Genomic DNA, 144,179 nt, shown 5'->3' with positions numbered 1-144,179 from the left:
CAGTATAGTTCCCCCCCCCCATTAGGTTGGCAGTATGTTCCCCCCACATTAGGTTGCAGTTTCCCCCCCCCCCAATAGGTTGGCAGTATGTTCCCCCACATTAGGTTGCAGTCCCCGTCCCCCCCCCCCATTAGGTTGGCAGTATGTTCCCCCCACAGTAGTTTGGCAATGTGTTCCCCCACATTAGGTAGGCAGTATGTTCCCCCACATTAGGTTGCAGTTCTCCCCCATTAGGTTGGCAGTACATTTCCCCCCATTAGGTAGGCAGTATAGTTTCCCCACATTAGGTGCAGTATAGTTCCCCCACATTAGGTTGGCAGTATAGTTTCCCCACATTAGGTGCAGTATGTTCCCCCACATTAGGTTGCAGTTTTTTCTGCGTATAGTTACGCATATTACTGCCCTCATCAGTGCACAGGGCCGGTTTTAGGATTAGCGTGGCCCTAGGCAAAATCAAAAGAGGGGCCCCAAAAGTCGTAATAGTGCACTAACCAGATTTGCACATTTTTGGTCACTTCAAATACCATAAAAAATATCTAAAAAAGCAATTGAAAAGTCCCATCAAAACAAAAATGGTACCGATAAAAACTACAGATCACAACGCAAAAAATGAAAGAGTTATAGGGATCATAATAGTACAATTTTATATTTTTGTATAGTTCCCCCACATTAGGTTGGCAGTATAGTTCCCCCACATTAGGTTGGCAGTATAGTTCCCCCACATTAGGTTGGCAGTATAGTTACCCTACATTAGGTTGGCAGTATAGTTCCCCCACATTAAGTTGGCAGTATAGTTCCCCCACATTAGGTTGGCAGTATAGTTCCCACACATTAAGTTGGCAGTATGTTCCCCCACATTAGGTAGACAGTATAGCTTCCCCACATTAGGTTGGCAGTATAGATCCCCCACATTAGATTGGCAGTATGTTCCCGCACATTAGGTTGGCAATGTGTTCCCCACATTAGGTAGGCAGTATGTTCCCCCACATTAGGTAGGCAGTATGTTCCCCCACATTAGGTTGCAGTTCTCCCCCATTAGGTTGGCAGTATGTTCCCTCCATTAGGTAGGCAGTATATTTTCCCCACATTAGGTGCAGTATGTTCCCCCACATTAGGTAGGCAGTATAGTTTCCCCATATTAGGTGCAGTATGTTCCCCCACATTAGGTAGGCAGTATGTTACCCCACATTAGGTTGCAGTCCCCCCCCCCCCCCAATTAGGTTGGCAGTATGTTCGCCCACATTAGGTAGGCAGTATAGTTTCCCCACATTAGGTGCAGTATGTTCCCCCACATTAGGCTGGCAGTATAGTTCCCCCACATTAGGTTGCAGCCCCCCCCCCCATTAGGTAGGCAGTATGTTCCCCCACGTTAGGTTGCAGTCCCCCCCATTAGGTAGGCAGTATGTTCCCCTACATATTAGGTTGCATTTCCCCCCCCCCCATTAGGTTGGCAGTATGTTCCCCCCCATTAGGTAGGCAGTATAGTTTCCCCACATTAGGTGCAGTATGTTCCCCCACATTAAGCTGGCAGTATAGTTCCCCCCCATTAGGTTGGCAGTATGTTCCCCCCACATTAGGTTGCAGTTTCCCCCCTCCCCATTAGGTTGGCAGTATGTTCCCCCACATTAGGTTGCAGCCCCCCCCCCATTAGGTAGGCAGTATGTTCCCCCACGTTAGGTTGCAGCCCCCCCCCCCATTAGGTAGGCAGTATGTTCCCCCACATATTAGGTTGCAGTTCCCCCCCCCATTAGGTTGGCAGTATGTTCCCACACATTAGGCTGGCAGTATAGTTCCCCCCCCCCCATTAGGTTGGCAGTATGTTCCCCCCACATTAGGTTGCAGTTTCCCCCCCCCCCAATAGGTTGGCAGTATGTTCCCCCACATTAGGTTGCAGTCCCCGTCCCCCCCCCCCATTAGGTTGGCAGTATGTTCCCCCCACAGTAGTTTGGCAATGTGTTCCCCCACATTAGGTAGGCAGTATGTTCCCCCACATTAGGTTGCAGTTCTCCCCCATTAGGTTGGCAGTACATTTCCCCCCATTAGGTAGGCAGTATAGTTTCCCCACATTAGGTGCAGTATAGTTCCCCCACATTAGGTTGGCAGTATAGTTTCCCCACATTAGGTGCAGTATGTTCCCCCACATTAGGTTGCAGTTTTTTCTGCGTATAGTTACGCATATTACTGCCCTCATCAGTGCACAGGGCCGGTTTTAGGATTAGCGTGGCCCTAGGCAAAATCAAAAGAGGGGCCCCAAAAGTCGTAATAGTGCACTAACCAGATTTGCACATTTTTGGTCACTTCAAATACCATAAAAAATATCTAAAAAAGCAATTGAAAAGTCCCATCAAAACAAAAATGGTACCGATAAAAACTACAGATCACAACGCAAAAAATGAAAGAGTTATAGGGATCATAATAGTACAATTTTATATTTTTGTATAGTTCCCCCACATTAGGTTGGCAGTATAGTTCCCCCACATTAGGTTGGCAGTATAGTTCCCCCACATTAGGTTGGCAGTATAGTTACCCTACATTAGGTTGGCAGTATAGTTCCCCCACATTAAGTTGGCAGTATAGTTCCCCCACATTAGGTTGGCAGTATAGTTCCCACACATTAAGTTGGCAGTATGTTCCCCCACATTAGGTAGACAGTATAGCTTCCCCACATTAGGTTGGCAGTATAGATCCCCCACATTAGATTGGCAGTATGTTCCCGCACATTAGGTTGGCAATGTGTTCCCCACATTAGGTAGGCAGTATGTTCCCCCACATTAGGTAGGCAGTATGTTCCCCCACATTAGGTTGCAGTTCTCCCCCATTAGGTTGGCAGTATGTTCCCTCCATTAGGTAGGCAGTATATTTTCCCCACATTAGGTGCAGTATGTTCCCCCACATTAGGTAGGCAGTATAGTTTCCCCATATTAGGTGCAGTATGTTCCCCCACATTAGGTAGGCAGTATGTTACCCCACATTAGGTTGCAGTCCCCCCCCCCCCCCAATTAGGTTGGCAGTATGTTCGCCCACATTAGGTAGGCAGTATAGTTTCCCCACATTAGGTGCAGTATGTTCCCCCACATTAGGCTGGCAGTATAGTTCCCCCACATTAGGTTGCAGCCCCCCCCCCCCATTAGGTAGGCAGTATGTTCCCCCACGTTAGGTTGCAGTCCCCCCCATTAGGTAGGCAGTATGTTCCCCTACATATTAGGTTGCAGCCCCCCCCCCCATTAGGTTGGCAGTATGTTCCCCCACATTAGGTTACAGTCCCCCCCCATTAGGTTGGCAGTATGTTCCCCCACACTAGGTTGCAGTCCCCCCCCCCATTAGGTTGGCAGTATAGTTCCCCTCTTCCCCCCCCATTAGGTTGGCAGTATGTTCCCCCCACATTAGGTTGCTGTACCCCCCCCCCCACATTAGGTTGGCAGTATAGTTCCCCTCTTCAACCCCCCCCCCCCCTACTTTTCCTATTTTTCACATTTCCCTACCTGGCCGCGCTCCGCAGGCTCAGGTAATGTGGCGGGTCTTGTGGGCTGTGGGGATAATATGAAGAGTGACGTGTCCTGCCGGGTCCTCTATGCTGTGTCAGGGATGTCACTCCTCATTTCCTGCAGCTGGACAAGGAACGCTTCACGACACAGTTTTTTTCACTACACCGGCGCTGCAGGAAATGAGGAGTGACGTCTCTGACGCCGCATAGAGGACCCGGCAGGACACGTCATTCGTCATATTATTCACACAGCCCGCAAACTCGCCGTTTTAAAGTGACCGCGGCCGGGTTGCTTATCTTTAACAAGCAGCCGGCGCTGCAGACACTTTAAAACAGTTGCCCCCCCTACTGAGCAGCCGGCACGGGACCCCCTGGGGGATGGGGGCCCTAGGCAATTGCCTGGGTTGCCCCCCCCAACGCCGACCCTGTCAGTGCATACCGCATAGGTACATCCAAGTATTGTACCATTTAGTACCTATTAAGCTGTCAAGGTGCTCCATACCGTCAAAGTACAAACAATAGTATTAACCGGCTGGTGTTTTAAAAAAATACAGAGTTTTTTTTGCCTATAGTTGCGCATCTTACTGCCCTAATCAGTGCATACCGCATACGTACATCCAAGTAGTGTACCATCTTGTACCTGTTAATCTGTAAGGGGCCTACATACTGCGAAAGGACAGCCGTAAGTAATCACCTGCTGCTGTTCTAGACAAATACTGTTTAAAGAGTAGTGTGGCGTATTGTAATACCCTCATAAACGCACTAAGTATGTCAGGTAGAGAAGTGCCAGGACATGCACAGAGGAGTGGCAGAGGCCTAAATACTTCAGGCAGAGTTGGCAGCAGACTTGGGGCGAGTGGCAACAGGAGTCGCAGCGAGAGACCTAATCTCCCGTTATCAGCCAGCGGTCGTGTCTCCACCAGCAACCCATCTGCCGTCGTCGATTGGTTAACACGCTCATCCACATCATCACAGGTGACATCTGACACCCCCAGTCAACAGTCGGTGGGTTCGTCAGACACAACCCTCAGTTGGCATGGCCCGGGAGCAGTCCGTGTCCTCCCATTGCCTTTGTCCTATGCTGTTCCCTCTCCTAAAGAAGTATCTTATGCTGTGGGTTCAGCTCCACTATTTACTGAGGATGATCTAATAGAGGACAGTCAGCAGCTACTGGACAGCCAAGAAGGGGAGGAGACATGCGCCGCTTGCTCCGCTAGGCGGCCAAGTAGTGATGCGGAGAGTGACGTGGGAGGCGGTGTTGCAAGTGTTCAGGGTCCTGAAGCAGACACTGTTGGGGAACCTGAGGAGGACATCAGTGACGTGCACACACCTGTTGATGATGATGAAGCCGATCGCAATTGGGAGCCGGGTGCAGAAGGGGCTTCATCATCATCAGGAGAAGAGAGTTGCAGGTTGCCCTTGAGGCAGCAAGGCGGTAGCATGGTTGGCAGTCAGCGTGGTGGCAGGAGTGGAAATTCAGGAGCCAAACGTGCCCGGGGGAGACCACCTGCTTCGCAGCAGCCTACCTTTCCGGGAGGTAGTGCCTTTCCGGGAGGACGTCTCCAGGAACAGGGGTTCCTGGAGACGTCGCCAGTAGCAGTCAATTAGTGCAGACTGCGGGTGGGAAAATCAGCTACTCGGCGGTGTGGAAGTTTTTCATAAGGCAGGTGGAGGAGGTTCACGTAGCCACATGCAAGATCTGTCGGCAGAAGGTGAAGCGTGGCCAGGGTCCCAATGTCGGCACCACGGCCCTGCGTCAACACATGCTTCGCCACCATAAAGCGGCCTGGGAGAACCGTGGCTCCGTTGTAGTGGTCCAGTCTGCTGCATCACCCAGTGGCCATCCGCTCCTTCCTTCATCCAGCCAAGGTTCCACCACGTCAGCCGAAGGGAGCATTGTGTCAAACCCTCCTTCTGTCGCTCCTGCTTCTCCCGCTTTTAGTCAGCCATTCCGCCAACAATCCATCGGCAAAGCCATGTCCAAGAGACAACAGTATGTGCCCACTCATCCAACGGCGCAGAACTTGAATGTGCTCCTGTCCAAGTTGCTGGTGTTGCAGTGCCTCCCTTTTCAAATGGTGGACTCTGCACCTTTCAGAGAATTGATGGCTTGTGCTGAGCCGAGGTGGAGAGTCCCAAGCCGTCATTTCTTTGCGAAGAAGGCAGTACCAGCCCTGCATAAGTTTGTACAAGAGAAGGTGGGCCAGTCCTTGAGCCTGTCGGTGTTCAAAAGTGCACGGCAGCGCCGACGTGTGGAGCTGTAACTACGGGTAGGGACAATACTTGTCTTTTACGGCCCACTGGGTAAATGTGGTTCCTGCACAGCCACAACAGCAACTTGGACAGGTCACACCGCTTCCTCTTCCATGCTCTCGTTCCCAGGCAGTTGGTCCTGTTAAAGTGTGCGACGCCGCCTCCTCATCCTCCACCGTGTCCTCAGCCTCCACTGCACGTCCAAATCTCGGTGGCCCTTCATCGTGCCAAGTGTGTAGGGCACGGCGGTGTAAAGCTGTTCTTCACATGGTTTGCCTTGTCACACAGGGGAGGAACTGCTAAAGTTCATTCGTAAAGAAATCCGAGTATGGCTTACTCCACGAAATCTGGGAATGGGAACCATGGTGACCGACAATGGGAAGAACATCGTGTTCGCGCTGCGACAAGGAAGTGTGAAACATGCGCCCTGCATGGCACACGTGTTGAATCTGGTTGTCAAGCACTTCCTCAAGTCTTCACCCCATTTGCAAAACATCCTGAAAATGGCAAGGAAACTGTGCATACACTTCAGCCACTCGTACACCGCCAAGCACCGCCAGACACACCGTGGCAGTATGCAGTGGAGATGGAGGCAGGTAGTCCCTCCGAATCACTGGCGCAAATGGCACGATGCAGGCTCAGTTGCTTGCGTAGTGACCCCCGAATTGTCAAAATTCGTCAGCGGGATGACTTCTGGATCTACACCTTTTTAGACCCTCGCTACCGTCCCAGAATGGGGGCCTTTTTTACACCCACTGAGGGAGGACAAGCTGACCTACTACAGAGAGATTCTACGTAGACAGTTGGCCGATGCCTATCAGCCACATAGTCCATCCACTCACAGGTCTGACTTAGGGGGCCCTCTGCGCTCACCTTCCACTGACATGGCTGCTGGGGAGGGGAGGGGTGGCAGGAGCAGTACCAGCTCAATCAGCAGCAGCCTGAGTCTACAGTCGTTGATGAGTAGCTTTCTTCACCTGCATAGTGAAGCAACTCATCAGCAGCAGGTAGACATGGAGCAGGACTTGAACCAGCAGGTGGTGGCATACCTTGACATGCCAACAACCATTGAAGATCAGCTGGACTTCTGGGCAGCCAAACTTGATTTATGGCCGCAACTAGCAGAGTTTGCCCTGGAAAAGCTGTCCTGCCCGGCCTGTAGTGTGCCATCAGAGCAGGTGTTTAGTGCGGCCGGGCCCATAGTCACCCCAAGGCGAACTCGTCTGTCCACTAAAAATGTGGAGAGACTGACGTTTGTCAAGATGAATCAGGAATGGATCAGCCAGGATTTCCAGCCACCAATGCCAGATGCCTCAGAGTAGATTGACCATGCTGCTACACCAACATTTCCCAATTATGGTTGGTTATGAAACCCTCTTGGGTTATCAATTAGGGTTATGAAACCCTCTTTGATACTGCCATTGCCTGCTCCTGGCTCATCCTGTGTCTTTCAGGAACTACTTGCTTCACTGATGCTTCTGGCCTTGGGCCTTCAATTTTTGGATGTTTAGCAGTAGCTAAATGCATGCTTAATGCAAATGTCAACATTGATCTTTAAATGTAAGGGGTTATGAAATCCTCTTGGGTACTGCGAATGCCTTCTCCTGACTCATCCTGTGTCTTTCAGGAACTACTTGCCTCCCTGATGCCTTAGGCCTTGGGACTTCAATTTTTGGATGTTTAGCAGTAGCTAAATACATGCTTAAAGGGGTACTCCGGTGCTTACACATCTTGTCCCCTATCCAAAGGATAGGGGATAAGATGCCTTATCATGGGAGTCCCGCAGCTGGGGATGCCCGCGAACATGCACGTGGCACCCCGTTTGTAATCAGTCCCCGGAGCGTGTTCGCTCCGGGTCTGATTAAGGTCGACCACAGGGCCGGCGGCGTGTGATGTCACGCCCTCGCCCCCATGTGTCGTCATGCTCGGCCCCTCAATGCAAGCCTACGAGAGGGGGCGTGATAGCTATCCACTCACAGGTCTGACTCAGGGGGCCCTCTGCGCTCACCTTCCACTGCCATGGCTGCTGGGGAGGGGAGGGGTGGCAGGAGCAGTACCAGATCAATCAGCAGCAGCCTGAGTCTACAGTCGCTGATGAGTAGCTTTCTTCACCCGCATAGTGAAGCAACTCATCAGCAGCAGGTAGACATGGAGCAGGTCCTGAACCAGCAGGTGGTGGCATACCTTGGCATGTCAACAACCATTGAAGATCCGCTGGACTTCTGGGCAGCCAAACTTGATTTATGGCCGCAACTAGCAGAGTTTGCCCTGGAAAAGCTGTCCTGCCCGGCCAGTAGTGTGCCATCAGAGCGGGTGTTTAGTGCGGCCGGGGCCATAGTCACCCCAAGGCGAACTCGTCTGTCCACTAAAAATGTGGAGAGACTGACATTTGTCAAGATGAATCAGGAATGGATCAGCCAGGATTTCCTGCCACCAATGCCAGATGCCTCAGAGAAGTTTGACCATGTGCTACACCAACATTTCCCAATTATGGTTGGTTATGAAACCCTCTTGGGTTATCAATTAGCGTTATGAAACCCTCTTTGGTACTGCCATTGCCTGCTCCTGGCTCATCCTGTGTCTTTCAGGAACTACTCGCCTCACTGACACTTCTGGCCTTGGGCCTTTAACCCCTTAACGACGCAGGACGTATATTTACGTCCTGCGCCGGCTCCCGCGATATGAAGCGGGATCGCGCCGCGATCCCGCATCATATCGCGTCGGTCCCGGCGCTAATCAACGGCCGGGACCCGCGGCTAATACCACACATCGCCGATCGCGGCGATGTGCGGTATTAACCCTTTAGAAGCGGCGGTCAAAGCTGACCGCCGCTTCTAAAGTGAAAGTGAAAGTGACCCGGCTGCTCAGTCGGGCTGTTCGGGACCGCCGCGGTGAAATCGCGGCGTCCCGAACAGCTGATCGGACACCGGGAGGGCTCTTACCTGCCTCCCCGGTGTCCGATCGACGAATGACTGCTCCGTGCCTGAGATCCAGGCAGGAGCAGTCAAGCGCCGATAATGCTGATCACAGGCGTGTTAATGCACGCCAGTGATCAGCCTAGGATATCAGTGTGTGCAGTGTTATAGGTCCCTATGGGACCTATAACACTGCAAAAAAAATGTAAAAAAAAAGTGTTAATAAAGGTCATTTAACCCCTTCCCTAATAAAAGTTTGAATCACCCCCCTTTTCCCATAAAAAAAATAAAACAGTGTAAAAAAAATAAAAAATAAACATATGTGGTATCGCCGCGTGCGTAAATGTCCGAACTATAAAAATATATCATTAATTAAGCCGTACGGTCAATGGCGTACGCGCAAAAAAATTCCAAAGTCCAAAAAAGCGTATTTTGGTCACTTTTTATATCATTAAAAAATGAATAAAAAGTGATCAAAAAGTCCGATCAAAACAAAAAGCATACCGATAAAAACGTCAGATCACGGCGCAAAAAATGAGTCCTCATACCACCCCATACGTGGAAAAATAAAAAAGTTATAGGGGTCAGAAGATGACATTTTTAAACGTATAAATTTTCCTGCATGTAGTTATGATTTTTTCCAGAAGTCCGACAAAATCAAACCTATATAAGTAGGGTATCATTTTAACCGTATGGACCTACAGAATAATGATAAGGTGTAATTTTTACCGAAATATGCACTGCGTAGAAACCAAAGCCCCCAAAAGTTACAAAATGGCGGTTTTTTTTCGATTTTGTCGCACAATGATTTTTTTTTCCGTTTCGCTGTGCATTTTTGGGTAAAATGACTAATGTCACTGCAAAGTAGAATTGGCGACGCAAAAAAAAAAGCCATAATATCGATTTTTAGGTGGAAAATTGAAAGGGTTATGATTTTTAAAATGTAAGGAGGAAAAAACGAAAGTGCAAAAACGGAAAAACCCTGAGTCCTTAAGGGGTTAATTTTTGGAAGTTTAGCAGTAGCTAATACATGCTTAATGCAAATTTCAACAATGATCTTTAAATTCTCGGCGCTCTGCCAGGGCCTTCTCCTACCCTGCCGGGGACCTCAATAAACCATCCAATCGGTAGTAGAGACATGCAGCGTGTACAAAGGGCAGGGACTTAATGAACCCGAGCTTATGACCCACACTTAGTTATGATTCTTCTTTCCTTGCAAATAATTGCAATCCCTGATCCCTATCGCAAACGGGGTTCAGAGGGTTACTCGCACCTGTCGGTGAAAGATAGACACACGCTGGTCCACTCACTGTAGCGCGCGTGCAGCCCCAGACATCTGAGGGCATAACACACCTGTTCGTGCAATGTAAGAGGTTATTAAAGCCTCTTGGGTACTGCTGATGCCTACTCCTGACTGCTCTTTGTCTTTCAGGAACTACTTGACTTCAAGATGCTTTTGGGCTTGGGCCTTTAATTTTAGGATTTTTGAAATACATACATACATACATGCTTAATTTAACCCCTTAAGGACCCAGCCATTTTACGGCCATTTTTTGCACATCTGACCACTGTCACTTTAAACATTAATAACTCTGGAATACTTTTAGTTATCATTCTGATTCCGAGATTGTTTTTTCGTGACATATTGTACTTTAACTTAGTGGTAAAATTTTTTGGTAACTTGCATCCTTTCTTGGTGAAAAATCCCCAAATTTGATGAAAAATTTGAAAATTTTGCATTTTTCTAACTTTGAAGCTCTCTGCTTGTAATGAAAATGGATATTCCAAATATTATTTTATTTTATTCACATAAACAATATGTCTACTTTATATTTGCATCATAAAATTGACGAGTTTTTACTTTTGGAAGACATCAGAGGGCTTCAAAGTTCAGCAGCAATTTTCCAATTTTTCACAAAATTTCCAAAATCACAATTTTTCAGGGACCAGTTCAGGTTTGAAGTGGATTTGAAGGGTCTTCATCTTAGAAATACCCCACAAATGACCCCATTATAAAAACTGCACCCCCCAAAATATTCAAAATGACATTCAGTCAGCATTTTAACCCTTTAGGTGTTTCACAGGAATAGCAGCAAAGTGAAGGAGAAAATTCACAATTTCCATTTTTTACACTCGCATGTTCTTGTAGACCCAATTTTTGAATTTTTACAAGGGGTAAAAGGAGAAAATGTATACTTCTATTTGTAGCCCAATTTCTCTCGACTAAGCACATACCTCAAATGTCTATGTAAAGTGTTCGGCGGGCACAGTAGAGGGCTCAGAAGGGAAGGAGCGACAAGGAGATTTTGGAGCGTACGTTTTTCTGAAATGGTTTTTGGGGGGCATGTTGCATTTAGGAAGCCCCTATGGTGCCAGAACAGGAAAAAAAAACACATAGCATACCATTTTGGAAACTAGACCCCTTGGAGAACGTAACAAGGAATAAAGTGAGCCTTAATACCCCACAGGTGTTTCACGACTTTTGCATATGTAAAAAAAATTTAAAAAAATTTTAATAAAATGTGTGCTTCACCCCAAATTTCACATTTTTGCAAGGGTTAATAGCAGAAAATAGCCCCCAAAATTTTTAACCCCATCTCTTCTGAGTATGGAGGTACCCCATAAGTTGACATGAAGTGCACTATGGGCGAACTACAATGCTCAGAAGAGAAGGAGTCATATTTGGCTTTTTGAGAGCAAATTTTGATCAGGGGCATGTCGCATTTAGGAAGCCCCTATGGTGCCAGGACAACAAAAAATACCCACATGCCATACCATTTTGGAAACTAGACCCCTTGAGGAACGTAACAAGGAATAAAGTGAGCCTTAATACCCCACAGGGGTTTCACGACTTTTGCATACGTAAAAAAAAAAAAATTTCACTAAAATGTGTGTTTCCCCCCCAAATTTCACATTTTTGCAAGGGTTAATAGCAGAAAATACCCCCCAAAATTTGTAACCCCATCTCTTCCGAGTATGTAGGTACCCCATAAGTTTACCTGAAGCGCACTACGGGCGAACTACAATGCTCAGAAGAGAAGGAGTCATATTTGGCTTTTCGAAAGCAAATTTTGCTCGGGGGGCTTGTTGCATTTAGGAAGCCCCAATGGTGACAGAACAGCAAAATAACCCCCACATGGCATACCATTTTGGAAACTAGACCCCTTGAGGAACGTAACAAGGGGTACAGTGAGCATTTACCCCCCACTGGTGTCTGTCAGATCTTTGGAACAGTGGGCTGTACAAAATTTTTAATTTGCGCTGCCCACTGCTCCAAAGATCTGTCGGACACCAGTGGGGTGTAAATTCTCACTGCACCCCTCATTACATTCCGTGAGGGGTGTAGTTTCCGAAATGGGGTCACATGTGGTTTTTTTTTTTTTTGCGTTTGTCAAAACCGCTTTAACAATCAGCCACCCCTGTGCAAATCACCTCAAATGTACATGGTGCACTCTCCCTTCTGAGCCTTGTTGTGCGCCCCCAGAGCACTTTGCGCCCACATATGGGGTATCTCCGTAGTCGGGAGAAGTTGCATTACAACCTTTTACCTCTTGTCAAAATGAAAAGTATAGGGCAACACCAGCATGTTAGTGTAAAAAAAAATATTTTTTTTCACTAACATGCTGGTGTAGACCCCAATTTCACCTTTTCATAAGGGGTGAAAGGAGAAAAAGCCCCCCAAAATTTGTAAGACAATTTCTCCCGAGTACGGCGATACCCCATATGTGACCCTAAACTGTTCCCTTGAAATACGACAGGGCTCCGAAGTGAGAGCGCCATGCGCATTTGAGGCCTGAATTAGGGATTTGCATTGGGGTGGACATAGGGGTATTCTACGCCAGTGATTCCCAAACAGGGTGCCTCCAGCTGTTGCAAAACTCCCAGCATGCTTGGACAGTCAACGGCTGTCCGGCAATACTGGGAGTTGTTGTTTTGCAACAGCTGGAGGCTCCATTTTGTAAACAGTGGCGTACCAGACGTTTTTCATTTTTTTGGGGGAGGGGAGGGGGGCTGTGTAGGGGTATGTGAATATGTAGTGTTTTTTACTTTTTATTTTATTTTGTGTTAGTGTAGTGTAGTGTAGTGTTTTTAGGGTACAGTCACACGGGCCGGGGATTACAGCGATTTTCCCGCTGCGAGTTTGAGCTGCCGCGCAAAATTTGCTGCATCGCAAACTTGCAGCCTGATACTCACTGTAAGCCCCCTGCCCATGTGAATATATCCTGTACATTCACATGGGGGGGACCTCCAGCTGTTGCAAAACTACAACTCCCAGCATGCGCAGTCTATCAGTGCATGCTGGTAGTTATAGTTTTGCAACAGCTGGAGGCACACGGGTTGGGAAACACTGAGTTAGGAAACAGACAATGTTTCCCAACCAGTGTGCCTCCTGTTGTTGCAAAACCACAACTCCCAAACATTCTCAGGCATGCTGGGAGTAGTAGTTAGGCAACATCTTTAGAGCCAGATGTTGCCGAACTACAACTCCCAGCATGCTTGGAGTTGTAGTTTGCAACATCTGGAGGACTACAGTTTGCAGACCACTAATACAGTGGTTTCCAATCTGTGCCCTTCCAGATGTTGCAAAACTACAACTCCCAGTATACCAAAACTGTCCAGGCATGCTGGTAGTTGTAGTTCTGCAACATCTGAAGGGCCAGATGTTACAGAACTACAACTCCCAGCATGCCTGGACAGTAAGGGCATGCTGAGAATGTGTCGTTTTGCAACATCTGGAAGGGCACAGTGGTCTCCAAACTGTGGACCTCCAGATGTTGCAAAACTGCAACTCCCAGCATGCCCAGACGCCAAGGGCTGTCTGGGCATGCTGGGAGTTGTAGTATATAGGGTCCCAATACAGCAATGCATGTCGCTTTATGGCGACATGCATTGCTGTAAAGGGCCCGACCGCGGCTGAAGATCTACTCACCTGTCGCCGCCGTCTTCATCGCCGGGATCCGGGTCTTCAGGGACGAGGTAAGTACCGGGGCCGGTCCCCAGCACTCCCCCGTCCCCCGCCGCGTCCTCCGGTCTTCCTCCCGTCCTCTCCGGACTTCAAGGGGCCGGGCAGGACGGGAGGAAGTAACCACCCCCCCTCCTGCGATTGGTCGGTTAACTAACCGACAGATCGCAGGTGATCGGAGGAGGTGGCAGGCTTGCCACCTCGCTCCTAGTCTTCAGCATGGTCCTGGCTGTCTGTGACAGCCGGGATCATGCGAAATTACCAGGCGGTCGGGTCCCAGAGACCCGATCAGCCCGGTATCGCCGCAGATCGCAAGGGCGATTTCCCTTGCGATTTACCCACACGGCGGGGTCCGGGACACAAATTTGGATTTAAATTTGAAATAAAAAAAATCACACATTTCAAGGGTCTCCTCATGATGCAGCAAACTCCAGGCTGCGTAATTCTGGTAATATATAGAGAGCACTTGCTGTCCTAAATTTCCGTTAAAATTTTTTGTCAAAAATGTTTGTCTTTTTTATTAGGGATTGTGAAGCTTTGGTGCGTACTCATGCATCAGCCAACTCCAGCCTGTGTCATTCAGGCAATATATAGTTTACTGATGGCGCTGCTGGGCCTGGGTCTGGGAATTTCAAATTTTCTCATAGGTAGCACCCGCTATCCAAAAGTCTTCTTCAGAAATTTCTACAATTGTTGTGTTTTTTGGGAGGCATTGTGAAGCCCTGGTGTGTACTCATGCATCAGCCAACTACAGGCTGTGTCATTCAGGCAATATATATGTAGCACCCGCTGTCCTAAATATTCTTAATTTTTTTTTTAAATGGTTGTTTTTTCTTTGGGATTCTGAAGCCCTGGTGTGTAGTCAATGCTGCTTCCTGCTACACTCTGTCAGCCCATTGGTCCGGTGACAGTGTGCTACTCCGCCTCCACATGCTCCACTGTGTCTTAAAGGGGTACTCCGGTGAAAACCTTTTTTCTTTTAAATCAACTGGCTCCGGAAAGTTAAACAGATTTGTAAATTACTTCTATTAAAAAATCTTAATCCTTCCTGTACTTATTAGCTGCTGAATACTACAGAGGAGATTCTTTTCTTTTTGGAATGCTCTCTGATGACATCACGAGCACAGTCCTCTCTGCTGACGTTATTATAATAATAATAATAATAAGCCTTTATTTATTTATTGTTGTCCTTAGTGGGATTTGATTTGGCCTTTTTTAATAAAGATTCGCCTCTAAAAAATTCGGATCGAAATGAACTTTTCGGAAAATTCAGCGAATTGGCCAAATCGAATTTTTGAAAAGTTCGCTCATCTCTATTAGTCATAGCCAGGGCCAGGGTTTTGGAATTACGACTCTATGTAACCACAAGGTCTGGCTACAACTATCGCTAGTCCATTATACCTGCTGTTCACTGGCTTCAGCTACCACCAGTCCACCAATGTCTGCTGTTTGCTGGCTATAGCTACCACTATTCTACTATAGCCTGCTTGTCTGCTGACTACTACAACTACCGCCAGTCCACCAATACCTGTTGTCCACCGGCTACAGCTACTACTTGACCACCACTGCCTGCTGTCTGCCGGCAACTACAACTACGACCAGTCCACCACCCCTTTTGTTTATAATACCAGCCAGGCCTACACATACACAAACCGTAATCCTAAAAAAGGGATATATATATATATATATATATATATATATATATATATATATATTTTGGCCTTCATACAAAAGCAATTTTTCCTTCACTATTTTTGAGACAACAATTCTGTTGCAATTCCCAAAAGAGGAAATTTTTTTAAAACTTTTCAATGTTTTTTTCTTTACTATTTTCTTTACTAATCCTGTTGCAATATGCGCCTTCATTTTAATGTTACAATGAATACAAGATCTGCTAGTGCAGTGTGTTTTTAAACAAGCTGTTAGTTACCGGGGGTTACTGCATGTTGCTAGGTGACCCTAGCAGTGTTATACAGGGCCTTAGAGCACTGGGACAGTGTTATACATGAGTTTTAATGGTTATTGAATTGCAGGTTCGGTTTGAATTTATAGTTTTTTGTAAGCCTGAGAAATTGAACTTTTCAAAAGTTCACTTAACTGTACTCTGCACCTCTCACTCTCCCCTGAAGCTCACACTCTCCTGTTCAGCAGAGTGGCAGCACTCCACCATTTTAGTAGTTCAGCATTTTGACACTCATCACTCAGCAACAGTTCAGCACTTCTCTTTCCGCAATATTTATTACCTATTAGCTCTCTGACCAGACTACTAATGGGCATTTACAGTCAGTACTATGCCCCAGCACCAACTTTCGGAATTAAACATGCTTCACATCACATGCTTGTATGAGGCAGTGAGGCACATCCAATTTATTTTAGCTCTTGTCTCCTCCATTGTTAGACAGTGGCGTGAATGCAAAACCAACATCCCCACAAAGCTCCAGGGCTTTAAAGGCATTAACTTTAGCAGCATGGGCAGCAAAGGTGGCAATACTTCATTGCTATGTTGCTTGAGTACAACCAGCCAGCATTTAATATGCATTAAGTAAATAAGATGACTAAAGAACACACATAAGACATAACCTGGTAAATGTGCACAAAATATAACAGGTTCTTGGGCAGTATTTTTAGTATGGGATATCTTTTTTAGGCAAAAAGAACAATATATAAAATTTATATGGCAGCTTGCTCGGTGGTGCAGGAGTTAACATTGGGAGAGTTCACCTGTCCGGAGGGTGCTGTTTTGATTGTTTGGAAGTCCATGCCACAGGAAGTAGGATGTGGCTTCCAGAGTATTTTAAGGATATTTTGTATCTGTATTACTATTCTATGACTAAGCGCTGACAGCGCGAAACGTGTCAGAAGAGTTTTATCTCCTGTTTGTATGCTGTATGAACATGTTCAATAAAGACAAGGCATTTGGATCACATGCTAGCAGTGCTGGACGTGTCCTTTTTCTCTAATATACACATAACAATACACAGATTTCTATTTCTTTTTTTTATAGAAATCATGGCTTTATTAAAAAAAATTATAATAATTTCTGGCCCTAGTTTAAAAAAAAAAAAGTTTTTCACCGGAGTACCCCTTTAACCCCTCAACAACACAGGATGTAAATGTACGTCTTGATGCCCGGTACTTAACGCACCAGGACATACATTTACGCCTTGTACATGACCACGAGCACTGGTATGGTGCTCGTGTCATGTGCGGCAGGTCTCAGCTGCTATCAGCAGCCAGGGACCCTACTGGTAATGGCGCACATCAGCGATTGCGCTAATGTGTGCCATTAACCCCTTAGATGCCGTGATCAATACAGATCACGGCATCTGCAGCAGTGCGGTCACTAAAATGCATGATTGGATCGCCCACGGCGCTGCTGCGGGTATCCCATCATCCACATTGGTGGACAGAGGTCCCCTCACCTGCCCCCGTCCATCTCCTGGGGTCTTCTGCTCTCGTCTGAGATCAAGCAGACCAGAGCAGAAGATAGCTGATAACACTGATCAGTGCTATGCCCTATGCATAGCTCTGAACAGTATTAGCAATCAAGTGATCGCTGTAAATAGTTCCCTATGAGGACTATTAAAGTCTAAACAAAAAGTTTTTTAAAAAATTGAAAAATCCCCTCCCCCAATAAAAATTTAAATCTTCACTTTTTCCCATTTTGCCCCCAGAAAGTGTAGAAGAAAATAAATGAATAAACATATTTGGTATCGCTGCATGCGTAAATTTCCGAGCTATTAAAATATAATATTAATGATCCCGTATGGTGAACGGCATAAATGTTAAAAAAAATAAAAATCCAAAATTGCTGCTTTTTCTTATCCCATAATATTCCCCCCCCCCCCCCAAAAAAAAATAAGTTAATTAAAAGTTTCATATATGCAAATGGGGATATCAATGAAAAGTACAGATCACAGCACAAAAAATGAGCCCTCAACCGCCACTTATACGGAAAAATGGAAAAGTTATAGGTCATCAAAATAGAGGAATTTTATACGCACCAATTTGGTTAAAAGGTTTGAGTTTTTTTTTAAGCGGTACAATAATAGAAAAGTATGCAGCCATGGGTATCATTTTAATTGTATTGACCCACAGAATAAAGAAAACATATAATTTTTGCCGTAAATCGTACAGCGTGAAAACGAAACCTTCCATAATTTGCTAAATTGTGGTTTTCTTTTCAATTTCTCCACACAAATAGTATTTTTGGGTTGCGCCATACATTTTATGGTAAAATGAGCGATGTAATTACAAATGACAATTGGTCGTGCAAAAAAAAAAAGCCCTCGTACTATTCTGTGGATGAAAATATAAAAGAGTTATAATTTTTAGAAGGCGATGAGGGAAAAAACAAAAATGCAAAAATAAAATTGGTTGCATACCTAAGGTCAAAATGGGCTGTGCCCTTAAGAGGTTAAAGGGAAATCAACCATGATAATTATACTGCTTCGGCACACTTTCTATAATCACCCTGTAGACAAAGGAGAAAGAATTGAGTATGTTTTTTCTTTTGCTTAAAATTTTTCTGGTACTTTTTAATTACTCTGGGATCCCAATAAACGGAGACATTGTGATTTCATAGTGTCTCTGCTCTTACAGTAAAGAATCCCACCTGTGATGATAGTGAAACCTTCTTTCCTCTAGACGTAGAGGATGTCCCCTTATCATGGTTAATGGCCTAGGTATAAAAAGATCACTAGAAAGATCTCTGTACTGTCCATTCATATATTTGTGCATTGTGATCAGATCGCCCCTAAGACGTCTTTTCTCCAAACTAAATAACCCCAAGATTGATAACCTGCTGTCCTGTGGCTTTGGACTCTCTTGTGCAGCTTGGCAGCACAAGGTCTTGGGCCCACCAGAGTTCTACTGTTGAATTAATTATGTGTGTGTATTATAATGTCAGATAATATATTTTCTTAATTTCATGCTATTATTTTGTGTACATATGTTTCTTCATGTTACTGTACCTTTAATTGAGAGCAGTGAACCCCATGTGACCCTGCCTGCCAATGGGAACCCCCGAAAGTCTCCCCTGTATAGTGTAGTGCAGGGGAGGAGTTAGTCATTTCACCCTAGTGTGGCTCCTGAGCAACAGCTTAGCTCAGGTGTGCTGTGTGTCATGTGCTCTGAGAAGAAGCCTACTTCAAATCTAATCTCAATACTGGTCATCCATCAAGGATTACTCACAAGGAGGAAATTCATGCCCCTGTGTACAAGTCTTCAGTACCTTGACAGGACCCCAGCTACCAGGATGCAATCTTCCGTCCCACAAGTCAGTATTAATCTGTTTGGTGAGAGCATCACAAGTCCCAGCATGGCAATAGGGCTCCCAAGGGGTTAAGCTGCACTCTCTCACCTAAAGCTAGCTGTAACCGTATTACCATCTGCACCCAGCTCAGTAAAGACAGTTATCCGTAACCTGATGTCGGTGTGTTAATTTACTCCCAGTGTCTGTCCCAGGAGAAGCTGTCTCCAACCTCAGACCGTGTATAGGATAACCGTGCGCTGACGTCACAAAGTGATCAGGTATTCTTACTAACACCGCATGGACACCACAACTTTACATACAGTGGGGATCAAAAGTTTGGGCACCCCAGGTAAAAATTTGTATTATTGTGCATAAAGAAGCCAAGGAAAGATGGAAAAATCTCCAAAAGACATCAAATTACAGATTAGACATTCTTATAATATGTCAACAAAAGTTAGATTTTATTTCCATCATTTACAATTTCAAAATAACAGAAAACAAAAAAATGGTGTCTGCAAAAGTTTGGGCACCCTGCAGAATTTATAGCATGCACTGCCCCCTTTGCAAAGCTGCCAGTGTCATGGATTGTTCTCAATCATCATCTGGGAAGACCAGGTGATGTCAATCTCAAAGGTTTTAAATGCCCAAACTCATCTGACCTTACCCCAACAATCATCACCATGGGTTCTTCTAAGCAGTTGTCTAGAAATCTGAAACTGAAAATAGTTGACGCTCACAAAGCTGGAGAAGGCTATAAGAAGATAGCAAAACGTTTTCAGATGTCAATATCCTCTGTTCGGAATGTAATTAAGAAATGACAGTCATCAGGAACAGTGGAAGTTAAAGCAAGATCTGGAAGACCAAGAAAAATTTCAGACAGAATAGCTCACAGGATTGTGAGAAAAACAATTCAAAACCCAGGTTTGACTGCACAATCCCTCCAGAAAGATAGTGGCAGATACTGGAGTTGTGGTACACTATTCCACTATAAAGAGATACTTATACAAATATGGTCTTCATGGAAGAGTCATCAGAAGGAAACCTCTTCTACGTCCTCACCACAAAAAACAGCGTTTAAACTTTGCAAATGAACATATAGACAAGCCTGATGCATTTTGGAAACAAGTTCTGTGGACCGATGAGGTTAAAATTGAACTTTTTGGTCGGAATGAGCAAAGGTACGTTTGGAGAAGAAGGGGAACAGAATTTTATGAAAAGAACCTCTGTCCAACTTTTAAGCATGGGGATGGATCAATCATGCTTTGGGGTTGTATTGCAGCCAGTGGCACATGGAACATCTCAGGATTAGAAGGAAAAATGGATTCAATAAAATTTCTGCTAATTTTGGATGCTAACTTGATGACATCTGTGAAAAAGCTGAAGTTAAAGAGAGGATGGCTTCTACAAATGGATAATTATCCTAAACACACCTCGAAATCCATGGGGGATTACATCAAGAGGCGTAAACTGAAGGCTTTTCCATGGCCTTCACAATCTCCTGACCTCAACATAATTGAAAATCTATGGATAGACCTTAAAAGTGCATTACTTGACAGACAGACCAGAAATCTCAAAGAACTGGAAGACTTTTGTAAAGAAAAATGGGCAAAGATACCTCAAGCAAAAATTGAAAGACTCTTGGCTGGCTACAAAAAGCATTTACAAGCTGTGATACATGCCAAAGGGGGCACTACAAGAGATTAACTCTGCAGGGTGCCCAAACTTTTGCAGATGCCATTTTTTTGTTTTCTGTTATTTTGAAAGTGTAAATGATGGAAATAAAATCTGACTTTTGTTGACATATTATAAGAATGTCTAATTTGTAATTTTATGCCTTTTGGAGATTTTTTTCCATCTTTCTTTGGCTTCTTTATGCACATTAATACACATTTTTACCTGGGGTGCCCAAACTTTTGATTCCCACTGTATATCCTGCCCTAGTCCCAGCATCCTCATATTATGTAGGAACCTTTCATGTGGCACGGTATTAAATGCTTTGGAAGAGCCCAGATACACAGCATTCACAGCTTTATATTTGTCTAAGCTAAGACTGACCTCCTTATAGAAGCTGATCAGATAAGTCTGACAAAACCGGCCCCACATAAACCCACGCTGGTGCTGTGTTATAAGGTTATTTTCATTACCATAGGTTATTTCCTTTAAGATGTCACTTTGGGTTCTCCTTCCAGCTTTCAGCTACTTATAATGGAAAAATGGCAACTTCAAGAACACTATGTGAGCTAGTCTAAAATTTTAGGAACTCTCAAGCTCCCTATTATCTCTTTGCAGGACTGGCAGCTCCTTGACAGTTTCCTAGTTTACCGCACCAGGCAAGGCTCCAAAAAACATTGTGGAAAAGTTAAGCTGGGTTCACATACTGTATGTCCAGCATTCAGCATAGGTGAACTCAGCCTAGATCTCGATGCAACTGATGCCATGACTGATGACAACATGTATCAGTTGTCATCAGTTGTATGGCTTCCTTCATCCATTGTTTTTGAATGGTGGACAGAAAATGCAGAAAGCTGCTTACCCCTGTCTGGCATGTCCATCCATCTGGCGTCAAAGTTGAGAGTCAGGATGATTGTGATCTGTCCCATTCAAATGAATGGGATACGTTCTAGCATCAGTTTATCTCCATTTCACGCTGCACATATGTGAACCCAGCGATAAACTTTATAGATTTTTTTTTTCACACCTGAAGGTATAATCTTCCAGACTTCTCAACTCAAGAATTGTTTTGGTTATTCATGGTATACACACTTCATAAGAGTCATGTCTGTAGGTTACTGTACTGAATACTTTCCTATTTGCATTTTATCTGATTTGAATCTGATTATTCAAATGTTTTATGTAACATGTTAATTTGTTACATTTTACCAATTCTAGTTGGTACCATGGATACCTTTTTAGTTTAGATGTCTAGTTACACAAGACTATATTCATTCTAAACAAAAAAGATGTGGCACTCATCAGGTCGGCTTCTTTATTTTATGCACACAACAACACATAACATTCCAGGGCGGGTAATGCGACTGATAGGGAGCAGCTATTTGTGTTCTACAGCCTTAAACATGCTGTTTATTTTACTTCTATGCTAGATCACTGCCAAGAATGTACCTAAAACGCTCATAGGAGCAAGCCTTTCTACCAAAATATTTCCCACAGGCTTCATTGAGCCCTTAGTGTGAACGCTATCAAGGCATGCTCCCTTCCCCTAATAAAAGTTCACAGGAACTGTGAAAAAAAAGGGAACTTGGTATTGCCATAAAATCAACCAGACCCAGGCTGCTAGCATTGGAATCAGGACTAAAAAGGGCCTTCCTCTAGTATGTTGTTGTCTGATGCCTTGTCTTGTGCACTCTTAGTGCTCATTTACTATTAAAAAGCCAATTATTCATATTTTCTGATATAATTTCAGTAGCATTAACAGATTTTTCTATTTTTTTTATATAGATATGTGAGTCTGTGACACTTGTGTACTCTATTTATTGTATTAAATTTATCTAGAATGTAGATTTTTTTTTTTTTTTTTGGCTTTTGTATGTCAGCCATACTATATTTTTTTCGCTTCCAAGATGAACTCTGCTAACTTTAGCATAAAAAATTCTTCCAGCAGTGACATAGCAGATCTGAAGAATGTAAACTCCACTGATCCCCTGCTGTTAATGGTGACTTCAAACCAGTTTGGTAAGAGCAGGAGGGGAGGCTTGGGATGGGGTTTATAATGCAAGGTTATGGCTTTTCACCTGCTTCTAAATCTGATTCTCGACAAACAAGTCAAACGGGTACACCCTGCAGTATATAAGGAAGGATCACATTGTGTGGAGACAGTTTCCAACATCCAGATTACAGGATATCACATATCATCTTCTGGTAAGATACACTTCTTATACAATGACTATTGCAATTAAATACATTTATCCCATGTGAACTGTAATAATTCCTACCGTGCATGCCAGTTGTGTGTAATAAACTTGTTGATAACTTGATTCTAATACAGTTGTGTTAAATTCACATTTAGAAATTTTACCTGGATTGAATGAAAAGTGTAGGATAAGACATACCAGACTGGATTTGCCATTTGTTCTAATTTGTTATGCTATTACAATTTGCTAAAAGTAGAATATTCATCAATCTAATTATTTATATATACTTATATAATCACAAGGATGTGACAATGAAGGCAAATAAGAAGTTAAAATCATGTTGAAATATTATAATTTGCTATTTGTAAGCACACAAATAATACAAAATATACACTCTAGCAATGAATTTCATCTAGACTGTTAAGAAAGTAGGAGCAGTTTAGGAATTGAATATATGGAGCTATGCATGTGTCTGAGTTTGTCATATACAGCTCATTTGTATGCAATATGTCATGTACAGCAGAGCTGTGTTTATCCTTTAGTGTAGGTAGTAAGGATATGGCAATTTGTGCTTTTACACAAAACAACTAGTAATAGTGCACTGTATCAACTCTTATCTCTATGCACAACGTAAAGCCCTCAATTCGGCACTGCTACATCTGAAGCTGGATTTAAAACTGACTTTTCATTCAGTGAATAAAGCCATTATTCTTCGGTGTAAAGTGAGGGTTTGTCAATATTTAACTATATGTAATGGCTGTGGTTGTCAGGACAGTGCATGGTCTTTTGCCAGCCACATCCTTCTAAGCTGTACCTATTGGAAACTCACACTGTCGCAATGTCTTTAACAGTTCTATCACCATGAACGAAAGGCAAGCACATCCTATGGAAAATATATTCAAAGAGAGTTGGTGTAGAACTACTTTCACCCACCTTAGAAATACATAAGGAAGAAGGTTAGAGGAGTCACACAACATACTAGGACATAGTTACATAATATATACAAAAAGGTAAATGATATATCCGGGTTAGTCACAATATTACACAATATAATCACATAATATTATGAAGAAGAAATATAATGTGTATATGATGTAAAAAAAAAAGTGGAACAAATCCTAATTACACACCATGTTAATGGTTTGTTTGACGTGCAGCATGTTAGACTCACATGATAGTCTATAATTAGTTTATGATTTATGATCATTATAAGCTAGTACATGATACATGTATAGAGTACACAGTGTACCTTGTGTGGAAAGAAGGAAGCGGCAGATGGCATAAATACAGCGGTGCTTCATCATAGTATAATTATTAAACAGCAGGTTCACACCATGTTTTTAGTTCAGCTTTCAGGTGCTCCGGTGGGCTGGAAAAGGTGGATACAGTCCTAGGAGAGAGTCTCCAGGCCACCGGAGCACCGGAAAGCTGAACTAAATTATGGAGGCTAAAGTCAGCAACTGCCAAGCCGAGAAGTTCTTGACAAATCGAATCACTGTAACTTCGCTCATCTCTAGAAATCACATGGCAATAGGCGACATTTTGCCATATGTTAAGCTTGTAGACAACTATATGATGTATCAGAAACATTTATATTTATTTTTTTTTTTTTATTAAAGAAAAGGTTTTCAAACAGCATAAAAAAGCCTAAAAAACTTGCAGATGCATAAATTAACAAGTTAAGCTATGTTCACCATGGGTATTTGCAGTTGTATTTTAAAGCGTAGAATGCTCATATTACATTTTAAATACACATATTTTATGTTAGTAATGTATGTTCCCTATTGAATTCAAAGTAAAAGTATGGCACGGTTCACATTTAGCTTTATTTTACACTTGTAATTTTCACAGTCAGAAATAGAAGTGAGGTGTCACTTCTTTTGATGTGTGTTCCCTGCATAATGTGTTGGGCGGCATTCTAAAAGAAAAACTGTCATAAAAACATAAAAATATGCTTCAACGAAGCTCAACAAAACGCTTGCAAATAAAAAAGCCTTTCACATGTAAAACACACTTCTCTTCTGCCTTGAGATCCATATCTACTTTTCTGCTTCTATTCTACACCATGTGAACATGCCCAACACCTATTTTGGTTGCATTAGGTTGACCATATGCAGTAAATAATATTGAAATACTGTTGTTAACCGGCATTGTTTTTTGTTTTAGTAGTTTTTTTTCCCCTTTTATAATATGTCAGTTTTAACATTTCACCCTAATTGCTAAATAGTAAGTATTGACAAGTATTTTAAAAAATACAGGTTAACAGCAGCATGTCAGAAGTATTTACTGCATATGGCCAACCATAACTCAACCCCATTGTGTGTTTTTACCCTAAGGCTGTGTTTACACATTCAGGTATTTTAATTACAATTTATTCACTATAAAGCAAAGAATGAGAGAAGCTTTAGTCTTCCCTTCATAGGTGTAGAGGGACCATAGGGCTATTTAGAATAGATCTACACTACCTTTTTGTGCTGCTATAAAGGCTTCATTGGGTGCCAGATATTCCCCTCTAACTAGATGGACTAATTAAATGAATTTATTCCATTGTACTTACATAACCCTGTTTTTTTCTAGTCATCTGACTTTAGCAAGTGACCCTAAAGATCAGGAGTGACTTTCTTGCCAATCTCTGATGTTATGCCAACATCATTATAATATTTACAGCATTGCACAATTGCCCTTAAGGAGAAAAATTTAAGGAGAAGTCTGTAGCCTTAGCTAGCTTATTGTTTTTGGCACCTGTTGCTTAAGATCCCTATGAAATGATATGGAAATGTGTAGCCATTCAATTCACATATAATTTCTTTTAATTAACATAGTGGAAAATTTCTCAAACTGTTACTAAGCAGTGACCCTGACCCATTCAATGCAGGCAGTGATATTCTGCTTGTGTTAACCCTTGTTTCATTAATTAATTGACAACATTTTATTCCATATTTATCTGTTTTAATGCATTTCTTTATGGCTTAGTTGTCAGCTATATAATGTGCGGTTGATGAACTAAAAAAGTAAAGGGCAGTGCAAAAGATCCAGTGATCATTACTTCGACCTTGCCTGCCCAGTACTGAGCCTCGTAATAGGTTCAGTAGAAGAGCCCTGATTTAGGAGATCAGCGCTTGTATCAGGCCATGGTCGGCTCTGTAACACCACCCTAAGTCGTAACACCACCCCAAAGTGTTTCTTAGACATTTGAGTGACAATCAATATAGTTACCTTTTTTCTGCAAAAATTGTCTACCAAATTTCTCAAACTTTATGGCAATTATTTTGCCTAATTGTGTAGCAGTACTGAAACAAGAGATATGGCGAGTGAAAGCTTGATATGACTAAAGCAAGCGAAAAGGAGCCTGACTTAGGTCCTTTTGACCAGTTCAACAATTAAAGGGGCACTGTTACTTTAGAAAAAAATTCATGTCATAGAGTTAGACATCTGGAGAAGTGGGTTAAATGTATACTGTTGTGCTGAAATGTGGAAACAGTGCAAACGTCTATGGGTTCGCACTATGGCTTCATACAGCTTGACAGATACAATAAAATAAAAACAATAAAGATAAGGGTAATGTGCCCATTTTGTAAAAATCTGTCTATTATGGATCTTTTCAATTCCATAGAGCAGTTGCTGATAACTGTATGAGTTTTTGATAGCTGCATGAGACTGCTGGGCTATCTGTTTAGTCTTATTATATGTGATACTGTCTAAATCCCCAAACAGTTATGAAGGCTATTTATAACTATGTTGCATATTTAGTACTATGAATATGTTTATGTAGGCAGATTACATCTGATCTGATCCTTTATGTTGGATCTGAAACTTCAACAGGAGGCCAATGTTACATGTTCGTACTATGGTATTATGTTACATAAGGATAAATAATGCACACTTAAGGATGGGCTGGGTTGTTGACCATATCTGTTTGTTCACTGCAACCTCACCTGGGATAAAGTTTCTTTCCTCAGAATAAAGTTTAGACTAGCAGCTATTTCTTCACATCACTAATTAGTCGTGTTATTGTCTAACAGGTCTGGAATTTTTCACAAAAAGTCAAAATGAAAGAAGATATTGATTTCCAGAAAACAGCCCCTTACATCATTGGTAAGTACAAGAATATTAATCTACATCTTTCCCTGTTTTTTTCTTTTTTCTTCTACAATATATGTATAAGGACAGAGCCTGTGGGTTACAAAATGGGACAATGTTTCACATAAATAAAAATAAAAAGATATAGATATGGCCTGTAAATTCAAAACAAAAAAAAATGTTTTAATATAAATACATACACTAGCTGAGTACCCGACGCTGCCCGGTTTGTCCTACCATGTCCTTGTGGGGGAAGAAAGGCAACAAAGGAGGAAGGTTTTGTCCTCATATCCCGTCCTTAACCCCTTAAGAACCAAGACCATTTTTACCTGCTAGAGCATTTTTTGCACATCTGACCAATGTCACTTTAAGCATTAAAGGAGATGTCTTGTGCCGACTTTTACTATTCCATCCTGCCTGAGCTGCTAAAAAAGAGAAAACAAACTTTCACTTCTGCACCGACATCTCCTTTAATAACTCTGGGATGCTTTTACTTATGAATTTGATTATGAGATTGTTTTTTCATGACATATTCTTCTTTATCATAGTGGTCAATTTTCATCGATACTTGCATCATTTCTTGGTGAAAAATTCCAAAATTTTCTAAAAAATTTTAAAATGTTACATTTTTCTAGGTTTGAAGCTCTCTGCTTGTGAGGAAAATAGACATACCAAATACATTATATATTGATTCACATATACAATATGTCTTCTTTATATTTGCATCATAAAGTAGACATGTTTTTACTTTTGGAAGACATCAGAGGGCTTCAAAGTTCAGCAGCATTTTCCAATTTTTCAAAAAAATTTCAAAATAGAAATTTTTCAGTTTTGAAGGGAAGTTTTGAAGTGGGGTCTTTATATTAGAAATACCCCATAAGTGACCCCATTATAAAAACTGCACCCCTCAAAGTATACAAAATTATATTCATAATGTTTGTTAACTCTTTAGGTTTCACAGGAATAGCAGCGAAGTGAAGGAGAAAATTAAATATTTTTATTTTTTACACTAACATGTTCTTGTGAACCCCGTCTTTGAATTTTTACAAGGGGTAAAAGGAGAAAATGCACCCCAAAATATATAACCCAATTTCTCTTGAGTAAGGAAATACCTCATGTGTGAACGTAGCTCTGTGGGTGCACTAGAGGGCTCAGAAGGGAATGAGTGACAATGAGATTTTGGAGAGTGAATTTTGCTGAAATGGTTTTTAGGGGGCATGTCGCATAAAAAAAAACATGGCATACTATTTTGGAAACTACACCCCTCATGGCACGTGACAAGGGGTGCAGTGAACCTTAACAGGTGTTTGACGACTTTTCATTAAAGTCAGATGTGTAAATGAAAATTTTTTCTTTTCACTAAAATGCAGTTTTTTCCCCAAATGTACAATTTTTACAAGAGGAGGAGAAAATGCCCCCCAAAATGTGTAACCCCATTTCTTCTAAGTATGGAAATACCCCATGTATGGATGTAAAGTGCTCTATGGGTGAACTATAATGCTCAGAAAGAAGGAAAGCCCCCATGCTACCAGAACAGTGACCCCATTTTGGAAACTACACCCCTCATGGAATGTAATAAGGGGTGCAGTGAGCATTTACACCCCACTGGCATTTGACAGACTTTTGAAACAGTGGGCTTTGCAAATGAAAAATTAATTTTTTCATTTTCACAGACCACTGTTCCAAAAAATCTGTCAGACACCTGTGGGGTGTAAATTCTCACTGTACCCCTTGTTACATTCTGTGAGGGGTGCAGTTTCCAAAATGAGGTCACATGTGGGGGGAGTTTCACCTTTCTGGCACCATGGGGGCTTTGTCATAGTCCCCGACTTCAATTCCAACCAAATTCTCTCTCCAAAAGCCCAATGGAGCTCCTTCTCTTCTGAGCATTGTAGTTCGCCCACAGAGCACTTTAAATCCACATATGGGGAATTTCCTTACTCAGAAGAAATGATGTTACAAATTATGGGGGGCTTTTTGCCTATTAACCCTTGTGAAAATGAAAAATTTGGGCTAACACCAGCATTTTAATGAAAAATCCAAATTTTTCATTTTCCCGTCCAAATTTAATGAACATTCTTCAAACACCTGTGGGTAGTTAAGGCTCACTATACCCCTTGTTTTGTTCCTTAAGGGGTGTAGTTTTCAAAATGGGGTCACATGTGGGTGTTTTTTTTGTGTTTATGTCAGAACCGCTGTAACAATCAGCCACTCCTGTGCAAATCACCTCAAATATACATGGCGCTCTAACTCCTGAGCCTTGTTGTGCGCATGCAAAGCATTTTACGTCTACATATGGGGTATTTCCGTACTCAGGAGATATTGCTTTACAAATTTCGGGGGTCTTTTTTTTCCTTTTACCTCAACACCAGCAAGTTAGTGTAAAATTTTTTTTTTTTTTACAATGACCCCAACTTTACCTTTTCATAAGGGGTAAAAGGAGAAAAAGCCTCCCAAAATTTGTTAGGCAATTTCTTGTACCCCATATGTGGCCCTAAAATATTACGAATATGACAAGGCTCTGAAGTGAGAGAGCGCAATGCATATTTGAGGCCTAAATTAGGGATTTGCATAGGGGTGGACATAGGGGTATTCTAAGCCAGTGTTTCCCAAACAGGGTGTCTCTAGCTGTTGCAAAACTCCCAGCATGCCTGGACAGTCAATGGCTGTCCAGCAATACTGGGATTTGTTGTTTTGCAACAGCTGGAGGCTCTGTTTTGGAAACAGTGCCATACCAGATGTTTTTAATTTTTATTGGGGGGTTGTGTGTGTGTTTGTGTGTAACTGTGTAGGGGTATTGTATAGGGGTTGAATGCATTGGACTTTAAACAAAATTACAAAATTAGGTTAGGGTTAAATTACCTATCCTATGTTTGTTGTTGATATATAAGTAACGTGTACCAATTTTATGTTAATATCTTTAGCCGTTTGGAAGTGATGCTGGAACATAAACACCCACATACACACACACACACACACACACACACACACACACATTGGGCCTCATTTACTAAGAGTGTTAGGTTTTTACTAGTGGGAAATGTTGTTTCAGACTTGCAGGATTCCTCTCTATTTACTATCGGGAAAAGTCGGTAAAAATTTTCTGACCAGCTTTTTCTAGGTGGAAATTTCCAGCCATTTATCCACAGGATTTTCAGTAAATTCAATAGTAAATAGGTCGGGTTGTGAAACCACGCCCATCTTTTTGCAGACCATGCCCCCTTGTGACAGACTTTTCACAGTGCAATGTTGAGTTTGTTGGATTCTCCTGGCGCACACTGGTGCAGACTGGCGAAGACTCTGCACTAAAATAACCAGACAAAAACTGGTCGGTTTTAACTTAGTAAATGAGAGCCATTGAGTTATATATATACATATATAAATGTGTTCTATTTAAAATCTATAGAAAACTACTAGCAGTGTGCATGTTGGTTTGAGAAAAAAAAGGTCTCTAATTCCAATGTTGGAATTTGGGCTGTTTTATTTTGTATTTTTTTTTTACTACATTTTTTCTGTTGCAGCAATATTAATCACACTTTTTTTTCTCCTCACATTTTCAAAGGTCTCTTGTGCTGCTTTGAAAATGTGAAAATATGAGAGAGTTCAATTTCATGCCACTTTTGTTTTCTTTATCATGCCAAAATTAACAAATTTGGTGCCCAAAAATCTGTTTGCCGTCATATTAAATTGCAGAGTTTGGCACCAAATTGTAAATCCTGGAAAACTCTGGTGGAAGGATCTCATGTAATATTCCATTATTAGTAGAGCACAGACAAGCGATAACTGTATAAATAAAACATGTCCAGGGGTTAAATGCGAGTGCAGGTGCAGTACCATGAAGAATTTGTTTTTTTTTTTACATTTGCCAATAATTAATATTTATATTTCAATAACTGATTAAATAACACTTAAGAAAAAAAAAAAACTAACCTAGAAAAACACAACAACCATTTCTGTGATTTCTACACTAGCAAAGAGCTGGTGTGAAATTTTGTGATGTAAAATGGACTCTCACCCCTTTAAAAATATCATGTAAAACATGAAATTTACATAACTAAACTAAACACTAAGCTGATGTTTAGAAACTTTAGAAACCCTTGCATTCAGACTTATGTCATATATATATATATATATATATATATATATATATATATATATATATAGATTAGTTAGGAGTAGCCGTATTAGTCCAGTGATGCAAAAAGCAAAATCATTGGTAGTTGCAGTATCTTGTAATACCTTTTTATTGGACTTCTGGATGCAGCAGCAATATCTCAATGGAGAATACATTTATATATGTGTGGATATATATATATATATATATATATATATATATATATGTGTATATATATAGATACATACAGAATTTTGTAGAGACAAGCTTTCGGGATTCCTCCCTTTATCAAGTCTAAAGCAAATCTAAGTTCACAGGAGGAATCCCGAAAGCTTGTCTCTTCAAAATTCTGTTTGTATGTATATATACACACACACACACATATATATATATATATATATATATATATATATACATATATACACACATATATAAATGTATTCTTCATTGAGATATTGCTGCTGCATCCAAAAGTCCAATAAAAAAGGTATTGCAAGATACTGCAACTACAGATGATTTTGCTCTATATATATATATATATATATATATATATATATATATATGGAATAAGATGCATAAAGCTGGAATACCTCTTTAACTCAGAGTTCAGCATCTTTTCCTCCTTGCAGGAAAAGAAAAGTTGCCTAACCGAACTGGCTCTTCATCAATCCAGTATACATGTAGCTGCCTTTTTGGTTTCCCTTATATGACAGCTTTGCACATGCTATTTATTGATAACTTTTTCCAGAATGCAAATACACACATATACACACATATATAAATGCATTCTCCATTGAGATATTGCTGCTGCATCCAAAAGTCCAATAAAAAAGGTATTGCAAGATACTGCAACTACAGATGATTTTGCTATATATATATATATATATATATATATATATATATATATATAGAATAAGATGTATAAAGCTGGAATACCTCTTTAACTCAGAGTTCAGCATCTTTTCCTCCTTGCAGGAAAAGAAAAGTTGCCTAACCGAACTGGCTCTTCATCAATCCAGTATACATGTAGCTGCCTTTTTGGTTTCCCTTATATGACAGCTTTGCACATGCTATTTATTGATAACTTTTTCCAGAATGCAAATCAAATTTGAGAATTTAATATATGTATTCCTAGTTTATTTCCTACTTGTGGTCACTTCTACTACTAGCTTGTCTTCTCTGACTTGTCCTTTTTGTTCCTACCCATTGAAGTCTATGGGGGACATTTACTAATCTAGTCTATTCTGGGTATGCTTATAGACCAGCATATGTGGTAGTCTCCTGTCTATTGTGCTCCTAATTTATCAAAGGTCTCACAGCCCTTGATAAATTCTGTGCTCAGAATTCAGGGTCTACAGCTTAATCTGCATTTAGACCTGCTCCAACATGGTCTGACATTTCAGCGTATTTTGGGCAGGTGCGACTTGTCGCACAAAAGTCGCACTTGATAAATTCAGTACCAATGCATTTTCCAATGCATTTCTGTCTAAAATAGACTTGCATGCATCATGTTCTAAAATTCCTCTACAGCAAAAATCGCAGAAAAGTCGCACATATTTAGACTGCGACTTTCTGCGCGACAAATTTAGACAGGAAAAACCAGTCTAAATCCTTTGATAAATCTCCCCCTATGGGTTTTAAAATCAGCTGTGTATTTTGCTACCTAAAGACTTCAGTGGGTAGGAACATATGTAAAGAAACTGGTTTATCCAGCCCACATGGCATGGTTGACTTTTGGTTACCACATGGATCCTGTATCCCTGGTCCCAGGAACCGGAAACTCATAAACGAAAAGAAGCAATAGATCCAGTGGTTGCAGTAAAATCTTATCCATGTTTATTTAGACATCCATGCAAACAGACACTTGACATGAGAAACCAGAATGCTCATGTCAAGAGTCTGTTTGCATGGATGTCTAAATAAACATGGATAAGAATTTACTGCAACCGCTGGATCCATTGCTTCTTCTAGTTTAGGAGTTTCTGGTAGGAAAATATGCAGTAGCAAATACGCAGCAAAATATGGCACGTGTTACCCTACCATGAGAATGTATGTGGTGTCGGACGGGGTAATGTGTGTATTAACTTCTTTGTGACGCCAGGGCGTGGTTGACCTATACACCACCCGAGGTAGACCAGCTTCACCTGTGCCAGGTATGGGGCAAATAATCACTCCGATGCAAGGTTACGGTTAACTGGTATGCTTTATTGAGGTAGATGAGGTGTTAAAGTCCATACAGCTCAGATAGGCACTAAGGAGATGCAGGGTGAACTTAGTGAAGCTTATCGGCTTATGGGACTTGTAGTTGCAATTGTACTGAATGATGCAGCCACAATTGAATTTAGTATTTGACAGACGGACTACTTGGACTGGACTTCAGCCGAATCCCCACTATGTTTAGGTCCTATCGTTGACTTTGACTTTCATTCGTGGTGCAAGGGTTGACTTGAAGTAGATGTATGGTTGCTGGACTAGGGCTCAGGCCTCCTTCAGGAACACTCCACAGACTCCTCAGACTTCTCTTCTCTATGCCTCAGCAAAGACTGACCAGGCTAGCTCCTACCAGCTATGTAAGAGAGCAATTTAGAGATGTCCCATTGGCCAGATAAGTCACCTGTTCACCTTGCATACTCCCCTTAACAACAAGAGTCCTTAGCAACATAGATTTCTTAAGGTAACATTGCAACAAAAATACATTATATTAACTCTTATATAACAACAAATTATTAAGCACCATATAAAGAGTTCTAAGGAGAGGGGACCCATGATGGACATAGAGCAGCATCTGCCACACAGGATGGGCAGGAGCATGTGACTATGTACTGGGTCACCACATGTATTCACATGACAGTTTCCTGCGCATATTTGATGCTAAAGATTTGAAGCTGCAGATTTCAATGTAAACTTAACCACAGCTTTAAACCTGCAACATCAAATGTGCAGGATACTGTACATGTGAAAGCACCCTGAGGGTGGGGTCACATCACTGTATTTTGCTGCAGATTTTCTTCCCATTGAAGTCAATGGGTAGCAAAATCAGCTGCATAGTTTGCTATCCACTGACTTCAATGGGTAGGAAAATACGCAGCAAAATACATCACATGTGACCCTATCCTAGGAAGGTGAAATCTGATAAACTGATCCTCATCCTTCACCGCCTTGGTACATTGAACGCTGCTCAGTATAATCATATGTAAACATAATTGTATGTTAACTGAGTTCAGTCACATATCTTCCAATTTTTAACCCCTTCCCTCTTTGTCGATTTTTCCTTTTTACACTTTAGTTTTTTGTGCCTCACCTTCTAAAAATCATAACACTTTAAATTGCCCACCTAAAATCCATATGAGGGCTTGTTCTTTGCACCAATTATTTTACTTTATAATACTGTTAATAATTTCACCAAAACATCTACAGCGAAACCATAAAAAAATTCCTTGTGGGGCAAAATAGAAATGAAAAAAAGCCATTTTTTAATTTTTAGCAGCTTGCAGTGCAGTTTTTGGTAAAAATTGTACCTTATATTTATTCTGTAGGAACATAGGTTTGATTTTATTTTACTAATAAAAAAAATTATAACTACTTTTCTGACTCCTATAACTTTTTTATTTTTCCTTATAAGGGGCAGTATGAGGGCAAATTTTTTGCCCATGATTTGTAGTTTTTATTGGTATCATTTTTGTTTTGATCACTTTTTTACATTTTTTTATGGTATAAAAAGTGACCAAAAATATGCTATTTTGGTGTTTTGAATTTTTTTACGTGTACACCATTGACCGTGTGGTTTAATTAACAATATATTTTTATAGTTCGGACATTTATGCACGCGGCGATACCACATATGTTGATTTTTCTTTACACAGCTTTGTTTTTTTTATGGGAAAGAGGGGGGGTGATTTAAACTTTTATTAGGGAAGGGCTTATATCATGTAAATAAGATTTTTTTTTTACACCTTTTTTTGCAATGTTATAGCCCCCATAGAGGACTATAACATGCAGTACATGGATCTCTCATACTGTTCAATGCTATGTCATAGCATAGCATTGATCAGTGTTTCTGCCGCTTGACTACTCCTGCCTGGATCTCAGGCACATGGCAGTCAATTCAATTCCAGAGCCTGGACACATATTGTTGCTATGTTCCTACTAAGGCTATGGCTTCTGATTGGAAGCTATGATAATGTGTTGGAATTATTATATAATCGATGGAAATGGACACTGGTGGGCAACCTTGACTTATAATAGGATTCAATCAACATTTCTGTCATTTTCCAACAATAATGGCAGTGCAACAAAGCCTTAACATTCCATTAGGGGTCTGTATAGGGTTTAAAAAAAAATAGTGTAAGGGTAGGGTCACATGTGCTGTATTTTGCTGCATATTTGCCACTCTGTATTTTCCTATCCATTGAAGTCAAAGGGTAGCAAAATACACAGCTGATTTTTATACCCATGGCTTCAATGGGTAGGAAAATACACAGCAGCAAACACGCAGCAAAATACACCATGTGTGACCCTACCCTAAGGGACCCTACCCTTTTGCTGCAGATCTGCTGCAGATTTTGCTGCCCATTGACTTTAATGGGCAGTTAACTCTGCTGAAGCAAATCTGCAGCAGAAAATGATGATGCGGCAAGAGCTGGAGGCACACTATGGGTCGGGTCACTGGCAGTTCTGTAGCGTAAAATACGCTGCGGATCCATTACGTGTGACCCTACCCTAAGGGTACGTTCACACATACAGGATCTGCTGCATATTTTTGCTGCATATTTTGTGCAGCTGATTTTGCTACCCCTTTTTATTTGACTATGCTACAGGGGCTGTAAAGTTAGTGTAGCTCATAATATAGTGTCTGTGCCTGTGTGTGACGTTTTTTACACAATTCTTCTGTGATTTTAACTCCAATATTTATTTTTAACAGCATACAAAATGACTGTTGTCTTGGATTTATCCCAGCTTTCAATAGTCAGCTGATGACAGGGAGCCTGTCTGCTTAAATGGGTGGAGGGATCGCTTGGTGGGAGAGAGATCAACTGCAACTAATGCTACAGCTGTAGGCACCCTGATTGAAAACCACAGGTCTTTTGAATGGATGTAGCTCATTTAGGTTTCAATGGGTGGGGTGGCTGATGTGTGGGAGGGAGGAAAATGGAATTGTGGGATTTGTAGTAAAAAAAAAGTCAAACAGGAAATACAAGTTCACAAAAAGCTAGCCACAGTGCTATGGTAATCTCATGACATAGCCATTTAGCTCCAAGACAAGCGCAGATCCTTCCTAAGCATGTCCATTACTGTCTGCCAGGTACGTACTAAAATCACCTTATGGTGGATAACCCCTTTAACAGGTAGCAAAATCAGGTGCAGAAAATATGCAGCAAAAATATGCAGCAGATCCTGTACATGTGAGCATACCTTAAAGCTGTGTTTCTTTTTGAAAACTGCTACTGCTATTTTTGAGCCAAATCCAGGAGAGGAAGGAGAAGCATAAATTCTTCCTTTACAGTGTATTTCCCATTCCTTTTGGATCCACTTCTAGCTTTGGCTCAAAAACTGCAATTGCCCCTACTGTACTATGCCATTGTAATAAAAGAAGAAAAAGAATTCATTTATTATTTCATTTATTATTTGGATATTCTGAAGTAAGCCTTTGTTCTTCTGAGTGGTGCGGTTACATCCTTTTGACAGCTGTTTCTAATCAATAGCCTCAACAATCATGTGATACATATTTAAGAATCATCATTGGGGACAATTGTTGGCTACAGTGGTCATGTAGATGTACATGAAGACTGGGAGCACAAGATTATTGCGTTTTTTTTTATTTTTATTTTACCACTTTTCCTGCTGTTAGCCTATTTATTCATTAATATATATATTTTTATCCCAGACAACTATTTTAATCACAAACAAGATGAAGACATTTATCATTGAATTCATGGCAGTTATTGATACTTCAGATATAAATTGATTCACACTTTTCTAACATAGCACAACACACATACATTATTTGATTTACAATAAAGAGCTAGACAACATATTTCTGTCTTTCCTTTGATTGTTAAATTTGTGGCTTTGTGTCTGTTCAGATGGCTTTCCTGATAACACCTATGAGAACCCTGCCTTTCAACAAGATGAAAAGCCAGAAAGTAATGGGATAGTAAAGAAGGAGACAGACAAGTAAGTGACATCTCCTCTGTATCCATCTGTTTTTCTATCTGCGGATGGTGATTTAAGTGGGGTCAGTCCATGTTGACAACTTCTCAGAAAAGAGCATTTATTTTAATGTTTGGTAGGCAGTGTTGCGTGATATTACCTAGTATTCTGCCTATTTCTAGAGTCCTCATCAATAAATCTTTGCTTTGATGACATTAAAACAAAAAGTCTATATTTTTTATACTGTACTTCAGATGTCTACTTAGTGTCAGTAGGAGTCATATACAAGGTTTAAAGGTCTGGCATATATCCTCAATACACAGACACTTCAAGTTATAGTTGCTTGTTGCCTAAACGTAAAGATGTCTGAAACGTTATTCAATTCAGTTTCTTATGATTGTGATACAGACACTCACTAAGAAGAACTCTCTTAATGATTGTTGAAGAGCTTATCCAGCTAATAAATCTCATCCCATATTCACAGAATAGGTCCAGGTCTTTCTTTGCTGACTACGGCAGCCCTTACATTTTCAGAAGTTCTAGTCTTGGCAGTGACGGGCCGCTCAGCCAATTACCGACCGCACCGGTTTCTCCACTCAGCTGGTGATTGGCTGAGCCCATCACTGCCAAGACCAGTTCTGGAGATCATGGGGGGTCCCAGGTGTCAGACCCTTTGTGTTTAGACCCTTATCCCCTGTCCTGTGGAAAGAGGATAAGTGTTTCTTTTTAAAGGGGTACTCTGGCGAAAAACTTTTTTTTTAAACTGGTGGCAGAAAGTTAAACATATTTGTAAATTACTTCTATTAAAAAATCTTAATCCTTCCTGTACTTATTAGCAGCTGAATACTACAGAGGAAATTATTTTCTTTTTGGACTGCTCTCTGATGACATCACGAGCACAGTTCTCTCTGCTGATGTTATTATAATAATAATAACACTTTATTCATTGTTGTCCTTAGTAGGATTTGAACCCAAGTCCCCAGCACTACAAGGCAGCAGTGCTAACCACTGAGCCACCATGCTGCCCTTAGCATACATCTGCTATGCATCTGCTATCCATCTGCTATGCATGGTTGCTAAAATGGACAGAGATGTCAGCAGAGAGCACTGTGCTCGTGATGTCATCAGTGTTCCAAAAAGAAAGGAATTTCCTCTGTAGCATTCAGCAGCTAATAAGTACTGGAAGGATTAAGATTTTTTAATAGACGTAATTTACAAATATGTTTAACTTTCTGCCACCAGTTGATTTAAAAGAAAAAAGGTTTTCACTGGAGTACCCCCTTTAACCCCTTAAGGACTCAGCCCATTTTGGCCTTAAGGACAATTTAATTTTTACGTTTTCATTTTTTCCTCCTCGCCTTCTAAAAATCATAACTCTTTTATATTTTCATCCACAGACTAGTATTAGGGCTTGTTTTTTGCGCGACCAGTTGTCCTTTGTAATGACATCACTCATTATATCATAAAATGTATGGCGCAACCAAAAAACACTATTTTTGTGGGGAAATTAAAACGAAAAACGCAATTTTGCTAATTTTGGAAGGTTTCGTTTTCACGCCGTACAATTTATGGTAAAAATGACGTGTGTTCTTTATTCTGAGGGTCAATACAATTAAAATGATACCCATTATTACATACTTTTATATTATTGTTGCGCTTAAAAAAAATCACAAACTTTTTAACCAAATTAGTACGTTTATAATCCCTTTATTTTGATGACCTATAACTTTTTTATTTTTCCGTATAAGCGGCAATATGGGGGCTCATTTTTTGCACCATGATCTTTACTTTTTTTTGATACCACATTTGCATATAAAAAACTTTTAATACATTTTTTATAATTTTTTTTTTTATAAAATGTATTAAAAAAGTAGGAATTTTGGACTTTTTTTATTTCTTTTCGTTCACGCCGTTAACCGTATGGGATCATTAACATTTTATTTTAATAGTTCGGACATTTACGCACGCGGCAATACCAAATATGTCTATAAAAAACATTTTTACGCTTTTTGGGGGTAAAATAGGAAAAAACGGACGTTTTACTTTTTTATTGGGGGAGGGGATTTTTCACTTTTTTTTTACTATTACTTTTACATTTTTTTACATTTTTTTTTTACACTTGAATAGTCTCCATAGGGGACTATTCATAGCAATACCATGATTGCTAATACTGATCTGTTCTATGTATAGGACATAGAACAGATCAGTGTTTTCGGTCATCTTCTGCTCTGGTCTGCTCAATCACAGACCAGAGCAGGAGACGCCGGGAGCCGCACGGAGGAAGGAGAGGGGACCTCCGTGCGGCGTTATGAATGATCGGATCCCCGCAGCAGTGCTGCGGGCGATCCGATCATTCATTCAAATCGCGCACTGCCGCAGATGCCGGGATCTGTATTGATCCCGGCACCTGAGGGGTTAATGGTGGACGCCCGCGAGATCGCGGGCGTCGGCCATTGCCGGCGGGTCCCTGGCTGCGATCAGCAGCCGGGATCAGCCGCGCATGACACGGGCATCGCTCCGATGCCCGCGGTTATGCTTAGGACGTAAATGTACGTCCTGGTGCGTTAAGTACCACCGCACCAGGACGTACATTTACGTCCTGCGTCCTTAAGGGGTTAAGCTGGCTAACCCCTTAAGAGTGTATTCACACGTACAGTATCACGTGCATGATTGAAGTTGTAGATTTGAAGCTCTGTACAATCATTTAGTTTACATTGAATTCTGCAGGAAGAATTTAGGTGACTGATGAATAGTTTTGCAGGAAAAAGTCCAGGATAACATGTCATATATCCATGTGAATCTCTGCTCGTTCTGTTCTAATTAGTCAAGCAGATGTATAGAGAGAACTGTTAATCACTGAGAAGTACCAACCACTTGACTACTTAGCCCAAAATAAACAGAGGTTTACCTGAATAAATGACATCCTGGAACTTTTCTGACAAAACTATATATCAATATGTAGAGCCGGCACTGCAGAACTAGGGTCAATTGTAGGAATGCGGTCTAGTAGCAGTACAGGTGAGACATGGGTGTGGACAGCGGGGGTGCAGTTCATACAAAAAGACGTGATCCACAAAGAAGAAAATAAAAGAGAATTGCACTCACCATCCACAGACTTTATTCGCTAGGGTACGGGCACATGCAGCGGAGGCAGGGGCACAACGCTGTTGTGCCCCTGCCTATGCTGCATTAGCCCGTACTCTAGCAAATAAAGTCTGTGGATGGTGAGTATATATCACTATGCTCAGCTACTCTTGCTCTCTAAGATGATGCCTGTAGATTGGACTGCATTTTCAATGTGACAGGTTTTCTTTACAAACACATCATTCAAAATTATGGGTTATTACGGATAAAGAAGTATCCAACATGCAAGAATTACATTATAAAACCCATTCCTATTATGGTAAGCCATCAACAACAACTATTGAAGGATTCCTATTAGCCCTATTTTCTCACAGTATATGAGTTTTCTATGTTTATCAGGGGGTAGCACGAGACATTTGATAAAAGTACTGCTCATATATGCTACATTGGGCAGAATATGACATATTATTTAGCCAGTTATCTTCTCCTTGTTACGATAAACTCTATAAATAATTATACGTGACTGACACATAACATCAATTTCCTCCATGAGTCACCTGAACAAGTGGGTACACGGACTGACATTTTAACTAGTTTTTGCATAAAGGCAGTAAATTACACACCATCATAATAGGCAGTCTTGCTCTCACTAGTCTTTCTTTGGCGGAATCCAGTTTATTACTATATCTTGTGTTCCCAATCTCTTTTTTTTTTCTATTTTTATGTATGTAACTCATTCCCCTTAGTTATTTTACTTCTGAGTGCAGAGCGGAGACGTCTTTTTCTTCTGCACAACATGCCTGTGTAAATGACAGCTTTACCCTTGTTTGTCACTGAGTTCCTTAACCCAGTGCAGGGTACAATTTTCTTTTGAGTTACATGTTGTGTGCTTTTACTGTTCTTGATTCCCTGCTTTATATTTTTACCCATTAAAGCAAACATATTGTTATATAAATGCTTAGAAACACTAAGGACATTCAAATCTTAATGTCTAGGCTTAAATTATATTTCCATTAAATCTACATAAAACATTTTTGTCAGCTCTGAAAAAAATTAATTAAAGTTGCAGATTCTGTAGGAATACTATCTGGTATCCTACTGATAATGAAGATCACAGGGGAGTCCCAGTGGTCGGACCCCTGGTGATCAGATACTTATCCCCTATCCTGTGGATAGGGGGATCTGATAATTTTCCCTGGACAATCCCTTTAATCATGCTAACTGTTTATTTAGCAGTTATTAAAAATTGTTTAAATACAATTAATATATTTCAGCTAAATTGCTATAGAGTCAACTAGTAAAGAGTAGGAAGATATTCAAAATGTAGGTTCCCTTCCTTCCTCTGGACATATCTAGTAGTGTTAGCTGTTAAGAGGCAGGGGTGTAACTATAGGCGGTGCAGAATATGTACTGGTAGTAGTTGGCTGTAGAGGTCATGTGGATGTACATGATGACATTATCGCAGCAAAGTAAGCAAAGACTGGTGGGGAGTACCAGAGCTTTTCATCGGCCCAGGTCTCTCTTTCCTATGAGTAGTCTAGTACTATGAGACTGGAGCTTCACTGTGATTTTAGCCATGACAGAGGTTGTGCAACCAAAAATTGTTCTGTCACACTTTAGGGATTGCATGGCAGGAGGTAACTAAAAGAGGTCTCACTGTGACTCACAAATGGCTAATCGGATGGATTTCTTGTGACTGCTAGATTGAAGTCATTGCCACTTTTGGGTCCCAATGTGCCCCTTTATTCTTAACTTAGGTGTGAAACATAGCAACTTTTAGTCATGTGACCCTTGTTGTGGCCAAAATTAGTGTGTAGTTTCCTCCTAATGAAGCATTATATTGGAGGACCAATCATTTTGCACAGTTAAAGGGGTACTCCAGGGATATATATATATATATATATATGTGTGTGTGTGTTCTCTGTAAACCATCCTGCCTGAGGCATGGCTCCTGTGGCCTCTGTTGTCTTCTTTGGCTGCGTGATATTCTTTGCGATCTTTCCCTCTACTTGCCTACATCTCCCAGCAATCAATGCAGCTGTACCCTGCCAGCCAGCCCACTCACTGAGAGCAGCCCCCACCCTCCTGCTCTGAGCAGCAGATGGAAGTTCAGTATCTGATTGGCTGAGGCTGCAGAAACCTCCCAGTTCTCAGCACTAAAGAGAACATGACTCATCAGTGCAAGGCAGAAAACACTTGGTCTGTGTCTTTCAGGAGGGTGGGGGCTGCTTTTAGAGAGGGATTTGGACTGAGACAGAGTGAATGGCTGGATGATGTCATTCCCTCACTTCATGCATGTAAGTGACAACCATCAGGGAAAATGCTGTATATGGCTAATGAATGATATTTATACAATTGAATAAGATTATAAGAGGAAAAGCCTATGGGTTTTCCCCTTTAAAGTCAAATTTCTGGTAAGGAGATGCAGGAGTAGCAGTTTTAAACCAGACCAATACTCCTTGTTGGGACTTTAACCCCTTAACGATGAAGGGCGTATATTTACGCCCTCCGCCGGCTCCCGCAATATGCCGCAGGGTCAGGCGGTGTCCCCGCGGCATATCGGGTTGGTCCTGGCAGCTATCAACGGCCGGGACCCGCGGCTAATACAGGACATCACTGATCGCAGTGATGCCCTGTATTAACCCTTCAGACGTGGCAATCAAAGCTGACCGCCACGTCTGAAGTGAAAGTGACTCGGCTGCTCAGTCGGGCTTTTCGGGACCGCTGCGGTGAAATCGCGGTGTCCCGAACAGCTTACAGAACACCGGGAGGGCCCTTACCTGTCTCCTCGGTGTCTGTTTGACGAATGACTGCTCCATGCCTGAGATCCAGGCAGGAGCAGTCAAGCGCCGATAACACTGATCACAGGCGTGTTAATACACGCCAGTGATCAGCACGAGAGATCAGTGTGTGCAGTGTTATAGGTCCCTATGGGACCTATAACACTGCAAAAAAAAAAAGTTAAAAAAAGTGTTAATAAAGGTCATTTAACCCCTTCCCTAATAAAAGTTTGAATCACCCCCCTTTTCCCATAAAAAAAAATAAAACAGTGTAAATAAAAATAAAAATAAACATATGTGGTATCGCCGCATGCTTAAATGTCCAAACTATAAAAATATATCGTTAATTAAACTGCACGGTCAATGGCGTACACGTAAAAAAATTCCAAAGTCCAAAAATGCGTATTTTGGTCACTCTTTATACCATTAAAAAATGAATAAAATGAATAAAAAATAAAAATGGTACCGATAAAAACTTCAGATCACGGCGCAAAAAATGAGCCCCATACCGCCCTGTACATGGAATAATAAAAAAGTTATAGGGGTCAGAAGAGGACATTTTTAAACGTATAAATTTTCCTGCATGTAGTTATGATTTTTTCCAGAAGTACGACAAAATGAAACCTATATAAGTAGGGTATCATTTTAACCGTATGGACCTACAGAATAATGATAAGGTGTCATTTTTACCGAAATATGCACTGCATAGAAACGGAAGCCCCCAAAAGTTACAAAATGGTGTTTTTTCTTCGATTTTGTCGCACAAAGATATTTTTTCCCGTTTCGCCGTGCATTTTTGGGTAAAATTACTAATGTCCCTGCAAAGTAGAATTGGTGACGCAAAAAATAAGCCATAATATTGATTTTTAGGCGGAAAATTGAAAGGGTTATGATTTTTAAAAGGTAAGGAGGAAAAACCGAAAGTGCAAAAACTGAAAAACCCTGCGTCCTTAAGGGGTTAAATATCCAATCAGCACAACAGTAAAAATTTGTAAGGGATATTAAGGTACAATGGTAGACATTTATCATTGTCTTTAGACAGTTTTTTGTGTCTAGAAAAGGTGCAAAAAAGGCGCAAGCAGGGTGTATTTGTGCCTTTTTTTTGCACCTTTTTGTTTTACACATTTCTGCTGATTTTGAGTAGCAATCCACAGATTTTGGCATTACACATGATATGGAAGGGTTTTATAAACTGCGCCTTTTTGTGAAAAAGCTCAAAAAAGGCGCAAAGCAACCGAAAAGTCTCTAAAACTACACCACCCAAGACTTAGCTTAGCTTTATGGTGTATGTGAAGAGTGAAATTTCAGAAAATGTTTACCTGATACTAAATGTATCAAATGCTCTGTGACCATTTAATAAATTTGGTGCTCCTACACATTACCAGCACACAAAAAAAGGTGTAAGAAGAATGCTTCACTTACACATAAAATGACTAGCCATGGCCAATAACTATCAATACTATTAAAACAGTTATGGTCTATCATAAGTGGTAGAATGCAAAGTTATCAGCTGTTTAATTGTAATCCCAAGATTTATGCTTCATCTCAGATGAAGTGCTATTATTTTCTTTTAGTTTTACCCAGAGCCCTGAACCTCCAGTAAAGTTTATGTTAAGTTAGTCACAAACCATTTACTTAAAGGGGTACTCCCACCCTAGACAGCTTATCCCCTAAGGATAGGGGATAAGATGTCTGATCGCGGGGGTCCTGCCGCTGGGGACCCCCGCATTATTGCATGGGGCACCCACCTGGTTTTTCACCGGAACCGCTGGGGGGTATGAGTCGCGACTACGGGAACGGAAGTCCGTGACGTCAGGACTCCGCCCCCATGTGACATCACGCCCCCTCCCCTAGACTTGCATTGAGGGGACAGGCGTGACATCACACGGGGGCGGAGTCCTGATGTCACGGACTTCCGTTCCCGGAGTCGCGACTCAGACCCTCCAGCGGTTCCGGTGAAAAACCAGGTGGGTGCCGCATGCAATAATGCGGTGGTCCCCAGCGGCAGGACCCCCGCGATCAGACATCTTATCCCCTATCTAGATTAGGGTTTTTCACAGAGAAATATCCCAAGATCAATTGGTCTCTGAGGGGAAACCCTGCAAACTTAGATGGTGATGCCCACTTGAACAACTTTGAAAGTGTTGTACAATGTCACTTTGCAGAATATGAGATTAAACATAAATCATATTTTTCATTGTTAATCCATTTATAATCAAGAGGCTCAGTACAATGTACTAAAAACCACAGTATGACCATGTAAGTTATTTGTACATAAACAAGGGGTTATCATCCAAAGGCAAAAGCTACAATAAATTTTGAACTTATTTGAGTCTGGTGTATGACAAATTTTATACCTATGAGAATATTAGAAACCAGTGATTTAAACTAATGGTCCACAAGATACATAACGTACAAATAAGCCACTATAATTCCTCTGCACAGGTTCTAATCGTTCTACCTTTTAATAGGACCACCATTGTACATGGAATAATATAATCATCCCAAACAGTATTGTATGATGCTGAGTTCATGCACATTAGTCTTTACATACTGCTGCCTCTCTTGCTCCTTTTTATTTTTTCAGAGTTAATTGCTATGGCAGCAAATGTAATTGCACCTACTGGCTGGGGTTCAGCTATGCTTAATGCTCCACTTGGTATTAAAGCAGATATAAAGGCATTATACACCGGCAATAAAGTATACGAGGGTAATGTGCAATTATGTTTTTTAACAACATTTCCATTCCGTTCTTGGGGCTTTGCTTTATAATTCAATGTAGAATTATGTTTGTGCTCAGAAAACCGCTGACTATTCTAGGCAGAAATTAAACAACAAAGTGCATTTCTATTATGGATGTAATATATACTGTAAATAAGAAACTGCAGCCTCTTACCTCTACAAAGAATTGCTCAATGCTGGAACGTGTGCCTCCCATATGTGTGTTTATCTATAATATGCTTATTGTAGGTAAATCATATTTAAACCACCATCGCAACTGTAAAAAAGAAACAAAAACAAAAAAAACTATAAAAACTTACAATTGTGGGTTTTGTTGATACAAGCTATCAGTTTGCAATACTGCTATAATAACTTTTCTCCTCCATTGGAGGAGGTTGTAAGAGGAAGGAGTATAGAGAATATTTCTTCCATTGCTAATTCACTGTGGCCTTTAGAGGTGATGCACTCTCATAGAGGATTGGATTAGTCAAAAGCAGAAATAATTTAGATTTGAGTAAATTATAAGAAAAGAAACAAAACTTATATTCTTAACAAAGAGAATATTGGTTAATTTGAGGGACTGCTAGATAGGTGCACCATTATGAAGGTAACAAGGAGGGACATCGAGTTTGCACAAAAAATGCTAATGAAAATTTTTACTGATTTGTGCCTGGCTTGCCAAGTGATCAGTGCTTAGTGGAGAGGGGGTGTGGTTTTTTTGTCAAGGGGTGTGGTCATACACAGGCCTACTTTATTATCAATTACACCTGCTAGTATTTGTAAATTGTCGTGGAAATCTACGCTAGCTCTGACATGTGCAACACCATTCCGAGGGAAGATTGTTACTCTAGACATGAAGGCCCAAAACCATCCCTGTCATAAATGGGTTAAAGCAAGCTTACATTGGATACTCAGTGGTACACTAATTATTTCCATAAGATGATGTTATAAAACCCACTTGGTATTATTTTGTACAATTTTTAAAAGTACAATTTAAGAATTCACTTTGTACTGACTGCAAGCACTTGAGAGAATAATTTTTTTTTTCATTTCTGCTCTACTTATTTTACAAACACCAGAGACTGTTCAACATCACAGACTGATTTGTATACTTAAATGTCATTTTAATGTTACTGTGAAAATTAACATGTATTTTATGTTTTCTTCCTAGTCAGAAAAAAATGAAGAAAAAAAAGGAGCCTATATCAATGGTGGGATATATCGAGCTGGTAAGTCTATATCCAACTGTTTTTATAACTTTGGTCTTTAAATTAGTTAACATGCTGTATTTTGCAAGTGTAACTGCTTCATCAGTTAAATGGGGGGTTCCAAGCTTTTAAAGAAATAGTGCAAAGTTTCTAAATTTGTCTGAATTCTCACCAGATGATATCATCTTAGCTTGGGATGATTCATTCTGAAGGAAGCTTAGCTGTGTATTGTCTCTTTGTTTTGATTGCGCCAGAGCTTGTTGTGGGTAAGATTACCAATGTTGAGGTCTACATTTAAACGGGTACTCCGCCTCTAGACATTTTATCCCCTATCCAAAGGATAGGGGATAACATGTCAAATCGCCGGGGTCCCACTGCTGGGGAACCCCGGGATCTCCACTGCTGCACCCCGCTATCATTACTGCACAGAGCATGTTTGCTCTGTGCGTAATGACCGGCGATACAGGGGCCAGAGCATCACTTAATGCAAGTCTATGGGAGGATGCGTGATGGCAGCCACACCCCCTCCCATAAACTTGAATTGATGGGGCGGGCCGTGACATCACAAGGTTGCGGAGCCATGACGTAACGGTGCTCCGGCCCCTGTACTGCCCGTCATTACCCACAGAGCGAGTTTGCTCTGTGCAGTAATGATAGCGGGGTGCCACAGCGGAAAACCCGGGGGTCCCCAACAGCGGCACCCAGGAGATCTGACATCTTATCCCCTAACCTTTGGTTAGGTAATAAGATGGTAGGGGCGGAGTACCCCTTTAATATTGACCCTATATTCAGCTGCCTACATGCCATTCTATGACAACATGTAAATTATTGCTGCAACGACAGTTTTCAAATACTGCTGGGGCAGCTCACTGGACACTGCCATTCCTCCTGCCCAGCATGTGAAACATGATCTGTGCAGACACAGAAAGGGATTGTTGTTTGTACTACATTTTACTGTATATAAAGCTTTTGCAGCACATATTTTGTAAAGCTTGGAAAACCTCTTTAACACTCTCTTACAGGCAAAGGGGAATAATGGCCAGCTGTTATTACAACCTATGTGCCCCTACTCCACTGCTGTTATTGTTTCATTGCTTGCAACTTAAAGGACAACTGTAGTGCTAGACTTTTATATATCCCTGTGCCCGGGCCTCAAAAATAAACAAAATAAACTTTAACTCACCTTCCAACGAGCCCCTGTTGGTCCGGCACAGGCCTCACAGTCCAGCGGTGCGAACCTCGTTCAACTTCCTGGGGACGGGGACGCCGCAGAGCCGTCAGTGTATCACCGGCTGCAGCGATGTCCGCCCCGGTGATAGGCTGAGCGCACTGTCATGTAAGAAGCCGGTCAGAGCTCCTTACAAGACAGTGGGCTCAGCCCATCACCGGCCGGGGCGGGACATCACTGCGGCTGGTGATACGCCGACGACTCTGCGGCGTCCCCAGGAAGTTGAACGAGGTTTGCACCGCTGGACCGTGAGGCCTGTGCCGGACCAATGGGGGCTCGTAGGAAGGTGAGTTAAAGTTTATTTTGTTTATTTTTGAGGCCCGGGCACAGGGATATATAAAAGTCTAGCACTACTGTTGTCCTTTAAGGGGAAACATTTATACATAAAGGCACCAGAAACAGCAAATTTGTGCTGTCTCTCAATTATTTGCAACAAAGTCTTAGTGACTTCTCTGTTTTTAAATGTCACACCAATAACTTACTTAGTACTATGGATACCAGATAATGTTAACATATTTTTGTATAAAACTCAGTGACCACCTTAGTATTTGCAATACAAACTGAACGTATGATTTTTATTTTTCCTTTTAGTTCAGCTATGCAGATAGCTTGGATGTATTATTGATGATTGTTGGTATGTTGGCTTCTTTCGCCTGTGGCACTGGGCTCCCTATTATGATTATAATCTTTGGACAGATGACAGATGCTTTTGTCCAAAGTGGAATTAACATAAATGGTAAGAATGTTATCTGTATTTTCTCTGTTGTAACTTTGTGTATGGGCTGGCTTTAGTTGCAGCATCTTATGTAGAGATGAGTGAGCTGAGCCTGGCGCACCCGGTCACACTCAGAACTTTGGGGTGAAATACTCGCCGAGTATTTCCATTGCATCTATACTTGCCACTGACTCAAAACCTGTTGCTACTCCCAAAAGAGAACATTTTTGGAACACATGGAAAACAAAAGCCATTGCATCTTCCGATACCTCTGCGTGTAACACCAACTGCCAACAAGAAGGGATATTTTATGCAGCTTTATTTTAGTATTAAAACGCATACAAAATCCACTAGTGCAGTGTGTTTTCACACAAGCTGTTAGTAACCATCAGTTACCGCATGTCACCATAACTGTGACATTGACGAAGCCGGAAAAAAAAACATAAAACAGATAGTGTAAAACCTGTTTGTCGCTAACCAATTTTTTTCAAAAAGTTCTGCCTGGCAGGCAAACTTTTGATATTCTCGATCAATTCAAATATTATGTACATAATTCATCTATCTTATTTCTATGTCTTTCTGTTGCCTGTATTTAACTTTTTAGCTCTCTCCTTGTCTTTAATGTACTTACATAAAGGGAAGACCTTTCTTTGCTGAAAACCATGAAACTGCAATAATGCATAAAAAATAACTGTCTGACAATTATGGATATACTAATATTAACAAAAATAAATATGATTAGAATGGTTTTATGACTTTATATAATATTATTAATAATATTAAAGTTCAGTTTAATACAAACTAATGTTTACTTTTTCTCTCTATAAAGCTACTGTATTGAACTTGACTAATCTGACAGAAGAATGTAATCAAAAGTATATAGGAACTTTGGACATAGAAGCTGAAATGACAAAGTAAGGCCATGGTCCTTGTACTCTCTCATTGGGATATGTGAAAACGTTAGCTTTGTAGTGATGTCTTTCAACTTTTGTATGTGGGCATCATATAGACAGTGTCACATATATATTTACTGTACCACACAAGTTATTGTGTTTACAATCCTGTCTCGAAAACCAAAGGTGCATGTGCCATGCCCCCTCTTTCATGTAACAGTGTTGATAAAGAGAAACAGCTAGAAGTTAATGCTGTTTTACACTACTGCCAGAGGAGGCTCTAGACTTTTTGAGGCCTTAGGCAAAACTCAATCATAAGGCCCCTGCCCCTCCCAACCTGCGCCGTTAATAGAATGGTGATGTATGGGTGTTTTTCTCAAGGGTTTGGGATTAGAAACATAAAATGTTACCTCCACACCAGGACGACCATTATCACCGCGATGCAAAGAACAAATAATTGTACCACACTTTGACTACCGTTACTACCATATAGTGAATGAATAATACTAATACTAATACTGAATAAAACCTCTGTATTCAGAAAGTGGTTGCGCCAGCTCTACACAGGCTCTGTAGACCATATAAGTGATTACATACAGTTACATGTGACTCGCAGGGGACGTCTTCTCTGATCGGAGTCGGTCACTTTCATTTTTCTTCTCCATCTGGCCCAGACCATCATGACGATTTCTTCCAGCCACAACTAATCTTTCTTCCAGCCACAACAACTTTTCCTGCACCTATACAGTAATAATAACCCCTTTGATTTCTAACACAGTAGAGCAATAGAGTGGTTAGTTAAGTGGGTTGGGGGAAGAGTAGGTAGGTCCCCCATTATGTAGTTATGTCACTCCAGTAGGTAGACAGATCCCTTCATGCCCCCTGTGCCATCATATTCCCCCCCAAACCCCCTGTGGCATTATATTCCCCCCCTCTGATGCCCCCTGTGCCATTATATTCCCTTCCTCTGATGCCCCCTGTGCCATTATATCCCCCCAACGCCCCATGTGCAGATATATCACCCAGATGCCTCTTGTGCCATTATACCCCCTTCTAATGCCCCTGTGCCATTATATTCTGCCCCCCTCTAATGCCCCTGTGTTATTATATTTTCCCACCTTCTGATGCCCCCTGTGCCACTATATTATCGCCCCCCCCCCCTCTGATGCCCCATGGGCTATCATATTCTCCCCCCCTCTGATGTCCCACGTGCCATGTTTCCCCCACTCTCATGCCTCATGTATTTCAGCCGCCCCCCCCCCCCCGTTATCACCTCTTGTGTTACATTATTCATTCATTACCTGTCCTCTGTCCCCTGGTGCACTCCAGCAGGTTCAGGGCTTGGCATCTCACATCATACATACAAACACAATAATACATACACACATAATACATATAGGCACACATCAAACATACATCTAGCTTACACACACATACATCATGCACACACATACATCATACATACACACATCATACATACATCTGGCTTACATACATATATCATACATACATAATACATATATTACATACATACACACATCCTACACACAACATACATATTTACACACATCATACATACACCCGTCACCACTGCCCCACATCATACATTTCATACATGCACAGATCATACATGCACACATCATACATGCACACACATCTATCATACATATAGACACAAACACACAGACACCATACATACACCTGCTGCCACCCCCAAATCATACATTACATACATACACACACACATCCTACACACATCATACATACATACACACAACATACATACACACAAGCACATCTATCATACATCATACACATCATACAAACATACATTACATACAATAATTAGATATACACACATCACAACTACACACAAATCATACACACACCATACATAAAAACTACCCTCCCCATATCCAGCTCCCCCCTGGTTCTCTCTCCCTGCTCCTCCCTCGGCACCTGAACCTGCATCTCTGCCCCTTCCACAGCAGCGCAGCCCAGGGGGCGGGGGGGGGGGAGAGCTTGTGGAAGACGGGTGGTGGATTAGTTAGGAGCCACCGCAGCACCAGTCACCGGCCAGCCCCACACTAATCGGACTGCCTTGTGCCCGCGCCTCTCTGTGACTGAGGGAGGGTCGCACATAGCACACAGGCCCCAGCCTTGCGGCAGGCTGCGCGCCGCAAGGGAATATAACAAAAAAAGTTAATTTGGAATAGCATCGGGCCTGTTTCCACACCCCTGCAGAGTGGTGCAGGGGGGCGAGTTAGGCAACTGCGAGGCCTCCTCCAGTGTGAGGCCAAATTCGCCTAATGAGAGGGCCGCGTCTGATTCCTGCAAGTGATTGAGTCAAGGGGTGATACAGCTTAGACTCTGTTTACACAAAAACATATATTGGCTTGCCATCAAAATGGGATATCGATGTACAGGGAAACCTCTCTAAAAAACCACCTCTTTGAGACCATTCCCTTTTCCAGACCAGATGATTTTAGCTCACCATACATTATGCACAGTGATAATTTTCTCCTAAATGTTCACCCCCCATGGTAGATAACTTTTTGATGCAATTTTGGGTGATCTTCTCAAAGTGGTTTAACTATATATGTGCACAGACAGACATGGGCCTTATTTACTTAAATGATCTGAACACAGTCAAGTAGTGGATACTTTCTGGCTGTTTCCAACATATACATGTTATTACTTGGAATCCAAAGTGTGGTGTGCTGCCCTTTTAAATCTGGGTCAACACATAAATATGTTCGGGAACTGACATGAACATAGTCACAAGTTGACTTTGTATAGGCAAGTAAAGCCAGTGGAGTCTATACCTTTCCATGCTCAAACACATCTGCATTCCATTTTGACAGTTTGCTAACATAGACATGCCACAGATGGCACAATCATGACGTGAACAAAGGCTAGGGAAGAGAACTACTAGTGCTGGTCCATCCTGCTACAGAATCATAATATCTAAGAGCATGCATTTTGGCTTTTGTTATGAGGCACCTTGGTGTTCGTGACTGCTTAAGACCATTAGACATTTAGACACCACCAGGAAAACTTGCACTTATCATGTTTTATACACATGAGGGATACAGCTATCTTTGGGTTAAATCCGGGACATTGCACCCTTTAAATAGTGTCCATTATCTCTAAATGATTCTGTATTTCGGGAAAATGTTTCTAATCCTACTTTTATTATTTTGTATTTTATATATCAAGATATTACATATAGGCCCTAATTTACTAAGTTAGAACCGACTAGCTTTTGTCGGATTATTTTGGCGAATAGTGTCTGCGATATGTCTTCGCCAGTGTGCAACAGTGTGCGCCAGGAAAGTCCGACAAACCGGACATTGCACTGTGAAAAGCCTAAAAAGGGGCTTGGTCTGCCAGAAAGGAAGCATGGTTTCATATTCCGACCTATTTACTATTGAATTCACAGAAATTCCTGCGAAGAAATGGCTGGAAATTTCCACCTCTTAAATGCTGGTCAGAAAATTTTCCCAACTTGTACATCTGGGAATCCCCATAGTAAATAGAGGGTAATCCACCATAATCCCAAATCGGAAACAACATTTTACACTAGTAAAAACTAAACACTCTTAGTAAATGAGGGCCATAATGTTAAAGCAAACCCAAGATTCCATGCAGGTTTACAACATCTTTCTAATTAGATATATGTGTTTAGATTATTGAATCCTATGGCTGAAATATTTTGGTTTCCTGTACTTTGCCTATTTGTAACTTAATTTTTTTTCCAACGCTCACAAAGAGCTGTTTTTATATTTTCAAGGACACCATGATGTGAAAAGATGAACATGGATGAATCACAGCTTTACTATTTTTTATCTATTTCCTCAGATACGCTTACTATTATGTTGGCATTGGCTGTGCTGTATTCGTATTGAGTATTATTCAAATTTGGACCTTTCTGGTATCTGCTGCACGGCAGACTCATAGAATTCGGCAGCGTTTTTTCAAAGCCGTGCTTCACCAGGAAATGGCTTGGTTTGATGCTACCCAAATTGGCACCTTGAACACCAGACTAACAGAGTAAGAAAGCCCATTGATAATGCCACTAGATGCCATAGAATTGTGTTATGCATTATATTTGTTCTCCTGTACCTGACACATTAAAAATTTACATTTTCATTTGTTTGAAAAAATTACTACTAAAATTGAAAATTTGAATAGCAATTATCAACATATATTTTATGTTATATATGAGAGATGAGCGAATTTTCCTCAAAAAAAGTTGTTTGAGTTTTTTTTGGACCGATTCATTAGAATCGGCCATTAGATTTGATTTGGTCTAAGTAAATTCAACCTGAATCAAAAGTTCTCCAATTCCCTGAAAACTCATCTATGGTGCACTGAGGTCTCCAGGTTTCAGAATTTTTATATTCATTGTTTGCAGGGCAGGGTTCCCAGCAGCAGCAGTATGGAATATGATGACAAGGCAGGGGATGTGTGGCTGTGTAGGGCTACCAGCCCCAGTAGCAGCCACCATTTTAAGAGATTCTAGAGGGGGAAAAAAAGTCTTCAAATTTTCATTTTTGATTTGCTTAATTTTGGAAAATTCTGAACAAAGTTGATTTGTGATAAATTGGTTGGCTCATCTCTAATTATTTTATAGTTTTTTTATTACTTGTTTTCTAGGGATATTAACACTATTCATGAAGGACTTGGGGACAAAATTTGTATATTTGCCCAGTACTTTGCCACCTTCATAACTGGAATAATTATTGGATTTGTGAATGGTTGGAAATTGACCTTAGTCATCCTGTCAGTGAGTCCGCTTCTTGGTGTATCTGCAGCAGTCTGGTCTATGGTAAGTTAGATGACTTTCTTTCTATAATTAAAAAACCTGAACATAAAAGACACTTATAGAGTATACATAAAAATAAAACATAACATGATTTTCAAGTTTTCAATTTTAAGATACTTATGTTTATTTTTTTTTATATAAGGAGATTAGACATTTTCAGGTGATTTTGTGTATTTTATTTCAAAGTTAACCTATAGACAGACAGACTTATTCATATTTATAGTTGACACTGCAAGTAGTACCATAGTTCCATGGTAGACATAGGTGATGGAAGTATCATTTTAGGTTTATTATTGTGAGGAAATCAAACAGATACAGTTTGTCAATAAAAGTATCACTTCTGCAATTTTGAGTCCAAATAAAACACCTATACGATCAGAAAACCAACTGAACATAGTCACTAGCTAACCACTTTTTGGCCTTTAAAGACAATGGGGGTCTGTTCATGTCCATGCACATTTACGTCGGGATCACATTTTAACATTTTGCCTATGTATACACGCCTTGGAAGTTGTGACTCTTCCCTTATTTATAAGTAAATAATATGAAGGTACAATAAATAAATATATTTTGTTTTTTCTTCCTTTTCCAGCTACTCGCATCATTTACAACAAAAGAATTGTCTGCTTACGCACACGCTGGAGCTGTAGCAGAGGAGATCCTTACAGCAATACGAACAGTTGTTGCATTTAATGGACAAGAAAAGGCACTAAGTCAGTAAGTAATGGAATATTATTTACATATTTATTTTTGCCAAAGTCCTTTTTATACAGTTTTTTATAACTGATGCAATAGTAAATCTTCCTTCGCAGGTTGGCAATGACAATGAAAGTAATTATTTTAGCTATAGTGTATAAGCTATGTTATATTTAAAGGGGTTATCCACCATAAGGTGATTTTAGTACATTCCTGGCAGACAGCAATGGACATGCTTAGGAAGGGTCTGCGCTTGTCTTGGGGCTAAATGGCTATGTTGTGAGATTACCATAACACTGTGGCTAGCTTTTTGTGAACTGGTATTTCCTGTTTGACTTTTCTTTTTTTGACTACAAATCCCACAATTCCATTTTCCTCCCTCCCACACATCAGCCACCCCACCCATTGAAACATAAATGAGCTGCATCCATTCAAAAGACCTGTGGTTTTCAATCAGGGTGTCTACAGCTGTTGCATTAGTTGCAGATTGATCTCTCTCCCACCAAGTGATCGTTCCACCCATTGAAGCAGACAGGCTCCCTGTCATCAGCTGACTAGTGAGGTCAGGTCTCGGCCACATTGCAACCTGGGAAAAATCTGACAACAGTCATTTCGTATGCTGGTAAAAATAAATATTGGGTTGAAAATTACATAAAAATTGTGAGAAAACCGTCACACACAGTGTAAATCTACATTATGCCAGTGTTTCAGTTATGTGTGAATACACTCTTAAAGCTAGTTAGAAACCCACCTAATCTATAGCTTTTTTACAGTCATGAATGGCCAATCTCCCCACATATAGCAACAACAGTAGCTTGATGCAAGAGGACAACTGGTTATTACTGATTTTGTAAAGAAATGTACATTAAGTGATATATTGAAGATTAATGCTTTCTTTTCTCTGGCAGGTATAATGCAAACTTAAAAAATGCCAAAAAAGTTGGCATAAAAAAGGAAATTACAACTAATGTGTCCATGGGACTCTCTCAGTTTCTCATCTTTGGAGCATATGCTTTAGCTTTCTGGTATGGAACCAAGCTCACAGTTGATGAACCTGATACATATAGTATTGGCAAAGTTTGTATTGTAAGTAAAATATTTGTATATTATTTTAATATGTAGTACACAGACTTATGTACACTGACATATACACTGAGCAGCCATGACAATTTAGAAGTATTCCAGATACTTCAATTTTTGGGCCCGATAGGAAAAAAAAAATTAATAATAATTGAGTTTTTGGAACCTATTTACCCGATCTGGCCTCAAAGTTTCCCTACCGAGAGGTTTGCATTTGTTTATGGCTGCCATGATCTCTGAGAATCCGGAAGGAATATGGGTCCTTTTCACTTCCTACTCTGTCCCTGGTTTTCCCTTTCCTTTGTCTGAACCCTTCCACCCCTAGTTTTAGCATTAACCCCAGGGAAACCTAGGTATTTTTCCATTTTTCCCAAGCCTCTTTCTTGACAGGGCTCCTGGATTTTCTTGCTTTAGGTGCCATCCCTGTAAAATTTTATCTTACATAGATATTACTGATCTATTCATTTTACTGCCACCGATGTAAATCAGGCCTTCAGATTTTAAACACAATATAATTAATATATGAATACAAATAAATACAATATAAATACAGTTTAAGACAAGTATACCTACAATAGCTAGATAAACAGCCAAAAAAAAAGAACAGTTCCAAAGAAGTTGTTTTAAGTTATTTTAAAGTTCAACATAGTAATGGAGCGAGTTTTACTGCTCATTCAGTGAGTTCCATATAGCAGTTAGGACTGAGGCAGTTTACACTACACTGATAAACACAGTGCTATTAACCTATAAAGATTATAGTTTTTCATGCCAGACAATTACATTTAAATGAGGATCTGCTTAATAACTGTGCAATTTCCACTACTCATACTGCCAGTTCTGTGCGGTGGAGATTACACTTGTAGACGATAGTGTTTATTTTTAATACGGATAGTACAGCAAGTTTCATAAAGCACTTAGGACTTGCAGGGATACACTTGCTTGCAATGAAATGCACACTACACTTATAGATACAGTGCTATAAGCCTATGAAAATTACAGTTTTCATGCCAAACCTGATAAAACTTAAATTGTACCTGTCGTCAACAAAAACTTTTTGTATAAGAATAGATAATACCATTATGTGTATATTTGTAATATACATTGGTTAAAAAATGTTTATATTTTTGTGTGAGAAATGCTGTCTCTGCAGCTATTTCATGTGTGTCTATATGAGAAGTCCAAATACAGGAAGTGAGGGCAGGACAAGTAGGACTCTGTGCAGACTCCTGGCTTGTCAATCATCCTCATGTGTGAGCCAAGGGCATGTCACAGTTCCTCAGTGTACAGAGCCCTGCTTGTCCTCACTGCACAGACCCTGCCTGTCCACCCTCACTTCCTGTATTTGGACTCCTCATAGAGACACACAGGAAATAGCTGCAGGGACAAAAATATACTTATTTTTTAATCAATGTATATTACAAATATACACATAATGGTACTATCTACATTATATAAAAAGTTTTTGTTGACGACACGTACACTTTAAGGAATTTTCCCTTGTGTATATGTAAGGCCATTAGGACAGGGTCTAGGCAATGCTAACCCCCAAATGCAGTCCACATCATAAAGCTATTTTAATTCATACAGTCCAAGCTCATGCATTTAACTTACACAGTCAGACCTAAGCTAACAATTCTGCTTTGAATATCACTTAACCCCTATAATTTCACTGTGTGTGGAAATGATTATTAGAAATGTTTATACTGTTGGAAAATTTTTTGGCACTGAAACTACAATACACAAATGATTTTTCGATATCAGAGCAATCTTACTCGACTTCTGATCTGCTGGGCTGCTGTGTCTTCTGTTTCGTGGTTCCTGGCTTCCCCTCTTCTGGATTACAGGAGACACCGCTAACCACCTCTGGGATCACTCGTGCCTGCCACCAGGCCTGTGCAGCATCCTATTCTTGGGACTGGCTGTGAGACCCATCCTCAGCATCCCATGCACTGAAGCAAATCCTTTTCACTTATACCTCCTGCTGGCATCTCCTCCTGACAGCACAGCCATGCTACATTTGCCGCTGCCACTACAGACTCTTTGGCACACAGCGGGGGACTCTGTTGGCCCCCACACTCTACACTTTGCCATAAACAAGCTGTGCTAGTCTCTGCCCCTCAGTAGAGGCCAGAACCATGCCCTCCAGACAATCAGGGCTATGGGAAACAGGGTGAGGGAACCCAGCTGATGCACTAATTTCCCAGTTCTAGCACAGCTGGTCAGCATCAGACCAGTAGGATATTTTCCACCATGTCAGGTCAGCAGGGAGAGGTCTGCCCTAGCTACCCTTCATCGCCACACCCAGGTCACAACGGTTATATAGTTATACATAATGCATTTATATTATATACTGTACATACTCCACTTTTATTTTACCAATATTGTATAGTGGGCCTCACACGGAACACGTCTGGTGAAGTATCTGGTTCCTACATTTCCTATGTAACAGTAATAGGTTTTGACAAACAGCCAGGTACTATGCATGCTGCCACACTCTGTAGAGGATGTATATGGTAACACAGGCCAGAAAGCCTCCCTTGGTCTCACTGTTTTGTTCCTTTTAACAGGTGTTTTTCTCAGTACTCATTGGAACATTTTCCCTTGGTCAAGCGGCTCCCAATGTAGAGAGCATTGCAAATGCACGTGGTGCTGCCTATGAAGTATACAAAGTCATCAATAAGGTACAGGCAGAATTAAGAACATACAACACTGGCCGCACAATAAACACTTCACATAAAAAGATGGTTGTATAAAATGACTAGTAGATAAAGCCGTATTCACTTTTCTTCATAGAAGACAATAGCAAAAATACCTAAACATAAAATTATGACATATGATCATAAATTTATATAAAATGCAACGTTTTTACACCACATGCATTATTAATAACTGTCTTATATGGACGAATCTATACTAATTTGCTCTATATTACATGCAAATTCATTGTTGTATTGTTCTCATTATTAATTCTTTTGAAAAAAAAACAATAAAAATCACTTTAAACTGAAAAATACCTAAATATGGTCTATAAATCCTGGCTTTGTGGCTTTTAACAGAACAGCATGCATATGTGAGTCAGCTATACACCATCTAATACTATTAAAGCCATATGATGTAAGCTTAAAAAAAAGGTTCACTTACCAGAATAAATCTATTTAGACATTTTTCTTACCTGTACAGTATTTAACATTTGTTGAAAATATAATTTACATATAATTACCCAATTTGTAAAATACTAATTTCATAGGTAATAGATCATAAATGATCAAATATAAAGCATATTATGAGAATATTATAAGGCATTGCGCTTATTGTTCTCTAAGAATATCTAAAATGCAGAGCCAACCCTCTAAATTCTGACTGTAATAATGACTCTTGCCTAAAGGAAATGAAATGTCAGAAAACTCAAATGGAAGAGATGTAAGACTAGAGGCTCAGCTCAAGTAGCGTTTATAGATATAATCTAAGAATCATATCTTTGAAAGGCAAGATAAGTGGATGCTAAAATATACAAACATATGTTTACTTCCCTCCTGGTTACAAATGAGTTTATATCCTTAAATAAACTGTTAAGCTTTTATGAGGCAACTTAGCTTTAGCAATGATGTTTAATGGAATTTGTTAAAAATTGTTAAAGCAGTAGTCCCAACAACCAGCTATTCCCTATCAACAGGACTTACCCTCACCAATTATGAGAATGTGGGGCAGTAGTCCGGTCAACCAGCTATTCCCTATCAACAGGACCTACCCTTACCAATAATGAGAATGTGGGGAAATTGTCACCCTGAACAAGTTAAGCATACCTGCGTGTGTGGCCAGTAATCCATTCATTCTCCATTGGGCTCATTCAGGGTGACTACTTCCCTTTTTCTCAGGATTGTTCTGGGTTCTAGCAGTCAGACCACAAGTGATCAGCTTTTTATTCCATATTCTGTGTATGGGAAAACTTGGAGAGATGGGAATAGTTCTTTAAGGTCACTCTTTGCCCTTGCAAGACAACACTTTGCCACTTTGCCCTTGCACACACCAACTCTTCCCTAGGAGGACCTTGCCAAATAAACCTCAGGTGTCAGCTTCTAGACTCTACACAACATTTTCAGATTTGGAGTTGAAGTAGACTTGCATGAGCTTCACATTTACAAACATAGATAAAAGATTTAGTCAATGTAATATTTTATATTTCAATAAACATTTGTTGTTGATTTCCAGCATCGGCCAATTGACAGTAGTTCTAGTGATGGACACAAACCAGATAAACTTATAGGACACATTGAGTTTCAGAATATTCACTTCTCTTATCCAAGTAGGAAAGATATACAAGTAAGTATACATGTCAAATATTTATGCTTACATTTCTACTATAACAAACAACAAATATGTGCACTATAGGCCAAGATTAGTTGAGTGCATATTTATCTGTATGGTACATAAATTTTTGTGCAAGTTGCAAAGTACGATAGGCTATGTATAATATTACTACACTTAAGGGATTGACCCTATGTAAATAAATATTCACCTCCAATTAAATATCAGTTTTTATAGAGTAGTCAATAATTAAATAGATAAGATCTTATTATCACCAATCCCGGTGATCTAAAATAAACTAATTTTATTGTATTTTTCTTTTAGATTTTAAAAGGTCTCAATCTAAAAGTTGATGCTGGAAAGACAATTGCTCTTGTGGGGTCCAGTGGCTGTGGAAAAAGTACCACAATTCAACTGCTGCAGAGATTCTATGATCCTCTTGAAGGGCAGGTATGTATAAAAATATCTCAACACAAATATGTGTGTGTGTTTTACTGTAATGTCATGCCATTGCAATTGTACCATCCCAGATATGTAATATGTGTTTGCTTATTGTCTTAGGTTCTGGTAGATGGACATGATGTGCGTACACTCAACGTGAAGTGGCTAAGAGAAAATATTGGAGTTGTTAGCCAAGAGCCAATTTTGTTTGGAACAACAATCCGGGAAAATATTCACTATGGAAGACAGGATGTTACTGAAGAGGAAATTATTCAAGCAACCAAGGAAGCCAATGCCTTCGATTTCATATCTAAGCTCCCAGATGTAAGACATTATTGCTTATCTACACTCCATGAAAATGCTTGAGAACCCATGAGCAACCTCTGCTCTAAAGAGTCATTCAACCTTGAATATAAAGTGCTTTTTTTGAAAAGTTGAACTTCAGATTTTTGAAACTGTTTATCTGTTTTCTTTGAGGGTATGTTCTACATAGACACCATTGAAATTAGTGCCTTCTCCTATTCAAACCAACACTGTTTCACCATTGATAAAGCCCATTTAGTCTTCCTTTAAGCCAACTGTCTGGACACCCTGAAATTATTTAATTTATTAACATTTATAGTATGCAAGCTTACAGACCAACAGTAGTGTCATAGGTTACACACAAGAGTGTTTTGAATTACTGTCTACCACTAAATAGTATTTGTGTATTGCCATATTGTTCTTTTGTTTTTGACACTTTTTATTGTTTCAGGGTTTAGATACAATGGTGGGTGAAAGAGGAGCTCAGCTCAGTGGAGGCCAGAAGCAGAGAATAGCTATTGCTCGGGCCTTAGTCCGTAACCCCAAAATCCTGCTGCTTGATGAAGCAACATCAGCTTTGGATACTCAAAGTGAATTTATTGTGCAGAATGCTTTGGATAAGGTAATTTTATCTATGAGCATGCCATGTACAGTACTGTATACATCTAAATACGCTAAATGTAACCAAATCATATTTTTCTTTTTTACTAGGCTAGAGCTGGCCGAACCACAATTGTAATTGCTCACCGTCTGTCTACAGTCCGTACAGCTGATATCATTGCTGGATTTCACAATGGTGTTGTGGTGGAACAGGGGTCACATGAAGATCTTATGAATAAACAGGGGGTGTACTATTCTCTTGTAATGCTACAGGTATACATTTTGCTACATTGGACGCACAATGGCCGCCATTTATTATTGTAGGTGTAAGTGAAGCATTTTTCTACACCTTTTTTTGTGTGCTGGTAATGTGTAGGAGCAACACATTTTTTAAATGGTCACATAGCATTTGATACATTTTGTTCAGGTCCACATTTTCTGAAATTTCTCTCTTCACATACACCAAAAAGCTAAGCTAAGTCTGGGCTGGTGTAGTTTTAGAGACTTTTCAGTGGCTTTGCACCTCTTTTGCGAGTTTTCACAAAAAAGGCGCAGTTGATAAAATGCTTCCATATTATGTGTATTTCCAAAATCAGTGGATTGCAACTCAAAATCAGCAGAAATGTGTAAACCAAAAGGCCCAAATAAACCCTGCTTGCGCCTTTTCTAGACACAAAAAACTATCTAAAGACAATGATAAATGTCGGCCAATGTGCTTTATTGATCATATAGAAAATTAAGTCACTTAGTGATATTTACGTATCTAGCTTTACCAATTATTTATGCTATCATGCCATTCTTAAAAAAAAAATAGAAGTATAATACAAGCAAGTCCATGTGGTCTTATAAACCTATGAAGTTGAATCATAAAGTATTCTTTATTTAACAGAGTTATAATAAAACTGAAGAGAATGGAGATAGTGATAGCGAGGAAGCAGAAGAAGGTGATGAGGATGAAGGAGAAATATTTGAATATGATGATAAAAATGAAGAGTTTGCAGAAATTGCTCTGGACCCGCAAGACCCTCATGCATTGGATATCATAAACAGACATGAGATGCATAGACATTCCAGCATAAGAAAGAGACATTCTACAAAAAGAAAATCCAAATCAAAGAAATCTACAAGCAATTCAAAGGAGGTAAAAAAAATAATTGGAATAAGCTCTTCTTAGTGTGTAGAAGGGATGTGATCAATAGCATCTAACTTTGTGTTTGTTAATATTCATTACAGGTTGTGGAAGAAGAACTTCCCAGTTTCTCTCTTAACAAAATACTTGCACTCAACAAACCAGAATTTTTCTTCATTGTCATTGGTGTCATTGCTGCAGCCATATGCGGTGGCATATACCCAACATTTGCTGTCATTTTTGGGAAAATGATTGGGGTAAGAATTAATCTGTATTTGAAACATAAGCCTAAAACAATTATCTATTGAGATTAGATTTTAAGCCATCACGTATATGATACTATTTCTTTAGGCATTCAGTATCACCGATAAGGATGAGAGAAGCCAGAGGACAATTCTACTTTCACTAATGTTTCTTGCACTCGGTGTGATCAGTCTGATTGTTTATGTCATTATGGTATGTATACCTTTTTATTAAAGGTACTGTATTTTGAATGTAAAAACAATTTACTAGGTTGAATAGAATGACATTTCTATACAGTATAAGGTCAAAAAAACACAAACAGGAAAAGTATACATGTATGTGAAACAAATGGAGAGGCCAAAAAAAAAAAAAAAAAGGAAAGTAAATATACAGTAGAAGTAAAGAAGCAAGCTGTGTATATGTGAAACAGAACTATATCAACACTCGCTATCTGTCCTGGGCAGTATGCAAAAAAAAATTTATATATAGTAATAATAATAGTTAATAATAATATAATTAATTGTGTGTGTATATATATATATATATATATATATATATATATATATATATATATATTTATTAATGGCGGTGCCTGGTACAGTAACTTTCTTACCACAACTTAGTCCCATTCAGGTAAATAGGAGTCCTGTGTAGTACCAGTCATGTGTCACAGCCTTTCAGTCAGTTAATCAGAAGGCGTTCCAGAAGTTAAATCTTTAGATATCTATCCATATATCGGTTTTGTAGACTTTCTTTGCATTTTGAATGTAGTTAATGTAAAACATTTACAAAAAGATAGGATATGCTCATAATTTACTTTAATTTTCTATATTTCAGGGTTTTGCATTTGGAATATCTGGAGAGAATTTAACAATGAGATTAAGGTCATTATCATTTAAAGCATTGCTCCGCCAGGTAGGTGCTATTGAGGTATACACAATAACTAAGGTAGAATTACAGAGCTAAATAACATTAAAAGTCCTCATAAATTGTTTTCAAAAGGTGGCTAAAGCCTCTGACTTTGGCAGGCCGACTGACTGCCTAAGGTGTATGGGCATCTCCAGACTCCAGACCAACAGATAATGTTGGGGGAAAGAAGGGTCAGAAGAGCTTGTTGGTTTCAGCAGCCAGACCCTTTTGTTTTCAGAGTGATGTCTGGCAGTGATTTATCCTTGGGGTTTCCATTGTTGGCTAATGCTCATGCGTATGGAGAGATTAGTAGACATAGCCAACATTTTTGAAAGGGGTATGACACCTTAAATCTGTACTGACTATCCAGTTGTTTAATCCTCACAATATCATGCTGATAGTTTGAAATGACACTAGTAATTTATTTTTCTGTGTACTGTATGTCATAGAAATAACATTTATACTGCAAACAGACTGTAAAATAGTTTTGATAAGTATTTTTTAGTCCATTACTAAGTTCCTCTCACAGATAAGAAACTATGCACCAAACTGACAGTATGTTCGTACACCCCTCACATTTTTGTAAATATTATATTTAATTTTTTCATGTGACAAAACTTAAGAAATGACAATCTTCTACAAGATTGTCACATGAAAAGATACAAAATATTTACAAAATATGAGGGGTGTACTCACTTGTGTGAGATGCTATTTGTTCCGGGGGATATACAGGCAATGATAATGACTTGCTGGTGCTTGTCAAATTACATAGAGCATACTCTTGGGGTCAAAAATTTTGATGGCTTATCCTAACTATCGCTGATCAACAGAGTGCTGGCACCCAGCCCCTGACCATTAGCTGTTTGGCACAATTGTGGCACCCGCACCATCGAATGAATGGGTCTGGAAGCAGTTGACTTTGTTCACTGTGTAGTTACTTGGTCTAGTTACTGCAGCTTAGCTTCTGTTCGCTTGCATTGAAGCTGAGCTGCAGTAATCAGGCCCAGTTCACAGGCTTCATGGCAGTGCTGATCAGCAATTGACCTATCCTGAGGAAGGGCCAATATTCAAATTTGCCTGGAAACCCCCTTGAAATCAATTTGCATAGATGATCACAAGCCTCCTACAAGGTACAAGGTGTATGGTTTAGCTGTAGGTGTACATGACCCAGAGACATGCCAATTGTTGCCAGATCATTTTGAAATAATTGAATAAACAGCTTTAGGTAAAACATTGGCTTGCCACCATATTCCTTAGCCATCTGATCATAATTCAAATAAAAGCTTTCAAACTATGAAAATCTGCCTTGATGTGGAAAGAGACAAGCCAACCTCCAGCTATGAACATCTGATGAGGATAATTCCTAGCCTCTGACTGTTTCATTTATTCAAACTTTTAGTGTTTAGCTCTTTAATTTGATCTTTTTACCACTTTCTGCAACCCTAGCGTTCATCTTCAACGTTATTCCGTCAATCCATGTAATTCTTCTTTACTTTAATCCATGCAGGTATTAGATGAAATAATTATCTTAGACTCTCCATACTCTTTTAATTACACACTTATTAAAGCTATTTAGCTTGCAGGCATGTATTGTGAATTTAAAGCAAATTAACCTGTCGGCTTGGTTAATAATGTGTTGGGCGGCATATAATAATAAATACCTACACAAACAAGCAATTTATTTAGAGATTGCAGATCTGATAAAAAAAAAAACATGACTAATATTCATCTTGGTTTTATTATGTGTGATCCTTAACAGGAAATTGGGTTCTTTGATGATCATGCAAATGCCGTTGGAGTTTTGCTTACCAGACTTGCCACAGATGCATCTCAAGTGAAAGGAGTACGTATAAATAATATACTTCACAATAAATAATACTACATATGTACTAAGGCCCTTCAAAGAAGACTGGGCATAATACACAAATGAAAGCTTCATTTCATTTCTCATCTTATGTTAGGTATCTTTGAGCTAAGATAAAGCTTCTCATAGAGACTTAGATCTAGTGCATACAGCCGAGCCATTAAGGAAAATCAGAGGCATATTGATGTGCATAGAGTAAGACCACATATATTCCACTAGCATTGAACTAATAGTTAGGAAGAGCTGTATGTAGTTTAGACATAAAACCTCCTATGTTTGAATAGTAGACTCTATTTAGCATTGGTCTTACATCTTGGTGTGGTTAACTCATGGGCCAATTTGCCTTTATTGCAGTTTCTTCCATTTTAGATTTTTGGTGGATAAAGGAAAAGGTGTCCTCAAATAAGTGATTTGGTTACATTGAGTCATTGCTGTGTCGTCCAGTTGACCATTTCTTTTATGATTGTACTAAAGTGTCACTTTCATTTGCAAAATCCTTTGACATATTATAAGATTTGATTGGTCAGAATCTGTTTGTCCAGACTGCCACCGATCACAAGAGCTGGGAGAAGCACTTGGCTGAACCGCTCTCGCCCTGGGTCGAAACTATTCCCACCTTGCTGCAGGAGACAGGCTTCATAGACTTTCAAGACTGGGAGCACAGTGAGCCTGGGAGAGAGGCACTCAATCGTTCGATTGGTGGGGGTCTAACAACCCAGACCCGATATGTCTCTGTGACATGCCAAAGGTTTTTCAAAAGACAGGAGCACTTTGACTTAAAAGCAAGGAAAATATTTGTATTCTCATTATACATAATCACTATGGATTCCAAAATTCAAGATGAGGTGATTCATGAGCTGGCTCCTACCACCACCTCTATACCTTGACAGGAGGGCCCAGCACCCCTGTTAGAAAAAAGAGTGGCACGAACTTAATCTGTTCTCTCACTGCTTCATTATATGATTTAAAAGTATTTGATATGCATACTCTATATGGATATGATCCTAGAGGGTAGGAAGATTTTAGGGGGAAAAAATTAGTCGTTGTATTGTTGAATCAATAAATGAAATAAAAAACAATATCTCCAGCTGTAGTAATAGAAACCTTTTTTTTACATTGATATTTTGTTCACAGTGTTTTTTTTTCCCCGTCTTTAGGCTACTGGAAGTCGCATTGGATTGATCACCATGACAGTGTGCACTCTACTGGCAGCGATCATAATTGCATTTGTGCACGGCTGGCAGCTAACACTACTTATTTTGGCTTGTATTCCCTTTTTGATTGGTGCAAATTTTATTAGAATGAAATCAATGGCTGGCCATGCATCAAAGGACCAAAAAGCTTTAGAAGAAGCTGGAAGAGTAAGTCAGTTTAATTGTCAAAATTACTTGAAATGGCCAATACTGCTCTCAATCTATTTTATGTATAAAAATGATTGGGAGATTAATGAAATGATCAAACACCTGGATGGTTTAAGATGACTATTTATGATGGCCATTAAATATTCTTTCTGGACAGAAAGCAACATTTCATTAGAGAAATTAAGAAACAGTTGACAGATTGTAAAGCAGCAGTATGTGACACTGGGAAATTGTTACATTTTCTTACTTATTTCCTTTTTATTATATTCGTTGAATATAAAATAAACAGGTTCAATTAAATGGATCAGTATCCCACACTGAAATTAAAATAGACAGTCTTTTCTATTATTTAAATGAACCTGGGGGTGTTTGGCAAAGATAGGGTTTAGAAGCCTATCAATATAGACTAAACCTGAGAAATCAATACTGTAATATCACACATACTCATATTTTTACTGCAATATAAAACTTTACTGTCAATTTGGATCTAAATACAGTGCCACTAAATGATCAGTAGAAATGCCTGCTCACATATACAGTAAAACAAAAGTTATGTTTAAAGATGAAAGAAAATTACCTATTGTTTTAATCACATTTTTATGTTTGGTTTTGAAGATTTGGTGATGTTTTCACAAAGTTTCCATTTTAACTCTTATATTATACAATAATCCTGACATTGTTTAGTTTTCAGTCTGGCCACTAAGCCTAACAATAAGCTGACACATCCTTTTTTGCAGAGAGAACTTTTCCGCAGTGTCTTCCTTATCTTTACTGACAGGATTATATTAAAGGGCATAGATATGATAGGATCAGAGCATTTACAATAGGTAAATAGGATCAGAGGTTACAAGAGGTCACAGAGCATGTCTATAAAACTCTCCCATGGAAATGGGTAGGGTCCCGTCCACTCTAATGTGCTCCTGGCTGTTATAAGCAGCTCGGACAAAATGGCTTTCTACATAATGTTTACTAAAAATGAAATAAGAATAAAATTAAAATAAAGTAAGAATCTTATTCACAGATTTCATTTTAAATGCATATTTTTAAGACATTATTTTGTTTATCATTTATTTATTGCATGTATCACCTATAGCCTTCAACAGTGAAAACTGCTCCAACTACATATAAATATATTCTAGAAACCTTACCTACAGTTTTACTGTAGTTTTTACCATTAGAAGGTATATTTAAATTAAGGAAATAGATATATAGTAGATATACCCTGTATTTTCTGAATGAAGAGAGGACTGTGTTTCTGTGGTGGCCCTCATTACATTGCTAAAGCCCCTCTCCATTCACTTAATAAAGACAGCATATGGCACCTGTATAGTGCTTAAAGGGGTACTCCGGTGGAAAACTTCTTTTTTTTATTTTTATGAACTAGTGCCAGAAAGTTAAACAGATTTGTAAATTACTTCTATTAAAAATCTGTATCCTTCCAGTACTTATTAGCAGATGTATGCTACAGAAGAAATGCTTTGCTTTTTGAATTTCTTGTCCGTGTCAGGAGCTGTCCAGAGCAGCATAGGTGTCACGATCCGGCTGGCTGGAGGTGGATCCTCTGTGCCAGAGAGGGATTGGCGTGGACCGTGTTGGTGGACCGGTTCTAAGTTGCTACTGGTATTCACCAGAGCCCGCCGCAAAGCGGGATGGTCTTCCAGCGGCGGTAGCAACCAGGTCGTATCCACCAGCAACGGCTCAACCTCTCTGACTGCTGAAGATAAGCGCGGTACAAGGGAGTAGACAAGAGCAAGGTCGGACGTAGCAGAAGGTCAGGGCAGGCAGCAAGGATAGTAGTCAGGGGCAACGGCAGGAGGTCTGGAACACAGGCTAGGAACACACAAGGGAACGCTTTCACTGGCACAATGGCAACAAGATCCGGCGAGGGAGTGCAGGGGAAGTGAGGTATAAGTAGGGAGTGCACAGGTGAACACACTGATTAGGCCTGCTGCGCCAATCAGTGGCGCAGTGGCCCTTTAAATTGCAGAGACCCGGCGCATGCGCCCTAAGGAGCGGGGCCGCGCGCGCCGGGACAAGACAGACGGGGAACGGGTCAGGTACGGGAGCCGGGATGCGCATCGCGAGCGGGCGCCTCCTGCGTCGCAAATCGCATCCCGGCTGGGAGTGATATTGCAGCGCACCCGGTCAGCAGGTCTGACCGGGGCGCTGTGAATGAGAGGATGCTGCGAGCGCTCCGGGGAGGAGCGGGGACCAGGAGCGCTCGGCGTAACAATAGGTTTGCTATGGGGATTTTCTCCTGCTCTGGACAGTTCATGATATGGGCATCAGGTTTCAGCAGAGAGCACTGTGGACAAGATAAAAAAGAAATTCAAAAAGCAAAGAATTTTCTTTGTAGCATACAGCTGCTAAAAAGAACTGGAAGGATAAAGATTTTTTAATAGAAGTAATTTAAAAATCTGTTTAACTTTCTAGCACCAGTTGATTTAAAAAAAAAATAATGTTTTCTACCGGAGTACCCCTTTAAGATCACCCTTTTAGGAGATTGGTTCTCAGCACAGTGGATGTGTGTAAAGCAGTGGTCTCAGAGGTTTACCAGTTTTTCTGAACTATGGGGGAGATTAATCGGTATGTGTTCAGCCACTTCACAGCCTGTTTTTTCTGCTGTGTTTTTGGCTTGTTTGCATCAAAATTTTGCAAAATGGCGCACAGGCTTTGATAAATTTTGCACAAATGAAAAAGAATAAAGCACTGCATCTCATTCACTTTTGCCAAAGTTGTCTGCTTTGAAATTACGCCAAATTTTTGCACAAAAACGAACTGTGCAAACATTTTGTGTCAAATTGTATTAAAATGTCAGGAAGGCAATGAAAAATGTCCCCCTTTGTGTCCAATCCCATTGAAAAACATAATGGCTGATAATAGGGAATGATACGTTGTAGACATCTGCACAGTAAATCAACTGAAAAAAATATGGCCTTGCATTGCTTTAACATTTTTAAGCCCATTTTAAAACAGCTCAATTACATCTGTCAAGTACTAAGTATTCTCCTCACATGGGGTATTCTCATTCCCAAAAGATCTACACCTTATGATCCAATTTGTAGCCACTCTGGTGTCAGGAATGATGAATTGGATAATCCATAATCATAACAATAAGTAATTGGCCTTCTGCACAAAGTACATGCATTCATTAAACAGTGTGGCCACTTTGGGTAAAAACATTGTTTTATTTATGAAGGGAAAAGTCTGTAAGTGATTTGACTGTGTCTGGGTAAGAATACATATTTTGTTTGTACTATGGAATTTGTCTGCAGCAAACAAATATGATTTCCTCGAAGATGCTTTATAAGTGAGCTATGTCAATAGCAGGTATTTAGAAACAACTACTATGAAAATACATACATCCGGTTTAAAAAGATGTACAAGTCTGCATATATACTTTAATAATAGTAGAATTATAAATAATAATAATCATGATCTAAATGTAATAAAGTAATTTAAATAATTATGAAAATAATAATTGCCTTAAAACTGGGCTCCTATGGCATGAAGGCACCTTATTGGTTGCAATTTCCTCACTCCACTATTCTTCCTGATGCCGGTTAATGTCATGTTTTGCTCATACAGTTCAGATAAGTGTTTACTTATTGCTACAGTTTCAATTTTTTGTTATACTTCCGACAAATTGGGCACATACTGTATGAGGCGACTACGAACTGACAAAACAACCCTCACACTTGCCTAGAAAATGATGACCAATAAAGACTTGTATCAAGACACTTGCATACCCCACTTTAACCACAGCCCTTCACAGCTAATTAGGCTAAAGCTGGCCATGAATGTATGATAATTGTTGGCCAGAATGGTCAATTTTGGCCATTATGGCTGACCTCATCTGGAAATGAATTATCCGTGAGCAGTTGTTCGCATGGCCATTGGCTGAGTAATACATCTGCCAGTTTACTCTGGCATGTTTTCGGTACAATTGTTGGTACGAATGATGCCATAGGACATTGATTGGCGTGCTGTCTCTGAAGTCCTATGTGTATGGCCAGACTAAGGGCTACCATATGTATAGTGTAGTCACTATAAAGTGTAGAAGTATCTATTATTTTTTGCGTGACCAGTTGTCCTTTGTAATTACATCACTCATTTTACCATAAAATGTATGGCGCAACCAAAAAAATACTATTTGTGTGGGGAAAATGAAAAGAAAACCGCAATTTAGCAAATTTTAGAAAGGTTTTGTTTTAACACTGTACAATTTATGGTACAAGTGAATGTTTTCTTTATTCTGGGTCAATGTGATTAAAATGATACCCATCATTATATACTTTTCTATTATTTTACCGCTTTAAAAAAATCTCAAACTTTTTAACCAAATTAGTACATTTAAATCCCTCTATTTTGACGACCTATACCTTTTTCATTTTTTCGCATAAGCAGCGGTATGAGGGCTCATTTTTTGAACCGTGAACTGTACTTTTTATTGATACAACATTTGTGTATATAAAATGTTTAATACATTTTTTATACATTTTTTTGGAACATGATGCAACAAAAAAAAGCAGCAATTTTTTACTTTTTTTTAACGTTTATGCCGTTCACCATACGGGATCATTAACATTATATTTTAATAGTTCAGACTCTTACGCACATGGTGATACCAAATATGTTTAGTAAATATTTTTTTTTTTTACAATTTTGGGGGGTAAAATGGGAAAAGGGGATGTACATTTTTATTGGGGGAGGGGAATTTTCTAATTTTTTTTCCTTTTATGTTTTTTACTTTTTTTTAACACTTATTATGTCCCCATAGGGGACTATTTTTATAGCAATCACTTGATTGCTAATACTGTTCAGTGCTATTCATAGGAAATAGTACTGATCAATGTTTTCGGCTATCTTCTGCTCTGGTCTGCTCGATCTCAGAGCAGAGCAGAAGACCCTGGGAGACGGACAGAGGCAGATGAGGGAACCTCCGTCCACCGTTATGGATGATCGGATCCCTGTAGCAGTGCTGCGGCGATACGATCATCCATTTTCCTGACCGCACTGCCGCAGATGCCGTGATCTGTATTGATCGGGGCATCTGAGGGGTTAATGGTGGACATAGGCAGGATCGCTCATGTCTGCCATTACCGGTGGGTCCCTGGCTGCTTATAGCAACCGTGACCTGCTGTGCATGACGCGAGCACCACCCCGATGCTCGCGTTCATGTACTGGACGTAAATGTGCGTCCCGATGCATTAAGTACCACATCCCCAGAACGTCCTGCGTCGTTAAGGGGTTAAAGAGGTTCTGTATTATTTTGTAGACCAATCACGTGAGATAATAAAGACCTAATCATATTATAAAATTCTTTCATTTTAGAAAAGTAAAAAAATATTTCTTTGTCAGCTGATATGAGATAAATATGTAAAACATGATTACATTTTTCATGTAGATTTCTACGGAGTCAGTTGAAAATATAAGAACAGTTGTTTCCCTGACAAGAGAAGAGACATTTTATGATCGATACAATGATAGCTTAAGCGGTCCTTACAAGTAAGTAACATTATTTATTAGAATTAATGTCATACCTACACCATTTGTAAACGTCCAAATGCAGTTGTGTCCGCTCACCTCCGGAGGCAGATCCCCAACACACCTGTGCTGCCACGGACCCGCCTGTCCCGCCCCGTCTTCAACAGTGTATGAAAAGGAAGGATTGTCCGGCACCAGGTATGCTCTAAAAGATCACTTTTTATTCATGCCATAGCAAGGAAACAGACATCACAGGACTGTAGTAATCTGACGCGTTTCGCTCTCTCTTGAGCTTAAACGTAGACTGTAGTCTACGTTTAAGCTCAAGAGAGAGCGAAAGGCGTCAGATTACTACAGTCCTGTGATGTCTATTTCCTTACTATGGCATGAATAAAAAGTGATCTTTTAGAGCATACCTGGTGCCGGACAATCCTTCCTTTTCATACACCATTTGTAGGTGCAGGAAATACAGTGGAACCTCACCAAAAGACCACCCTAATGTAGATCAGACTTTTCTGTGGCAGATTTCTAATTTACTTAGTGTTTGCATAGTGACTTTTCTTTGAGACCATCCTTCTAGATGACTATTTTCACTACAACCCTGAGCTAAGGTCATGCTTATGATGGATGTACTTAAATTCTTCCTTTTCTTTGGGTTATCCTTGCTCTTTTATAATTCAAATAACAGCAGCCATGGCAAAAATATATGCATGCTGCATTCAATGGTTTATAATAACACTTAATTCCAATGTGCATCATGCCAAGAATTACTTAAATGATGGGATTTTATTCTCCAGCATCAATTCAAGGACCAAGGACCATTCAATATAAATGTGCTTATACATTAAACATGATAATGTGAGGATAAAACATATACGCATATAGAATCAGAACTGTATGGCGGGACATTGACACATTTTTTTTCTTTTACATTTTGCATTAGGGACTCGTTGGCTAAAGCTCCACTTTATGCCTTTACTTACGCACTTTCCCAGTCAATAAACTACTTTGTGAACGCCATTGTATTCCGCTTCGGAGCCTGGCTTATAGCACACTGCTACACACAGTTTGAAAATGTCTTCATGTAAGTATTGCACTCTAGTACTGTTATATTTCTCTTTTTTAAGGTATTATTATACACCAAAAACACCAGAAAAATAACCACTTTTGATCAAAGACTGTGTCTGCCATTCTAGCTCAACTCACTGAACAACAAAGAAACTTGAAAGAGACTTATATGAAAATATATTCACTTAAAGAGTACCTGTCATCAAGCCATATTTTCTAAACTAACTCAAATTATATTCCCTAACTACTCCTAACACCCCTCCTGTCCTTAATTTTTTTTCTGAGCTTTAAAAATCTCTGTATCATACCTTTCCCCTTGCTCACATTGAGTGAACTGCTGGCAGGAGAAAGTGGGCGTTCCCCAGCAGGCACAACATCACTGAAGCCTGTGAGCTGTGCTTCACCATTTCTGCACATAATTTCTGAGTTTGGTCTCCTGCCAGGCTGGGAGGAGACCAAATTAACTGTTTGACTTACACAGGGAACAGAACAGAGCCACCTAGTGGCCATTTTTTTTCAATCACATTAAAAACATATAAAGGTTGAGAATTTTAACAGCAAGTAAATAGCAAAGTGTCTTATAATTACATTATATTAAAAGTTTAGTTTGGGTACAGGTACTCTTTAATCAAATAGATAAAGGGCATGAAAAACATATTAAAAACATATAAAAAACCAGGACAACTCATCTAAAGGTGCCAAAGATCCATGAGTTAAATCCACCAGGACCACAAACTCATAATAAGGCATGGACAGCTATACATAAATAGAAGCATTGGTCCCCATCTTAACTACATACATAAGAAACAATGCCATAAAGAATAATGTGTCAGTGCATATGTGCAAAACACCCTAAATATTAAATAATAAAGATGCCTGACATGTTAACTAAATTAAAGGGGTTGTCTGGGCAGGGGGTGTTTTAAATATTTGTCCCAGGCTGCACTGAAAATAAACAAAGCCATATACTTACCCGATTTCCCTCTCCTGATACTGCTGGTTTCCCCAGCTCTCCAGTCTGCCTGGGCGGACTTTTCCTGTCCACACGGAATAACCAAAACTAGTAAAAAAAAGACTGAAGTGGGAACTGGAATTTCAGGAAAGTGGCAGGGAAGTGGGCCCAGTAAATGTACTGCTTGTTATTTTTTTTTATACAGAATGAGCTATATTATATATATATATATATATATATATATATATATATATATATAAAAAACACCCCCTGTCTGGATAACCCCTTTATGCACCTGAAAGGCAAAAAGTAAATGGGGAATAGAGATCATACAAAACATTAGCTTCCCATGTATAATGTGTTGTTAGTGGCCCCTTGGGTATTGCTGTCAAACACAAACACAGCCCCTGGAAAGAAGCTGCACTGTTTCTAAATAAAAGACCTTTTAATGTCCTCCTTTGCTCTGTGGCATCTGTACATTGTGAATTAAAAGATATATTTGTCAGTGGGCAAAGGTGGTGAGTTACTTTTAAAAGCTACTTGTTGCTAGGGAATTAAGGCAACTCACTCTGTAAATAAAGATAAATATTCACACGCACACCGAATGTTTACAGAGACATAGTCACAGGGACACACACAGAATGTAATTCATTGTTTGCATCTCTTTGAACATTTCATCTCATTTCATCTAATAGTTTGCTCCATTAAGGCTATTCATCTTCATATACTGCACAGTACTTCTGACTAATTTAACTTAATTGGTTTATTTTGTTGCTGACTTCCCGATGAAGTGAGCACAATGCAGTATTAGATCAGAAGTCACTTGCTATTTGAATACACTTCCAATGACAGTGTGTTTACCGTCTAGACTCAAAGACTTTATCATATTGCACATCTGCAGAACATGCCGCCGTCTATTGGCAAAATATTTTCTTAGTAACTGTTCTTTTTGCACTGGAGAGCTTATTATTTTTTATAGGCAAAAACTATCGGGTGAGTTCTCCGTTCTTCATTTCCTTGGTTGCTGCGTGTATTGGATTATCTTTATTGCATGTGAGCACCTCCAGTATTCCCAGTTAACAGACAGCATGTCCTATTTTTTGCTATCTAGCAATTAGAAGTAGTCTATTATCCAGTTGCTGATTCGAAATCCCCTCCCCCTTTTTCTTTGTTGGTGCTCTTATTATTTTTTGTTTTCTTCTTCCAGTGTGTTCTCTGCAATTATTTTTGCTGCTATGAATGTCGGACAGTCCACGTCTCTTGCTCCTGACTTTGGAAAAGCCAGGGTATCGGCCCAACGCATTATGAAGCTCTTGGAAAGGAAACCGGCAATTGATAGTTATAGCGAAGATGGTGAAAAACCGGTATGATTATTTAAATGGCATATTTTCTAACTTCTTCCTAAACATTTGGCTTTAAATTAATTTGTTATAATAACGGAACATGTGGTTTTCTACACTTCCTGCATGATATTATTAATGAAATAAAGGAGTACAGGGAAGTAGGCCTTTCCATTAAGTGTGCACACTTGGTAGTTCTCAAGGTTCATAAAATCCTGCTCCTTTCGCCCATAGCTGCTGATTTGACAACTTTCTGCCTATACTGTGTATACTTTTGTACAGACAGAGAGCTGTCAATCAGCAGCTAGTAGGATACCATAAACCTAGTGATAGATTCCCTTTTAAGTAAAAAAAAAAAATGACAAAAAACTTTAAAGGGAACCTGCAAGCTGTATTTGCTGCTAATAACTGCAGACACTGTATAGCTGTTAGTGTGTAAAAGAAAACTGTACCTTTACTGAAGCTGATGGTGGTTACCAAATTTATAAAATCACCTTTTTAATTTCTCAGCCAAGTGTCAAGGACGTGGAGCCAAGCTGCTTACATGCCACAGTCTTCCTAAGACTTCCTGAAATTCAGTTTTAAGCCTCCATCTAGTTTTAGTCTTTTCTCATGTGGTCAGGTTCCTACCAATATTATATACTGGGAGGTCTGTGTATCCAGGAGTATAGAGGTGGCCCTAAATGCTCTCCTTTCTTTCTACACTTGTATACAGTTCATGATATTTCTTTCTTATCTACAACTAGTGTAAACTGCCCTCTTTGGGTGCTCTCCACCCTCCGATCTGCTATGTACATCCTCTTTCCTCTCCCTGCTGCTATCAGTAAAACAGTGAAAGTAGAGAGAGTGAGCCAGAAGTAGTGCTTTGATGGATTTAAAGGGGTACTCCATCCCTGGACATCTTATCCTCTATCCAAAAGGATAAGGGATAAGATGTATGATTGCTAGGGGTCAAGCCTCTGGGACACGAAACATTTTTGTTCAGAACGCTGTGTTCGGGTGGCTGTGGTCTGGACGTCATTCCATTCATGTCTATGAGAGGGGTTTGATGAGGGACCACAGCCACCATGCCCTCTCCCATAAACATGAATGTAGGGGGTGGGGTGTGACATCTTGAGCATGGCCGCCTGAACCCAGGGGCGGAATACCCCTTTAAGTATGGCCCCCGAGATCCATATCCAATGGTTAGTGGATAATATGTCCAGGGGCAGAGTACCCCTTTAAGTAAGATTCAGCAGTAAAGTCAGCAAGGGGACTTAAACACACTCTGCAAAAGTAAAATGTTGGAAAGTCCCAATAAGGTCAATTTAGAAATTAGCTTAACTTTGCATTCAGAAAACAAATTAATTCAAGAAAAAAATAATGCCAAGATGTAAAGCCTTTAAATGCCCGATTTGTATCTCATTAGTAAGGTCTGAATTCTCATCAGCAATGCAAAGCTTTACTGGTCAGTACTACTTGTAACAATTAAATGAAATCAAAATGTTAACTCGAATCACCTCTTCCATCCAATACTGTGGATTCTCACAATATGTTAAAAGGCTAAAATGTGTGTACATATGTTTGTGTAACACATTAACTGAAATGCAATGCTAATTGAGGTTTTTTTTTTCATATTGATTAAAAAATTCTGAAATTTCATAGGAGAAATCTGTTTTTAATCTATGTATGTATACAATAAATATTACGAGTCACAAACATATATGTCATAACCACTTGCAAAAGACCTGAATTGATAGAAGCATGATTGCACATACACATATTATACATGGCAAAGGATATCTATATATGTATATAATGTAAAACAGCAAACCAAACGTCTGGCACTGCTTAAATGGCACTGTCAGTTTCAAAAACTTTTCATATGTTGTACATCTTGGCAAAACATTAACCTTTCTAATATACTTCATATTTCTTTTTCATATCAATCATGGCTTATAAAATCATGGCTTTGTCCAAGCTGAAGCACAGGCATGGACAAAGTCCAGTACGTGAGGGAGAGCTAGAACTTCTCTGTGCTCTCTCCTGTCTGATAGGACTCCTCTGTGCTCTCTCCTGTCTGATAGTACTCCTCTGTGCTCTCTCCTGTCTGAAAGTACTCCTCTATGTTCTCTCCTGTCGGATAGTACTCCTCTGTGCCATCTCTCCTGTCTGATAGGACTCCTCTGTGCTCTCTCCTGTCTGATAGTAGTCCTCTGTGCTCTCTACTGTCTGATAGTACTCCTCTATGTTCTCTCCTGTCCCATAGGACTCCTCTGTACTCTCTTCTGTCTGATAGGACTCCTCTGTGCTATCTCCTGTCTGATAGTACTCCTCTGTGCTCTCTCCTGTCTGATAGCACTCCTCTGTGCTTTCTCCTGTCTGATAGTACTCCCCTGTGCTCTCTCCTGTCTGATAGTACTCCTCTGTGGTCTCCCCTGTCTGATAGTACTCCTCTATGCACTCTCCTGTCTGATAGTACTCCTCTGTGCTCTCTCCTGTCTGATAGGACTCCTCTGTGCTCTATCCTGTCTGATAGTACTTCTCTATGTTCTCTCCTGTCTGATAGTACTCCTTTGTGCTCTCTCCTGTCTGATAGTACTCATCTGTGCTCTTTCCTGACTGAAAGCCATGCTTTTATAAGCCATGATTTCTATAAAAAAGAAATAAAATATTCTTATGAAGTATATTAGAAGGATTAATGTTTTGACAAAATGTACATCACATAAAAAGATTTTGTATCTGATAGTACCCATTTAAAGTGTACCTGTCTTTCACAAAAACGTTTAATATAATTTAGATAATACCATTATATGTATATTTTTAATATACATTGGTTCAAAAATGTGTATATTTTTGTCTCTGCAGCTATAGCCTGTGTGTCTCTGTGATGAGTCCAAATACAGGAAGTGAGAGTGGACAGGCAGGGCTCTGTGCAGTGAGGACAAGCAGGGCTCTGTGCACTGAGGACAAGTAGGGCTCTGTGCACTGAGGACAAGCAGGGCTCTGTGCACTGAGGACAAGCAGGGCTCTGTGCACTGAGGACAAGCAGGGCTCTGTACACTGAGGACAAGCAGGGCTCTGTACACTGAGGACAAGCAGGGCTCTGTGTAGTGAAGACAAGCAGGGCTCTATGCACCGAGGACGAGCAGGGCTCTGTGCAGTGAGGCTCTGTGACACGCTCCTGATTCATACACCAGGCAACTCCTAAGCTGTCAATAGACCCGGCAGTGCTGACACATCAAAGATATATAGAGTGGGGGTAAAGCAAACAAACCAGGCAACAATTGTTTCACCAGGCCATTTGTCAGGCCCTTAGGACAGAGGCTAGCACCTAAACTGTTTGAAACTGTTCATTTGCCTTCCCCTGCCTCTATCCATCTGACTCCCGGCACGGATGTCCTATGCTGAAAATAAGTGACCTTATGAAATAAGGGCTACATTTTTCACGACCACATTGATGAGTGTTCCATACCTGTTTCTTCCAAGTTGATATATATATATATATATATATATATATATATAAATATCAATCTGCTAAGTGCAAACCTTTGTCATCCACATAGTTACACGTTGTCATGTATAATATATGTGTATGAGCAATTATAAATGTATTAATTTGTTTTTAACGGGGTACTCTGCCCCTAGACATCTTATCCTCTATCCATAGCAAAGGGGATAAGTTAACGATCTGTGCACCGGATGACTGGGGTGCAGCGCTGGAGATTGTGGTGGTCTCATCGGCCAGACACCTGCAGTCAGACATCTTATTCCCTATCATTTGGATAGGGGATAAGATGTTTAGCGGCAGAGTACCCCTTTAAGTATTATTTATAAATATACATCATGAACATATGTATTTTTATTCTATCATACTAACTCTTACTGTGTTACCAGTCATTTTAAACAATATTTGTGTTTGTGTTGTAGATTGGATTTGAAGGAAACCTTGAATTTCGAGATTTAAAATTTGTGTATCCCACAAGACCGAAAGTCCAAGTTCTTCAGGGGCTTAGTGTAAGCGTTTCCAAAGGGCAAACCCTCGCCTTGGTTGGCAGCAGCGGGTGTGGAAAGAGTACCTCAGTACAGCTACTGGAGAGGTTTTATGATCCAGTAGAAGGCACAGTGGTAAGATATGCAAAATTACTGTAACGGTTCTTTCTCACCATCATATTTAGTTCTCATGCAGAATGTTTCCTATGGGACAGTTGCCATTTTAGTCTTGCTTTAGGAGAGCCCTGCAGGCATTTTGGAAAACAGAAGATTATTTTTATCTACCAACCTGTGTTTCTCACCCACACAATGTTTTGAAGTCATTAAAAAGTCTGAAATATGCATTTAATAAGTATATGGCTGCATTTTGGCCAAGCAAATCCAGTTTATAATTACCCTGTAATTACATTGAACGAGATACAGACACATGACCCCCGTGGCTAAAAATGAAGGAACAATTCTAAGATTTAGGCTCGTTCTGATTAATTTTCTTATGCAAATCCAACTTTATGTGGTTTGTGTTCAGTATTGTATTTGGCAGACACCATTCTAATAGGATTCAATGTGTGTCCAAAAAATGTAAACTGTGGATCTTCTAGACGTAATGATGAGTCTGTTTACTAAATGAGTAAGGATCTCAGGTGTAAATGGCTGATGCACATGTCATAGATGCTAAATATGTGAACAGTTAAATTCTGATCACAAGGTATAAAAAGGCTAATTTCGTCAGAGATTCTGTTTAGTATGCCCGATGCTTAGTTTTCCAATAGGTATGTTAATGTGCAAATCCTTAATTACAGTGATAGAAAATTGCTATTCTGCCATTTTTTTCACAGATTTTTATAGCTGCTTGAATAGTCTCATCACATTTTAAAATGGGCTCTGAAAATTTACTAAATTCCTCTAATCGCTATTTCCGAGTTGTGTGGATTTACACATTAATCAGACATTTGTATTTATCAGTAAATTGTAATTTGCTCTATAAAATTAAACACTTTACATAGTGGCTCATTCACTTAACATAGTGCCTTTTTATACTTATTGCTTTGCTAATCTTCTAAGTATATTTACAATGGTTCATGCTTTTATTATGTTGAAATCAACCTACTGCATTAGGTAAGGAACAAGTGCTGCTCGTGGATATAAGTATACATTAATTAGGTGCTATACAGTAGCTGTATTTTTGTGAGCGATGGTCTAGCTTAACTAAACAACATCACTTAAGGTCTTTGTCTCGCCATGACAGCCCCTTTTCATTTTGCAGCTGGCTGCAGTGGGAATGTAGTATTACATGCTGACTATGTACTGCGTGAACCAGTCACGTATTTCAGAACTGGAATTTTCAACTCTATTTCCTTGAACTTCATGTATGAGTAAGGCTACGTTCACACACTCAAGGCTGCCTCTGGCAGTGTGAAGTCCATTATTTTAGGATCGAGAAAAGCTGGAGTAAAAATAATGCTTGCACCGTCTTTTTCTCAGTTTTTTCTTTCCCAAAATAACGGCTGCTATTGAATACAATGGGGTCTATAGGCACCCGTTATTTGCTGGGGGGGCAGCAGGAGGCACACTATAGGGTCTGGTCACTGGTGGATCCGCAGCATATTTTACACTACAGATCCACCAGTGACCCGACCCTATAGGGTTACGTGACCCTACCCTAAAAGTAGATATTCCATGGCCTTCGAAAGGTCTTCCATGAAGTCACCAGTCATGGAAATCTATCTATCCTTGCATGTTTGAGGAACAGAGTTGCAACTACTCTGGATGCCACAAAACAAAGAATATAGAGGTTTTCACTGGTTAAGCAACCACCTTATCTTCCTGGACTTTACCTTAAATACATCAAAGCTATTACCCTACCCCCAGTGAAAGCACTGTACATGATCAAGTCAGAAAAGAACACACAATATACATTATTTCAAACTAAATTTTGATTTGGACAACGTGAAATGACAAGCATAGTCTAATGTTCATTCTGTTTTTCCAATTACAGCTTGCAGATGGAAATGATACAAAGAAGCTAAATCTGAAATGGCTGAGGTCCCAAATGGGAATTGTGTCTCAGGAGCCCATGCTGTTCGACTGCAGCATAGAAGAAAACATTCAGTATGGAGTCCTTGACAGACAAGTGACTGAAGAGGAAATTATTGAAGCTGCAAAAGCTGCAAATATTCACACATTCATCGAAAACCTGCCTGATGTAAGTACAAAAATGAAGAGTCAACCAATGGGATTGTTTAAACCCAAAGCTGAGCATAGACATAGGTGAACATCAACAAATCTAGGACCATGTCGTACATTTTATCCTACTACTAGTAAGGAACCAGAAGTGGGGTCAAACTGAAGTATACATGGGCATACACATGGGTTAAAATTCCCTTCCGCTTCTGTACCATAAGACCAGTCTTGCAGCCAGGCATATGAGGCCTCTAGTTATTCATATTAAAGGGGTATTCCAGGCAAAACCTTTATATATATATATATATATATATATATATATATATATATATATATATATCAACTGGCTCCGGAAAGTTAAACAGATTTGTAAATTACTTCTATTAAAAAATCTTAATCCTTCCAATAGTTATTAGCTTCTGAAGTTTTCTGTCTAACTGATCAATGATGATGTCACGTCCCGGGAGCTGTACATGATGGGAGAATATCCCCATAGGAACTGCACAGCCCCCGAGACGTGAGTCATCAGAGAGCAGTTAGACAGAAAACAACAACTCAACTTCAGAAGCTAATAACTATTGGAAGGATTAAGATTTTTTAATAGAAGTAATTTACAAATCTGTTTAACTTTCTGGAGCCAGTTGATTTATAAAAAAAAAGTTTTGGCCTGAAATACCCCTTTAATATTATTTCATAAGACACCATGCAAAATGATTACATTATTTAGGAGTACAGTATAGCAGCAAAGTTTAGGTATACAGTATGGCGGCATGGTTTATGTCTACAGTATTTTTTAGGGGATTTTATTTTAAATATTCATATCCCCCCCCCCCACACACACACACAAATGGCTTATGTCATATACAGTGCAAAACACAAAACCAATACTTGTAGCACTTACAAAATGACAAGCCAATTTTTCTTAGTAAGTTTTTTTTGTAACTTACTAAGGAAAATATTTCTGCTCTTATTTTTAAACAAGGACTCCTTAATATTCATTCACCCACACACCAACTTATCAGCTATGCAAAGCCAAATGTAAAATGACAGCATGGTGCTTATAGAGCAAATTGAAGTAAAATAATTAAGCAAATAAAAAGTATGATGTTAATCTACATAGGTAAATATAGCGACTGTGTTCTTATTTTCACAGAAATATAAGACACGGGTGGGAGATAAAGGAGCCCAGCTCTCAGGAGGACAGAAGCAGAGAATCGCCATTGCTCGGGCATTAATCCGCAAACCAAAAGTTCTGCTCTTGGATGAAGCAACATCTGCGCTTGACACAGAGAGTGAAAAGGTAAATTTACTAGTCACAAACAACAGACTGACATAAGCACAATTTTAATTTGATTGTGTATATTAGATTGATAGCAGCAACTTATATCCAATATCATACTTTTGTGTCTTGTCACTTGATGTCATTTGTTTCTTAGCATATTCATAAAGTACTTCATTTTGATATTTTCGCTTAGCTGAATAAGTATTTTTTTTTTTTTGGGGGGGGGGGGGGGTTTGCAGTCTTCTGGCTCAGACAGAATTTCTGGCGCAATGCGAAAGAATCTGCCACACAACCTGACAAAAACATGTCAGGTTTAAAATTGTAAATCAAGGCCATTATTTTTAAAATCAGTGTCCCCGAAAAAACCTTTTAAGGACCTGTTCACATTAATGCTATGGCTTCTGCAAAAATACAATGCCAAATCCGTATTAGGACAGTGCCAAAAAGGCAACCACCAGATATCATTGTCTTATAATGGAGTTTTTTGAGAAAAGCAGCCTCTAATTCTATTGCTATCAAACGGGACAAAAGCGGTAATAGAGGCAGATCTAAAAAATACAGCGAACAACAGTGTTTTTCCTGACAGGGTGCCTCCAGTTGTGGCAAAAATACAACTCCCAGCATGCCCAGACAGCCTTTGGCTGGGAGTTGTAGCTATGGAACCGCTGGAGGCACCCTAGTTGGGAAACACAGGCCTAAAAGGTAGTTGCCACTTTTCCAACCTAGTGGGAGTTGGGCTCACTGTACCACCTGCCTTCCCCAAAATTAAAATTCATACCATCTTATGTAGCTGGCATTACAGTTATTCCATAACCCAGTCAAATAATTGTTGATTGTTGGACAATTTACAACAGAATCCAACATTTGTGATGTGTGTTAAAATGTGACATTTTTGTTCAGTTTAAAAGCCCTCCATCTGGATAACCACAGCCATATTTTAGATTTAAAGGGGATATCCAGGAATAGAAAAACAGAGCTTATTTCTTTCAAAAACAGTTCCACTATGTCCCCAGGTTGTGTGTGGTATTACAACTTGGCTCCATTCACTTCAATGGAACTGAGCTGCAGAACCACACCCAACCTGGAGACAGACAAGGAGCAGTTTTTGTATAGAATTAACTCAGCTAAACTCTACTGCTATGATATGTCATCATTATGACTAAGTATGACGGTTTTGTATGTTTTTTTGTCTGGATAGATTTATCTGAAGCGTCTTTTATGCTCCTGTGGCAAAACAGCAGATATGACACTATTAATCTCTACTTTTCAACTTTTTGCATGCAGATTGTCCAGAAGGCTTTGGATGATGCCAGACAAGGAAGGACATGTGTAGTTATCGCACATAGGCTCACAACAGTACAAAATGCGGACATCATAGCAGTAATTCAAAATGGACAGGTCATTGAGCAAGGAACTCATCCTCAGCTTCTGGCAAAACAAGGCGCCTATTATGCGCTAGTAAATTCTCAAGTCACTGACTGATTTAGAGTTTTTACTTTGAGAAAATATTTAAGATCTGGTTCTGAAATTGAACCCCTGCACAAACTATGTGGTCTTCAGAACTACAGAGCAAAGAGCACATTGACATCTGATGTTCAGCTACCACTGGACGAGTGTCGGGACCGGACTCGCAACATTACACCATGACTGGTTCAGTCAGAAAGGCACTTTTACTTTCTTGAATGTATGATGTGATCATACAGCGTATGTCATTGTGATGGGTTTCCACCTATGCTGGGAAATATTTTTACTTTTTGGTAAAATACCCCAAAAATAATGTTCCTGAACACTTACTTATATTTTTTTTAACCTTACCAATAAAAGGGATAACCTGTTGGAAAATGTTATATCTACAATATTTAATATATATTTATAAAAAAATAAATAAAAAAAATTGAGGACATTTTTATTTTTTGCTTTACCTATTTCTATATGTATGTTTATATTGAAATATGCATGACTCTATAAATGTGCACTTTTATTTTTTGATCTTTTGTTTTGAATAAACTGTTAGAGAAAAAGTGGTTTGGATCATCTCTTCCAACTATAGTATCGATCATTCCAAAAACAAAGGAAATACAGTTAAACCAAGTCTATTTTACAAGGGGTACCAATTGAAAAATTAATCATTCAAGCCAATACCCAATTTGTTTAGCAATTTGTGCTGTCATTTGAAGCCTCATGCACATACATGCCTTGAATTTCATACCGAGGTCCAATAAGTTTTTCTTTTTCTCACTTCTAGAATTTATTAGAAACCAAAATTCTGGCAGTGCCATATCTGACACCCAAACTTATGTACGAGCCCTTGTAAAGTCTTCACTCCTCTGGACTATTTGTATTTGCCTTATCTTTTACACCTATAATAAATTAACAACTGGGCCATAATTATCCACTTATAATGCATAAATACCTACATATCTAGCTCATAGCTCAGTAACAACACTTTACAAATTTACAGCAAATCAATAGGACTACATGGATACCTTACTCATTGCACATTATGATGACACAGGTAGGATTTAATATCAATGAAAAAGTGTGTATGTGCATATAATAATATGGCAGGTCAGCCAGTTATAAAGCATACCCAGCCAGTTATAAAGTACCCAACAGTGGTCATTAGCTAAAAGCTTAAAAGGGTACTCCAGTGGAAATTTGTTTTTTTAATCAACTGGTGCCAGAAAGTTAAACAGATTTGTAAATTACTTCTATTAAAAAATCTTAATCCTTTTAGTACTTAATAGCTGCTGAATACTACAGAGGAGATGATTTTCATTTTGGAACACAGTGGTCTCTGCTAACATCACGAGCACAGTGCTCTCTGCTGACATCTCTGTCCATTTTAGGAACTGCCCAGAGCAGCTTATGTTTGCTATGGGGATTTTCTCCTACTCCGGACAGTTCCTAAAATGGTGATGTCAGCAGAGAGCACTGTGCTTGTGATTCAAAAAGAAAATAATTTCCTCTGTAGTATTCAGCAGCTAATAAGTACTGAAAGGATTAATTATTTTTTAATCCTATTTTTAGTAGAAGTAATTTACAAATCTGTTTAACTTTCTGCCACCAGTTAAAAAAAAAAAAAGTTTTGTACCGGAGTACCCCTTTAAATGTACCCCCAAATAATAACTTTTGTATAGTATATACAAATAACTTTAGTAAACATGAAACAATGGCAAACTGCAAATGCATACAATCAAATTACAATGTTGCCTACAATAAATTGATGATGGACCCTGCACCCTAACACACATTTTGCTTGTTTTGCTTCCTCAGGGGTCATGGCTAGATGTACTAAGAAACAAATAGCCAAAAAGAGTTACAATTAAAAAGATGAAGATAAATTCACACAAGCATATTATAACTTTATTTTGCTTGTGTAAATTTATCTTTTTAATCGTAACTCTCATTGGCTATTTGTTTTTCAACATGTGGATGTGGGAAGGTACCGTGGGAGGCTCTGATGGGATCCAAATGGGGCTAATTCTAACTCTCTCTATTGCATAGGGGGGTTGGGATCTTGCGTCATATGATGAATCTGCCATAGCTTCAATTATATAGGAAAAAGTAATGCATATAAGATGTGACGTGCAGACTGCTGACAGGTGGGGGGTGGGGCAGTTTGATAGGTATATAGACAACATAATGCGTATTGCCAGCAAGAGACGGCATATCTATAAAACCACTGTATACCTATATAACTGTACAATAAAAGTGTACAGTGATTAGTGCTCCCCTAGTGGTGAATTTATGTCACTTTAGTTGTACCAGTCATCAATTTATGGCAAATATAAATATACAACATGCATAAAAATGTTCTGTATTGTATCTATAGCCATAATGAAAAATGTTTTATATATACATAATTAGTGATCCGTCCGTCGTCATCCTTGTTAGACAATAAACACTACCAATTCTTGTAATATACACTATAATATTGTATCACATTACTTGTTTTTGTAACAGTTGAATTTCTGAGGATTGTAAACCGTGATTAAACAAAACCTTTGTATATAGTGTACCTGTACATACATAGGATTAAAGATTTTTGTTGCATAAAGGTTTTCTAATACTGATGCCTTTTGTCACCTATATTTATTATTTAAAAAAAAATACCTTTTTCCATTAGCTCACAGTGTTAGAAATCCTCTCTTGTGGTGGGAGGTGACTGTGCACTTGCTCATGCAGCCTTGTCCATGAGATATCTCTTGTCCATGACTCATGGACAAGCCTGATGCTGCTGCAGGATTGGTAAGTTTCCCAGTAGGTATAGGGAGCCCTAGTGGTAGGATTTTCAGGAGCCATTTTCTTTTTTAAATATTCCAAAAAATGTAAGCAACTATATTACAAAAGATCATCATTTTTCTGAGCCATGGCAGAGGTTGTATGAATTTGCGTTTTTTCTTTAACGTTTGCTTTTAGAACATTTTTGTGCCTGTTTAAAAAAGACACATTTAATAAATCTAGTCCACTGCAAAGTCAAGAATGAAGTGCTGCATTTCACAGTCACTTTTGACAAAGTTGTCTATTTTGAAATTGCGCAAAATTTTGGCGCAAAAACTAACTGCGCAAATTTTTGGCACAAAATTTCAGCCAATAAAGTGTCAGAAAGGCGATAATAAATCTGCCCATATATCACTGAGAAATCAACCTCTACCTAAAACTTAAAGGGGTTATCCACCATAAGGTGATTTAAGTACATACCTGCCAGGCTTTTTTGTGAACTGGGCATTTCCTGTTGGAATTTGGTCTCTTAAACTACACATCCCGGGGGCGTGGCCTGGCAGCCGAGGCGTATGGTGGTGTTCTGAGAGAGCTCCGTGACTGAACCCGCCAAAGCGACGAATACACCGCAGTACATCACCCGAAAATCACCCTCACTGTCGCCTAAACCCGTACTGAGATTCCGGGGAGACGAAGGAAGTCACCGAAAGCAGGCGCACTAGCAAAGTTCCAGTTTATCCCTCGGACTGCTGTGAGCCAAGATGGCGCCGGCAGCACAGCTGTAGTGCAGACAGCGCGCTCCCCTCCTGCCCGGGAGCAGGGAGCGATCCTATCTCTGCTACCACCCAGGAGATCAACTTCGGACCCAGCCCTGCACATCTCTGCCGCAAAGATTCAATCACCGCACCTGAGGGATGGCCGATCACCGCGGGGAGTGCAGAGACCGGAGCAGAAAGGAACTCCTCATCCCTCCCGGCATCTCCAGCAAGGAGCACATCCATTTCCTGCACTCCGGAGCCAGCGAGGTCTGTACCTTATCGATCCACATCACACAAGGAGGTGAGCTCTTGGGACACTTCCCCTGCAGGGAACTTGGAGCAGTAGGACCCCCTTGCAACGGTCCAGGTCACCAATCAGGCTCTAACTGACACCACATTAAGGGACATGTTACTATTGCTCCGTACCTCCTTTTTACAAGATATACACAAAATGGTTAACCCCTTGCAGACCTCAGTTCAAGAGATGGGAGACAGAGTGGATCACATTGAACATAAATTTGGGGAGTTTGCTACTTCCCATAACACCCTCATTGATTTCAGAGAGGAAATGGAGGATGAGGTGACTGCTCTCAAACTCAAACTTGCAGACCTGGAAGACCGTAGTCGCCGCAACAATGTTAAATTTCGTGGCATCCCTGAGACTGTGGCCCCTGCGGATATACCTGAGTATGTCAGATCCTTGCTTAGCACTACTCTGCCTGACTGTCCTCCTCAGGAACTCATAATAGATAGGCCCACAGGGTCCCACGACCAAAACACATGGAAGTTTCTGTCCCTCGAGATGTGCTTGCACGCATTCATTTCTTCCACGTTAAAGAAAAAGTGATGAAATATGCTCACCGCAATGAAGGCATGCCAGCTCCGTATCATAAGATTGCAGTGTATGCGGACTTGTCGGCGGCCACTCTGCAGGCACGCAGATCCCTGCTTCCCATCACCTCAGCCCTCAGGGCCTCCAAAATTCTTTACCGCTGGGGATTTCCAGTACGTTTACTAATCAAACATGAAGGATCTATGCACACTGTGCGGACCCTGGCAGAGGGTGAAGATCTATTGAAATCCTGGAATATTAACCTGATCTATCCGTCTCGGCCTCCCAAGGAAGCACGTTCCAGAACGGTTGAAGGGGACTGGTCCACTATTTGAACTGCATGGTGATGTCTTAATATTTTGGTTGGGGCGCGGGCGACAAAGTCGTGTCCAAAGTGCCCGGTTTCGGCAGAGACTCTAAACCCCACTGGATACTGGATGGCTACTGCTTAGGCAGTCCATCCTACATGCAGTCCTGTCTGTTAATGTTTGTGGTTATATGTTGTTCTGTTTATGTATGTCCTTTTCGCAGTGATACATTTCTTCTCTATGGTCTAAATGCAGTACTCCTCTGTAATTTGGCGGGCGCACGCTGGCTTGGAGGTGCGCCCCGCCGCTCTGATATCCATGACAATCTACTACTATTTATGTTAATGCTTTATTTAGATATATGTCTATAACAATTGCTAGTATGAATGTGAACGACATGAACGCTCCTAACAAAAGAGCGTATTTATGGAAGGAAGCTATTAATCTGAAGTGTGATGTCTTATGTGTGCAGGAAACTCACCGGTTAGCTAAGGATACTTTTCGCATCCATCATCCTGCCTTTTCTCATGTTTTCCACTCCAATTTCAGCTCCAAGTCCAGGGGAGTACTGATAGCAGTCAAGAACACGGTTGCGTTCTCTCTAAAGGAGGTGGTGACGGACCGGATGGGGAGGTATGTCATCCTTCACAGCACCATTAATGCTCAACGTTTTTCTATTATCTCCCTCTATGCTCCAAACAGTGGACAGATAGCTTTTCTGAAACGACTGGTGAGGCTCCGTTGGTCATTTGCCTTCTCGGTCCTGGCTACAATGGGGTTTTCGGGAAATATTTTGTCTGCGCTCACGTCCCTGTACTCTAGCCCTACAGCGAGAGTACTAGTTAATGGATGCCTGTCGACCCTTTCTCCATTTCCAATGGCTCCCGGCAGGGGTGCCCCCTTTCTCCACTAATATATATCCTGTCTATGGAGCCCCTGGCGAAGGCCATCAGAAAGGATCCCCGGGTGAAAGGAGTGACCATAGGACGCGCTGTTCACACAATCTCGTTATAAGCAGACGACATCATCCTGTCCCTCACAGACCCCTCCACATCAATTCCGGCGGTATTAGACATTATAGCACAATATGGGTCATTGTCGTATTATCTGCTTAACAATTCCAAAACTCTGGTTCTCCCCATAAACCTTTCCCCCCAACTCCTCTCCTCTCTCAAACCTGCCTTTCCCTTCGATTGGCGTCTTACGAGCCTCCAATACCTGGGCATACATTTAGCTTATCCCACCAAATTAATGTACACAGAAAACTATGAACACCTTCTATCAACTATCAAAACTGATGTGGAAAACTACACAAAATCAGAGATATCATGGACTGGGAGAGTGGCTACCTTTAAAATGTTTCTCCTCCCTAAATTTCTCTACCTTTTCTGCACTTTGCCTATGCCTCTTTCTTCCTCTTTCTTTACTAAAGCACATAGGATCCTTTCATCTTTCATTTGGGCGGGAAGGAGACCCTGGCTGGCCTCTACCATACTCCCTGGATCCAAATTGATGGGGGGTTTGGGTTACCCCAACCTTCATCATTATTATATTTCAACACTGGTATCTCCTATCAAGCTTTGGTGGTGCAGTCGAAGGGAGATCCCTTGGTTGGATATCGAATCCACAAGTGTCACTCCACTTTCCCTAAGGGATGTGTTATATGCCCCTTTCTGGTCAGTCACGCCTCCTACTTTAACTAACCCAATAGTGAAGGCATCATTTAATGCATGGTCATACTTTATCTCCCATATGGACAACCCCATTAGCATGAGTGTCGGTGACCTACCTCTTTCCTTCATACAGGCCCAGGTTCCAGACCTGGATCTGTCCTCTTGGACAGTACGAGGTATTACTAATGTTAGAAACATGCTAGATAGTGGTTCCCTACTGCCCTTCCTCGAACTAAAAGCGAACTACAACCTTCCTAATAAAGACTTCTACAAGTTCCTGCAAATTAGACATTTCCTGCAGCATCTCACCCCGGCCTCAGGGATCTTGGATGGTGCGGCCTTGAGACTCATAGCCACTCCACAAAGGGGGCTTAAAATATTTTATAAGGCCCTTATGGCGCCCCAGAGTATCACCAAACCTGATTCCTTTCGCCTTTGGGAGAAAAATTTACAGGTTACATTTTCTTTATCCACATGGGAGACAGCTTTCAAACACCTTCACGCAGCCTTGCTTTGTTCCTCCCACATAGAATCAGCCACAAAAACGATCCTAAGGTGGTACTACACACCGGATAGACTAGCTATGATTTATCCAGGGTCATCTAGAAATTGCTGGAGGTATTGTGGCGGACAGGGCACGTTGTATCATATTTTATGGGAATGTCCTTTTATTAACCCTTTTTGGTCTGAATTTCCACTCTTCTGAAGTCAGTCTTGGGTAGCAACATACCATGGGCGCCTCAATCAGCCCTTCTGTTCCTAGACCTATCCTCTCTAGGCAAGGCTACACGTGACCTATATTGTATAATGTGTATTCTTGCTTAAATAGCGATAGCGAGTCACTGGAAAACTAGTATTGTGCCATCAGTGGAATCTGTCATAGCCAACATAAATACTACATATTCATATGAGAAAATAATAGCACTAGGTTCTAACACCTACACTACATTTCAAACGGGGTGGACTTGTTGGATAGCGTCCTCACACTGCATAGATATAGAACGCGATTGTAGAATGCCTTCTGATTGCATTGTCTTTTCCCTGTGGTCTCAGGCTCTTCATTCATAATACCGCATGACTTCTTTGCTACAGTTTTAAAGCTTTGCATACACCCTGGAGTACTCGTAAATTTTTTAGTATATTTCCTATAGATTTATACATGGTTAGACCGAACCCTACCTGTGGAGAGGTGGAAAGCATACCTTCACTGTGAATTCTGGTTTCTATATGTTGTTCCTGTACCTTGAACAAACTATGTATCTAATGTACGTGTTTTGGTACATCGCTTGTTGCGGATGTCTTGTTATTTTGTTCTGTAAACTGAAAATTTTCTAATAAATATTATTTACGGAAAAAAAAGAAAAACTACACATCCCATAGTTCCATGCTTGTAAGTGTGAACTTACATTCCTCCCTCCCACACATCAGCCACCACATCCATTGCAGCACAAATGAGCTTCATCCATTCAAAATACCAGTGTGTTTTCTAACCAGGGGGCCTACAGCTGTTGCAAAATAATCTCTCTCCCACCCAGCGGTCGCTCGCCCCATAGAATCAGGACTGGCTCCCTTTGCACAACTGACTAGTGAGGTCATGTCTCGATGCACTGCAACCTAGGAAATCCCGAAATATAAGTAATTTTTATGCTGTTAAAAATAATTATTGGGGTGAAAATCACATAAGAATTGCAGGACCACCGTCAAACACAGGTACAGACACAATATTATGAACTACACTAACTTTACAGCCCCTGGAATACCCCTTTAACATTTATTGAATATATATAAAAAGATAACACACAAATAAATTAATGGAAACCAGTCTCAACCATTTAAGGATGGTCAAAATGCAGACAGACAAATCACCACTAATAGCTACACGATGAGTGGTACATATCTACCTTTATACCTGTATTGGTATTCTTACCATTACCTGCTTGTTTTCCCAATACTGGATTACCCACAAGCACACTTTCTCTCATAGAACAAAAACAAGAGACGAGAAGACGGCACTCATCATGCAGGGAAGTCTTTATTTTCTTAGAGCGGCATATCTGTGTAGACAGGCGGGGAAGATACAGAGGAGGAGGGGTAACCGGGACACAGTGTTTCGTGCGCCTGCGCGCACTTCCTCACGCCAGAACTACGTCCTAGCGCGTCATCACCCAATATGTAGGGCTGACGGGGTGGGTTGCTAGAAAACCTGGAATGCAACTGAGGTCACGTGACTATCATGTGACCTTCAGAGTAACACATGATAATAACAACAAATACAGGTGAGTGAACAAATCCAATACTAAAACTAAACAGTTAAAAACTATCTCAGTCATAAATATGGTAACAAATAAAGTGCTCATAAAAAAGCGGTATATTAATTACGGTCATTAAGTCCCAAATTGTTAAGGGCATCTAGTTTAGCGATCCAGAGTGCCTCATGTTGTAGCAGTTTATGTGCTCGATCACCTCCAAATTTAAGTGGGGGTACTCTCTCCAACCCACAGAATTGGAGATTACGGCAATTGCCCACGTGTGCCTCGTTCATGTGGGAGATGAGCCTGGGGGCACCAGATCCGGTTCGGAAAGAGCGGACATGCTCCCAAACCGGACCTGGAGCTGCCTAATGTTCTTCCCCACATAGAACCTGCCACACGGGCAAACCAAAGCATATACTATGTATGGCATCCTACAGGTAATGAGGTTTTTTTACAAAATGTGCAACGCCCCCTATCTGGATATGTTTCCCCGTGATCATGTGTGTACAGTGGGGGCAAGAACCACAAGGATGATTGCCAGTAGGTGAGCATTTTGTAAGCCAATCAGATCCTGTGCTACGAGGAACTAATTCTTGGTGTGCTTTCTTAAGTTTTTTGCCAAGGGTGACGTTCTTTCTGAATGTAATTAATGGGGGAAGTTTAATCACATCTTGTAGATCAAAGTCCGACTCCAACAGGAACCAGTTGCGTCTAATAGCGCTAATAACATTCTGGTTCATGTAGGAGTTGGCCAGAGAAAAGGTGAAATGTTTGGCAGCTTCTTTAGGAGGAGATTTACTTGTCAATAGCGTGGACCTGTCAGTACTTCTAGCTCTATCCAGGCCGGTGTTAATAACACCTTCTGGACATTGGCTTTGTAAAAGGTGATTTTTTTAAATCTTTTTCTCTCATATACATGCCATATTTTTTCCTCTCATATACATGCCATATTTATCACCTATATAGGATATCCCATTATGCAAAGGTTTTATAGGAAATTGGTAATGACAAGGTTCCAGATGGGGTTGCCTGGGTAGGGACTCTAGGAAATGTTCTGAGTAGGATAAGGTAAGCCAAAAGGGTGCATTATGGTAAGTGGGTATCTTCAAATAATAGAATACTTTGTAATTGCACCATTTATCATTTGGAAAGGAACATAGCAAGTAGCTTAGCTGTACCCAGGGCCGACGTTAGTGCAGGGCAACCTGGGCAGTTGCCCAGGGCCCCCATCCAAAATGGGGCCCCCTGAACATATTTACATCCATACTCACAATACTGTATTTTTCCGCTATTTGCACAAAATCGCTATAAAATCGCAGCGTTTTTACCATGATTTTGCGAAAATCGCAGCAAAATACATTCAGGGCTGGATGTGTCATTTTCTAGGCACTGGCAGGGCTGATTACAACCCTGTATGGCAGCAGCTATGGGACCCATGGCCGCACTTACATCCCTATGCTCTATGGCCACAGGCTGGTTTGGACCTGCAGGAGCGCGTTGATGACATCACAGGTCCGACACAGGCAGCAGGATGCAATCTCTTATTTGAACCCTCTGTGTCAGATCTCAGAGGTCACCAGCGTGTTCCCCCCTGTCTCATAGACTGCAGGTCTAAGCCAGCCTGTGCAGTCTGTGGGGAGACACGAAGAAGAGAGGAGTGCTGAGGAGAGCCTGCAGAGCAAGAGGGGGATGATAACTCTTCTCCCTCTGCTCTTTACAAGTTACCCAGTGTTATCATCCTGTCAGCTAACACAGGCACCGCTGAGGAGGAAGGAAGTGTGAGGACTGCCCTACACCGACAAGCCGGACTGCAGGCAGGGACAGTGATGGATGTAAGTACTTGTCACTGTCTGCTTGTGATTAAATGTAAGAACATTGTCCTTATGGAGAGGGGAGAACACACTGATTGCCCTTCTAGTACTACTACTCCCAGCAGCCTGCTGCATCAGGCTGAGTCTATTAGTCCAACATGAGCTACAGTAAAGCAGAGGCTTATGTTAATGTTCATGTTTTAGTGGAGAGACACAGCAGTCGGCACTCCAACCCCCATTCAGCAGCTCAAATGCAACCGGACAGCTCAGAAAAACCGCAGAAGAACTTCCACTCAGGGAAACACCAGCCACCTTATACTGCACCGTCTAGGGTGCGAGAGCCCACAAGTAGAAAACAAGCAGTATGCATCCAATGGAAAAGAAAGAATGGACCGAGATTACCTTGCGCGTTGGTTTTAATTATCCTCTGCTTGTAACAGGGTTTTTCTGAGATCACCACCTTCTTTTTTCAATACCCTGAAACACCAGGTTCTTGCAATCCCCTCCGTGCGCTTCATTCATATGTTCTATGAATCTTGGGGAACCTTTGTTGGAGCGCACGGAGTAGATATGCTCATGGAATCTGGTGTGAACAGGTATTTTAGTGCTGCCTATATAGAACCTACCGCAACTGCAGGTGATCACATAGACTATCCAAGGTGTTCTGCAAGTGATTAGATTTTTAACTGTCACGTCTACTCCTCCTACTCTGATGAATTTCCCTGGCTTGAAATATGGGCACCACGAACAGGAGCCACACCGGTGGTTACCTGTGGGGCCCATTCTTTCAAGCCATTCTGTTCCACACTTGTTTTCAGACTGGAATTTACTTCTAGTTACCTCATACTTTAAGTTTTTACATCTCCGAAACGTGACCATAGGACAGTGAGGTAGAATTTTGCTTAGGTCTGCATCTTTTTTCACTAAAAACCAATTCTTCTGAATAATTTGACTAATTCGATTGGCCATAGGACTAAATTTAAAAGAAAAAGAGAAATGTTCACTGTTAGTGTCTGGGGGAGACTGTTTTCTTCTATTTCCCTTAAACAGGGACGCTCTCTCTCTGGAGAGAGCTCTCTCCATAGCCTCATCCAAAGCTGCCCGGGGATACCCTCTTGCAAGCAATCTCTCCTTCAATTCGCCAGCTTGTGTTTTGAAATCCTCTATAGTGCTATTGATACGCCGTAGCCTCAAAAACTGCCCATATGGAACTGTCTTTTTAACATGGAAAGGATGGTAGCTGGAGAAGTGAAGGAGAGAATTGCAAGCAGAGGGCTTCCGATAACTAACTGTAGTCACTTGTCCATTATTGATCTTAACCAGAACGTCCATGAATTCTAGTTGGGCACTGTCAACCTTATATGTGAACTTGAGATTTATATCATTCACTTCATTTGAGTGCCTTACAAAATCCTCAAAGTCCGTTGCGGTGCAATCCCAGGCCATGAACACATCTTCCACAAACCTGAGATAGCACCGGACGAACCTGAGGAAAGGTTTTTTTTTCTGAAAAAATTAATTTACTCTCAAACAATGCCACATATAGGTTGGCAAAGGTACATGCAATGGGGGTGCCCATGGCCATGCCCCCGTTTGCATGTACCATTGTCCATCGAACTGAAACGAGTTGTTATTTAGAAGAAAGGGGGGACTTACATATCTTGTAAGCAATTAAGAAATTGATTTGTATCTTTCACCAATGCAGGGACTTCCTGCAGAAGGGGTCGCAGCAGCCAATTCAGTTGGAAAGTGGCTCTGTGACCAACCCTACCCCCGAGACTATGGGTCTACCCAGGGGTGAGGTGAGGGTCTTATGTACCTTCGGCAGGAAGTAACAGCGCGGAAAACTGGGGAATTGTGGTATAAGTTTTTCGGCCTTATTTTTTGAAATGGTACCTTTTTCAACGAAATGTCTCAGGAGAGTCTGTAGTTTTGTCTTGACAGTGCCCAACTAGAATTCTTGGACATTCTGGTTAAGATCAATAATGGACAAGTGACTACAGTTAGTTATCAGAAGCCCTCTGCTTGCAATTCTCTCCTTCACTTCTCCAGCTACCATCCTTTCCATGTTAAAAAGACAGTTCCATATGGTCAGTTTTTGAGGCTACAGCATATCAATAGCACTATAGAGGATTTCAAAACACAAGCTGGCGAATTGAAGGAGAAATTGCTTGCAAGAGGGTATCCCCGGGCAGCTTTGGATGAGACTATGGAGAGAGCTCTCTCAAGAGAGAGAGCGTCCCTGTTTTAGGGAAATAGAAGAAAACAGTCCCCCCCAGACACTAATAGTGAACATTTCTCTTTTTCTTTTAAATTTAGTCCTATGGCCTATCGAATTAGTCAAATTATTCAGAAGAATTGGTTTTAAAAAAAAAAAAGATGCAGACCTAAGTCAAATTCTACCTCAACGTCCTATGGTCACCTTTCGGAGATGTAAAAACTTAAAGTATGAGGTAACTAGAAGTAAATTCCAGTCTGAAAACAAGTGTGGAACAGAATGGCTTGAAAGAATGGGCCCCACAGGTAACCATCGGTGTGGCTCCTGTTCGTGGTGCCCATATTTCAAGCCAGGGAAATTCATCAGAGTAGGAGGAGTAGAAGCGACAGTTAAAAATCTAATCACTTGCAGAACTCCTTGGATCACTCCTTGGATCTATGTGATCACCTGCAGTTGCGGTAGGTTCTATATAGGCAGCACTAAAAGACCTGTTCACACCAGATTCCGTGAGCATATCTACTCCGTGCGCTCCAACAAAGGTTCCCCAAGATTCATAGAACATATGAATAAAGCGCACGGAGGGGATTGCAAGAACCTGGTGTTTCAGGGTATTGAATGTATCATGAAAAAAGAATGTGGTGATCTCAGAAAAAGCCTGTTACAAGTAGAGGCGCGCTGGATAATTAAAACCAACGTGCAAGGTAATCTGGGTCTAAATGAGAGGCTGGATTTCAGCGTTTTTCTTTAACTCATAAAGTTGATTGAAATAAGTTGAATTTTATATGTTGCTTGCATATGCATGAATAATGTAATTATGTTTTTAATAAATGTTGCGTTTGTAAACCTGTTTATCCCTCCCACGTGCATGTCACCAAGTGAGAGTATATAAGGTGATGTGCACCTGGGAGGGCAGGGTCTGATGAAGCGTGCCTTGCGCACGCACAACAGCTGTCACCCATGTTCAAGCTGAAGCTCTTGTAAGACGTCCTGCTGGATGATTTGATGTACCTCTGCCAATAAAGAACCGAACACTTTTTGCACTTTAATGGTGAGTGCGGCCCATTCTTTCTTTTCCATCTTATGTTAACCCCTTAACGACGTAGGACGTATATTTACGTCCTGCGCCGGCTCCCGCGATATGAAGCGGGATCGCGCCGCGATCCCGCATCATATCGCGTCGGTCCCGGCGCTAATCAACGTGCGGGACACGCGGCTAATACCACACATCGCCAATCGCGGCGATGTGCGGTATTAACCCTTTAGAAGCGGCGGTCAAAGCTTTGACCGCCGCTTCTAAAGTGAAACTGAAAGTATCCCGGCTGCTCAGTCGGGCTATTCGGGACCGCCGCTGTGAAATCGCGGCATCCCGAACAGCTGATCGGACACCGGGAGGGCTCTTACCTGCCTCCTCGGTGTCCGATCGACGAATGACTGCTCCGTGCCTGAGATCCAGGCAGGAGCAGTCAAGCGCCGATAATGCTGATCACAGGCGTGTTAATACACACCTGTGATCAGGATGAGAGATCAGTGTGTGCAGTGTTATAGGTCCCTATGGGACCTATAACACTGCAAAAAAAAAGTAAAAGAAAAGTGTTAATAAAGGTCATTTAACCCCTTCCCTAATAAAAGTTTGAATCACCCCCCTTTTCCCATAAAAAAAATAAAACAGTGTAAAAAAATAAATAAATAAACATATGTGGTATCGCCGCATGTGTAAATGTCTGAACTATAAAAATATATCATTAATTAAGCCGTACGGTCAATGGCGTACGCGCAAAAAAATTCCAAAGTCCAAAAAAGCGTATTTTGGTCACTTTTTATAACATTAAAAAATGAATAAAAAGTGATCAAAAAGTCTGATCAAAACAAAAATCATACTGATAAAAACTTCAGATCACGGCGCAAAAAAATAAGTCCTCATACTGCCCCGTACGTGGAAAAATAAAAAAGTTATATGAGTCAGAAGATGACATTTTTAAACGTATACATTTTCCTGCATGTAGTTATGATTTTTTCCAGAAGTGCGACAAAATCAAACCTATATAAGTAGGGTATCATTTTAACCGTATGGACCTACAGAATAAAGATAAGGCGTAATTTTTACCAAAATATGCACTGCGTAGAAACGGAAGCCCCCAAAAGCTACAAAATGGCGTTTTTTTTTCGATTTTGTCGCACAATGATTTTTTTTTTCCGTTTCGCCGTGCATTTTTGGGTAAAATGACTGTTGTCACTGCAAAGTAGAATTGGCGATGCAAAAAATAAGCCATAATATGGATTTTTAGGTGGAAAATTGAAAGGGTTATGATTTTTAAAAGGTAAGGAGGAAAAAACGAAAGTGCAAAAACGGAAAAATCCTGAGTCCTTAAGGGGTTAATGTTGCTTGCCAGACTTTAAATGTGCAATATAAACTACAACTCCCAGTGTGGTCTTTCTGTGTGGCCTATGTAATTACTCACCACATCCATTTAAGGCTGAAGGAGGGGCACAGACAGGGAGACCACACTGGGAGTTGTTGTCCTATGTTCTATAATAAATTGCACTTCTAGAGTTCTTTTTAACATATGACTAGGACACAGCACTGTGCATGATATTCATTTGTTTAATATGATTTCTTTTAAAATCGGCGCATAAAAAGCCAAACGGTAAGCTTTAATCCTTGATGTTTTCAGCTGTATATCGCTGTGCCGTGTAAGAAGAAGTTACCACTGTGACTCTATAGGACCCATCTCCAGTATTGAGACCCAGTACCATAGAATTACATTATGCTGGTTCTCATTGCTGATAATGGGTCCTATAGAGACACAGTGGTAACCTCTTCTTACATGGCACAGCAATATACAGCTGAAAGCATCCAGGAGAAATCTTACTGTTTAGCTTTTTAGGCGCTGATTTTAAAATAAATCATATTTAGACAAATGAGTATCATGCACAGTGCTGCGTCATAGTCATATGTGAAAAAGAATTCTAGAGATACATTTTAACACTCTGAAATGCAAAGTTAACGTGTGGCTCTTCTGTGCTTTAACTTCTGTGGGATTAAAAGACTCAGCATTACTCACTTGGCTTCTGTGAGAATCAAGTCTACTACCAAGTTAGTGGCTGCTGGCTGACATTTATGGGTGCTCTCTGGTATAGAGGTTCCCTGGCTGTATTGCAGTGTGGAAATGTATTATTTAGTTTTCTTTTTGCAAACTCAGAGGTTTTGTAGTCATTAGAGATGGGGGAATCGAAGCTGACTAACCCGAATTCATTACGAATTTCATGACATATTTGATTCGCAACGAATGCAAATATCGCTGCGATTCTATCGTGCAAATCACTTCATTAAACTCCATTTACTGCGGTCCAGGCTCCAGGGCATCTAAAATGGCGGCTCCACATGTCAGTACATGGGTCAAGGGATGCTAGGAATGTGGGAAGGGAAGTAGACGGTATGACTCTGAATCACATGCAGGATGCAGCCTATCAGCAGCCAGTCACCCCTATGATGTCACAGCCCTATATATTCGTCAGCCATTTTGCGGCTCGTCATATCATTCATTACACTGCATAGAGATAGGACGGACATCGCTGTGTGTGTGTTACACAGAAAAGCTCATTCCCGCAGCGTTTCACATCCTAGTCACATCAGCGTTCTGGTGGACAGAGAGCAGTGTTTTTTTTCACTGTAAAGGATTTTTACTGCAGCCATTAACCTCCCAGTCACTTTCTTCAGCATTGTATTACAGAGAGGGGCAGATTGCTAGTTGTTGCCTCATACATTTCAACAAGTTGCCTCAACTTCATAAACCTTAGCAGAGGAGGCAGGAATAATTTGTCAGCGCAATTCTGTGTCTTTGTTCCACAACAAATCCTCTGTTGGTTATACTAGTCTGTAGACGGTATAATACCCAGCAGTCCATTCCTAATAGTCTTTGGCAGAGTGCAATTTTGCGTTTAGTACACAGCTTTTTGTGCTGTAACACTACTGTGTACTGCTGCAGTACTGTACTGCATTTTTCTGTACATACCTCATACCTACATCTAAGTAGTGTACTATTTTGTACCTGTTAATCTGTCAAGGGCCTAGATACTGTGAAAGTGAGGCAAAAGGAATCACCGGCTGGTGTTTTACTAAAAATAAGTTTTCTTTAAGCATACTGTACCGCATTTTTCTGCCCTCATAAGTTCATAACTGCATGCCACATACGTACATCTAGATACGGTGAAAGTCCAGGCAAAAGTACTCACCAGCTGGATACTTTTTTAAGTGTACTGTACCGCATTTTTCTGCTCTCATAAGTGCATACCACATACCTACATCTAAGTAGTGTACTATTTTGCACCTGTTAATCTGTCAAGGGCCTACATACTGTGAAATTACAGCTAAAAGTAATCACCGGCTAGTGTTTTACTCCAATACGTTTATTAAGCGTTCTGTAGTGTTGAAAAATGCCTAAATCTAAGTAGTGTACTATTTTGTACCTGTTAAACTCTCAAGGGCCTAGATACTGTGAAAGTCCAGGCAAAAGCACTCACTGGCTGGTGTTGTACTCTTTTAAGTGTACTGTATTTTTTCTGCCCTCATAAGTGCATACGACATAAGTACATCTAGGTAATGTACTATTTTGTACCTGTTAAACTCTCAAGGGCCTAGATACTGTGAAAGGACTGTCAAAAGTATACACCTGCTGCTGTTCAAGACAAATACTGTTTTAACCCCTTAAGGACACAGCGTTTTTCCATTTTTGCATTTTCATTTTTTCCTCATCACCTTCTAAAAATCATAACGCTTTTAATTTTGCACCTAAAAATCCATATTATGGCAATTCTACCAATTCTAATTTGCATTGACATTAGTAATTTTCCCCAAAAATCCATGGCGAAACGGAAAAAAAAATCATTGTGAGACAAAATAGAAGAAAAAATTTCATTTTGTAAATTTTGGGGGCTTCCGTTTCTACGCAGTGCATTTTTTGGTCAAAATTACACCTTATCTTTATTCTGTAGGTCCATACGGTTAAAATGATACCCTACTTATATAGGTTTGATTTTGTTGCACTTCTGAAAAAAAATCATAACTACATGCAGGAAAATGTATACGTTTAAAATTGTCATCTTCTGACCTCTGTAACTTTTTTATTTTTCTGCGTACGGGCTGGTATGAGGGCTCATTTTTTGCGTCGTGTTCTGAATTTTTATCGGTACAGTTTTTGTGTTGATCGGACTTTTTGATCGCTTTTCATTCATTGTTTTTATGTTATAAAAAGTGACCAAACATACGCTATTTTGGACTTTGGAATTTTTTGCACGTACGTCATTGACCGTGCGGTTTAATTTTATAGTTCGGACATTTACGCACGCGGCGATACCACATATGTTAATTTTCATTTTTATTTACACAGTTTTTTTTTTTATGGGAAAAGGGGGGTGATTCAAACTTTTATTAGGGAAGGGGTTAAATGACATTTGTTAACTTTTTTTTTCACTTTTTTTTTTGCAGTGCTATAGCTCCCATAGGGAGCTATAGCACTGCACACACTGATCTCTTATGCTGATCCCTGCAAAGCCATAGCTTTGCACGGATCAGCGAGAAAGGGGCTCGATTGCTCAAGCCTGTAGATCAGGCTTGGAGCAATCAAACCCCGATCGGACGCCACGGAGAGAGATAAGGAGAACTCCGCCTGCATCCCAGCTGATCGGAATATTGCTATTTTATCGCGATGTCCCGATCAGCCCAACTGAGCTGGCGGGAAGAGTTTACTTTCGTTTTCAAACGCGGCGATCAACTTTGATCTCCGCGTCTGAAGGGTTAACAGCACGCGGCACAACGATCGGTGCCGCACGCTGTTAGCCCAGGGTCCCGGCTATCGTTAGCAACAGGGACCAACCCGGTGTGATGCGGGGTCACGGCGTGACCCTGTTTTTCGGACCGGGCTCAGGGCGTATAGGTACACCCTGAGTCCTTAAGAGGTTAAGTGTAGTAAAGCGTATTGTACTCCCCTCAGATACGCACTGACAAGTATGTCAGGCGGAAAAGTGCCAGGATGTGCACAGAGGAGTGGCAGAGGCCTAAATTCATCAGGCAGAAGTTGCAGCAGACTAGGGGCGAGTGGCAGCAGGAGTCGCAGTGAGAAGCCTAAACTCCCGGTATCAGCTAGCGGTCGTGTCTCCAACACAAACCCATCTGCCATCATCGATTGGTTAACACGGTCATCCACTTCATCACATCTGACATCTGATGCCCCCAGTCAACAGTCAGTGGGTTCCTCAGACACAACCCTCAGTTGGCATGGCCCGGGAGCAGTAACTGTCCTCCCATTGCCTCAGTCCTATGCTGTTCTCTCCCCTAAAGAAGTATTTTATGCTGTGGGTTCAGCTCCACTTTTCAGTGACAACTATCTAATATAGGCCAGTCATCAGCAACTGCCCAGCCATGAAGTGGAGGAGACATCTGCCGCTTCCCTCGCTAGGCGGGCAAGTAGTAATGAGGAGACTGACAAGGAAGACAGTGTTGCCAGGATTCAGGGTCCTGAAGCAGACACTGTTGAGGAACCTAAGGAGGACATCAGTGACATACAGACACTTGTTGATGATGATGAAGCCGATTGCAATTGGGAGCCGGGTGCAGAAGGGGCTTCATCATCATCAGGAGAAGAGAGCATACCATGTGTGCAGGGCACGGCGGTGTCACGCTGTTCTTCACATGGTTTGCCATTGTGAACGGAGTCACACAGGGGAGTAACTGCTAAAAGTAATTTGTAAAGAAATTGGAGCATGGCTTACTCCACGAAAACTGGAAATGGGAACCATGGTGACTGACAACGTGAAGAACATCTTGCATGCGCTGTGACTGGGAAGGCTGAGCCATGTGCCCTGCATGACACACGTGTTCAATATGGTTGTGAAGCAGTTCCTGAAAATGTCCCCTATTTGCAAGACATCCTAACAATGGGAAGGAAATGGGAAATGCACTTCAGCCACTCGTACACCGCAAAGCACACCCTCCTTGAGCTGCAGCATCAGAACGGTATCCCCCAACATAGTCCGATTTGAGATGCTGCCACATGTTGGAATTCCACCCTCCATATGTTGGACCCACTGTACGAACAGAGAAAAGCCATCACCGATTTCTTGATGATCCAAGCAGATAGGGATACTCCCCTGTGTAACTTCAATGTGAACCAGTGGCAGCTCATACGTGACACCTGCCATTTGCTCAGGCCCTTTGAGGAAGCCACAATATTAGTAAATCGCCAGGATTACAGGATGAACAACATAATTTCACTGCTTCATTTCTTACAACACGTGTTTGAAACAATGGCTGGTCAGGGCACTGGAGACGTGGCGCCTACATCTCAAGACCACATGAGCCCTGTGGGGGCTGAACTGGAGGAGGAGGAGGAGGGGGAGGGGCACAGTGGAGCACAGTTTAGGTTTCGCCAAATGGGCGTTTTTTTTCTAGTAATCTGACAGGAGAGGAGGAGCAGGAGCAGCCAGAGGAGCTAGAGGGTTATGAGAAAGGTGAGACAGAGGACCCAGCCACACCGTGGCAGTATGCAGTGGAGATGGAAGAAGGGAGTCCCTCCGAGTCACTTGCACAAATGGCACGATGCATGCTCACTTGCATAGTGGAAGCCGAATTGTCATCATTCGGCAGCAGGATGACTTCTGGATCTCCACCTTATTGGACCCTCGCTACCCCCACAAAATAGGGGCCTTTTTTACACCCACAGGGAAGGAGGACAAACTGACCTACTACAGAGGCATCCTAGGTAGTCGGTTGGCTGATGCCTATCAGCATCATCGTCCCTCCTCTTGCAGGTCTGAATCGGGGGGGGGGGGGGGCTGAGCTCACCTTCCACTGCCATGGCTGCAGTACCAGCTCCATCAGCAGCAGCCTGAGTCTACAGTTGCTGATGAGTAGCTTAGTGAAGCAACTCATCAGCAGCAGGTACACCTGGAGCAGGACCTGAATAAGCAGGTGGTGGCATAACTTGACATACCCATGCCAACACAGCTTGAAGATCCGCTAGACTTTTGGGCAGCCAAACTTGATTTGTGGCCGCAACTAGCAGAGATTGCCCTGGAAAAGCAGATCCTGCCCGGCCAGTAGTGTGCCATCAGAGTGGATGTTTAGTGCGGCGGGGGCCATAGTACCCCCAATGAGAACTCATCTGTCCACAAAAAATGTGAAGGGACTGACCTTTGTGAAGATGAATCAGGCAAGGTCAGCCAGGATTTCAAACTACCAATGCCTGATGCATCAGAGTAGATTGACCATGGTGCCACACCAACACTTCACAAATATGGATAGTACCAAACAGTTTTAAGGCGCTGCTCCCCAGTTACAAGCATTCCTCCACATCAGACCTTTTTTCATCCACCTTCGTCACTGGGTACTGGTATTGCCAACCACCACACCACTCTGTCACCTGGTCACTTTCAGGACTCCTGATGCTGCTGCCACCTCCAGGCTGTCTCATTCAGCCACCATATGGTCTCTTCTCATGCTTCAGCCAACTCTAGGCTGTACCATTCAGCCACTATATGGTCTCCTCATGGTTCAGCCACTTCCAGGCTGTGCCATTCAGACACTATATGGTCTCCTCATGCGTCAGGCACCTCCAGGCTGAGCCATTCAGACACTATATGGTCTCCTCATGCTTCATCCAACTCCAGGCTGTGCAATTCAGACACTATATGGTCTCCCCATGTTGCCACAAACTCCAGGCAGTCATTCAGCCACTATATGTTCTCCTTCTACTGATGCCACCTCCAGGCTCTGTCATTGTGCTGCCATTTGACATGTGACTCCTTGTTATATTTGGTCCTTTTTACCCACATGCCGGGGCCCTGGACACTAAAACTTGGGAGTTAAAATTTAAATTTCAAAATCCTCAATTTCCATTTCAAAATCTTAAATTTCTATTTAAAAATCTTAAATGTCAATGGTCTCCTCATGCTTCTGCCAACTCCAGGCTGTGCCATTCAGATACTAAATGGTCTCCTCATGCTTCAGCCAACTCCAGGCTGTGTCTTTCAGCCACTATATTGTCTACTCATGCTTCAGCCACCTCCAGGGTGCGTCATTCAGCCAATACATGGTTTACTGATGCTGTTGGGCCTGGGCATAATTTTTTTTTTTTTATTGTAGCACTAGCTATCATAAATCTTCAATTTAAATTTCAAAATTCATCTTTTAATCTTAGGGATTATGAAGCCCTAGTGTCTACCCCATGCTGCTGCCAACTCCAGGCTGTGCCATTCAGACACTATATGGTCTCCTCATGCTTCAGCCAACTCCAGGCTGTGCCATTCAGACACTATATGGTCTCCTCATGCTTCAGCCAACTCAGGGCTGTGCCATTCAGACACCATATGGTCTCCTCATGCTTCAGCCAACTCCAGGCTGTGTCATTCAGCCAATATATGGTTTACCGATGCTGCTGGGCCTGGGCCTAACATTTTTTTATTGTAGCACTAGCTACCATAAATCTTCAATTTAAATTTCAAAATTCCGCTTTTAATCTTAGGGATTATGAAGCCCTAGTGTCTACTCATGCTGCTGCCAACTCCAGGCTGTGCCATTCAGACACTATATGGTCTCCTCATGCATCAGCCAACTCTAGGCTGGGCCATTCAGACACTATATGGTCTCCCCATGCTGCCACAAACTCCAGGCAGTCATTCAGCCACTATATGGTCTCCTCATACTGATGCCATCTCCAGGCTCTGTCATTGTGCTGCCATGAGACACATGACTCCTTGTCAGATTTGGTCTTTTGTACCCACACGCGAGGGCCCGGGAGACTAAAACTTGGGAGTTAAAATTTCAATTTAAAAATCCTCAATTTCAATTAAAAAATCTTAAATTTCAATTAAAAAATCTTAAATTTCAATTAAAAAATCTTAAATTTCTATTTAAAAATCTTAAATTTCAATGGTCTCCTCATGCTTCAGCCAACTTCGGGATGTCATTCAGCCATTATATGTTCTCCTCATACTGATGCCAACCCCAGGCTCTGTCATTATGCCGCTCTGCGGCAGTGATTCTAATAGCAATGCCTGTAATCTGCATGTCATACTGAATAACATTATTATTTCACTACCCCAGCACACTCCATATGCGTGTTAGAACAAAGCAAAGTGTTCTACACCTCTATTGAGGCTCTCTGTAGGCCAGAAATGGCCATTTTTAATATAGATTCACCATGAATAAATTTGGATCGAACAACATTTTTTCGGAAAATTTGGCAAATCGGCCGAATCAAATTTTCAAAAGTTCACTCATCTCTAGTAGTCATCATGGCGGTTTGGGGTGGAGTGAGAAAATGGGAAAAGAAAATAACTCCTGAGGGAGTATTAACACTAACAGTATCCTGCGCATATTTGATCCACACAATTTGAAGCTGCAGATTTTATGCTGCAGATTTCAATGTAAACTAATTGAACACAGCTTCAAATCTGCATTTTCAAATCCTGTGCATCAAATATGCACAGGATACTGTACATGTGAACAGACCCTAACAGAGAAGATTCTTCTGCCTCTGAATTTGTCTGATCATAAATATATTCATTTATCCAGCACTGATTGTAGTGACACTCTACAGGCCAACATGTGCTATCTGATATTGATATATTGTATGTGTATCAAGTCTCAGTATGGTGGCAATATTGATATTTCTATAGTTGTTTTTACCTGAATCACTGAATAGTGGCGTTATTTAGTCATGGCATGGTGGAGTTATGTAGTCTTGTTGTGATGTATATGGAGCACAGGGGGCTTAAAGGGATTATCCAGATGGAGGGTTTTGTTTTTCTTGAAGCATGTCCATTCTATGTTATATATGAAAAAAAGTAAACCTTCACATACCCCCAGCTGTCCCGCGATGCTTCCGATATCCCACTCCAGTCCCTGGCTGCAATCCTCTTGCTAAGTATACTAGTATTAGTGGTGGTAATATTGGTCTCAGTATACAGGATTTAGACTGTGTATGTGTGTGTGTGTGTATATGTATATATATATACATATATATATATATATATATATATATATATATATATATATACTAGCTGAGTACCCGGCGTTGCCCAGTTTTTCCTTCCTAATCCTTGTTGAGGAGGAAAATCAACAAAGGAGGAAGCTTTGACTCCAAATCCCATCCCCATATATTGTTGTCATATCCCAACACCGTATCCCGTCCTCATACCCCGACCTCCTATCCCGTCCTCCTATCCTGTCCTCCTATCCTGTCGTCCTATCCTGACCTCCTAACTCGACCTCCTATCTCGACCTCCTATCCCATCCTCCTATCTCGACCTCCTATCCTGTCCTCCTATCTCGATCTGCTATCCCGTCCTCCTATCTCGACCTCCTATCTCGATCTCCTATCCCATCCTCCTATTCCGTCCTCCTATCTCAACCTCCTATACCGTCCTCCTATCTCAACCCCCTATCCCGTCCTCCTATCTCCACCTCCCATCCCGACCTCCTATCTCAACCTCCTATCCCGTCCTCCTATCTCGACCTCCTATCCTGGCCTCCTATCCCGTCCTCCTATCTCGACCTCCTATCCCGTCCTCCTATCTCCTCCTCCTATCCCGACCTCCTATCTCAACCTCCTATCCTGTCCTCCTATCTCGACCTCCTATCCTGGCCTCCTATCCCGACCTCCTAACTCGACCTCCTATGCCGACCAGCCCGTCCTCCTATTTTGACCTACTATCTTGACCTCCTATCTCGACCTCCCATCCTGTCCTCATATCCCGACCCGTAATATGTGTACCAGGTATGGAAATATCTCCAGGCGTACACAAGTTATGTGAGAACATATATTTCCCATTGATTTGCATGGGACTTTAAACAAAAACTGTGACACTCACAAATGTGGGTATTTAAGGGTTAAATTAACTATCCTATATTTTAAGTGGACATATAAGTAAAATGTGACCAAGTATTATCGAAATATCTCCAGCCGTTTGGAAGTTATGCAGTAACATATATTTCCCATTGACTTGTATGGGACTTTAAACATAAACCCCAACCCTGGCAAATGGGGGGGGAGGGGGGGAGTAAGGGTTAAATAACCTATCCTATGTTTGTTGTTGACATATAAGTAACATGTGTGCCAAGTTTCATGTTAATATTTTTAGCCGTTTGGAAGTTTTTGTTGAACATACATACATACATACATACACACACACATTGAGTTTTATATATATAGATATATATATTTTTTTTATCTACAAAAAAAAAAAAAAAAGAGTAATACGTCTGTGCCCCGATGCCAGTGGCTATAGGGCTGGTTTGCAATTATTTCCAGGGCTGGTTTTTATTCCCAGTCCATCCCTGAATACAGTAGTGAGAATATAGTCCAAAAGCTGTCCGGGCTGCACAGAGCCCAGAGACAGCACACACCCATAAGTGGGATCTTCTAGGACCTTTGGTGTCGTCATCAGGACTCTAAGCCAATAAGAGTCATCCCAGGTCTTGGAAGATACATAGTAAGTCTGTGTATGCTGTCCATGGGTTTAACAAACATAGGAGAGGAGAGTAGAAGGTAAGGGGAAAGGATGGGGGGGGGGGGGGGGCATAGGGAGCAGTGTATAGTAACACCTTAGAAATGGGGAGTGGGGTGTGATTTAATATTTTAACCACTCAGGACACAGCCCCGTTTTATTTTTGCATTTTAGTTTTTTCCTCCTCATCTTCTGAGAGTCATAACTCTTATTGTCATGATCACACCCTATCGGCCCAGCTAAGACGCTAGAGAGAGTGTGATGGTGCAAGGGTTAAAGCCGCCAGACCTCTGGGTGTCCACTACTAGTCCCAGCAAGTCACCAAATTAACCCTGAGAAACGTGTTTCCACCAGAGCTGCCTTCAGAAAGGTGAGCTCATATATTTAGAGATCAAAGACCAGAGCTGATTAATTAAACATTTAATCTGATAAAAGGTATCACAGTGCTATATATAAAAATAAACAAATGACATACAGGTACAAAAATATGAAAGAGTTTAGCAAGACAAGTTCAGAAAACAAAAGAAGAAGTTCTTACAGTATGATGATATAGCAGTCCTTCAGTGAGTTCCAGCTGTTCTTAGGATGGTCTTGTCAGCTTGTTGCACAGCATTGAACACCCTGAGTCTAGCATTGTTTTAAATATCATATCTGCTTTCTTGGGAGGGAGACTCCATTCCCCCTTCCCCTCTGATCCGACCAGGGGGTATTCTCTCTTCCTGGCCCCTTATCTGTTTGATTATAGGATGGGACCAGAGTGCATGACTTCAAAAAAGCCTTTGACTTCAAAGGAGATGTAAACAAACAGCCAGACCCCCAATAAAATGCAATACACAAAAGGACACCGTCTGAATGACGTCTCACCCATGTCCTGGACAATCCATCACACACAGTCATAACTTATAATACACATGTAGGATTTTAATAATCAGGCCTTGGGCCTGACACCTCCCCCTTAAGATGGAGACAGAGAGATCTTGCCGCTCCAGGCTGATAGATCTGTCTCCATTAACCATATATTTCCCCCTGACACAATAATCCATCTGCATTTTGATGCAGGCTTTCTTTCCTGTGTTGGACAGTGAAATTATATTGTTGGAGGATAAGACTCCAGCGAAGCAGTTTGCCATTGTTACCTGAAACTCTGTCCAACCAATGTAGAGGGTTGTGATCAGTTATGACAGTAAAATCCCTGCCATACAGGTATGGCTGTAATTTTTTGCAAAGCCCAGACCACAGCTAAACATTCCTTCTCTATGACCGCATAGGCCACTTCTCTAGGCAATAGCTTCCTACTCAGTTAGAGAATGGGGTGTTCTTCTCCATTGGAGTTTACTTGGCTAAGAACAGTCCCCAGACCAAAATTGGAAGCATCTGTTTATACCACAAACCTCCTACTGAAATCTGGGGTCTGGAGGACCGGAGAGTTGGACAATGCAGTCTTGAGGGCAATGAAGGACTTATCACAATCCTCAGTCCAGGTAATTTGCTGGGACACCTTCTTTTTAAGTCAAGTCTGTGAGAGGTTTTGCTATCTTACTATAATCTGGGACAAATCTATGATAATACCCTGCAGTCCCCAAAAAGGACATGACCTGTTTTTTGGTCTTAGGAATTGGCCAGGCCATAATAGACTCCACCTTACTGGGCTCAGGGCGTAGGGACCCTCCTCCTACTCTATGCCCCAGATACTGCAATTCTGTCATGCCAACTTGACACTTTTCTGGTTTTATGGTAAGCCCTGCCTCAGCTATTTGCTTTACCACCTTGCCCAGATGAATCAGGTGCTCCTCCCAGGTCTTGCTGAATATGGCAATAGCATCTAAGTATGCCACGGCGTATTCCCTGTGGCCCTCTAGCAGCTGATCAACCAGTCGTTGGAAAGTGGCTGGGGCATTTTTCATCCCAAAAGGCATGACACAGCACTCAAACAACCCAAAGGGAGTGATAAAGGCTGACCGCTTCTGGGCCTCTGGGGTCATAGGGATCTGCCAGTACCCTCGACTTAAATCCATGACTATCACATATTGGGAACCTGCTAGCTGATCAAGTAGTTCATCTATTCTGGGCATAGGGTACGCATCAAAGGTAGTCACAGCATTTAACCTTTGTTAATCCACACAGAACCTAGTAGATTTGTCTTTTTTAGGCACCAGAACTACTGGGGAGGCCCAAGGGCTTTTGACTTCTTAATTATCCATAACTTCAACATGTCATTAATCTCCTTGTGTATATGGGACTTTACCTCTGGGGATACCCGGTTGGCTACCTGTCTTAGCCGTGGCTGGTCCCCCGTATCAACATGATGGGTGGCTAGAGTAGTTCGCCCTTGCTTCCCAGTAAAGGTGGCACTGAAGCGGCCTAGTACCTGACTTAGCTTCCTCTTTCTTTCCTCTGAGAGCTGTGGATTGATCTCCACATCCTGAAGGGATCCCTGGCTCTTAGCTTCCTCCACTAGGTCCAGTAGGGGATCACTACCCAGCCCTTCCTCTGGTGCACTACATACACTGAGTACCACCTCCTCAGGGTCATAGTATGCCTTTAGCATATTAATGTGGTATTGTCTCTGCTTCTGAGCTTTCTCATCAAGAGCAACTACATATGTGGTGTGTTCTAGGCGCTGAAGAATGGGGAAGGGACCCTCCCAGGCGGCCTGCAACTTATTCTGCCTGATAGTGTTCAGAACCATTACCTACTGTTCCACTTCATAGACCCGGTCCCTTGCATTGCGATCGTACCAGTACTTCTGCCTGGACTGTGCTGCTGTTAGGTTGTCATGTACCAGCCCAGTCAATGCCTGCATCCTGTCCCTGAATCTCAGAACATACTCCACCACAGAAGTCTCAGGGGCATGTAGCCCCCCTTCCCATTCCCCTCTTACTAAATCTAGGGGTCCCCGCACTTTGCGACCATACAATAATTCAAAGGGCGAGAAACCTGTAGACTCTTGGGGTACCTCCCTGTAAGCGAATAACAGATGGGGTAAATACTTTTCCCAGTCCCTGCCCTCTGATTCTACAAAGGTTTTCAGCATTTGTTTCAAGGTCCCATTGAACCTCTCACAAAGACCATTTGTTTGGGGGTGGTATGGACTTGCTACCAAGTGCTGTACATTCACCTTCTTACAGAGACTTTGCATGAGATTGGACATGAACTGTGTGCCCTGATCAGTGAGCATTTCTTTGGGGAACCCCACCCTGCAGAATATACTGATCAGTGCATCTGCCACCTTATCTGCCCAGACAGAGGATAAGGCAACAGCCTCAGGGTACCTGGTTGCATAATCTACAACAGTAAGAATAAATTGTTTCCCTGTGCTGCTGGGTATAGCCAGAGGCCCCACAATTTCCACTGCCACTCATTCAAAAGGTACAGATATGACTGGTAGGGGCACTAGGGGAACACGAGTTACATCCCCAGACTTACCCACCCTTTGGCAGACATGACAGGATCTACAGTAATTTGCAACAGCAGTACCCATACCTGGCCAATAGAAATTGTGTGCCAACCTGGACTTTCTCTTGGCCACTCCCAAATGTCCTGCCAGGGGGGTCTCATGGGCTAACCTCAGCAGCTCTTTCCAGTACTACCTAGGAACCGCTAACTGCCTTTCTCTCTCCTGGGCCCCCAGCATGCCTTTGGAAAGGGACTCCCAGTACAAGATATCATTTTCCCAATATACCCGATGCCCATCTCTGTCCACACCTGTATGTTCAGCACGTTGTCTCAGCCCTTCAAGGGAAGGGTCACTGCGCAGAGCTTCCTGGAAATGCTCATTTCCCTCCCCCCATCTTGTGGCATCAGGGAGCACATTTCCCCCAAGTGAACTAGCATCTCCACCTTCCTCTGCTGGGGCTTGCAAGTCACACAGCTTGCCCCTTGCATCACCATCCTCCCTTCCTTTTAAAGCTGCAGCCCTGGCATGCTGCTGACGCGTTACCACTGCCATCATTGGTATGCCTCCCTGGGGTTTCCCTTCCTCCCCCTCAGTTCCAGACATAACAATTGTTACGCCTAGCGCTCCGGGTCCCCGCTCCTCCCCGGAGCGCTCACGGCGTCTTTCTCCCTGCAGCTCCCCGGTCAGTCCCGCTGACCGGGAGCGCTGCACTGTCATGGCCGTTGGGGATGCGATTCGCACAGCGGGACGCGCCCGCTCGCGAATCGCATCCCAGGTCACTTACCCGTTCCCGTCCCCTGCTGTCATGTGCTGGCGCGCGCGGCTCCGCTCTCTAGGGCGCGCGCGCGCCAGCTCCCTGAGACTTAAAGGGCCAGTGCACCAATGATTGGTGCCTGGCCCAATTAGTTTAATTGGCTTCCACCTGGTCCCTGACTATATCTAACCTCCTCCCATGCACTCCCTTGCCGGATCTTGTTGCCCTTGTGCCTAGTGAAAGCGTATTGTGTGTCTAAAGCCTGTGTACCAGAACTTCTGCTATCCACCCTGACTACGAACCTTGCCGCCTGCCCCCGACCTTCTGCTACGTCCGACCTTGCTTCTGTCTACTCCCTTGTACCTCGCCTATCATCAGCAGTCAGAGAGGTGACCCGTTGCTAGTGGATACGACCTGGTCACTACCGCCGCAGCAAGACCATCCCGCTTTGCGGCGGGCTCTGGTGAAAACCAGTAGTGACTTAGAACCGGTCCACTAGCGCGGTCCTCGCCAATCCCTCTCTGGCACAGAGGATCCACTACCTGCCAGCCGGCATCGTGACAGTAGATCCGGCCATGGATCCTGCTGACGTCCCTCTGCCTTATATCTCTGATATCACCACGGTGGTCGCCCAGCAATCCCGACAGATCGCCCATCTAACCCACCAGCTGTCGGAAGTATTCACCATTGTGCAGCAACTTCAGTCGCAACTTCAGCAGCAATCATCTCCTCCGCCAGCTCCTGCACCCCTTCCGCAGCGAGTGGCCACTCCTAGCCTCCGCCTGTCCTTGCCGGACAAATTTAATGGGGACTCTAAGTTTTGCCGTGGCTTTCTTTCGCAATGTTCTCTGCACTTGGAGATGATGTCGGACCAGTTTCCTACTGAAAGGTCTAAGGTGGCTTTCGTAGTCAGCCTTCTGTCTGGAAAAGCTCTGTCATGGGCCACACCGCTCTGGGACCGCAATGACCCCGTCACTGCCTCTGTACACTCCTTCTTCTCGGAAATTCGAAGTGTCTTTGAGGAACCTGCCCGAGCCTCTTCTGCTGAGACTGCCCTGCTGAACCTGGTCCAGGGTAATTCTTCCGTTGGCGAGTACGCCATACAATTCCGTACTCTTGCTTCTGAACTTTCCTGGAATAATGAGGCCCTCTGCGCGACCTTTAAAAAAGGCCTGTCCAGCAACATTAAAGATGTTCTGGCCACACGAGAAACTCCTGCTAACCTGCATGAACTCATTCATCTAGCCACGCGCATTGACATGCGTTTTTCTGAGAGACATCAAGAGCTCCGCCAGGAAAAAGACTTAGATCTCTGGACACCTCTCCCACAGTCTCCGCTGCAATCTGCGCCTAGGCCTCCCGCCGAGGAAGCCATGCAAGTGGATCGGTCTCGCCTGACCCTGGAAGAGAGGAATCGCCGTAAGGAAGAGAATCTTTGTCTGTACTGTGCCAGTACCGAACATTTTTTGGTGGATTGCCCTATCCGTCCTCCACGTCTGGGAAACGCACGCTCGCACCCAGCTCTCGTGGGTGTGGCGTCTCTGGATGCTAAGTCGGCTTCTCCACGTCTCACGGTGCCTGTACGGATTTCTACTTCAGCCAGCTCTTCCCTCTCAGCCGTGGCCTGCCTGGACTCTGGTGCTTCTGGGAATTTTATTCGGGAGTCCTTGGTGAATAAATTCCGCATTCCGATGACCCGTCTTGTCAAGCCACTCCACATTTCCGCGGTCAACGGAGCCAGGTTGGATTGCACCGTGCGTTACCGCACGGAGCCCCTCCTAATGTGCATCGGACCTCATCACGAGAAAATTGAATTTTTGGTCCTTCCCAATTGCACTTCCGAAATTCTCCTTGGACTACCCTGGCTTCTACACCATTCCCCAACCCTGGACTGGTCCACTGGGGAGATCAAGAGTTGGGGTCCCTCTTGTTCCAAGGACTGCCTTAAACCGGTTCCCAATACTCCCTGCCGTGACCCTGTGGTTCCTCCTGTATCCGGTCCCCCTAAGGTCGTTAGGGACTCTGCCTGCCACAGAAAATGCCTCTCCCCCCCTCCCAGTCCCTTCAGGCAAGCCTCTGTGTCCCCTCATGGCTCCCGTCCTTGTGTCTCCCTGCCCCGTGCCAAGCTTCACCCTCTGCCCTCCCTCCCCATTCCTACTCCTGCTGTACTGCCTGCCATTGAAACCATCCATTCCTTCCCGGTGTCCTCATCCCAGGGGGGGCAGTCACCGGACAAAAAAAAGGGGAGACCTAAGGGGGGGGTACTGTTACGCCTAGCGCTCCGGGTCCCCGCTCCTCCCCGGAGTGCTCACGGCGTCTTTCTCCCTGCAGCTCCCCGGTCAGTCCCGCTGACCGGGAGCGCTGCACTGTCATGGCCGTTGGGGATGCGATTCGCACAGCGGGACGCGCCCGCTCGCGAATCGCATCCCAGGTCACTTACCCGTTCCCGTCCCCTGCTGTCATGTGCTGGCGCGCGCGGCTCCGCTCTCTAGGGCGCGCGCGCGCCAGCTCCCTGAGACTTAAAGGGCCAGTGCACCAATGATTGGTGCCTGGCCCAATTAGTTTAATTGGCTTCCACCTGGTCCCTGACTATATCTAACCTCCTCCCATGCACTCCCTTGCCGGATCTTGTTGCCCTTGTGCCTAGTGAAAGCGTATTGTGTGTCTAAAGCCTGTGTACCAGAACTTCTGCTATCCACCCTGACTACGAACCTTGCCGCCTGCCCCCGACCTTCTGCTACGTCCGACCTTGCTTCTGTCTACTCCCTTGTACCTCGCCTATCATCAGCAGTCAGAGAGGTGACCCGTTGCTAGTGGATACGACCTGGTCACTACCGCCGCAGCAAGACCATCCCGCTTTGCGGCGGGCTCTGGTGAAAACCAGTAGTGACTTAGAACCGGTCCACTAGCGCGGTCCTCGCCAATCCCTCTCTGGCACAGAGGATCCACTACCTGCCAGCCGGCATCGTGACAACAATGTTACAGGCATCATACACAGGGCTATCACTCCTTCCCTCCACCTCACAGGATTGGGACATATCACTCACTGCTGGTCCCTCATCCTTAAATGTCACCAGGGGCACACCAACCCCTCCCCCTAGCCCATCTCCACTAGGTTTTGGCATTGGCAATGTATTGTCACCACATTTTACAATACACCCCATTTCACTTTTGGAAAACATTACTGGTTCAGTCACAGGTGAACAATTATTAATCCCCTGCACTCCCTCCCAATTACCACATTTCACAATACACCCCATTTCACTTTTGGAAAACATTACTGGTTCAGTCACAGGTAAACAATTATCAATCCCCTGCACTCCCTCCCAGTTACCACATTTCGCAGTGTCTCCCAAAGTCTCGCACAGTACCTCAGAATGAACAGGGCTCTCTCCTAGCCCTTCCGGTGTGCAGGTAGTGTCCTCTGGAGCATAATGACAGAGCATCCGACTCAAATCATTCCCCAGCAGAACATTAACAGGGATGTCCTCAGAGACCCCCACCTCCCGCAAACCTTTGCCTGAATCCCAATCCAGGTACACACGGGCCATGGGCACAGCAGGCCGCACACCTCCAATTCCTTTTAAAGCCATGGTTCTTCCAGGGATGATGTCCTCTGTATCCACCACTCCAGGCCACACCAAGGTAAAGGAGGCTCCCGAATCTCGCAAACCCACTGTCACCCGGTCACCCACAGTTACACTCTGCAGGTTATCCGCTCTTTTCTCCACCGCTCCGAACACCAGAAGAACGGCTGTGTGTCCTCCAGCTACTGGTGGAGAATTATTTTTTTTGGGGCAAGTGGCACTCAGGTGCCCAATATTGTTGCATCTGTAACATTGGCGGGTGTCCACCTGACCCAATGTGGCTCCTGTTGCTTTTGGTGCTGATGGCAAGAATTTCCTGGCTGGCCTGGTGCTGCTTTGTAGTTGTGTGCCTCCCTTCCAGGAACTTGCTCCAGCTTGTGCAGATCCACACTTTGCTGCTGGCGCCCGGTTATTGGCAAAGTCATCTCCTAGTTCTGCTGCTTCCATTGCTGTCTTGGGCTTGCGGTCCAAAATCCACTCTCTGGCTTCAAAGCTCCGTGTTTGGAGGAACTGATCCAGGACCATCAAGTCCTCCAGGGCCTCATAGGTAGTGACTTTTAGGCCCCCAGTTCATTGCCTGAATGCAGTCCTTAGCTGACCTGCATGTTCAGAGCAGCTTTCTGTGGCGCTTTGTTGCAAAGTCCTAAATCTTTTCCGATAAGCCTCTGGAGTCAGATTAAAACTTTTTAGTAGGGCAGATTTTATTGCCTCATAATCCTGGTCACTTTCAGAGGGAAGCGAAGCAAACAAAGCGAAGCAAACATCCAGAGGTTTCCCTCGCAGCCATGGGGTTAGATATCGTCCCCACTGTTCCTTAGGTAGATGAAACTGCCGGCAAACCTTTTCAAATCCCCTCAGGAACACATCCAGATCACCATCTTTCTCCAACATGGAGAAATGTTCTAAGCAAGGTTTGTGGTCTCCTTGATCCTGCACATCACTCCGTGCAGATGAAGCATCCCCTCTCAGCCTCAGAACCTCCAGTTCATGCCTCCGCTGGGCCTCTCTCTCTGCGGCTCGTGCCTGGGCCTCTCTCTCTGCGGCTTGTGCCTCTCTCTCTGCAGCTCATATCTGTGCCTCTCTCTCTCTGCAGTTTGGTACTGGAGAAGCAGTTGGAGTTTCATATTGGCATCCACATTCCCAAGCTGTTGTAAGGCAGTCCGCATATAAGAGTCCAAGGCCTCATGTGGAGTACTGTCCTGATGGGGGGTAATGTTGTATTCCCCAGGAGATATCAGTCCTTGGATGGCAGTTCCAGCTGTAGGACTTTGTCTCATGTCACTCAGCTCTTCTGCACGGGCATCATACTCCACAAGATCAGCACTAAGTTGGTCCTTATTCTTTCCTGCAGTAGGGATGTCCTTTTCTTGGCACATTAGCTCAAGTGCAGGCTTGGACTGCTTGCGATATGCCTCCATATTTCCGAGATAAGACAGAGGAGGTAAAACAGGAGATGGGGAGGACAGAACTGTCTTGCACTCTTTTTGTATGTCTTTGGAATTTACACACAAGAATATGTATGCAATTTCTTTTTAGTGCTAAGATTTCCTTACAGGTAAAATACAGCAAGCACTAAAAATCTCTAAATATATCCCGACGCTGCCACCAGTTGTCACGATCACACCCTATCGGTCCAGCTAAGACGCTAGAAAGAGTGTGATGGTGCAAGGGTTAAAGCCGCCAGACCTCTGGGTATCCACTACTAGTCCCAGCAAGTCACCAAATTAACCCTGAGATAAATGTGTTTCCACCAGAGCTGCCTTCAGAAAGGTGAGCTCATATATTTAGAGATCAAAGACCAGAGCTGATTAATTAAACATTTAATCTGATAAAAGGTATCACAGTGCTATATATAAAAATAAACAAATGACATACAGGTACAAAAATATGAAAGAGTTTAGCAAGACAAGTTCAGAAAACAAAAGATGAAGTTCTTACAGCATGATGATATAGCAGTCCTTCAGTGAGTTCCAGCTGTTCTTAGGATGGTCTTGTCAGCTTGTTGCACAGCATTGAACACCCTGAGTCTAGCATGGTTTTAAATATCATATCTGCTTTCTTGGGAGGGAGACTCCATTCCCCCCCTCCCCTCTGATCCCATCAGGGGTCTTCTCTCTTCCTGGCCTCTTATCTGTTTGATTATAGGATGGGACCAGAGTGCATGACTTCAAAAAAAGCCTTTGACTTCAAAGGAGATGTAAACAAACAGCCAGACCCCCAATAAAATGCCATGCACAAAAGGAAACACTGTCTGAATGACCTCTCACCCATGTCCTGGACAATCCATCACACACAGTCATAACTTATAATACACATATAGGATTTTAATAATCAGGCCTTGGGCCTGACACTTATATTTCCATCCACAGACCCATATGAGGCTTGTTTTTCTGTGTGACCAATTGTACTTTGTAATGACATCACTAATTTTACCTTAAAATGTACAGCAAACCCACATTTTTTTTATTTTGTGGGGAAATTAAAAAAGAACACCACAATGTTGCAGCTTTTTGGGGGTATAATTGTTAAGCAGTACACTTTACATTAAATAGTCCACATTTTCTATATTCTGTAGGTCAATATGATTAACCCCTGAACCCCTTCCCTCTTTTGTGATTTTTCATTTTTGCACTTTTTTTTCCTTCTTATCTTTTAAAAATCATAACCCTTTCAATTTTGCACCTAAAAATCCATATGATGGCTTATTTTTTGCGCCACCAATTCTTCTTTATAACGACATCAGTCATTTTACCCAAAAATCTACAGCGAAATGGAAAAAAAATCATTGTTTTCGACAAAATGGAAGAAAAAATGCCATTTTGTAACTTTTGGGGGCTTCCGTTTCTACGCAGTGCATTTTTCGGTAAAAATGACATCTTATCTTTATTCTGTAGGTCCATGGTATTAAAATGATACCCTACTTATATAGGTTTGATTTTGTATTACTTCTGTACAAAATCATAACTACATTCAGGAAAATGTATATGTTAAAAATTGTCCTATTCTGACCCCTATAACTTTTTTATTTTTACTTATACAGGGCGATATGAGGGCTCATTCTTTGTGACGTGATCTGAATTTTATAGCGGTATCATTTTTGTATTGATCAGACTTTTTGATTGCTTTTTATTCATTTTTTTATGATATGATATATGCTTCGGAATTTTTTTGCGCATACGCCATTGACCGTGCGGTGTTAATTAACTATATATTTTTATAGTTCAGACATTTACACATGTGGCAATACCACATATGTTTATTGTTATTATGTTATTTTTTATATGGAATTTGGGAAAAAGGTTTAATGTTTTTTTTTTTTTTTACTTTTTATTCATCTTTTTTTTTTTTTTTTTTACACTTTTAGTTTAGGCTTTTAGGAGGAATCATTAGATTCCTCATACAGATTAATGTGCTCTGCGCTTGATTGATAAAGCCAACTTTGACAGCAGAGACGTAAATGTATGTCCTGGTGGGGTGGTACTTAACGCACCAGGACGTGCATTTACGTCCTATACATGACCGCGAGCATCGGAGCAATGCTCAGGTCATGCGTGGCAGGTCCTGGCTGCTGATAGCAGCCAGGGACCCGCCGGTAATGGGCGACATCCGTGATCGTGCGGATGTCTGCCATTAACCCCTCAGATGTCGTGATCAATACAGATCATGGCATCTGCAGCGCTGAGGTCACTAAAATGGATGATCGGATTGCCCGCAACACTGCCGCAGAGATCCGATCATCCATAACGGCAGACGGAGGTCCCCTCACCTGCCTTCACTGCCTTCCAGGGGTCTTCTGCTCTGGTCTGAGATCTAGCAGATCAGAGCTGAAGGTGACTGATAACACTGATAAGTGCTATGCCCTATGCATAGCACTGAACAGTGTTAGCAATTGAATAGTCCTATGGGGACTATTAAAGTGTAAAAATAAAAGTAAAAAAAAAATAGAAAAATCCCCTCCCTCAATAAATATGTAAAGTGTTTGTTTTTCCCGATTTTACCCCCAAAAAGTGTAAAAAATTTGTTTAACAAACATATTCGGTATCGCTGCATGCATAAATATCCAAACTATTAAAATATAATGTTATTATCCCGTACAATGAACGGCGTGAACGTAAAAAAAAAAGTCCAAAATTGCTGCTTTTTTATAACATTTTATTCCAAATAAAAGTGTATTACAGGTTTTATATATGCAAATGTGGTATAAAAAAATTACAGATCACGGTGCAAAGAATTAGCCCTCATACCGCCACTTATACGGAAAAATTTAAAAGTTATCGGTCGGCAAAACATAGGGATTTTAAACGCACTAATTTGGTTAAAAAGTTTTGAGATTTTTTTTAAATTGGTATAATAATAGAAAAGTATGTAATCATGGGTATCATTTTAATTGTATTGACCCACAGAATAAAGAAAACAGGTCTACTTTACCGTAAAGTGTACAGCATGGAAACAAAACCTTCCAAAATTTTCTGAATTGCGGTTTTCTCATCAATTTCCCCACACAAATTGTATTTTTTTGAGGTTGAGCCATACAATTTATGGTAAAATGAGTGATGTCATTACAAAGAACAACTGGTCGCGCAAAAAAACAAGCCCTCATACTAGTCTGTGGATGAAAATATAAAAGAGTTATGATTTTTAGAAGGCAAGGAGGAAAAAACTAAAACGTAAAAATAAAATTGTCTGAGTCCTTAAAGGGGTACTCGGGTGGTTAAGATTTTTGGCTATATTGCATCTTCTTTTAATGTTCATGTTTTTTTGCAAATGACATGTCTTATATGTTTGTGTAGCATGTGTCTTTTTTTTCTTACCTGTTTGTGGGCCAGGAAGTTCTGTAGTTCTATGTTGGATCTCTTACTGTCGTCCAAAGCGTCGGCCACATTAGGATTAGGCTGTGGACAACGAGTGAGTTTTTTTTTTTTTTTCTCTCTGTTCTTTCACAGCCCGGAGGACACAGGTCTGCATGAGAGAAAGAAGACACGCCCCCTCATCTCCCCCTCCCGGAGGAAAGATGTCTGCATGAGAGAAACTAGCCACGCCCCCTAATCTCCCCTTACCGGAGGACGCAGGTCTGCATGAGAGAAAGAAGCCACACCCCATCATCTCCCCTCCCGTGCGTAAATGTCCAAACTATAAAACTGCACAAACAATGGTGTACGCGCAAAGAAATTCCAAAGTCCAAAATAGCGTATTTTTTGGTCACTTTTATAAAAAAATGAATAAACAGCTATCCAAAAGTCCGATCAAAACAAAAAAGGTACCAATAAAAACTTCAGATTTGCAAAAAATGAGCCCTCATAGCGCCCCGTACGTGGAACACACAGTAAAAAAGTTATAGGGGTCAGAAGAGGACACTTTTAAACAGATACATTTTTCTGCATGTAGTTATGATTTTTTTCTGAAGTAATAAAAAATCAAACCTATATAAGTAGAGTATCATTATAATTGTATGGACCTACAGAATAAAGATAAGGTGTCATTTTTAATGAAAAATTTGCTTCCTAGAAACAGAAGCCCCCAAAATTTACAAAATTGCATTTTTTCTTCCATTTTGTCGCACAATGATTTTTTTTCCGTTTTGCTGTCGATTTTTGGGTAAAATGACTGAAGTCATTACAAAGTAGAATTGGTGACGCAAAAAATAAGCCATCATATGGATTTTTAGGTGCAAAATTTAAAGGGTTATGATTTTTAACCCCTTAAGGACAATGGACGTACTCCTACGCCCCCGTTTCCGAGTCCTTAAGGACCGAGGATGTAGGAGTATGTCCTGTCCATTCCTGGCCCCCCGCAGCCAGCTGGAGCGGAGCCGGTGCCCGATACCTGCTGATATCGATCAGCAGGCATCGCGGCATATCGCCCAGGGGGGGTCATGATGACCCCCCATGTCGGCGATGGCCGCAGATCGCTGAACAATTCAGCCCAGCAATCTGCGGCGGATTCCGGGTCAATCGAGTCTCCAGTGACCCGGTGACCCGGAATTAATGGCTAATCGGGGCTGTCTCTGACGGCCCCGAACAGCCACAGCCAGCAGGGTTGAGGTGGCACTGGTGCCACCTCACGATCGCCCTGATTAGTTGGCCGACCAATCAGGGCACCTGCTGCGGGTGTCACTCCCGCAACCCGCTCCGCCCCTCTTCCGGAGGACGTATTGGAATCGGGGCCCCAGGAGCGGCGGCAGCGACGACGAGGGACTGACCTGCAGCGTGGATCAGCAGTTGGACGTGAGTGACAGCCTCCTGCTGTTGCTTAGCAACAGCTCCCAACATGCAAAAAGGGCATGCTGGGAGCTGTAGTTATGCAACAGCAGGAGGCAGACCACCACAACTCCCAGCATTCCCTTATGGGCATGCTGGGACTTATAGTTTTGCAACAGCTGGAGGCACATTTTTTCTATGGAAAAGTGTACCTTCAGCTGTTGTATAACTACAAGTCCCAGCTTGCACAATCAGCTAAAGTGCATGCTGGGAGTTGTAGTGGTGCATCTGCTGGTTGCATAACTACAACTCCCAGCATGCCCGTTGGCTGTCAGTGACTGCTGAGATTTGTAGTTTTGCAACAGCTGAAGGCACACTGGTTGTGAAACACTGAGTTAAGTAGCAAACCAGTGTGTTTCCAGCTGTTGCATAACTACAATCCCCAGCCAAAGTAGTATGCCTCCAGCTGTTGCGTAGCTACAAGTCCCAGCATGCCCTTCCACTGTCTGTACATGCTTGGGGTTGAAGCTTTTGCAACAGCTGAAGGCACACTGGTTGCAAAACACTGAGTTTGTTACCAAACTTGGTGTTTCACAACCAGTGTGCCTCCAGCTGTTGCAAAACTACAACTCCCAGCATGCACTGATAGACCGTACATGCTGGGAGTTGTAGTCTTGGAACAGCTGGATGTTTCCCCCCCCCCCAATGTGAATGTACACTCACATGGGCAGAGGTTTACAGTAAGTATTCGGCTGCAAGTTTGAGCTGCGGCAAATTTTCTGATTTTCTGCTGCAGCTCAAACTGCCAGCGAGAAACTACTGTGAACCCCTGCCCGTGCGACTGTACCCTAAAAACACTAAACTACACTAACACACAATAAAATAAAAAGTAAAAAACACTACATATACACATGCCCCCCTCCCCAATAAAAATGAAAAACGTCTGGTACGCCACTGTTTCCAAAACGGAGCCTCCAGCTGTTGCAAAGCAACTACTCCCAGTATTGTCAGATAGCCACTGACTGTCCAGGCATGCTGGGAGTTTTACAACAGCTGAAGACACCCTGTTTGGGAATCACTGGCATAGAATACCCTTATGTCCACCCCTATGCAAGTCCCTAATTTGGGCCTCAAATGCGCATGGCGCTCTTTCGCTTTGGAACCCGGTCATATTTCAAGGCAACAGTTTAGGGTCACATATGGGGTATCGCCGTACTCGGGAGAAATTGTGTTACAAATTTTGGGGGTATTTTCTGCTATTACCCCTTTTAAATTGTAACATTTTTGGGAAACCAAGCATTTTAGGTACCGTATTTATCAGGGTATACCACGCACCGGCCTATAACACGCACCCTCATTTTACCAAGGATATTTGGGTAAAAAAAGTTTTTTACCCAAATATCCATGGTAAAATGAGGGTGCGTGTGTGCGCGTGTATACCCCGATACACCCCCAGGAAAGGCAGGGGGAGAGAGGCCGTCGCTGCCTGCTTCTCTCCCCCTGCCTTTCCTGGGGTCTAGAGCCCTGCTGCCGGCCCTTCTCTCCCCCTGGCTATCAGCGCCGCTGCCTGCTCTGTCCCCCTGACTATCGGTACCGGTGCCCCATTGCCGGCGCCGACAGCCAGGGGGAGATAAGGAGCAGCGGCACCCATTGCCGGCGCCGCTGCCCCGTTGCCTCCCCCCATCTCCGGTGGCATAATTACCTGTTGCCGGGGTCGGGTCCGCGCTGCTTCAGGACTCCGGCGTGCGTCCCCTTCGTCGTTGCTATGCGCTGCACGGCGCGGTGCATGACGTTAGTGCAATGGGGCGCCGGCACCGATAGTCAGGGGGACAGAACGGACAGCGGCACCGATAGCCAGGGGGAGAGAAGGGCCGGCAGCAGGGCTCTAGACCCCAGGAATGGCAGGGGGAGAGAAGCGGGCAGCGACGGCCTCTCTTCCCCTGCCTTTCCTGGGGGTGTATCGGCGTATAACACGCACATAGACTTTAGGCTAAAAATTTTAGCCTAAAAAGTGCGTGTTATACGCCGATAAATACGATATTTTAGCATTTTGCTGTTCTGGCACCATAGGGGCTTCCTAAATGCGGCATGCCCCCAGAGCAAAATTTGCTTTCAAAAAGCCAAATGTGACTCCTCTTCTGAGACCTGTAGTGCACCAGCAGAGCACTTTTCACCCCCATATGGGGTGTTTTCTGAATCGGGAGAAATTGGGCTTCAAATTTTGGGGGGTATTTTCTGCTATTACTCTTTTTAAAAATGTTAAATTTTTGGGAAACCAAGCATTTTAGGGAAAAATTTTTTTTTTTTACATATGCAAAAGTTGTGAAACACCTGTGGGGTATTAAGGTTCACTTTACCCGTTATGTTCCCCGAGGGGTCTAGTTTCCAAAATGGTATGCCCTGTGTTTTTTTTTGCTGTTCTGGCACCATAGAGGCTTCCTAAAGGTGCCATGCCCCCCAAAAACCATTTGTCGCTCCTTCCCTTCTGAGCCCTCTACTGCGCCCGCCGAACAATTTACATAGACATATGAGGTATGTCCTTACTCGAGAGAAATTGGGTTTCAAATACAAGTAAAAATTTTCTCTTTTTACCCCTTGTAAAAATTCAAAAATTGGGTCTACAAGAACATGCGAGTGTAAAAAATGAAGATTTTGAATTTTCTCCTTCACTTTGCTGCTATTCGTGTGAAACACCTAAAGGGTTAAAACACTTACTGAATGTAATTTTGAATACTTGGGGGGGGGTGCAGTTTTTATAATGGGGTCATTTGTGGGGTATTTCTAAGATGAAGACCCTTCAAATACACTTCAAAACTGAGCTGGTCACTGAAAAATAGTGAGTTTGAAAATTTTGTGAAAAATGTAAAAATTGTTGCTGAACTTTGAAGCCCTCTGGTGTCTTCCAAATGTAAAAACTCATACATTTTATGATGCAAACATAAAGTAGACATATTGTATATGTGAACCAAAAAAAATATTTTTTTGAATATCCATTCAAAGTTAGAAAAATGCAAAATTTTCATTTTTTTCATCAAATTTGGGGATTTTTTACCAAGAAAGGATGCAAGGTACCACAAAAATTTACCATTATGTTAAAGTAGAATATGTCACGAAAAAACTATCTCAGAATCAGAATGATAAGAAAAAGCAATCCAGAGTTATTAATGTTTAAAATGACAGTGGTCAGAATTGCAAAAAATGCTCTGGTCCTTAAAGGATTAGTCCAGTGGTGAACCCAGTGGTGAACAACTTATCCCCTATCCTAAGGATAGGGGATAAGTTTGAGATTGCGGGGGTCCGACCGCTGGGGCCCCCTGCGATCTCCTGTACGGAGCCCCGACAGCCCGCGGGAAAGGGGGCGTGTCGACCTCCGCATGAAGCGGCGGCCGACACGCCCCCTCAATACAACTCTATGGCAGAGCCGAAGCGCTGCCTTCGGCAATATCCGGCTCTTCCATAGAGATGTATTGAGGTGGCGTGTCGGCCGCTGCTTCGTGCGGTGATCGACACGCGCTATCTGGCCGGAGACCCTGGCCTCCATACAGAGAGATCGCCGGGGGCCCCAGCGGTCGGACCCCCCGCGATCTCAAACTTATCCCCTATCCTTAGGATAGGGGATAAGTTTTTCACCACTGGACTACCCGTGTAAAATGGCCTGGTCCTTAAGGGGTTAAAAAGTAAGGATGAAAAAATGAAAGTGCAAAAACGGAAAAACTTTATGTCCTTTAGGGGTTAAATTACAGGTTTGCAAATAACTTATTTGGCGCAAACTGAGCTGTTTGGAAAAGTTTTGCGAGCTCAGGCGAACCAAACTTTTCAAAAATTCGCTAAACTCTAAATATTAGACTTGGTCATTTACTTATTGAGAAATATTATCCAAGATCACATATCTGTAAATGGCAAATTATGTGAACCTTTGCATTCTGCATCTGGTATGACCTCCTTTTGCAGCAATAACTGCCTCTACACTTTTCTGATAAATATTGATCTGCACATCTGCTTGGTGGAATTTTTGTCTATTCCTCCGTACAGCTACAATCCTGTGATGTTGGTGGTTTCCTTCTATAAACGGCTGTCTTTAGGTCCTTAAACAACTTTTAAGTTAGATTAAGCCCAGGATTCATGAATATCCATGAGGGATCGCTAGCCCTACCTGCTCCTTGTCCTGCCCTCTTGCTAATAATTGGCAAGCTTCTCCTATGCACAGTAATAGGGAGAAACCGAACAACTATCCATAACTCCTTATTCTGCAGTGCCAGGCAAGCGCTGCCTACTTTATCATGTAAGTGTTCATAGACTACTGTATGTATCAGCATAAGCAACAGCAATCTGGAAATAGTATCTGTTGCTATGTTATGCTGCCCTCAGTGACAGGTTCCGTTTGACTATTGTTTGGTAGAACGACTTGTATGCTTAGGGTTTTTCTCTGGAGATTACATTTTCCTTTTTAATTTGCTGGAATTATTCAAAATACATTGTTTCATCAATGACATCCTGGCCCAGAAGCAGATGATCATGCTTCTCATTTAAACCAAAAAAAACTATTTTGGTCTCATCTGTCCCCAAAACATTGTTCCAATTGACATCTTGCTTGTCTAGTTGATCTTACACAAATTGCAGACAGGCAGCAATGCTCTTTCTTGGAGATCAGCAGATTGCTCTTTGCAGTCTTGCCATGGAGTCTTGTCTATCCTAAAAGTTCATATACTTATGTCACTCGCAAATATGTCATATTGGATCATTTTCCTCAAGAAATAAATCACCATGTAAAAATACTACTTATAGATTGTGGATCACGTGATGGTTTGTTGTAGGTTGGCAGCTCTGACCCCTCCTCTGCTCTCTATAGACTCTTCAAGAGTGCCTGGCCCACCTGTATCTTGTAGGCTAAAGTGTTGATTGAGGAACCTGTTGGCATTATTGCTTTGTTTCAGGATATGCTATTGACCCATGGTTTGGTGGTATAGGAGGACGCTTGCCTCTCTGTGCTCTAACCTTTAGTGTGGCTGCTGACTGGCTGGTCTGTGCCATCTTGTTGCAGCCCGGACAAGAAGCATGTGCTGGTGTGAACATAGTGCTCTGTGCTTGCGGTTTGTCATGTTCAGGAGGCTGCTTGCGAATCCTTGGGTGTTTAGTAAATCACGCTGAAGGAATACACAACTGCTCTCACCACAAAACATTATATAATACACAGATTATATTTCTCCACTCTGGGGTTGTAGAATAGAATAGGATGTAGATGAGACTCTATATACCCTGAGGCTGATGTTCTACATTTGATCTGGTCATGTTAAATAATTCAGGTATATTAAAAGAATGTGGTTGATATTCCAAATAGGGTAGAATGCATTACCTGGAGGGATTCATATAGTGGCAGCATTATCTGGAGGGGTTCATATAGTGGAACGCAGTGCCAACTTTGTCTTCTCTTATATGGGGTGGCAAAGACAATTTCTTAAATTATAAGATGCATAATTGTAGGTGATTCTCCACAAACTACACTTTTCTGTATTTAAATTCTTAAATTTCTTTTATTTTGCTAGCAAAATAATTATAGCAAAGTGATGGTTTTCCCATCAATCAATAGGTTTGAGAAAACGGGAAAAACTTCCCAAATAAAGTTATTAGTTATGAAAAAAATGTCTATAAAGGTAAGAAAAAAGGGAAAGCAATTTTTAGAAAAACTTGGAGTTGTTATTTAGCTGTTTCTTTGTCTTTCCCTCTCTGTCTTTCTACCTCTCCGCCTTGCCTTGGGACAAGGGTGGTGGGTGGTTGGGGTTGATTTATAAACATATTCTTAAGTACATACATGGACCACAAAGTATTTTTTAATTATTTTATCAAGTTAAATATAAATAAGGTAAGAGATGGGTTCCAGAAAATTAACCCTCACTTTTTAAATTTGATAGAGAATGCCACAATAGAAAAAAACTTGAGGGAGTTTTTTGCAAACAACTGGGGCACAGCAAATGACCCGGTTGTCTGGGAGACCTGTAAAGCTTACCTAAGAGGGGAAATAATAAGAGCAATAAAGTGGAAAAATATATATAAAATTAATCAGAAGAGAGTAAGGACAAATTAAATAAGCTACAAAATGAATATGTTGGAAAAGAGTAAAAATAAATTGATTTTTCAAGGGCAGCAAAGATTTGTACAGGCAGGGAAGCCTAACAAGTATTTGATGGCAATTGTCTCAAATCAACACACTAAGCAAAGAATTTCTGGGATAAGGAATAAAGAAGGAGATTGGTGTATAGAAAAAAAGGAAATAATAAGGAAATTTAGAGAATAATATTAGTTATTAAATATATCTGAATATAATAAGGAAAGAAAGGAAACGCTAAATTATTTGGACCAAATGGAACTCCCTAGACTCCCCGAAATGGAAAAACAAACCTTAGATGCTCCATTAACTAGAATAGAACTGAATAAAGTGCTAGATCAGATTAGGGGTAATACAACACCTGGAAGCGATGGACTATCCTTTGAGGTATATAGAAGGTTTGGCGAAATTTTGATCCCGGCATTACATAGAGTGATTGAGACCAGCATGGTGACCGGGAAATTACCGGACTCAATGCGGGAAGCGGTTATAATATTGATCCTGAAAGAGGGAAAAGATAAAGAGGATATGGGGTCGTATAGACCCATATCGTTAATAAATACGGATATCAAGATTTTTGCCAAAGCATTAGCCATTAGATTACAGAGTAATATCACAGAGTTAATTCAGGAAGATCAGTGCGGGTTTATCCCAGGAAGAATGGCCTGACACAATATATATAGAGTCCTTACGAATATAGATATGGAAAAATTACAGGGCGGGGAATCCCACTCCATCCTGTCTTTAGATGCCACTAAGGCTTTCGACAGGGTGGAGTGGGAGTTCTTGTGGGCAGTATTAGAAAAATGTGGCTTTGGGAAAACATATATAGACATGATCCGACTGTTATACTCCGAACCTAAGGCAAGAGTGTCGATCAATGGGAAATTATCGGAGCAATTTTCGCTCTCAAGAGGCACCAGACAGGGATGCCCTCTCTCCCCTTTGCTGTTTGCTATGAGCATGGAACCTTCGGCTGTTAAGATCAGAGAGGAGAAGGAGATTGGCGGGTTTGGTGCAAGGGGGAGAGAGGACAAAATATTCTTATATGCAGACGATATCCTGCTTTTTTTGGAAAAACAGACCGATCTGACCGGAGTGATGGAGATTATCAAGGAACATTGGAGTTTCTCAGGGTTAGAAATAAACTGGTCCAAATCAGTACTTCTTCCATTGGAGGAAAATAATATATTCATAGAAAACAAAATAAAAATATTAAAAAAAGATGAGCACTTTAAATACTTAGGTATACAAATCTCAGGTAAATAAGATCATTATAAATGAAATCTAGAACCCTTAATAAAGAACATGGAAAATAAAATAAAAATATGAAGTGACTTCAAAATTTCTAAAGCAGACAGAATGATATTAATTAAAACTATTTTGTTGCCAAAAATATTATACGTATTTAGTGCTTCACCCATTTGGTGTGATGAAATGTTTTTTTAAAAGAATGCTGTCAATCTTCAATGCTTTGAAATGGGGCCGATGAAGGGTGAGGATTAAGATAGAATATTTATGTCTACCCAGAAGAGAAGGGAGAATGGCGTTTCCGGACGTGAAAAAGTATTTTTTAGCCGCCCAATTATACTTTATTAGGGACTGGAGGAGATCTCAGTTAGAAGAGAAAGGATGGAAAAACTGTATAACAATAGCTGCCTTGAAAAGAACGTGGAAAATGGTAAAAAGGGAGGTGGGAATAACTGGGATATTGGATATAGTAACAAATCAAAATCTCAAATAGCTAAAAATATTTCTTTATTACAAATAACTTGTTACAGAATACAGTATGTATAAATCCCCATAAAAACAGTAATTCACAACAATACACAAAGTGCGATATTTATAGGGACAATCCCCAATAGTACATCCTAAACCCGACGCGTTTCCCCGTAACTGGGTAATTTACAGTAGCATACGGTTCATCAGGGGTAAAAAGATGGTTGTGGTTGCTTTAAAGCACAAACTTATTGTCACGATTCGGCTGGCTGGAGGTGGATCCTCTGTGCCAGAGAGGGATTGGCGTGGACCGTGCTGGTGGACCGGTTCTAAGTTGCTACTGGTATTCACCAGAGCCCGCCGCAAAGCGGGATGGTCTTGCAGCGGCGGTAGCAACCAGGTCGTATCCACCAGCAACGGCTCAACCTCTCTGACTGCTGAAGATAGGCGCGGTACAAGGGCGTAGACAAGAGCAAGGTCGGACGTAGCAGAAGGTCAGGGCAGGCAGCAAGGATCGTAGTCAGGGGCAACGGCAGGAGGTCTGGAACACAGGCTAGGAACACACAAGGGAACGCTTTCACTGGCACAATGGCAACAAGATCCGGCGAGGGAGTGCAGGGGAAGTGAGGTATAAGTAGGGAGTGCACAGGTGAGAATACTGATTAGGCCTGCTGCGCCAATCAGTGGCGCAGCGGCCCTTTAAATGGCAGAGACCCGGCGCGCGCGCGCCCTAAGGAGCGGGGCCGCGCGCGCCGGGACAACACAGACGGGGAACGGGTCAGGTACGGGAGCCGAGATGCGCATCGCGAGCGGGCGCGTCCCGCATCGCGAATCGCATCCCGGCTGGGAGTAATATCGCAGCGCACCCGGTCAGCAGGTCTGACCGGGGCGCTGCGAATGAGAGAACGCTGCGAGCGCTCCGGGGAGGAGCGGGGACCCGGAGCGCTCGGCGTAACAGTACCCCCCCCTTGGGTCTCCCCCTCTTTTTGGAGCCTGAGAACCTGAGGATAAGACTTTTGTCCAGGATGTTGTCCTCAGGTTCCCAGGATCTCTCCTCAGGACCGCAATTCTCCCAGTCGACCAAGAAGAATCTTTTACCTCTGACCGTTTTGGATGCTAGAATCTCCTTCACAGAAAAGACGTCAGAAGATCCGGAAACTGGAGTGGGAGAAACAACTTTGGGAGAGAAGCGGTTAAGGATGAGTGGTTTAAGGAGAGAGACATGGAAGGCATTGGGAATACGGAGAGAAGGAGGAAGAAGGAGTTTGTAAGAGACAGGGTTCATCTGGCACTTGATTTTGAAAGGACCAAGATAGCGTGGTCCCAGTTTGTAACTGGGGACACGAAAGCGGACATATTTAGCGGAGAGCCATACCTTGTCTCCGGGAGCAAAAATGGGGGGAGTTCTTCTTTTTTTATCAGCAAATCTTTTCATCCGGGATGAAGCCTGTAAAAGAGAATTTTGGGTCTCTTTCCATATGGTGGAAAGATCACGAGTCACTTCATCCACAGCGGGCAAACCAGAGGGCAAGGGAGTAGGGAGGGGAGGAAGAGGGTGACGGCCGTACACCACGAAAAATGGGGATTTAGCAGAAGATTCGGAGACTCTGAAGTTGTATGAGAATTCGGCCCATGGTAGAAGATCTGCCCAGTCATCCTGGCGGGAGGAAACAAAATGCCGTAAATAGTCACCCAGGACCTGATTAACTCTTTCTATTTGCCCATTGGATTGGGGATGATAAGAAGAAGAGAAGTTTAATTTGATCTTGAGCTGTTTACAGAGGGCCCTCCAGAATTTAGACACGAATTGGACGCCTCTATCTGAGACGATATGCGTGGGCAAACCGTGAAGGCGAAAAATGTGTATAAAAAATTGCTTTGCCAACTGAGGCGCTGAAGGAAGACCAGGAAGAGGAATAAAATGTGCCATCTTGGAAAATCGATCAACGACCACCCAAACAACTGTGTTGCCACGGGATGAGGGCAAGTCCGTAATAAAGTCCATACCAATCTGTGACCAAGGCTGTTCAGGAACAGGCAGAGGATGAAGGAGACCAGCAGGCTTCTGGCGAGGAGTCTTATCCCGGGCACAGACAGTACAGGCCCGCACGAAATCAATAACATCAGTCTCCAGAGTCGGCCACCAATAAAATCGAGAGATGAGTTGCAAGGATTTTTTGATGCCCACATGGCCTGCGAGGTGGGAGGAGTGTCCCCATTTGAGAATCCCGAGACGCTGGCGTGGAGAAACGAAGGTCTTCCCTGGAGGAGTTTGCCTGATGGAAGCTGGAGAAGTGGAGATCAGACAGTCCGGAGGAATGATGTGTTGCGGAGAGACCTCTACTTCAGAGGCATCCGAAGAACAAGAGAGGGCATCGGCCCTAATGTTCTTGTCAGCAGGGCGAAAATGGATTTCAAAGTTAAAACGGGCAAAGAACAATGACCACCTAGCCTGGCGAGGGTTCAGTCGTTGGGCAGACTGGAGGTAGGAGAGATTCTTGTGATCAGTGTATATGATAACTGGAAATTTTGATCCCTCCAGCAGGTGCCTCCATTCCTCAAGCGCCAATTTAATGGCCAGTAGTTCTCGATCCCCGATGGAATAGTTTCTCTCCGCCGGGGAGAAGGTCCTAGAAAAAAAACCACAAGTCACAGCATGCCCGGAAGAATTTTTTTGTAGAAGGACAGCTCCAGCTCCCACTGAGGAGGCATCTACCTCCAATAGGAAGGGTTTAGATGGGTCAGGTCTGGAGAGCACGGGAGCGGAAGAAAAGGCAGACTTGAGATGTTTAAATGCGTCTTCCGCTTGGGGGGACCAGGACTTGGGATTGGCATTTTTCTTGGTTAAAGCCACGATAGGAGCCACAATAGTGGAAAAGTGTGGAATAAACTGTCTGTAATAATTGGCGAACCCCAAAAAACGTTGGATAGCACGGAGTCCGGAGGGGCGTGGCCAATCTAAGACGGCAGAGAGTTTATCTGGGTCCATTTGTAGTTCCTGGCCAGAGACCAAGTATCCTAGGAAAGGAAGAGATTGACATTCAAAGAGACATTTCTCCATTTTGGCATAAAGTTGATTGTCACGAAGTCTCTGAAGAACCATGCGGACATGCTGGCGGTGTTCTTCTAAGCTGGCAGAAAAAATCAGAATATCGTCCAGATAAACCACAACACAGGAATATAGGAGATCACGAAAAATTTCATTATCAAAGTCTTGGAAGACGGCAGGGGCGTTGCATAGGCCAAAGGGCATGACCAGATACTCAAAGTGTCCATCTCTGGTGTTAAATGCGGTCTTCCATTCGTCCCCCTCCCTGATGCGGATGAGATTATAAGCACCTCTTAAGTCCAGTTTGGTAAAGATGTGGGCACCTTGTAAGCGATCAAAGAGTTCCGAGATAAGAGGTAAGGGGTAGCGGTTTTTTACCGTGATTTTATTAAGTCCGCGGTAATCAATACAAGGACGTAGGGAGCCATCTTTTTTGGACACAAAAAAAAATCCAGCTCCGGCAGGAGAGGAGGACTTGCGGATAAACCCCTTTTTTAAATTCTCCTGGATGTACTCCGACATGGCAAGAGTCTCTGGAGCAGACAGAGGATAGATTCTGCCCCGGGGTGGGGTAGTACCCGGGAGGAGGTCAATAGGACAGTCATAAGGCCTGTGAGGAGGCAAAGTCTCAGCTTGCTTTTTGCAAAAAACGTCAGAATAGTCCATATAAGCCTTAGGAAGACCGGATACAGGGGGAACCACAGGGTCACGGCAAGGAGTACTGGGCACCGATTTAAGACAGTCCTTGTGACAAGAAGTACCCCAGTTCTTGATTTCTCCTGTGGACCAATCAAGGGTTGGGGAATGGCGTTGAAGCCACGGTAATCCAAGAAGAATTTCAGAAGTGCAGTTGGAGAGGACCAAAAATTCAATTTTTTCGTGATGAGGTCCGATGCACATTAGGATAGGTTCCGTGCGGTAACGCACGGTACAGTCCAATCTTTCATTGTTAACAGAATTGATGTAGAGGGGTCTGGCGAGACTGGTCACCGGGATGTTGAACCTGTTGATGAGAGAGGCCAAAATAAAATTTCCTGCAGATCCGGAATCCAAGAAGGCCATAGCAGAGAAGGAGAAGGTAGAGGAAGATATCCGCACAGGTACGGTAAGGCGTGGAGAAGCAGAGTAGACATCAAGAACTGTCTCATCTTTGTGCGTAGTCAGCATACATCTTTCCAGGCGGGGAGGACGGATAGGACAATCCTTCAGGAAGTGTTCGGTACCGGCACAGTACAGGCATAGGTTCTCCATGCGGCGTCGTGTCCTCTCTTGAGGTGTCAAGCGAGACCGGTCAACTTGCATAGCCTCCACGGCGGGAGGCACAGGAACGGATTGCAGAGGACCAGAGGAGAGAGGAGCCGGGAAGAGAAACCGCCTCGTGCGAACAAAGTCCATATCCTGGCGGAGCTCCTGACGCCTTTCGGAAAAACGCATGTCAATGCGGGTGGCAAGATGAATAAGTTCATGCAGGTTAGCAGGAATTTCTCGTGCGGCCAGCACATCTTTAATGTTGCTGGATAGGCCTTTTTTAAAGGTCGCGCAGAGGGCCTCATTATTCCAGGATAGTTCTGAAGCAAGAGTACGGAATTGTACGGCGTACTCGCCAACAGAAGAATTACCCTGGACCAGGTTCAGCAGGGCAGTCTCAGCAGAAGAGGCTCAGGCAGGTTCCTCAAAGACACTTCGGATCTCCGTGAAGAAGGAGTGTACAGAGGCAGTGACGGGGTCATTGCGGTCCCAGAGCGGTGTGGCCCATGGCAGAGCTTTCCCAGACAGAAGGCTGACTACGAAAGCCACCTTAGACCTTTCAGTTGGAAACTGGTCCGACATCATCTCCAAGTGCAGGGAACATTGCGAAAGAAAGCCACGGCAAAACTTAGAGTCCCCATCAAATTTATCCGGCAAGGATAATCGTAAGCCGGAAGCGGCCACTCGCTGCGGAGGAGGTGCAGGAGCTGGCGGAGGAGATTGTTGGTGGAGCTGTGGTAATAGCTGCTGTAGCATCACGGTCAGTTGAGACAGCTGGTGACCTTGTTGCGCTATCTGTTGCGACTGCTGGGCGACCACCGTGGTGAGGTCGGCGACAACTGGCAGTGGGACTTCAGCGGGATCCATGGCCGAATCTACTGTCACGATTCGGCTGGCTGGAGGTGGATCCTCTGTGCCAGAGAGGGATTGGCGTGGACCGTGCTGGTGGACCGGTTCTAAGTTGCTACTGGTATTCACCAGAGCGCGCCGCAAAGCGGGATGGTCTTGCAGCGGCGGTAGCAACCAGGTCGTATCCACCAGCAACGGCTCAACCTCTCTGACTGCTGAAGATAGGCGCGGTACAAGGGCGTAGACAAGAGCAAGGTCGGACGTAGCAGAAGGTCAGGGCAGGCAGCAAGGATCGTAGTCAGGGGCAACGGCAGGAGGTCTGGAACACAGGCTAGGAACACACAAGGGAACGCTTTCACTGGCACAATGGCAACAAGATCCGGCGAGGGAGTGCAGGGGAAGTGAGGTATAAGTAGGGAGTGCACAGGTGAGAATACTGATTAGGCCTGCTGCGCCAATCAGTGGCGCAGCGGCCCTTTAAATGGCAGAGACCCGGCGCGCGTGCGCCCTAAGGAGCGGGGCCGCGCGCGCCGGGACAACACAGACGGGGAACAAGTCAGGTACGGGAGCCGAGATGCGCATCGCGAGCGGGCGCGTCCCGCATCGCGAATCGCATCCCGGCTGGGAGTAATATCGCAGCGCACCCGGTCAGCAGGTCTGACCGGGGCGCTGCGAATGAGAGAACGCTGCGAGCGTTCCGGGGAGGAGCGGGGACCCGGAGCGCTCGGCGTAACACTTATATGTGAGCAGCATATAAAACATATAAACAACGACTGAGGCAAATACATGAAAAATCATTATTAGACTCTGAGATAATCAAACGGTCTGTTCAGGTTTTGGAGCTGCAGATTGCAGTGATGCATCCTCAGACCTAAAAGAAAGAAAAAGCACAAACAGCAAAAGCAAGCAACAAATACAGCACATAGATAAAGCTAACATACAGGCCACATAAAGTGCAATAGAGGCAAGATGCTGTAAAAAGCTAACGACATAAATGTAACACAGAAGCAGGACAGCATACAAACAGGGCAGCATGTAGAACATACAGATGTCTAAGACCATACGTGACGAATATAATAAGACATAATAGCTATAGTGTGATATAATACAGATTAGAATAGAAGGATAGCCAGATCTGTAGACCCAAGGACAGAGGAAGTGATAACCCATAAATGTCCTTTAAATACCTTCATTGTTGTCTCAATACAGTCACAGTAGTCAAGGTATGTTTCTCTTTATAGCTGCTCTCAAAGATATATAGAGTTTGCTACACAAATCAAGATAATAGGGAAATGTGGATTCTAGTAATCTATAGGATAAACACGGTACATATATAAATATATATATGTGCATACAAATACATGCACATACATATACATAGACACCACAATACAGCTATATACCCATACCTCAGAATATGTCCTCCAGGGATGTCACTACACTGAAGAACTCTTTAGGGAGTTTGTGAATCAGTTAAATCTTAACCCCCTAGGCCTACGTTTCACATATGAAATTTTTTTTTTTTTTTTCAAATATCTGTTTATTAGTTTTTTTTTACACAACATAGCAACTTAACGCAAAACAGACAGTAAGTAGGGTGACAAGCTCCAAACACATTACCGAAATATAACAAGTATGGTCAATAATAAGGTTAAGGGGAGAGGATGAGGTAAGAGGGAGTGGGAGAGGGAGCGGTGTATCAGAGGGTTTTGCGGCAATATATGGGACTTCATAGCATAAGCAACAAGCTGAGGACCTGTTCAGAGAGAGGAAGGGGACACTAATGAAACATCCAGCAAGGCGATGCCGTGAGCCAATAACTGTGCCCACCACATTCACCCACCATCCAACAGCATGCAAGCTGCCGATTAAAATTCTCGAGTAACTCAATGTTGGGAAACTTTATCTGTACAATATTCTGAGGATAACCAGGGATTCCATATTTTTAAAAATTTGTCATAAGTTCTCATTGATCTGTGTTGCATTCCCTCAAATCTACATATCTGGTGAACCTTGGAGAGCCATTCTGCCACAGTGGGAGGTTCAGTTTGAAGCCAATGTAGCGGAATAATAGATTTAGCCGCCATCAATAAGTGGGTAGTTAAGGAGTCTTTCCCTGCAGAGAAATTTAGACAAGGAAGGCCCAGTAACATGGCTGCAGGAGAGAGTAGGGTGGTCGTTTTCATAATGGAATCTAGAATTTTGGTTATTTCCAACCAGAAAGGCTCTAAGGAAGGACATGTCCACCAGATATGTGCAAGCGTACCCACGTGAGCCCTACATCTCCAACAATTATTTGTAGCCGAGAGACCATGGTTGTAGAGGAATTCAGGTGTCTTATACCATCGAGATGTAAGTTTGTATTGCGTTTCCTGTAGCCTCACACATCTAGAGAAGCCATGTGAATGTTTAAGCATGAGGGATATGTCCGTGTCAGATAGTGTTAAATTTAATTCTTTGGCCCAAGAGGCTACATAGTGAGGCGTGGACTGAGGCACGACCCCTTCAATGGTGGTTAGATACCATTTTAACCTTCTTCTCGGTGTGTGTGTGTGGCAAGGAGTAATTCTTCAAATTTAGTGAGTGTCCTCAGCGGGCCATGCAGGTGCCAAAAAATATTGCAACATGAAACAAAGTGGTTGATATGCAAGAAAGAGTACCTTATGTGTGGAATAAGGGATTGTAGAGTCTCCGATGTCGGCTTCACCCCATCCCGGAACAACTGAGCGACTGAGATGTGGGACAACTTATCCCACATATTCTGGGATGTCTCTGACTCCCTGTGTACAACCGCAGGTATGAGACTGGCAGGAAGAAGAGGTGAGATAGAAGGAGCAAGGGTAGGCGAAAGAGCAGACCAGACAGAGTAGATACCCTGAAAGAGGACATGAGGTGAGTCGTTCCTATACCTGCCTTTGGGTGGGATCCACAAGCTCTTCACCATATCGTGTGGATGAGATCTGGAAGGACTATGTAACATGTCATCTAAGGTTGCCCCCGGTGCCGCCAGGTCCACCCACATCTGCAGTTGAATGGCCCTATACATCTTCTGAACATCCGGTAAGCCAATTCCACTGCCCTCCGGACTCCTAATCAGTATACTATGAGCTAATCTAGGCTTTTGGGTCACATATGAAATTGATGCTAATAAACTATCTTTCCTTGATGTTCTGATTACTAGAGGTGAGGGAGGCTATTTGGAAACAACCACATACAGAAAATCTACGGCTACGAATAGTCTGCTCCGTTGGGAAAGTTACCATCCATCACCCCTGAACAAGGGTATCCCAACGGGACAGTACCTAAGAATTCGCCGGAACTGTTCCTCCCAACGTGCCTTTAGACATCAGGCCAGGGAATTAAGAGAGAGGTTTACCCAAAGAGGTTATCCTAGGAAGACCTTAACCTCTGCCTATCAGAGAGCCCTTAGAGCCGATAGAAGGGAATTACTCAACCCTAAACCTAAGGAGATACCTAGCAGCCAAATGAGACTGATTGGTACCTTTGACAACCAAGTGGGACGAGTGCAGGCTATCCTACGTAAATACTGGCCCATCCTTTTATGTGATAGTGACCTATCTGATGTGGTGACCGAATACCCCTCCATTACATTTAGGAAGGGGAGATCACTACGTGATAGACTGGTTAGAAGTCATTATATGGGGGAGAAGAAGGAGGGCACATGGCTGGATAGACGCCCCCTAGGCACGTTCCGATGTGGGAAATGTAGGGCATGTGCAAATGTCCAGCGGACTAAAGTGTTCACTAGTGTGAGCTCACATAAAATCTATACCATGCGAGACTTCGCAAATTGCGAGACAGAAGGAGTGATTTACCTCTGCACTTGCACATGCCCACTACAGTATGTGGGCAAGACGAAACGCGCCTTCAAGAAACGTGTAAGAGAACACATATGCGATATACAGAATAAAAGGGATACTCCCTTAGCAAACCACGTTGTGGAGAGGCATGGGGGCAATTCTGGTGAGATTACCTTTTGTGTTATCGAAGTTGTTCGTAAGTCACCTAGAAAAGGCAAGTGGGACAGGAGAATCTTACAAAAAGAATCCGAATGGATCCATAGACCTAAAACTGTGGCCCCTATGGGCATTAATGAAAGACTGACGTTTAGTTGCTTCATATAACTATTGGTGGGGTTCTGTTCAGTATCCTACTCTATCGTCTATAGTGGAAGCTGCCTTTAGTACTGGCTATTTATTGGGGGGTAATGAGGGGACAGGGTTTATTGATGGCTCTGTCTGGTCATTTACCCTATATAATATAGGAACCCTTATTAAGTGAGTTGTCCTTTTATATACTCTATAGAGTGGAAAAAGTAGGGTATTGTCCCGTTCGTAGTTTTTCCTAAATCGGAACTACAGTTGCATCGTTTTCTTTACAGATTTGTTTTATATTAGGAGTACTGATGGCTAATAGGATTGATTATTTGTTAATATTCTTATTTTGGTATGTCATAATGTGCAATTGTTATATGGGGGGGCTCATTTGGGAGGTTTACCTGGTTGATATGTGCATCTTTACAGCTGCCTTCAGGATGTAGTGAGGTCCCAAATTGCTAGTTTATATCTATTCATTTACCTTTTTCTTATCTATTAAATATGATCTTAATAATCCATCCTACATGTTCCTCCAGGGATGCATAGATATAATTGATCCCTTATTTTATTATATTAATTGCCTTCTCTGTGGGTTAATATATGATACATGTGGAGCGCATGGGGTTCTGTATGGAACGCATCGGGCATGCGCCGTTGGATATTAGCGTTCTGTGTGGAACGCATCGGGCATGCGCTGTTGGATATTAGCGTTCCACACACGTCAGCGCATGGAACGCATCGGGCATGCGCTGTTGCTTATTAGCGACCCTCACACTTCAGCGCTTGGGACACATTGAGCATGCGCTGTTGGATAGCTGCGATCCACACATTTCAGCGCATTGGCATGTGTGGAACGCATGGACAAGTGAGTAGTGGAACGCATCACGTGACTGTGTGATGTGCCCCACCCGGAAGTTCAGGGTTTACACCGGCCCTATGGTATGAAGGCAGGAAAACTATTAGGTTTTTTGACACGTGCGACCGGAAGTGACGCAGTTGGCGTCCGTCCCAGCATGTGTGGATTGTGTTAATGGAGGACACTATATATAACTGATTTAGCCATTAGTCTGTACCACATCCCTCGGTATCAGGAGCGGTGGTCATGTGCTCAAATGGTTGCTGTTTTAAGGTGAGCGCATCTATTATGTGTTTGTGTGTTTTCAGAGGCATTAGGAGTAAGCATGGTTATAGTATTCCCTATTAATTATAGCCTAGGTTACAACTAGCAGCAGGAATAGATATGGATGATTTTGCTAACTGAGTGCGCCTGGTTGATAAGTTATACCGCTGAATTTGTATCAAGTAAGTTGTATTGAAGCATTCTTTTTATTATGAGAGATATGGGATATTGGATATTATCTTTGTTGTTGCCTCATAGCGACATTTCTGATTTATAGTTTTGCTCCGTAGTTGGATGGCTGTATCTTTATGTATCTACTTTGACTGTAGTGACATCCCTGGAGGACATATTCTGAGGTATGGGTATATAGCTGTATTGTGGTGTCTATGTATATGTATGTGCATGTATTTGTATGCACATATATATATTTATATATGTACCGTGTTTATCCTATAGATTACTAGAATCCACATTTCTCTATTATCTTGATTTGTGAAGCAAACTCTATATATCTTTGAGAGCAGCTATAAAGAGAAACATACCTTGACTACTGTGACTGTATTGAGACAACAATGAAGGTATTTAAAGGACATTTATGGGTTATCACTTCCTCTGTCCTTGGGTCTACAGATCTGGCTATCCTTCTATTCTAATCTGTATTATATCACACTATAGCTATTATGTCTTATTATATTCGTCACGTATGGTCTTAGACATCTGTATGTTCTACATGCTGCCCTGTTTGTATGCTGTCCTGCTTCTGTGTTACATTTATGTCGTTAGCTTTTTACAGCATCTTGCCTCTATTGCACTTTATGTGGCCTGTTTGTGAGCTTTATCTATGTGCTGTATTTGTTGCTTGCTTTTGCTGTTTGTGCTTTTTCTTTCTTTTAGGTCTGAGGATGCATCACTGCAATCTGCAGCTCCAAAACCTGAACAGACCGTTTGATTATCTCAGAGTCTAATAATGATTTTTCATGTATTTGCCTCAGTCGTTGTTTATATGTTTTATATGCTGCTCACATATAAGTTTGTGCTTTAAAGCAACCACAACCATCTTTTTACCCCTGATGAACCGTATGCTTCTGTAAATTACCCAGTTACGGGGAAACGCATCAGGTTAGGATGTACTATTGGGGATTGTCCCTATGAATATCGCACTTTGTGTATTGTTGTGAATTACTGTTTTTATGGGGATTTATACATACTGTATTCTGTAACAAGTTATTTGTAATAAAGAAATATTTTTAGCTATTTGAGATTTTGATTTGTTAGTTTGAGCTAGCTATTATTTATCTATATATCAGTGATTTGATATTGGATATAGCCCTCATTTGGAATAATAAAAACACAGTAGAGGAAATAAATAGATTAGAATTTCAAACACTAGCACAATGGGGGGGGGGGGGGGGGGGGTGAATAAAATAGGGGATATATATAAGGAAGGGAAGATTAAAACATGGGAAGAGTTAAAAAAGGGTAGAGAAGTTGGGGTTGGGACATGGTTTGAATATATGAGATTAAGAGGTATAGTAAAAGATATGGTAGATAAGGGGAAGAAAGTAGAAACAGTAAAAAGGTAGTTTTTTTGATAAGATGGTGAATACAGAGATGGGAAAAAAGAAAAAAAAAGTTTAATATAAATATTTTTAAAACATTGTCACAGTAAGCTAATGCTCCACCGGCTTTCTCTGAAATCCACCCCT

At 41.9% G+C, this 144,179-nt stretch overlaps 1 protein-coding gene across 1 annotated transcript; it reads left to right on the top strand.

Annotated features, from left to right (window-relative positions):
* Nucleotides 1–22,644: 22,644 nt before the first annotated feature.
* On the top strand, nt 22,645–85,637 carry LOC130281633 (ATP-dependent translocase ABCB1-like). The gene is made up of 29 exons (XM_056529063.1): nt 22,645–22,745; nt 26,761–26,833; nt 37,016–37,106; nt 46,839–46,896; nt 48,695–48,839; nt 49,648–49,732; nt 53,573–53,764; nt 54,371–54,542; nt 55,132–55,256; nt 56,144–56,321; nt 58,883–58,996; nt 60,525–60,635; nt 60,945–61,070; nt 61,182–61,385; nt 61,816–61,986; nt 62,076–62,237; nt 62,854–63,105; nt 63,198–63,350; nt 63,445–63,549; nt 64,174–64,251; nt 66,005–66,088; nt 67,267–67,470; nt 72,878–72,978; nt 73,901–74,041; nt 76,185–76,341; nt 80,227–80,424; nt 82,286–82,492; nt 83,624–83,770; nt 85,037–85,637. Exons 2-29 carry the CDS (start codon nt 26,788–26,790, stop codon nt 85,232–85,234), a joined length of 4,005 nt encoding a protein of 1,334 aa, XP_056385038.1. The 5' UTR covers nt 22,645–22,745; nt 26,761–26,787; the 3' UTR covers nt 85,235–85,637.
* The last annotated feature ends 58,542 nt before the right edge of the window (nt 85,638–144,179 follow it).

This window comes from Hyla sarda, chromosome 7 (assembly GCF_029499605.1).
Source record: "Hyla sarda isolate aHylSar1 chromosome 7, aHylSar1.hap1, whole genome shotgun sequence".
NCBI classification, from domain to species: domain Eukaryota; kingdom Metazoa; phylum Chordata; class Amphibia; order Anura; family Hylidae; genus Hyla; species Hyla sarda.
The sequence above is the reverse complement of the archived record's forward strand: the minus strand, read 5'-3'. Positions and strand labels throughout refer to the sequence as shown.

Coding starts and splice junctions, on each gene's coding strand:
- LOC130281633 (XM_056529063.1), top strand. CDS start 26,788: ATGAAAGAAGATATTGATTTCCAGAAAACAGCCCCTTACATCATTG. Junction 37,107..46,838: donor GTAAAGAAGGAGACAGACAA/GTAAGTGACATC, acceptor TTTTCTTCCTAG/TCAGAAAAAAATGAAGAAAA. Junction 58,997..60,524: donor TATACAAAGTCATCAATAAG/GTACAGGCAGAA, acceptor GTTGATTTCCAG/CATCGGCCAATTGACAGTAG.